We start from the raw sequence: 144179 nt of genomic DNA, 5'->3' as shown, positions 1-144179 counted from the left end.
CTTTTTCAAAAGCCCCAGTTTTCATGACTGCCAGAACTGAAGTTTAATGAAAGTCCACACAAAATCCAACAAATTCCCACTTTTTAACAGAGGTTCAAAGAAAAGGTTATTTGTATTCATCTTCCTTTTACCTATGGAAAGAGAACAAGACTAATATGGAATAAGAACATGGCTTCATAAACTAATTTCAGATTGTGCTAGCTACCTCTTCAGGCACTGCAGATACTAGCTTTGCTTCAAACATAGTCCGCAGACATTTTGAAAAATAATATGTACTACTTTTTGGAATTAGGTCATCAAACTGTTTTGAGATACTTTCACTTAAAAAAAGCTGGTTATATTTTCTTTCTGTTTGAGCCCAGTAAAGGGACACCTACACATGCGAGTCACCAAAAGAAAAGCATTTTCCAGCAAGGTCACAGGATTTTCTCACAGACCTTGCCAGTCTATCAAAAAAACAAAGGCCCTAATCCTTCAAATTTTAACATAGAGTCTCAACTTTATTGCTGTGCATCCTATTGAAGTTAGTAACACTTCTTACAGTGGAAAGTATATGAAAGTATATACATGAATATTTACAGGGTTGTTGCCTAACTATGCAGAAGGATAGCTTGTTAGATAAGGAGAGAAGGAAACAAGCACCCTTGTACCCACACCTAGGTATAGAAAGTGGTGACATATTCCAGCAAATTCCTGAGAGAAGTAGTTTATATATGAAGTAACAGATCTGAGTTTAATAGGCTGCCTAATAGCCCACCAGACCTGTATTCTGACAGCAAAAATAATAGACTTAATACTTGCTTGAAAAGCACATGTATGAAATCCTAAAGTAACAGTAGTATTGAACAAGTCACATGTGTAAGGGGTGTGGTAGGGTCTGTGGACAGACAGTCCACTAAACTCCATGGCAGACAGGGCAGAGCAGAGAGCCTTCCTGACTCTGTACAAAGCTATTTCTTTACGTGAGATGAATCAGATTAATTCCAACTGTTTCAACGTGAAATTAAATTCTTATATATCTCATAATTTTTGGATAAGAAAGGAGTTCAGGAATGCTGGACAATGTTAATGATTAATGTTTATGATGCCTATACATGTACCTCTCAAGGGTAAATTTTCTGCATGGTTCATTATTAATGGAAATTGCATGCCTAACTCCCTGTACACCATGCAGAAAATGTGCTCCTTTACATCTATCATGTAGACAAAGTATGAAAATATTTATTTTCCTATTTAAATATTATATTCAAAGTATCTCTGATAAGAAGCTAATAAATATGCAAAACAGCTGAAGAGAAAAATAAGTAAAAGTGGAAAGAAGTTCTAGCAACAATTTATTCTCAACACAATAACGTGATTTGCAATATCTTAATGTAAATAAAAGCATTCTTTAAGGTTATGTCATCTTATACTTTCAAAACACAGAGTATATTTTCTTTGTTTCTCCAGTAGCAATTATATAAGGTTATATAACGCATGTTATGTACTTAAAACTACTATTAGAGAAGCAAAGAAAAAAAAATCACGGATAATTATTTTCCTACATTACTGAAACACATTGAGAAAGCATTTCTAGAGAACGCAAGGTATGGAAGCACAGTGGTTCATTAAGCCTTGATATGCAGGAGTTCCTCATTTTAAAAATGTTGACTCTCGATCAGACAGGTCCCCCTTCAAAATACTGGTAAGTAATTTAAATGTTTCATTTCTGAATAGTGCTGCTGAAGCCCAAATTAAACCTTCTGGCTGCCTTACACATGAAACTTCAGTCAAATAAAACAGAACCATAGAATATATCAGGTTGGAAGGGACCTATAAGGATCATTGAGTCCAACTTCCTGCTCCTCCCAGGACTACCTAAAACTAAATCATGTGACTAAGAGTGTTGTCCAGACACTCCTTGAACTCTGACAGGCTTGGTGCCATGACCACTTCCCTGGTGAGCCCATAGTAAAATAAAATAAGTGTGAGTTAAGTGTCATGAGACAAAAGAATGTACCATTTAACTGATATAAACTGCAATATCTTGGAATACCTATCACAGTATTAAGCATAGCATCAAAGATATGGCCTGGGAAAAATGTTTTTTTAAATGAATAAAATATTGTTTACAATACAAAATACACACAAATACACCATGAAAAATCAGATAAACAACAGTGGAGGGCAGAAAAAATTCCCAGGAAAAATAGTATTGTAGTAGAAACAAAGTAGCCTTGGAAAGTCGGATACTCCAGGACTAACGGGAAATAAAACATGATTATGATTTGCTTACAGAGGACTGGATGGGCAAATAATGATGTGAAAAAGCCCTTGGTGATGCAAAATGAACCAGAAGAGTCAAAGCTAGAGCAGATTCCTCATAGTTACAGGAGAATCTCACACAAGATAGCATGGTAAAATGGGAAATGGAATTCAGTATCAGTAAATACAGAAGAACGTATGTGTGGCAGAAAGAAAACCACCTTCCACATATACACACACACAGCCCCTTCATCCCCTTTCCCCCAACATACACACACAAATACACAGAAATAAGCAATTTCCATGCAGGCATTGCCTAGACACTGCCTGGTTTTCTATTGAAACACTGATGGTCAGTGGTAAGTAGGAACAAAGCCATGTTAGAAAATATCAAGAAAAGAAATGAGGACAAAACAAAACCTCAACGTGCCACTGTATGAATCTATGGCTGCACGCATTTTGAATAGTATCTGTCTGGCCACTGTTTCTCAAAAAGCATACAGAATAACTGGAAAAGATACAGAGCAAGTCACAGGAAGACTGTAGGCACAGTACGCTCTGTTAGCAAAGAGAGATTGAACAGAATGGGACCTTTTAGGTTGGAGGAGAAGAGGGAAGGAACATTTGCTCAAGGTGTAAGGAAATCATGAAGGGGTGATGAACTGAGTAAAGTGTTACTCAGCAAATGAAATTAGCAGGTAGTAGACTTAAAACAAGAACAAGAAATAGGCTTAATACAAATAAAAAGAGTATGACTTATACCACACATTCAAAACTGTGGATGATTTTGCCACAGAACAGAGACAGTTGCAGAACAAACTCCATTGAGAGGATGTTAACAAGATGGCTTTGATTGATATAACTTCCATCTCAGGAAATTCCTAAATTGCTGATTCCTAGGAAATGGAGGAACATATCATGAGAAATATCATCATATTGTCAGCCTTGCCCTCTTCCACTGGACATTCACCACTGGGCATTGTTGAAACCAGGAGACTGAGATGGATGAAACTCTGGAATTACACAATTGGGTAATTACCACATTTCTAGATTCCTATATGAAAAGTCAGACTTAGTGTTCTTCCATTGGCTGCTTTTATTCAAGCCTGGACTTTTGCATTTATTAACAACTTATGTCTTTCATCACTGTACAGTTAAGCAGTTGCTGAAACCAAGAGAAGTTGTCTACATCTATGGTCATAAATCAAGTGCATGCATAATACTCAACAATTAAATAAAAATTCTAATAAATCCCATTGACAGTTCCTATCTGTAAATACTTGAGACACTTCTGAATAGATTTTACCATTATTTGCTAAATAGGAATAGCATATTATGTGGTAACTAATACTATATCTCCATATTAGACAACATCTAAATCTACTACCTATTGCAAACCTGTTGCCTACCTGATTCCCAAGATATCTCTGGACCTTTATAGTATCACTGCCCAGAAGGTGATTCTTAAAGCTACTAAGGCTGATCCTGTTAGATGCTACTCAGGAACCTCAATGCCATCTTAGAACCCTCCTATGCAGTTTTCAGCTCTCACATAGGAACAGGCTAAAACTGGATGTGTTAGCAGAAACAAGGAGGAAAAGCAAAAAGGAAAATAACTTATAACTTTCATTAGGGCTCTGTATAACAAAATCGAGTAGAAAGGAGTACAGGGTATAGAATGCATTGATCTATTCTAAAATGTAACAAGTCAGTAACCATATTCTGTAGTAAGCCAAGTTTCTGGACGGTCTTCATATGTAATACTGTGTACACTACAGTCTTGAAAAACCTAAACAAATCCTGAACTGGCTTTCTTTTGTTGCTTTCTGGACATCTGGACACTGGAATTACTTGCTTTGACACTTTAAGTGATCTCCCATCATGTAATGAAAATGATAAAGATTGGTCATAAATTGCTCTAATTTGGAACTCAGCACTACAAATCTTCTTTACTTCTGCAAAAACCAAAATAAATTCTAATTGCTTATATTGGGTAAACCTACATATCCACTTTTTGTCACCTTTTTCTGATTTTTTTTCCTACAGAATGAAAAATACTGTTTGAGACAACCCATATGAAAGTACTAAGTAGTATCAAATTAAACAGCAGCTGTAGCACTTATGCAAAATTTAATCTGCAAAAAGTTGAAGCATCTAATCTTCCCATTTGAATTTATAAACCCAAATCTAAGCAAGGTGACTGAATGATGAGTTAATCTTATTTTTGTTATTTGATATGGTTGTAAATGTAAACTTTTCTTACCCATTTCTCTTGGCTATTCCATATTACTAGTTGAGCAAGCAGGAAAAGAAATAATTAAATCATAATTTATTATTTTATCTAATTTTTCTATCTACTACTACTTGACAGAACTTTGTTAGAAGAAGTTAAGAGTATGGTCTTACTGTTACAGCAATTAATTTTTCTAAATGAGAAGTGTTGGTTGACTGAGAGGCACTGTAAGTATTTATGTCAGATTCTCTCTACAACCAGTCCAAACGCTGATGGCATACAGCAGCTAGCTAGAGCTTCCATTCAAACTAAGACATACTGGGTTGCTGGCTGTAAAGAGCTTAACGCATCAATATTTAAAACAGTCCAGAGCCAGAACACATCTGTAGCATTTTTCTTTTCTGTGAAGAGACAGCAAGATTCAACACAAACGGATGAAAAATATAAACTTATTGTTTCTGTACACCGAACAGCAAATATTATTCTCTCGTATTTTGTTTTCTGTTATTCAAGGACCGAGTAATAAAGCAGATATTTCAGCAAGTTCCAGCTAAGAATAAACTTGCATAGCTCCTAATCCATGATATTATCCCACACGGACCAGAACAGCCACTCATATGGAACAGCGAAGGGGCATAACTCCACCTCAGTGGAACAATTCTCATAAAGGCCACAGGAGTTAATAGGACCATTAAAACATTTACATTTGAACACATGCTAGTCTTTTACTCATTTAGTACCTTTGAAAGCTGTACTAGCCAGAAATTCTTGCATCATACTGATGAGAGATGAAAAGGACACCAAGACAACAGACTTTCACGAAGACATCAGTAAAGTGTCTTCGGCATTTCTCCAAGGCTTTGATTCACTAGGAAGAGAACTATCATGATGCTAGTTTTACTGTCATTATATTAAGTTTAATTGTAAGATTAATAAGCACAAAAAATAAAAAAGCAGCTATATTGAAAAAGAAGCTTAGCTGTGGATGAGAGGTACCGGCAGTAGTACATACGGATATGCAAAGAAAAAGTAAAAGATTTCAGCAAAGTTTCAGTTTGCCTACATTCTTCCCCAATATAAAACACGCTTTTTGATTTTGTTAGATTCAAGAGATCATCTACTTAATGACATACAGCAGCTAAATTAATATATATTGGGAAAACAGTTTAAGTTGGAAAGAGGTTACTAAAGGAGTGCCACAAGAGCACTACAGCCTATTTTGTTCAATTGATATAAGAATGAGAGGTAAGTTGCTAAAACATGTTGATAACAAAACACAGAATGAAGAAGGGTCAATCGACATGAAAAAAGGACAATATAATTCAGAAAATGATGGAAAAACTCGCAGTAATGACATGCATTTCAGTGTAGAGAAGTGTAAGACAACAAGCCCAGGGCCAAAAAAAGAAAGGAAAAAGAGTACAAGCTATTATACACTCTCTGCAGTAATGTGTTTCACAACACTAAACAAGCAGAAGTTCTCAGGAAGCAGTGTATAAAGTTTTAAACCTTTCAGAATAATATTTAATGAGTGAAAAAACATACTGAATTATGGACTGCATAAATGGATGCATCACATAGAAGAAATTCCTCAGCAGTATTATTATAGCAAAAGTGTATTTGGATATTTTGTATAGCCCTTGTCCCTTTCACTAGAACTAAGAACTTGTGAAGGAAACCACTGGGATGCAGAGAATCAAAAGTATTTTCCATTCAAATAGGTAAGAGAATTTAGGTTTTTCTTAAGGAAAAAACCTAAAAAGTAAGAATAGAAACATGGAAATTCTTTGAGCTAGTTATCTTGAGGGACCTTAATGGCATGGGGATATTGGATTTCCATGAATTTTCTGATCTTACATAAGATTTCCCTACAGATACCAAGCCATTCACACTGCTACACAACAATATTCTTGACTATAGAATCTTCATGCAGAAGTTCGGTACATTAATTGAAATTTTTAAATATCATTCTACCTTGTCTCATTTTTTTTCTTCATACGGATCTTTCTAAGCAATCATAACTTGAAGTTTTATGAGTCATTCCTAATAGCGATTAGTTCTGTGACTGCTAAAGACTGTTCCTCCTGCTGTGTCCATCACTACTGCCAGACTAGAACTATACCCACTAATTTCAGATCAGCAAAAACATTTTTCTCCCAAAGCATGAAACATACACAGCTCTAGACTGTCATTTCATGTCCTACCTTTTGGTCAATCTAAATAATCAGGAAATATAAACTGAAACTGGAAACACTGATATCTGTTTTAGAAATGCATAATTTGCTACAGTTTATTGTTCTAATTTTTGGAAAATAGTATCTGTACCAAAATCAACAGCAACTTTTATCAGTGAATGCTATAAAGATTAGTTTCCTGACATGGATTTTTTTGACTATTAGAGGTCTGCCTATGCAGCATTTGCAGTATCAGAATTTGAACACTACAGATTCTCTCCACATGCTGAGCTCCTCAATGGAAAGCAGAGAAATTCTCAACAAATATAAAAGAGCAATATCATAGGAAAAAGTAATTTAATGCTTAAAACTATCACCAGATGGGAGAGAAGTTGGTAAATCCAAATGACAGCTTGATCATGGACAAATTCATACCAAAAGAAGAAAAGCTCAGCAATTTCAGAGAAATTTCTGATTGTTTAAGCATGAATTTCAATAAGTCATGTGGAAGGTGGATGATGCATATGCGCATATCACTGACTATATATTGCTAAACCGTTTTCATGGGGGACAGATACTAAATGTCAGTTGTATTATACAAGTGACATATTCAGGATGTGCTTTAACAACACTCTTCCACAACAAAAGGTCACACAGATATCACTGAGAAAGGGAAGTTCTTCTTAAAACAATGTAGGGAAATATCTGGTCCATCAATAGAATAGTCAAAAGACCGAATTGCACAGTCCAATGTTGAAATAATGAGCAGTGATAGAGACCTTATGCACCTAAGAATGGAAATGCTAAAACATTAAAAACAGAAATACATCTTCCATAACAATTATTTCCTTCACAAAAAAGTATCATGTACTTAGGATGATTGTTCTTGTGCAGAAACTTATGTAAACTGTGAGTAACACCAGTGAAGTACAGGACAACTCAATTGCTCAGTTGTGGACTACTTATTGTTTCCTGTTCACTAGATGTTAATTAATATTATTTGATACTGAATTTACAACTTAACATATCTCAAATGTAACATTATTACTTTAATGTAAGGAAAGTTTATCAATCAACTGATACCAGTAGAAATTACATAGTTGACTCAGGTCAACATATGTCAAGACAATTAATTTACTTCATACTACTGTACGATCATTTTTATGTCAAAATTCTTCCTTTTGGAAATTTGAAAAGCTGAAAGAAACAGAGATAGCTATATGTACATTTAAAGGCTAGATTTTCTTCAAGAAAAAGCTGTACTTTCTGCAGTAAAAGGAAAAAGCATTATCCGTCTTGACTTCTTATAAAAATTATTCTAAAAATTACAATCCAAGCAGATTTTGTTATATTGTTAATTTAATGAAGCTAGTTTGGATTTGATAGAAAAAAACACACTGGATTTGGGAAAAAATGCTATATCATACATAACCTTATATAAGCTTGACTACTACTGAGTCTGTCTGGTTTTGTGAATGAAGTTTTAGGCAGGTAAGGACTGTGTTTTGAATAAAACCAAGATATAACTGGAAATGTCTCATTATCCATATGCCTATTATCTTCTAATAATTTTGCTCCTTACAAATATAAATTTGTTTTTCTTTGTTGGGATTATCATAGAGGTTTCTTCATAAAATGTAAATGACAACAGCACAAATAACTTACAGGGTTGTTAGCTGGTCCACTACAAGTTAAGTGAGGGGGGAAGCTTGCGTATATGAGAAAGAAGACTGAATTTGGAAGCAGGAAGAGAATATGTACCTGACAAGTTCTTGCCAAATTCCTAGGTCAGGGGAGTCACAGTCTTAAATGCCGCTGTGAGGATTGCCACAATTTCTGCAGCAATGAGAGACATGAGACACACGAAGTGAGAAGGAGAGAGAATCACCACCTGAGGTACAGACCCAGTCTGACACTGTTTTCAGGAAATAAATGAGGTTCCAAACCAAAGGAACACAAAATTCCCACTGTAACTGGAAGTGGGCTTTTCTCCATTCAAAGGCAAACTAAAGAAAAAGTGTTTTGTTTAAACTGCTCAGTGTCAAAATATCAAAAATTCCATCCCACAACATTCAACCAGTGTTGTACCAGTCTCTTCAGGAAGATGCTAAGGAGAAAGACAGCATCAAGGAATGTGTATTTTTCTTATAAAGACTTAATACTTACCTGTTAGCCTTAAATTCTTAAATTCACCCCATATTAAGCTATTATTTCCATACATCTATTATTTGTTTGCTCTAAGTCATATTTATTACAATTATTTTATGTTGTTCCTAGTGTTCCTGCATACTAGTCTCCTTGTCAGTTTGCAGAATTTTAATCAACTTTCAAAGATGCTCTGCTTCTGGTCAAGTGATAGTTTTCTCCACCCAGGGTCCCAAGTAGAACTTAGTCACTACTTGGTTGTGATAACAGGAGAGGTCTTTCCAGATAGTGATGACCCAAGCAGTACAGTGAGAAAAGGGGAAAGCTCAGGCTACTTTCACTGGCAGAAGCAGCAAAATGATTGTTTTCCTACTGAGACTGAAATGCATTTGAACTGCTATCTTGTAAAATCCAGGATTTGATACTTCTTGATTTTCCTGTGTTGAAAATAAGGGGGAACTTAACTTATTTACAAAGTCCCATAGTCTGCAAAAAAATCAAAATTATAGAAAACACAAGTTTTTGAAAGGAATTTCATAGAATCATAGAATCGTTTTGGTTGGAAAGGACCTTTAAGATCATCGAGTCCAACCATTAACCTAACGCTGCCAAGTCAACCACTAAACAATATCCTTAAGCACCAAATCTACTCATCTTTTAAATACCTCCAAGAATGGTGACTCCACCATTTCCGTGGGCAGCCTGTTCCAATGCTTGATAACCCTTTCAGTGAAGAATTTTTTCCTAATATCCAATCTAAACCTCCTCTGGTGCAAACTGAGGCTGTTTCCTCTCGTCCTGTCGCTTGTTACCTGGGAAAAGAGACTAACACCTTCCTCACTACAACCTGCTTTCAGGTAGTTGTAGAGAGCGATAAGGTCTCCCCCTCAGCCTCCTTTTCTCCAGGCTAAACAACCCCAAAGCCTTGTTGAACTTCATACAGCTGGCCTCAGCCCATCAATCCAACCTGTTGAGATCCCTCTGCATAGCCTTCCTACCCTCAAGCAGATCAACACTCACACCCAACTTGGTGTCATCTGCAAACTTACTGATGGTGCACTTGATCCCCTCGTCCAGATTATCGATAAAGATATTAAACAGAACTGGCCCCAATACTGAGCCCTGGGGAACACCACTTGTGACCGGCTGCCAACTGGATTTAACTCCATTCACCACAACTATTTGGGCCCAGCCATACAGCCAGTTTTTTACCCAGCAAAGCATACACCCACCCAAGACATGAGCAGTTTCTCCAGGAGAATGCTGTGGGAGATGGTGTCAAAGGCTTTACTAAAGTCTAGGTTGACAATATCCACAGCCTTACCCTCATCCACTAAGCATGTCATCTTGTCATAGAAGGAGATCAGGTTAGTCAAGCAGGACCTGCCTTTCATAAACCCATGCTGACTGGGCCTGATTGCCTGGTTGTGCTGTACGTACCCTGTGATAGCACTCAAGATGATCTGCTCCATAATCTTCCCTGGCACCAAGGTCAGGCTGACAGCCCTGTAGTTCCCCGGATCCTCCTTCCAGCCCTTCTTGTAGATGGGTGTCACGTTTGCTAATTTCCAGTAACGTGGGACCTCCCCGGTTAGCCAGGACTGCTGATAAATAAATTTCATTTAGTACAAGTAACCTTCTAAAGCAAAAGTTCAGTTGTCAATGAAGGAGGAAAATTTCTTTCTAGATCTACAAAAATCTTTGCAAATCTAATGCTTTTTTTTCCCCTCCTGTATTTCTGAAAAGCACCAAAACCCCATTATGCTTTCAATCACAAAACTGATAGAATTCAATTCACTTGAAGAAATCCTTGTAGGTAAGGATACGTATACGCTACCAAGTAATAAGACACAATAAGAATGGCTCAACACAATAAAACTAATCATTCTGAAAATAATATAAGCATATGAGTGGGGAGGGGTTTCTTAGACTAACTGTAGTCTGGTTTTCTGCATTAAACGCCCATGAGCTGGTGAAGTGCGTAAACTATATTCTCAAGCTTGCATTATGATTTAGTTTTATATATAAGAAATCCAGCTTGTATGCTTCCAAGACCACTCCATGATGCTACGCAAAGCACAGTAAGTGTGGGTTATCTGGAGATTCCCTGTAACAGCACACAGGACCAAAAATAAAACATGCCAATGTAAGCACACCTTAAAGTTTCTGTACAGTTAGAATTTAGAAAAGTAGCTAAGTGGCTGCATAGTTTTAAGCACAGGAATAGTCCCAATGGTTTTGGTAGAAAGGCTCTTAATTTAATGAACTTGGCTAAGTTTATATACCTTGTTATCTGTGTGCTTTGTTAAAATACAGCCCAGCATCATTCTATGAAAATGTTTTTCACATTGCAAATCCATGTAGACTTTTAACCTAAATGATATGTTCTGAAACTCAAAAACATCATGCACTTTCTTAATATTTATGTGGATAGTTCATTTACCTAGCTATTTGTTTCCCTTACAGTACAGAAGTACTTTCAGCGACAGATGTCTTAATGAAACGGAATATGGCAACATCCTCCTCATCTTCTCTCAAAAGTACGAATATGCAGTTAATACCATCACCTTGGTAATCAAATGTTAGAATGACTACAAGGTTGGAAAAACAACATTAATGGTGTTCTGAGGATCACCCAACCAAGCCAATATTTTCTGTTTCTAGAAAACGTGTGGAAGGATTATCTCACTCTTGTATGACATGCCAAAAACTGTTAAACAAAGACACAAAACATTTGAATTTCAAGAAACTCAGGGAATTAGATGAGGGTTTTTTTTCACTTCTCATTTTTTTCATCATACATAAACTAGTATGGACTAGCATGGCCCTTAGGGAGTATAATCAGGTAATTCATCCTGTAGAATTACTTTTAAAATGGTAACTACCTTGTGGTGAATGTCAGTAAGCACAGAATACAAGTCTCCAACTTTGCTACACCATACTACTGCTCCATATAGCCAGACTAGGAGACTATGAAAACACTGCAAAATTAAAATGAAGACTGAGAAAGAGCTATTTCATGGTCATATTTGGAAGTGTAACTTATGGTCTACCATGACAAAAAACCCACTTATGTTGGCACAATTACAAAGCGTCACACACTTGATTTCTGTATCATATGACATAATAAAAATTGTAAATCTTCAGCCTTACTCATGACTGTAACCAATACTGAATGACTAATGATAACAACCAGAATTTCAACCAAGCTGACTTTATATGTTAGTTTGTGTAGTACAGATAAATGTGTTAGCTAAATGTAAAACAATTGTTGCACAGTATTAGTCAATGGTCTAATTCTCACTGGAACTTGCAATGTATTGTCTGCGTCACTTATGAGAATACTGTCAAAATGATCATCAGGAAGATCTCGCATATTTTTATCAGACTGCCTAACCTCTCATAGAAGTGGTGGAGTCCAACAGCCATAGGTGAGAGAAGCTAAAGTGATTCCTTAGAAACAGTATGAACTGCAAAACGACACACAGCAAATATTTCCCTAAAACCCCTAGAGAAACCAGGCCAAAACATACAAGAGAGCATAGATCTCACAAGGTCAAATTAAAAATCCTGGAAACTCCTTTGCTTTTCTAATTTTAGTACTGTTCTCAGTGTAAAAGATTAATGCATGGTGTACTTATACTAAACTACGTAAAACTGCTGGATGTTGTAACTTCCATAAAAAATTGAGAACAAAAGTTATACTTTGGTAAATATACCACAGTGAAGGCCAGAAAATTCCTGAACATGCTGAAGCTTGGAAAGAAAACTGGACCTAAAGCTACAGGAAAATATAATTGCTCAGCAGTTGTTCCAGATTGTTCTAGTGCCTTCAATTGCAGTGGCCTCAGGGTCATCTTGAAACAACTGAGATTTTGGTCTTGATCTACTACTGTATTATGTTGGTCAGCTGTAAAGGAAATTAAAGACAATGGCTATACTCATTGACTGCTTGCTGGGTATGGAGGAAAGGTCCATTGTTCAAATTGCCAACTACTATAACTATCGTACATTGAGAAGTCTGAAATGCTCAGCAATAGTCAGCTGCATGATCACCTTGACTTCCAAACTACTTGCATAAGATTTTTTGGTAATGAAATCCCTCCGAATTCTGTGTTTGTACCAATACTTTCCATGAGTAATACTCCATCCGCTTCCCTTCCGCAAATGTACGCACAGAAATCACATCGCAATTAACAGATTAGGCTCATTCCTAAGGGAAGATCACTCTTGAAGTTGATTCCAGAACATTAGAAATCTGCTTCAAGGTAGAGGGACGGAAACCATGTACTTGAACAATCAAGAAGCTGCAAAATTTCTTCAGCAGTACTGGAGTACACACAAACTACACGTGAACAAGACACAAGAAAAGTACATAATCTTTTATATAAATGAAGAGGCAATAACACCACATACTCTAACTAATGAAAACTTCAAGGTGTCTCATAGACATACGCGGTTAACAGCCTCAGAGTATGCTTGTATATAGGAGACACAAAAGGAATGAATTGCATCGTCGCAGATTCTATTGAATCATTTAGTAAATTTGGTGCGCATTTACAATCCACCATCACTTCTGGAAATGTCGCATGTGAAACAATTATGAAGAACAAAGGAATCCCTACTCTGTAAGTATAATTTTCTTTAAATATCTGGAATAAAAATCAAGAGGTTTTTTTTTTTAAAAGATAGGCATGTATTTCAGAATGCTATAATACTAATTAGTTTTGATATGCTGAAGCATTTTCATATATCAAGACATACTTTGGAGTATGAATATTGGAAAAGTATCCATTCTTACCTTCCATATTCCTCATGTAGCAGGTGCATGAATAGAATGCATGAACTGAACATAAATAATGTTTCTTGTTTTTTTCTCTTCAATTTACATTTTATATAATAAATAGTTATTGTATACTGTTAAAGTGAAATATTGTAATTATTTAATTAACCTATTTTGCCCTCTGTAAAATGCAAAAGCTATAAATACAGAAACAAATCAAATTGCGTTCTGCTGGAGGCAAGAAATCAGCCTCCAGTGGATAGCCTGCTGCTCAGATATCATTTGTTAACTTCAGCCTTTATACTTTCACAGGAAAAACTAAAAATACACATGCAGTGTAGTTGTATTTAGCAATTTTCCACAATTTGGTAGTACAAAAATCATTCTGATCTTAAAAATGAGACAGAGCGCAATCCAATTAATTCAGGAAAAGAAGAAGAATCTCTGTTCTAAGTGAAACATTTCAGACAACTGAAACCCAGAAAAACACTTTTTAAAATGACATTTTGTATTTGTCCCTACTTAACACTATCTCCATACGCAGCCTCTAGCAAGGGTTGATTTTCAGTCTAACTCATTTTACATTTACCGTCTGTCACTTAAAAAATTACTGACAATAGGCTACAACACAGTCCCAATATTAACAAAAAACTCAGGAAATAACTTAGACCCCTAAGAAGCAAAAATCTTGCTTTTTATATCACTATTTTAAAGTGCTGATAGTACCATCAGCTAACAATTTAAGTATTAATGGCAACCAAATGCACTTGCCACAAACCACTTTTGTGATTATCAGAGAACTTAGATTGGCTTTAACAAGCACAAGCACCTTGAAAACCTTTTTATAGTTTCTTGTATTCCCCTGTCACAAACATTTTCCTTTATACCTCTTGTATCTCACTGCACTAGAAACTTGAATTATGGATGCTAACCTATTAAATTTCCTGCATCATAATTTTTCTATGGGAAAACAAATAATGCACCTCCAAATGGCTGCAGATACTGCAACATATATTTTCTTTTATTCTTAATTCTGTTTTCCACATAGCAGCAAACTGTCTGACTTGATTGTCCTGTATCACAATGGCATTATGTAGAACAGGAGCATTAAAACATATATCATGTTCACTTCTTTGCTTGTTCATTAAACAACAGATTAACAAGGCTTGTTATACTGCAGGCCTAGAACCTCTGGTAGACTTCATACAAATAAATTTAGCAAACTTATAAACATTTGTATTTCATAGATTTCTGTGATTCACATACATTTCAATATGATCACAAATAACAACATTCTGCTCAAAAACAATTAGAGGTTCTACTTGCAAAATAATGTAGCAATTACAGCAACAAACACCTCTCACCTACTCTGAAATAAGAAGTGCAGTTCAACACAGACTGACAAGTTGCTGTATTTTGCCTAATTCCTTCAGTTTTGTTACTTTCCAAATATACTTCCACTATTTTTCTTTCAAAGACGGGTGAGGTCAGTTCCATATTTTGGGCCAGTAACAAGTAGCAATGTAAGTCATTATTTATCTTAGTAATCAGAGTGTCTGTGTTCATTTGTGATTTATTGGCTTAACACAAGAGATTCACACTGTTCATGGGAAAAAAAATCCTGAAACTTTCACTGACTTCATTTGTGGTGATTACGCTTCTGACATATAACAGATTTAAAAACGTTAGGCAAATATTTCAAAAGTGTAACAAAATCAAAGCTAATAAGCTAACACAAAAAGGAAGAAAAGCAACTGAATTCTAATAAATGACCAAATAGATATAAAAAGCCATATTAACATTACTAAAACTGAAAAATCAAAGACTTAAGAAATGCCAGGATTCAGAATTGCCTATGCAACCTTAACTTGTCCTCGTTTTGCAGATACATTATAATGAAGTATTTAATTAAGATTAATGTCAGAGGTAACCACTAATTCCAAGTGGCCAATTTTCATTACACACCTCTGCGTGTTCCTAGTCCAGTTCACACTGGCTTTAAGACGTCTACAGTACTTCGCGTTTCTACAGATATGACTCTTTGCTATGAAGTTGGAAACTGAGCAAATGAGCATTAATATCAATTTATTACCACTGTAAAAACATTTGGTTTAAGTGACTCACCTAACATTACAGAGGAACTCTGTGGCATAGTGAAACATAATCCAATTCTCAAAGGCATCATTCAGTTACTCTAAGACTGCCTTTTCCTCTTCTTTCAGTCCTCTGCCATATTGATTACATATTTTCCATTTTTTTTTCAGCTAATGAATTAGAGATTCTACGTATCAATGCCTTCCTTCTCCCAAAACCATGAATCATCCCTAGAGCTACTCCTTCGGCTGAATGAGACCAAGGGTCTATGTTATGCGGAGGAGGGGTGGAACAGGATGACAGATAGACAAGGCGCAGAAGAAGACAGAAGGAAGCACTACCACGTAGTTATAGTTCACCACATAAAAATACAAAAGCAATATAAAGATTGTATAACCAACAAGTTAATTTCTTTCATTATGAACATCTCGTAACTGTAAGATCCTTACATACAGATATGCATGTATTTCCCTAAAATTTACGAAAGTGAATGAGGGAAAAAAAACGTTATCACGTTGATATCCATATAGATCACCAGAAGGCTGAGAGTATTTAATTCACCTTACAACTTTCCATTTGAGCTCATCATTTAGGGAGTAGTATAGTAAATTACTCTTCTCTAGAGGAGACAGTAACCTCATATATACTTTATAATAAATTTCAGATATTTACTAAAAGCAGATGCATTATGAAAGTGAGATACATTGACTTTCAGGCCCTATAAAGCAATTTGGGTACAGACATTTCTTTTTGTCTTAAAACCTGAAGTTTTGTTGCCCTCCTATTTCTGTCTCATCCACCAGTAGCTACTTTTATAATTCCCCTTTCCATTCCTCTGGCTTCTTAACTCATGCTGCATCAGTTGTACTACTTAAGTCTTGATTTTCTTTTTCCATGCTTTACATCTTTTTTTTTCCTGCTCTCATCTTTTTTTATTGCCAGACTTTCTTTTCTGGTTCTTCATCTCCACACAGTTTCCCTTTTTTGCCTCTTTTCTAGTCTTGTCTCATGCTCCCCATCCTGTGTCTCCTTGGTCCAGTTTCTGTGCTCAAGGATTCTCATTTACTCTTTGAAGCTCTGCTCTGTTTGCATATTTATCTTACTCTTCTTATTTCCCAAATTATCTTGTGCTGGTCCTAAACTCCTTGCTTGGATGATCACACACTCCTTTCTTCCTGGGGTCTCAGCAACATGTTTCCATTGCTTTGCTTTTCCTTACCAACAATTTATCTTGCCCCAGATTTCAGCCTCAGTGTTACACCAGCCTCTTTCACCCATTCAATGTCTAGTCTTATTTTTACCCTGACCTTCCACCACATCTGTGCTTTTTTCTAGAGCTAGTCTCCCCAAAACATTTGTCTGAATCTATTTTTCCTTCCTCCCTTATCTACTTTCCTCCTTTTATTGTGGGCCAGGTGACATCCTTTTGACTCTGCCTAGTATCAGCAGACTAAAAGACAACATAAATCTCTGAAACCAAGGACCTGGATCTATTTCCTACTTCTTGGACACTGTGTTCTCTCAGACCATATCTGTTAGGGAAAAACAAGAATGGGGCTGCTCGCTAAGAAAAGGTGACCCAGGAACACAGGGATGCCCAGCCCATCAAGACAGAGGCCTCACCAGCCACAGCTCAGTCCCATAGTACTCAAGCCAGGACAGACCCAGAGGTTATAGCAAAGTCCAACCAGGATTCCAAATCATAAGGCAATATCATGGTAATGAAGGAGATCAGAGATCACACTGTGAAGTCAATCTATAGGTGAAGGCTAGGATCAGATCCAGTGATCACTAGGCAGGTCCATAAGACAAGGCAGCCTAAGATCAAGCCATTGATTGAAATTCAGATCAAAGTATTACATGACCACACAGGAGTAGGACCAAGCTAGAGATCTGCACTCTTCTAACACAGCTCAGTTTAAATAGACCTTCTGGGCTCATGGATGTGGGTGGACACCCCGGGTGAGGCTGGCCAGGACCATTAAGGCTTATTAATGCCCTCACATCCTGACTGAATGTCAGGGCAAAAACTGGAGTACATGATTTCTCATATTCCCTGGTTTCTTGTTAAAGAGAATTTTGGTGTGCATGCCATCACACAATCAGGTAGGTCTCCAATAGAGACAATTGTGGCATCAGAACTGTTTAGACACAAGCTAAGCAGAGTCTACTCTTTCTGCTCCTAATTGTGGTATCTAACACGCCATCTGACAAAATAGCAATCTTTCTCATTGCTAGAAAGAGCAATAGTAATCCAGACTGGCTGGATGGCTGTATTTCACTGCTAGATCATCTAACTCTTAGAAGAATGTTGTAGAGACGGAATGTGTAGAAATTTTGAAGGCTCTGATCTGTTAAGTCAGTTGGGTGCATTTTTTTATTTTCCTGGGGCTTATGCCTTGGTCTGATTTTCACAGACACAGTAAAAGAAATACTCTTGACAGAAAGGCCCTATCAAGTCTTAAAACCTTTTTGTAAAGCATGGATGTGCTAGGAGTCTTTAGCATGGACAAAACGATGTATTTGTTCAATTCTTTGAGTCTTACTCTGGATCAGCTAAAATACTTTGACTTGTACTTGAAAACATTTTCAATTAAGGATGCACTAATGTGAAAACCTCAGTTTAAAAAAAAAACCCAACAAGTGTTGAAAGTAAATGTTTAGAGCCTCCTTTTAAATTACCAGAACGTGTGAGAAAATTATTGTAAACGTACTGGTGTCAGTAATTGAAGATGCTCTTAAGAAAGTAAAATGCATGACACTATGTTCTATAGAATGAACAACTTCCTTCTTATTGAGCTTTTGAATATTTCTTTGTCATCTCAGCTGGGTGCAAGAGAGGTTTTTTCAATACATCACATAATCTGTGCATAAGTAATAAAACACAAAGCACTTAAAAAATTACAAAGTATCAGAAATAGCAAAACAATAAATAATTGGATAAATATATATTTCAGAAATGTTAGCTAGGATGTATTCTGAACTATATGTAAACATGTTCGTCCAAGTGTATTTAAAACACAATTAGTCTCTAATTAATTCCATGCAGTAATATGTTTTTATGGCAAACTGTAATGTACATTATATGTACTTAAATCATAAGTAAATAAAGGTATAAGAGGTGTTAAAGTCATATAGCTCTATGATTTTGTGGTTTGGGGTAAGCAACTTTAAAATTTCTTAAAGTAGTTGCTTCTTTGTTGACGGTTAGAAAACATAGGAAAGCACACGCTTTTGCCAATTATTAAACACTTAGGAGGAGAAGGAGCTAACTATAATATATGGAGTATCATGTTACCAGCACCATTTTTTCTGTATCTTCATTCCACAAATTATATGTATGAAAGGTCAGGTTATGAATAAGATATTCTGCTTCCACTCACCATTGGTAATTCTCTTCTGCAATTATTTTCACCAACTCAGAGAGAATATTAGGTACTTTTCAATAAGAACGATATCAGTTTGGTTTGACCTTGGTTCACTTTGCATTGGCATTGCATTGACAGTGTTACTTTGTAGACTTTTTTCTCCTCCAAAAGCCAGCGAAATATCTCACATTTATAATTGCTTTATAAATGGGTCTTCATCCCACACATATTTTATATGTAGTAATACCAGCATGCAATTCCTTTTACTTGGTTCATCTTACTAACTAACATGGAACAAAATTTCACTGAATTCATAATATTGCTCTGGAACAGATACATACTGTATATTTACACACCAATATGTTTTATGGAAATGAACACATTTCTTCTCGGGAGCATATTTTCAAACTTCAATTGCTCTTTACTGAAGCCAATTTTTTTCAAACAAAAAAAATGCAATGCATTTCATGTCTATATATTTTTATTCACGCCAATATATTTTCACAGTTGGATAGATTTAACTAAATTAGTAGTTACGGTATTTGTTCAAACCAATGCATTTTTGCTGGCATCTGGTAAGTAAATGTTATCCAATTTTTTTTTTAGGAATCAGCATCAACCAAACCCATGTCATTTAAAACAACAGCAACTCACCTCCACCACATAAAATTTCTCATCCAAAACAAACCAACCCCCAACTCTTCTGTTCCAGCTGCTGAAGTGTGGTAAAGGGGTAACGTGAAATGCGAACACACCGAATTCAGTCAGGGTATGTCTGATTCTCTGATTTCCACATAGGCCCATAATGGTTCATGAGGCAGGGAAAGGCATTTTCTGTGATGATACGTGTTGCCTTCTGGACAGGGACCCTACACCCTAGGGAAGCCACGCTGCCGCTTTTGGGTAGGAGGGGGCAAATATAAGATTTGAGGACTTGCTACAGCAAGAGATGGCTGTTATCCAGCCAGATATTTCTTCAAGGCTAGGTGGCAGCTGCATGGGGGTTTTGTCACAACAGTTTTGTATTGAACCATGTAAATAAGTCTCACTTTCCAAATTACTATTTTAAATGTGATCGTGAATGTTTAGCAGTATTGCAAGTTGGGATAGAATCTGTCCCTAACTTCTGTCACTACCAGCTTGTCTTCTCTATACCTTCTTTCCCGTGGGGCTTTGTTGTTGTTGTTGGAACTCTGCAATTATATTTTCACTGCTTCTTCACTACCCTCTAGTTTATACAAAATTTACCTAAAAATATATATTATAGAACATAACACAGAGAAAGTGTTTCTAGAGCTATGTTTCACAGCTTGTAATACCAGAAGTTTCTCTCTCCTTAAATTCTCTCTACATCTTCCAATGTTTACTGAATTCAACAGAACCACAATGTTTTGTCAACTAAATAAGCCTTCCTTGGGTATCATTTTTTCTTCCTAATCACTGACCACTGATGCTATCAAGAAGCATCATTAAAATCATGATCATCCCTTCAGATTTTACTCATCTTTCAAGGCAAACTCTAGAGGTAGGCTGACCCAATACAACACAGACGGCTTCTTCTAAAGGAGATGGAGTTTAGCTTTTCAGAGAGAAGCCCAAAATCTTGTTGATCAGAGGAAAAAAAGTGTGCAAGCAAATTAACAGAGCGTGTAGTGGAACAGGACACGAAGCAGTTAGTGATCTGAGCTCTCTACCGGGGCTGCACATGGTTTCATCAACTATTCACCACCACCTGTGAAATCCATGCTGTCTAGAAAAGGATGAACAGGAAATAATTAGGAGGAAGCAACTCAGAAAGCTGGCTGCTCTGCCAGAGGAAGGGTTTGTCTGTTAGCTTTTGAGTGAACAAAAGCAAGAAAAAAATTGTGAGGTAGGAGAACGCAATATAAGATCTATGCTGAAAGCATAGGGGAAGCTGAACAACTTGTTATTTACCAATTCAGTGAGAGGGAAAAACTTGCTCTTTCTGAATCCTGCTTGGAGATTACATTTATTTGTTCTGTTTAGCATTAGGAATATTTGTAAGTATCACCTTGATAGATATGAGGATAGTGCAGAAGAACTTTTTTCTGTTTCTGATAAAACGATTACCTTCTGCATCTGGTTTTCAGCGTTGATCTCCTGTTGATATTTTAGGTTATTACTTTTTACTCTGTTCTGAAGTGTATTTCCTGAAAAGTCCCTGCTTCTCTTCTGGTCTGGAAGTAATGAGGCTTCTGGGCACTCTGTGCGTGAGCTCCAGCTCCACAGAGCAATTACAAAGTTCTGTGCCATTTATATTATGTTTAGATGTGAGCTGCCACTGTATGCTGTAAGATGTGATACTACATTTACATAGGCTGTCAAATTAACATAGCTGCATTAATCAGAAGAAAAGAAGTATGACATCATATCTGGCAGTTCTAATGATTTTAAGCATAAATTTTTCAGATATATAGTTGGTCAAATAAACGAGGGGCTCCTGGTTGGGCTTTTTTCTCTTTTTGAAAAATAGACAAAAATCTCGCTTCAGCATATGCAGCATAAAGACCTCTTGATACTCCTCTCCACTGCAGTGGTTTATTGGTGGGGGTTGAACCCTGGGTTTAATTTTCTAATGTTTAGTAAAGATTTCTGCTATGTGATGAAGAGAAGGAATGCTAACCCTCCCTGTGAACCAGCTTCCTATCAACATGTTGGTTGCTCATTTCAGAACCACCTGAGCCAGAAGAGAGTGGTGAGAAGCGGCATTTCTGGTGAAGCTTCTGACATGGTGTGTGATGTAATGTCCATGTTACCGGGTTCTGGGAGGAAAATGCCGGCTGGTGTTTCTAAACACACAGATCAGCTTTTCCAAATGTACTAATGTGGCAAAAAATCAGAACCCCCGTGACATACAGACAGGCGCTTAATCCCTACACCTGCCAGGGGACCTCTTCTCACAGTTTCTAATCGCTAAGCTGGGAAGACGCTCGTATCTTTCCTATAACACTTCTTGGAACAAGACTCCAATTGAAAGTATGTTTTGTCAAAAGTACAGAGCTGTCAGTTATCATAACTAATGCAAAAGCACTTGAGGTTGGATTACAGTCCTGCTTTAGTGAAGGGTTTAAATTACTTATTTTGTCAGAATTGCTTTCTTAATTTCCTCCTCAACCAAAAAAATCCAAGTTTTGAGCATTTGTTGACGTTTTTAGTGCTGTCCTAAAAATGATGACTTGTTCCTTTTTGCAAGACTTCTAAAATATTTTGAGAATAATTCCCCGTTTATTACTGCTTTACACGCACTGAACCCTAAGAACTTTGGTAAAACCTTTGCCTATTGTGTATTTTTTCAGTAGCAATAAAAAACAAGTAAAGCAACTATCTACTCATCCACCAGAGACAGACTTCAAATGCTTCCCTGCCCTAGGGGACATTCCAGTGCAACATCTTTGATAGTGTTCAAGTAACCTACTAAAGGCATGGAGACGTACTTGATATTAATTTGATACAAAATCATACAAGTTTTAGAACTCTAAAATGTAATTCTGTAATTTGATTCTGTACTGTCCTTGGGCTTCTTTTGGAGATGGAGGGAACTCACTGTAAATCCTGATGCAGTCTCAACTGTTGCTAGGCATAATCATTACTTGCTAACGAACAAAGTGGAAGATATGACTACAGAACACATAACTTCCCAGATCCCACCCTAGTGCAAACTCTTTAAGGTAAAGTTGACAACTGTTAGCATTTCCTTAATGATCTGAGAGCCTGCACCCTTCAGAGAAATGAGCTTTTGAAGAGCTTCCCTCTCCTGTTCGTAAGACTATTTCATCACTTGTTTATCTCAGTAAAGCCCTTTTGTGTTAAAGAATGGGACACCAAGGTGGAAATTCGGGGAGGTACTGTGCTAAACATACTGCGTGTTGGAGAGCAAATCTCAATAGAAAAAGGACGGAATCAGAAGTGGAGAAACACCTCATCATTATAAGCATTTGGGTGCAGGGGAATCCTGCTTTCTCCAAGATAAGGCAACACAATTCCCTCCATAGACGTTTACAGACAGGTCCAGCAACTTAAATATAAGGTATTCGGATTTCACTAAGAGGTTTTGGCAAGAGGTGAGTGATACTGTGCTAACGACCAAACAGACATGAAGAAGTAGCCTGCCATCTTGGACTTCTTACATTCAGTGTCTTATCTTTTAGACCGTAAGCAATTTAGGACTACTAGCTGAAAGCTACAAAACCTCCCAAAGAAAGCCTTCAAATAAAAAACTTTCTCCAAGCCATTCAGAGTCCAGGCAACACTGCGAAAAGTCCAGAAAGTTCCGTATTGCATTGCCTGGGTACCTCACAAGAGGAGCCGGTCTTATTGCTGCTGTGGTGAAGGTATCTACACGTGTTTAGTTCTGAGGACACAGGCGACTCAGCCGGTCGCTCCATCTGCTGCTTTCAGGGAGACGGGAGGAAAAGCAGAGGGCGGAGAAGTTGCTTCACGCCTCCCGTGCAAGGACCGAAGCAAACCGCCTGGGTCCTTCCCACGGCCTCCGCCGCTGGCCCCAGCTCGCGGGTACCTGCCCCCGTTTTTCCCTGCCGGCGGTGAGGAGGAGCTGCCCGGTGACGGCCTGCGGTCCGAGGGGGGCGGGCGGGGGGCTGGCCCTGCCGGGGCGGCCCCAGCACCCTCTCTCCGCCCCTGCGCGGCGGCCGGCGGGGACGCTGGATTCGCGCCGGCGTCCCAAACCCACGGCGCCGCCGTCGGTGCGCCTCGCTACCGCTGCCCGGCCCCGCCTGCCTGCGGGCTCCGGGCCCCGCCGCCCCTCCCGCGGAGCGCTAGCGGCCGGTAACGGTCGCGCCGCAGGCGGCGCCCGGCTCGCTGAGGGCCGGGGCGCGTGGCGAGGGTCACCCGCCGCTCCTCCCCCGGGCGGGGCGCAAGCGGCCTCCCGGCGGTCGGGCTCCCCACCGCCCCGCGCCGCCGGTGTGGCAGCCGGGAGCGCCGCCCCCGCCCCGCCGCCGGGCGCGCTCTGCCCCGGGACGGCGCCGCCTCTCCTCAGGCGCCCGCTGCCGCCACCCGCCAGCCCCGCGCGCGCCGCCGGCCGCCACTTCAGTACCGAGTCTGGACAGCGCCCCGCCGCCCGCCCCCGCCCCCGGGTCCCTCACCGCCCATTGGCTGGAGAGCCAGCGCGGAGCCGGGTCTCGCCGCGATTGGCCGTCGCCGGCTGCCACTCAGCGGCGCAGGAGGTCGGGTCTGGCACCTCGCTTGCGGCGGAGGACTCTGAGGAACGCCCGTTCGATTTGTAACCTGGCGTCTCGCGCCTCCTCTGTCAGCGCCTCATTGGCCGCCCGGCCGAACCCGGCGACTTGCTATTGGGCAGCGCCGATGCCAGTCACACGCCCACCTGAGCGGGGCGGTCCGGGGGCCAAGGGGCGGGCCGCGCCGGCGGAGGAGGTGTGGCCAAGGCAGGGGCGTACCCGCGGCACAGGGAGGGCCGGGGTGTGGCACCGGGGGCGGGAGGGGGGCGTGGCTCCCGCCAGAAAGGGGCGGGGCTGGCGGCGGGGGCGGGGCGAGGCCAAGGGAGCCTCGCTAGCGGAGATTGCCCTTGTGTCTCGAGCCGGGAAGCGGCTGGGAGCGGAGCGGAGCAGCGCAGCCTCCCCGCGCACCGCGGCGCCAGCGCGGACCCCCCCCGGCAGCGGGACGGGACTGAGCGGGACAGGACAGGCGAGCGGACGGACGGACGGACACGCCGGCAGGCGCAAGAAGAGCCAGCGGGGGCACCCGGCACCGCTCCGCGGGGGAAACCTGAACCTGCCCAGCAGCGCCGGAGCCAGCGGAGAGAGCCGCTCCCCCCTCCTCGTCCTCCTCCTCCCTCCCCAATCCACCCCCGCGACCCTGGTCCTCCTCCTCCTCCTCCTCCTCACCCCACTGGATACAGCGAGGGAGACACTGCGGCGGAGGCGGCGGCGGCGGTGGCGGCTCCTGCGGGGGGAAGGAAGCGCCCGGAGAGCGGAGCGGCGGGAGGCTGCGGATCTGCGTGCCTGGCGCCCACCCAGCCCGAGGGGAGCCCCCAGGATGCGGCTGAAGCCCGGCGCGCTCCTGCGCTTCTACAGCCTCTGCGGGATCCTCGTACAAGGTACCGCCTCCTCCCTGCCCCGTGCGCGGGGAGGGAGGGACCCGGGGGGCACCGCCGCGGCCCGGGGCATCCCCGGCCCCCCCCTGCGCACCGCCGTCGCCCCGCTCCTGACCCGCTCCCTCCCTCGCATCTCTACCGGCTCCCCCCTCCCCGCTCCGCCGCCCTCTCCTCCCCGGGCGCCCCCAGCCTCCCGCTCGGGTAGCGCTATCCAGCGCTAAAGCGCCGCACGGTTGTTAACCCTTCCTGCCCTTCCCCCGTCAGCCGCTTCCCGCCCTCGTTCGCCCTCCGCGCTTCTACCCCCCCCCCCCACCACCCCGCTCCCCGCCGCCGCCAGTCGCTCGGCAGCCCCGGCTGCCACCCCTTCAACTCCCCCTCACCTCCCCGCTCGCCCGCCGCGAACGTGCCCCCGAAAGTGCGAGTGCAGCCGCAGCAGCAGCGTGTGCGCTGCAAGAGCATCCCGGGGAAACGTGCGGGCTCCGGCCGTGCCTCCCCGGCGGGGAGACGGGCGCGGTGGGGGGGGGTTCCGTGCCTCGCTCCCGCCGCCGCCGGGAATATGCGTGTCTGTGTGTGAGGTATGAAATACACGCGTAGGGTAATCGGATGAGCCGGGGGTTCAGAAGCGGATCCTGTCACCATCCTGCTCCAGGCGGCTCATCCTGCAGCTAGTTTCCAGACTGGATGTATTCCCCCCCTCCCTCTCCCTCCGCCGCCTTCTCGCCCGCCGCCCCACCGCCGCCGCTCCCCCTCATGAACATTATCCGGCCGAGTCAAAGGTAGCGGCCGCCGCGGACGGGGAAGAGCCGCCGCACGCTGCTGTCGTGCCGGTGACCGCGGCGTCTGCCTGCGGGAGATCTTCCCCCAGACCTCTCCCACTCCGGGGGAAGGCGAACCGGCGGCCGAGCCCGCGGCACTGCGCTGCCGCCGAGAGTTTGCCCCCTCAGCGTCGGCGGGATGGCGGCGCAGCCCCCTCGCCCCCGCCGCCTTGCGGGGCCCGCGCGGGGCGGGGCGGGGGAGGTGACGGTCGGGCAAGGCGGCCGCGGCCCGGCGGCCCCCGGCGGGTGTGCGGGGGGCGAGGGAGCCGCCGCGCAGCAACTCGCTGGCGGGCCCCCGTCCTCAGGGCGGCTGCGGGGGGCGGCGGGGCGTCGCTCTCCCCTCGCTCGGCGTGCGGGGTGTTTCGGTTCGGGGGGGAGAAGCGAAGACGCGATTAAACTAAGTGACCTTGTAAGATTTTTTTTGTTTGTTTGTTTCTTTTTGTCTCTCTCCTCCCGTCGTGCCATTCCGCGTCGAGTTTAATGTGTTTCGCGTTTCCCTCGGCCGCGTCATGTGTCGGGCGATCCCCGGGGGGAGCAGCGGCTGGCAGCCCGCGGCGGGGGCAGAGGCAGCCGCCCGGGTGCCCCGAAAACACGGGCCTCCCCCACCCCTCATCGGCAAGAAACCTCCCGGTGCCCCGCTCCCCCTCCCGAGGAAGTTACCGGTCGCGGAGGCGAGAATGAAGGGCAGGAGGGGGTGCGCTTGGCAACTGCGAAGGACAGTTTCATCGGGCAGATTATTTGTATTCTTTACCGCTGTTTATGAGTTGCCCTGTACATCGCTGCACAAGGAGCTGCTGTGTTGGTGCTATACAAGATTATTTATCGGGGCATGTGTGGCGGGCTGCACCTGGGGGCTGGCTCCTCTCAGCCTTTTACATTTCCCGGTGAATTGTCAATTCATTGCCCTGCAAAGGGTGGTGGGGGGGGGGCGGGGGGGGAGCGTCTGGACTGACTTTCTGTCACCAATAAAATCGGGGCTGCTGCTGGAGGAGGAGGATTTGATCTTTCGTAAGATGCAATCAGCTGCATTCAGCGCATCGCAGTTTTTGAGAGTAAACCGGTGATTAAAAACAGTGATGTCTTTCACAGCGGTTTAGGGAGTGTGCCAGGCAAAATGTAACTCTCTGAACTGCATCAGGTAAAAAACGTGTTGCAAGAAAAGGGGCTTAATACAAATCTGACTGTGGCTGCGTGAAAATCACCAGACTGGGCCTGTCCTTGCAGATGGGGAAAAGCGATGCTTAACATGTTACCAAGCTTGCCCTTTGTGTGTATAAAACATCTCCCCCTTTTCAGTTTCTCACACAATTATTTTTTCAGCTCCTGATTAAAACTGCAATCCAAAATATGTAGGCGCTCTCTGTACTGCACTTCAGCAAAGTGCTGTTCCAGGAGGCACTCTTGCTGGGCACTATTAAAAAAAAGGGGGGGGGATATAAAGAACCTGTAACCCTCAGACAGGAGTGAGAGGAAGTAATTTTTACTATCCTTTTCTCCTAAGGTAAAGGAGAATGGAGAAGAAGATGAGTAAATATTTTCTAGAAGACTGTCCTGAATAGTGACTGTATCTAAGAGAATATGAAATTCTTTTGGTCCAGCTTATAGTGCTACTTCTCAGTTTCTGCCCTTTATTTTGGCACAACTAGCAGACACAGTTACCATATTAGACACATTTCTTGTTGGCACCTTTGTATCTGCATTTAAAAATAGTTTTTCCTGTTGGCTTGCTTTGCTTCCCCAAACTGTGTTGTGAAGTGGCTCAATGAATTTGTTAGATTCCTCCGATTTTCTATTTGTGGGCCATGGGCTGCACAGGTTTTTCATCAGCTCTGTACATGAATAACGTCGTTGTTCTGTGGATTCACAGCACTTCTGGGTTGTAACTAAGGATGGTTCGTGTTGGTGAAACTGAAGCTAATTAAGTTTAAAGAGAAGGTGACAAAGAGCCAAGCTGATGTGTGTCCTGTATGGAAGTGTGCCTTTCTGGCATGATCTGTGGAGAGACTTGCCTAAGGAATCTGTCCTGAGTATTGATGAAGCATCAGCTGAGGGAAGAGGACATAGAATAATGCTTCTCAGCTTGTGTGTGGAATAGCATTAACAGCAAGCAGTCCCTTCGGCAAGGAGGCAAAGAAGAAGTAAAAGAGGCCAGTGTCAACTGCTTGCTGTGAAAGGGGAGTGATGGAGGTGGAAGAGGGAGTAACAGCATGTTGAGCTGAGAAGCAGTTTGTCAGCTGAGTTTGGGTATGATATTAGTCTGCTCTGCTCTCTCCAGCGTTTGCTGCGAAAATAGTAGGATCTCTGGCTGCTGTTGTTCTTTGCTTATGCACTGTAACGATTCTGGAATACTTAAATGATGTCCCAAGGGGTTAAGGTGTTACGTATGTTTACAGTCAGCCTTACATTTTTGTTTCATTCTGATTGTTTCTTCCACTTCATGAATTTAGCCTTCCTTAGACCAAATTTAACAGTTGGAGGACGGCTGTATTTAGAGTAACTCAAGTAAAGTAGGTTCTTTATTGTAAAGAGTTATCACGTGAGAAACTGTAATATTAAAAGTAGTTTTGTTGGGTTCATAGTGTACCGATACGGGTTAAGATTATCCTGGAGTTGTAGCTGCTGTAGCCCCCTGCTGTGTGATAATGCAAATGGCATCGAATGCCTTGATGCGCTCTGCTTCTGGGAAGGCACTGGGCAGTGCTGTATGGGGTAGCAAATGATCTACTTCCAGTTCTCTGCCAACGCCAGGCAAATCTTTTCAATATTGTTTCTTCAGACACTTCAAATGCATGCAACCTGTCTACTAATGAAAATAATGTAGGGACACTTTAATTTGTCTGAAACTGTGTTCACTGATGCAACAAATCAGTGAAGACAGATAATTGCTTACGGGTGGGACTCTTTTTTTCATAAGCCCAGATCTATTACAAGCAGAAATAAAAAAAAATGAGCAAATGTGCAAATAGCTACTTCTCTGATCATCTAAGCTGATTTAAGACAAAGTTGTCGTACATTACTCAGTATCTTGTGTATCTAGATTCTGTTCTGAATTTTCAGTAGCAAAATCTTGGCAACCCAATGCTGTATGCATAGGGGTTGTCTTTACAGCTAAATGTTGTTACGCTAATGCAGTGTACAGCAAGTCAAAAGCATGTTGTAATTCTGTAGATTCTGTGAGAGTATAGACACTTACAGAATAGAAGACAGTAGTTTTGATACAATCTTTATTTGCAATACTTTACACACAGGTTGAAACATAAAATGTGTCACTCTCCTTAATGATGACTGCCTTTCTATGACTTCCATCAATCTAACCAAGGCTTGGTAGGCTTGTTAGCTGCTTAGTTCTCAGGTTAGTTCATATTTTATGAATTCTTTTGCTTGATTTCTTCATGTATTTTTATTGGTAGTCATCATATAGCAGTTCATCTTCAGTTTTAGAACATGAAGTAACTAGGCAATCAAAATTCTCATTGATGACCTCACACAACTTCCCTGAGGAATACATGAATAGGTATCGCTCACTCTCCTAATATTTATTAATCTTACACTCAAAATTTTTATCCAGTTTCTATCATCACGTCAACAGTAAACAGTTTTGAAGTTCCTCACTGAAGAAGTAACTCCATGGAAATGTTGATCAGGAGAAGCAACTCCATTGAAACAAATACATTTTTGTTGTCTACTTTCTTGTTAGTTCTCTTTTTAAAGCTTTTTTTTTTTTTGAGTTCAGAAATGTAAAACAGTGGATTTTCCTCTGCTTTTAAATTTACTTAATTGTTGGTTGCAATTCCATTATAATGTACTATAAATGTCTTTAAGCCATAGTTTTCTATTATAGGAGCCTTAGTTCTCATAATTAGCGTTTCCATTACTCTGGCCTGATCCTACTATTGACAAAATGTGTTGAATGTGATTACTCTTACTCTTTCCACCAAAGAATTAGTCTTCTAATAATGCTATGTAAAGTCACGATTGGATTTTGAGTATTTTTTACTTATGCGTCGCAAATGGTGATTAAGTAACTGATAATGATTTTATGCACGGTAAAGACATGGACATGGGCATCAGGTAGTTGCCAAGAGAATAGCAATATAACCAGAGTGTGGTTGAATGTGTTAGAATGACAATTCCCTCTTCATCTAATATTTAAAAAGTAGAAACAGAAGATGCTGTCATTGACCTCTTAATGACTTCTCCAAGAGAAAGAGGGAATACTTCAATTTTGTTTTAAAACGTGAATCTAATGACAGGCTAATTCTGTTAGGAACTCTCAAAACAATGGAGGGTCTTCTCTAGAGAGAATGCCACTGACATGCTTTTTAAAATACACGTTCCAAAGCAAATGTAGAATGCTAAAACTATTAGACATAGTTTTGTAGGTGTTTCCTCTGGGATTGGATCAATATTAAGTATGATCTTAATGAGCATATCCCTTCTGCCCAAGGAGTTTTTGAGGAAAGGAAGAAAGGCAAATATCAAATTCCAGTGGCAAGGGGTAACTTGTAAAATCATGATTTCTCTCAGGAAACTGCCCTTGAACAACTTATCTTTTTACATAATGAAAGCATTTTGAAAATAGTTGAGTATTTTGTAAAGTGAATGTGGGTGTCTTTGCAAGGGTTCTTAATGTGTTTGTTTTTTTGTTAGTGGGGTGTTTTTTTAGTTTTGTTTTTTCTATGAACCTATTTCAGGATCTTTTCCCTTAATTTTGTAAATGAAAATTAAAGATGAAGTCCAAATGTTTACAGTTTGTCTTATGTTAGTGCACAATAAGCTCAGGATAGGTACTTTAAGTGTCAATACACAGGACACTATCATAATAGCATTTTGAGGTGGGAGAGGAAGAAACAGAGAACATTTATTTCAATGACAAAACAGAGTGTTAGCACTGGAGGCTGTGTATTGCATCTTCCAGTGCTCTCTTTTAACACTAGTGTTTTGCATGTAGGACTCCCTAACATGGAGATCTCGGAACAGGCAAAAAAAGGATTTAGTGAAGAATGTAGGCAGTTATTTTTGTTGTAGATGGACCAGAAGACTCCCTGTTTCTTCCTTTAACAGTGTCTGCCTATCTATTGTCCTGTCTCCTTTCCCTAACATCTGTAAATGTGAAAAATAAAATCATACTTGCTTCCTTTGCCACCCTTTTATTTGCAAAACAGATCTTGGAATCTATGTAAGCCTTATTCAGGAGTGTTTTTGCTTTCTGGCAACTTTGGAATTTTTGATGGCAAGACCATTTCTTCCTAACCATGAGCTGAGTTGTATTTATTGCTTTCCACTTCAATCAAATGGCTCTTGGAGAGCATGAATGCTTTTATAGCTTTCCCATTTTAAGTAGCAGCAAATCACTTTTAATATAGTTTTACATTACTATAAATTCATAAATTTAACTTTTTTTTTATTTTGTAATACTCAATTTAGAATTTTCCTTTTTATTACATAGCTGTTAAAGAATATTAACTGTCCATAGGCAGTTGCTCTTCAGTTTTAGAAAAATAATTAGTCCGTGTTTCTCAATTTGAATCCCTACAGCTCTTTCAGAACTGAAGGTTTCTCTGTGTGTGTATATATACATCTATGTAAACAGAACTTATATATATATAAGTGTATTACTGAACTTCTTTCCGGCTTATTCTTTGCTCTCTGAATGGAGCTGGCAAGATTTAAGTGATTTGTAAAACAGCACATAGCATCATATATGCAGTATAGTGGTTGTCTGCATAGCTTTGATATTCCCTCTGTTGTCATCTTTCTGTAAACAGTTTGTTGGCTGCCTGTCCTTTTCTTTGTTGGATGGGAAGGATAGTGAGAGAGAGACTGTTTTCCTATGTTGGACGTGAAAATATTCTGGTTATATTTTAAACTATTTATATACCACAATATTAATCAAACAATTATTCTAATTGTAGTATTGCAATTGCCAAATCTTAGCTAAAGTAACCTGAGTATGCTATTACATGCTAACATAATTTGTGACCACATATGAAAACACAGATATGCCTTTCTGGATATCATCAATATATAACATATTGTGTTATGGCCACTTCTTGTGGCAGAAGCTGAATAGCCCCGCACAGCTGTACTGACCCATCTAAGTCTTAAAAACTCTGGCTTTTCAAAGTTCAACACTGGAAACTCCACAACTGCGACTGACTGACAGCTCTGGAGAGAATAAGGCCAAATTACTTCACAGCAGCAGTTGTAGTAGGCGCTTTGGTATTTTCCATTTGTTCCGATATTTATCCTGAACTGACCTACATCTGATGGATTAACAGTGTAACTTGACCTGCTTTTTATTCCTGCTATGTTACAAGGCAGGCAGGCTGTTCGGGTTAGTCCCTAACGAGGGGAAAAGCTGTACAAGTTGAAGCAGAAGCAATGAATTTTTAGAATTATGTAGGGTTTAAGGTCATTGAATTTGCTACTAAAAAATATGTTACTTTGCAATACACATTTGTTATGTACTGAATTTTTTTCTGTAACAAAATATCAAGCAAAAGCAATGAGATGGTACTGGCAAAATCAAGCTGGAGTTTAATAGTAAAAATTTCTTTTAATTAAAAGATGGTACAGAATGTGTTCTAGTGTCAAGCTCATTTTATATTTATCCCTTTCAAAGGCTTTTTTTTACATCTTCCCTGAGTGTTAATGTGTTTTTTATATGTGAAGTTTAAATCTTGACATGGTAGTTCGTGCTTCATTATGATACATTGATGGATGTAAATTGAAGAACAGTGAAGAAGTCTCCATTAGTTTGCATAGTTTATAGAAGAAAAGTAAAACTTTGTTTGATATCTGAAAACACTTATTTACGCTCCAGGTCATCAGCTGAAAGAAACTTTTTGTATCTTGAAATATACAAAAATGTCAAACCGCAGCTGTTTGCGAATTGGAAAATAAATGCAGTGACTAGAGATACTACTCATTAAACTGATTACTAATCAAGGATTAACACAGTATCTCAAGTCTGTGGCAGGTTGTAAAATAGTATAATATACAGGAATATAGGGTAGTATTTCCTTTGCATGAATTCTTTTGTAAAACATCTAAAATAATAGTAGTGAAAATGAGAGAACTTATTTTCTGTATGTGTGAAGGAAATCTTAAACTAACATTGCAATTTTTCATGAGTTTAAGTGACACGTGAAATATCTTGTTTGTTAGAGTAAGCATGGCATCGCAGTTTCCTCTTAACTTTACCATTTTTTTAACTTTTCCATTGCACTTGCAGATTTCTAGTAGTTATTGATGTCTCCAGGCTTGTACGGTGTGGCCTTGTAATAATATGAAAAATAGGTGAGATTTGGACTAATATGAAGGAAGCTATAAGTACCATCTTGTCTAATCATAATTTTGGTTAATGAAAAATGATATCTGTACAGTCTAAAGGGAATCCCTTCAATTTTAAATTAAAACCAAGTGTAGCAAAGTTAGCAACACCTAACATGGAGGAGCTTTTCAGAACTTAAATATTAAGTCTGACAATTACTAGGACATTACGTATTAAAAGAGAGTGTGTCTCATCTTTTGCTATTAAAAAAATTAGCGAAGAATTAGCTTTATAGGCTGTGCTTTCTCTAAAGGCTGGAGTTTGGAATCTAGCATGTTACAATCTTAGGATATATCTTGACTGCTACTTGTATAAACATAATCAAGATGATGTGTATTTGAACATAAGTAGAGTGTAAGTTAAGTATGGGCTAGCACCTTGACTGTTTAGCCAGCTTCTTCAGAACGTTCTCCTTACCTTATCTGGATTTTTTTTTGTCAAGTATTTGGCATATCTCTCCTCGCTAAATGTAACGTTTGTGGGTTACAAACTGCTGGTTAATGCTTCTTTTTGCTGTGTAAAATGCAAAATGTATGCCATTCTTACAGTGAATAAGTATCATTCACTCCTTAAAGAGTGGTCCAGAGCTCACCTAATTTCAGTATTTTTCCCACAGAATAAGTTTGAGTTTCAGAATTGTATCAGACTAAAACGTGTTCTGCTTCCTAAATCGTCTTTGTTTTGTGAATTATAAATCATTATTGCTTTGCTGTGCTCTGAATGGTGAATTTTGGAGGTGGTGTGGAAGGCATGTAATCAATAGAAATATATGGGCCATTTGTTCTTAATTTATGGTAGATAGAAACCTCAATGGCTTCTAGACTTATGGGATGTTCACATATGCTTTAACACACAACATTAGTGTAATTTCAAAATGGCATGAGCTATAAGATTGTTTTAAGTGAATAGGCTTTTATATATTTTGTGTAAGCAATATTTGGGGGGTGTGTGTGTCATTTAAAATAACTTGATTGCAGAATTTCCCAAACTATCTTCAGATTTTGAGAAAAATAATTGTGTCGCATTTTGTACAGAATTGCTTTTGTCTGTTAGAAAAGCAAGTGATACAAAACCACAACTTTTCCCTAATCTGATGCAAAATGGAGTAACAGGAAATAGAATCATAGAATCTTTTTTGTTGAAAAGGACCTTTAACATCATCGAGTCCAACTATTACCCTAACACTGCCAAGTCCACCACTAAACCATGTCCCTAGGCACTACATCTGCTTGTCTTTTAAATATCTCCAGGCATGGTGACACAACCACATCCCTGGGCAGCCTGTTTCAGTGTATGAAAGTTAACCCTTTTGGTTAAGAAATTTTTCCTAATATCTAAACCTCCCCTGACACAACTTGAGGCCATTTCTTCTTGTCCTATCACTTCTTATTTGGGAGAAGAGACCGACACCCACCTCGCTACAACCTCCCTTCAGGCAGTTGTAGAGAGCAATAAGGTTTCCCCCTCAGCCTCCTTTTCTCTAGGCTAAACAACCCCAGTTCCCTCAGCTGCTCCTTTTAAGGCTTGTACTTCAGACCCTTCAACAGCTTTGTTGCCTTTCTTTGGACACGCTTCAGCACCTTGATGCCCTTCTTGTAGTGAGGGGCCCAAAACTGAACACGGTATTTAAGGTGCGGCCTCACCAGTGCCGAGTACAGAGGGACGACCGCTTCCATAGTCCTGCTGGCCACACTGTTCCTGATACAAGCCAGGATGCTGTTGGCCTTCTTGGCCACCTGGGCACACTGCTGGCTCATATTCAGCCAGCCATCGATCAACACCCCCAGGTCCTTTTCCACCAGGCAGCTTTCCAGCCACTCTTGCTCAAGCCTGTAGCATTGCATGGGGTTGTTGTGCCCCAAGTGCAGGACCCTACACTTAGCCTTGTAGAACCTCATACAGTTGGCTTCAGCCCATTGATCCAACCTGTCGAGATCCCTCTGCAGGACCTTCCTACCCTCAAGCAGATCCCAGAATCAGAATTGACCCCAGTACTGAGCCCTGGGGGACACCACTTGGGACCAGCTGCCAACTGGATTTAACTCCATTCACCACAACTATTTGGGCCTGGCCACCCAGCCATTTTTTTACCCAGCGAAGGGTAAGCCCCTCCAAGCCATGAGCAGTCAGTTTCTCCAGGAAAATGCTGTGGGAAATGGTGTCAAAGGCTTTACTGAAGTCTAGGTAGACAACACCCACAGCTTTTCCCTCATCCAGTAAGCCGGTCACCTTGTCATAGAAGGAGATCAGGTTAGTCAAGCAGAACCTGCCTTTCATAAACCCATGCTGACTGGGCCTGATCGCCTGGTTGTTCTGTACGTGCCATACATAATCTGGATAAAGAAGGCAGTTGAACATGTTCTATAAGGGGTATTCTTCATTTACTGTGACATCTGTATTTCAGATACATTTAATGTTCATTAGGTTATGCCTATTGCAAACTGAAATACAGTGTAAATCCCAACATGAAAACAGAATCCAGTTGTCTATATCGTTTAAAGTGAACAAATGAAAATTTGCAGTTTAATGACTTGTTAATATCACAGGCTTTTTTCTTTTAACTGGTCATTAAAAACTCATGCCTGTTGAACTTCTTCTAGAAAGGAAATATCTTCAGAAAGAAATTTTGAAGTAGGTGACTAGCTGGTCACAGATAAATACAGAGTAATCTCCCTCCAGGCCTTGTCTGTCTGGGATTCCTGTCGAGAAAACCAAACTCTGTTTCTTCTGTTTTCTGCTGCAATACTTGGTGGGGAAGGAGCAATAGCCCTAGTCTATATGCGTGAAGGGATTTCCCTTCTTAAGATTGTGAGGATAAAGGCCTCAGAGCTGCATCCTGTATAATCTGTTTACATTAATGTCTCAGCTTTGCAACAAATGAGCTATGGCATGCCAACACCTAAGTGGCCTTCATCGATTATATGTATGGGTAGATAGATGGGGGACATGGAATGGGGCAACTTTATTTTCTCTAGGAATGAAACATCCCTTCTAGGGTTACCAGAAAAGACCAAGACATATATGAAGATTAGGCTGGATCAAAACACTGTATGACTTCAGGCTTTCAGGATACAGCATAACTTTTCAGCTTTCTCCTGCTATGACTCTCCACCTCTTCCTTTTCCCCAGGAACTGAAATGCAACAAGTGAAGGTTTTAGGGCAAGCACATTCTGTGGAACCTATGAGAGGACATCCTTCTCTCTACCTTGGAGGAGAAAATACCTGGAAGGGATGTGACAGGAGGCTTAGATTTATTATTATTTTTTAATTTATTATTTTCTTTTCTTCCCCCTGCTTCTTGCTACCTACCTCAAATGTGCACTAACAGAAGTGAGGAGGGGAGCCAGTGGGATTCAGTCCCTGGCACTGAGACCTGACTCCTGCCAGGGGCACCAATTACAGAAGCTTTTTAGTGAGGTGGTCAAAAGGCTCTAGTCTCTTTTGTCTGTTAAGAGCATGATTTTTTTGCATCAGTACAGCATGGAGGACTTCTTACAGGCATTGGTAGGAAGGGTCGAATTTGAGAGCTGAAAATACTTTAAAAGCTACTGTATGAAAAACAGGAACTTAGATGAACTTCAGCAGGTTGATGCTAATGTGCTACACGAGGTATTTTCAATGTAGCTGCATTTCATTTTCTTTGTTTTAAGTTAAATCTATTATTTGATTTGAACTTTTCCTTCAAATGCAGCTAAGACACTTTGTATGTGCAGTTAACTCCCATTTTGTCTATAATGTTACAGGACATGCCATTGCAATGTAAAATGCAGTACTATCCAGAACAGTCACAGTATCAGTGTGACTTGTGCTTTATGTCAATTAAGAGCCTTACAGAAAATATCTAGTGCAATGTATATTAGTATAAGAAGTCAGAGTTGACTATGAATATCGGTGTCAAAATAGAAGATGTCTTCCGAAATGAAGTTCCACTGCTATTATGTCCTGTTGATGTGAGTGAGATCTTGGAAAATTCAGCATGTCTAGAAAAATAGACTAACTATTCTGCATGTGTAGCTATGTGGTCATCAAATTGAAATACAGGGAAGCTATGCTAGTAAAACTTCATTAAGATGGCTGCACGGTAGGAGTAGGTAGCTTCTTCAGTGCTGGTCTTGTGTCACCACAAACTTCTGGATTGTTCAAATATATATCTTTCATTCGTTAGCAGGGAAATTCTTGACATGGAAACTTTCAGTCCAACTAACAACTAAAATATCTACCTCATTTCTGAAAGGTTTCTACTGTTTGCGGAGTAGAAAAGTAAATATGAAACAACTTGCATGAGCTATAACTAGTTTTTTAAACATGTTACTGAGGCTGTTGTGATGTCTGTATCGTGAATATATATTTTGCATGTTGAACACATACACATACTATAAAGTGTCAGACTACTGTATGGGGGAATCAATATAAATACAATGTTTTGGTTAAATTAGAGAAATGGTCCCACAAGTAATATTGGGGATGGATGAGCAATCCATTCAGTGTTTATGGTGCTTCCGAACAATATTTGTAATATTACAAGTCTCTAGCATATGCAAGCTTTTTTTTTTTCCCCCCACAGAATACACTTGTAAAGTATCTACATCAGATGCTTTAATAACTCCTGACAAACTTGTTAGTATTGCTTCCTATGGAAATGTGGCAGATTTCATTGCAGAATATACATGCCTGTGTGAATATAGATTACAAAAATAAATCAATGGATGGTAATATTTGAAAACTTTTAAATAGAGAACTAGGTGGTGCTGTTCTTTCATCTTTGTAGCCTAGCTGGATTCTTAAGTATGGGCTGAGAACACCAGGCTGCTACTTTTCAAGAATGAATTTAGCTCTCTTAAATGTTTGAAGAAGTTATTGTTTCTGATTTCATTGAGAATGCTACTTTGAGAGCTAATAACTGCACAATACAACACTTCCTATTTTACATAGAAGAACTTTTGCATCCAACAAATGGTTTAGTTTTATTCAGCATGGTGATGTACTGCCTTTTATTCTCAGTTTGAATGACTTCAGAGTGAATTCTAATGATTTTTTTGACTCTTTACTTGGACGTATATTGAGGATTATTTGGTCAGATCAGTTTAGCATGACTAAATGCGTGATCTTTTGATTCCTTTTCCATTGTGGGTTTCTTTTTGGGACTAATTTGGTAACAGCACAATGAGATCATCAATAATAGCTGGAAGAAATTTGTTGTAACAGTGTAGTAGCAGTATATAAAACACAGTTAATTAAGCAAGAAAACCAATTTAGTAAATTTTTTTCCATTTACGAAAAATACAAAGTTGTAATCACTGTCTTCTCTCAATGCCATTAATGCTGTAAGATGAAATAGTGAGGCTAGACTATAATGAACTGCCTGAGATCTAGATAGATTTGTTGTAAGTGTTCAATGTTGCAGCAGAATAATAAATATCTAATTAGAATCCAACTACAGTCTGTATCACTTCGGTAGAGAACGCCTCTCATTGACCAGTGCTTAAACAGGAGTGTTGAAAGAACAGATGGAAGATAAAGAAATAAGGGGAAAACGTACTCCTGTACTGAAAAAGTGATGAAAATGTTCTCTAGCTAGGTCAAACTTAGGAATGTGTTTGTTCTAAGTAGGTAATTACGTATTCAAAAAATAAGCTGTAGCTGTTAATAGTCACAAATGGGGGAGTGCGGAAACACTTTTTCTTGCAGTTTCTTTCCCCTATTCCTTCTAAAGTGCTGCAATATAGAGAGGAATCTGAAGCAGAAAGTTTGTTTTGTACTTTTTGATTGTTTATGAGTAAGCAGAAAATGCTTTTACTTGACTTGGATTAAAGAGTTTGTAAAATACACAAATAATACCCATAATTGTATCTACCAGGGGTTAAAAGCAATAATTCCTTTTATGTTGATTTGTGTAAGATTGTAAGATTTCAGTGTCACAACTCTAGTTATTGTTGTTCCAGTGTCTGAAAAGTACCAAGAGGTGTTTTGATTTATTTTTGGAAACTGGAAAGAAACTCAAACCAACTCTGCTTCACAAAGGAATACATTTAAAAATCCCTTTTCATTCCTGACAATCATGTATTCTTGGCACTGAAGCAGAAGGCACGTTTGAGTAGTATACTGTATGTGTTAATAGACTTTGTACACAAAGGTTTTGGTGTGTACCATTAAAAACTATTATTAAAAACTCACTGCCATAGTTAATTCAGTGCTTAGCATTTCCCTATTCCAGAACTGTATATCAGAGATAGTGGTTCAATTTGCATGGGTTAACAGACTGTTTACTTTTAAAAGGGGTGGTTTATAGATTATGTGTTGATAACTGTAATTGGGTACGAGTGTGCAGAAGATCTCTGAGTGCATATTATAATTTGAAAATTATTAAATTAGCTAACTTAAGAAGTTTCTGCTTTCTCCCACAACCTACAGTTTGGCTTGTGGATTAGCACATACTCATGAATATTTGAAGTACTGCATTTTTAAAGTATTTTCCTCTTTTTTCAGGAAAGTGCTGGACCCCTGAAACAAGTCCTCCTGTATGAAAGTATCTTCCTAAGGAAGCATTTGGCTAGGAGGAGAGAGAGAATTTATTTCAAGTAGTTACTTCTTTTCAATTCTTCTGATTCAAAACAAATAAAACCACAGAATCACAGAATCACAGAATGTTAGGGATTGGAAGGGACCTCGAAAGATCATCTAGTCCAATCCCCCTGCCGGAGCAGGATTGCCTAGACCATATCACACAGGAACGCGTCCAGGCGGGTTTTGAATGTCTCCAGGGAAGGAGACTCCACAACCTCTCTGGGCAGCCTGTTCCAGTGTTCAGTCACCCTTACAGTAAAGAAGTTTTTCCTCAAATTTAAGTGGAACCTCCTGTGTTCCAGCTTGCACCCATTGCCCCTTGTCCTGTCAAGGGATGTCACTGAGAAGAGCCTGGCTCCATCCTCTTGACACTTGCCCTTTACATATTTATAAACATTAATGAGGTCACCCCTCAGTCTCCTCTTCTCCAAGCTAAAGAGACCCAGCTCCCTCAGCCTCTCGTCATAAGGGAGATGTTCCACTCCCTTAATCATCTTCGTGGCTCTGCGCTGGACTCTCTCTAGCAGTTCCCTGTCCTTCTTGAACTGAGGGGCCCAGAACTGGACACAATACTCCAGATGCGGCCTCACCAGGGCAGAGTAGAGGGGGAGGAGAACCTCTCGTGACCTGCTGACCACACCCCTTCTAATACAGCCCAGGATGCCATTGGCCTTCTTGGCCACAAGGGCACACTGCTGGCTCATGGTCATCCTGTTGTCCACTAGGACCCCCAGGTCCCTTTCCCCTACGCTGGTCTCCAACAGCTCTGTCCCCAACTTGTACTGGTACATGGGGTTGTTCTTGCCCAGATGCAGGACTCTACACTTGCCCTTGTTATATTTCATTAAATTTCTCCCCGCCCAACTCTCCAGCCTGTCCAGGTCTCTCTGAATGGCTGCGCAGCCTTCCGGCATCTCAGCCACTCCTCCCAGTTTTGTGTCATCAGCGAACTTGCTGACAGCGCACTCTAATCCCTCATCCAAGTCATTAATGAATATATTGAATAGAACTGGTCCCAGAACCGACCCTTGCGGAACTCCGCTAGACACCGACCTCCAACTGGACTCTGTCCCGCTGACCACTACTCTCTGGCTTCTTTCCTTCAGCCAGTTTACAATCCACCTCACTACCCGATCATCCAGACCACACTTCCCCAGTTTAGCTGCGAGGATGCTGTGGGAGACCGTGTCAAATGCTTTACTGAAATCGAGATAGACCACATCCACAGCTTTACCATCATCTATCCACCGGGTAACATCCTCATAAAAGGCTATCAAGTTGATTGAGCAAGACTTCCCGTTGGTGAAGCCATGCTGAGTGCCCCTAATGATCCCCCTATCCTTGATGTGCCTAGAGACAGCACCAAGAACAAGTTGCTCCATCACCTTTCCAGGGATGGAGGTGAGGCTGACCGGTCTATAGTTACCCGGGTCCTCCTTCCTGCCCTTTTTGAAGACTGGAGTGACGTTCGCTTTCCTCCAGTCCTCAGGCACCTCTCCTGTTGCCCACGACTTAGCAAAGATGATGGAGAGTGGCCTAGCAATGACTTCCGCCAGCTCCCTCAGCACCCGCGGGTGCATCCCATCAGGGCCCATGGATTTATGGACGTCCAGATTGCTTAATTGGTCCCTGACCCAGCCCTCATCAACCAAGACAGATTCCTCCTTTATCCTGACTTCTTCTGAGGCCGCAGGGGTCCAGGGCTCCTCAGGACAGCCTCCAACAGTATAGACAGAGGCAAAGAAGCCAGAAACCGACAGTTTCTATACTGTATTCTAGATGGGTCTGGGCTGTCAAATAAATGAAGGACCACTTCTAAGTCTTTCTGCACCAGCCCACTCCTTTCTGAACAGCTAAGTACGAACACATGAAGGAGTGAGGTGTTAGAGTCAGAGCTACTGGTGTTTTACTGAGAGATGTTTCTAAGTTACATATGCTATTTAAGAATGTAATTTAAGCTGGTTGCACTGCAAATGTCTTGTGATTTCTTAAACACTCCAAAATAATTTTTAGAAAATGGATGCTAGTTGATCCTCAGATCTGAGGAAGAGAGAGGGTTGTTATTATTTCAAAACAGAGCAAATAAGAAATAAAGCTGAATTTTTATCATCTGTTCTCTGTAGATTCTGGGAAGCGCAATGATTCCGCAATCATCAGTAAAGCTCAGATTTGCTTTCTGAGTACATTAAAGTAACGCTAGGTTGGTTTTTGTTTTTTGTTCCCCCCCCGCCCCGAGTATTACCACTACGGAGAGAGATCTGAACTAGGTACTGAGTTTTAGGTAACTTTTGTCTTTGAAAGTATTGAGATTAGCGCTGTAGGTTTTTTCTTCCCTGTAGCTTACATCGCAATGAATAATTTATACATCAAGTGCAAGGTTACATTTCTAATCCAAGAAGATACCACAATATAAAGAAACAAAATATTTTACATTTTTATTTGTGAGAAAATGATAATTTTTTTCTTCAACATTCTTTGATTTCCAAGGTCTCTTATGCTTTGTATTCCATTTTCAGCTTTTATCCTCTTTTAGTTTGCTGTTTCATCTCTTCTTCCTGCATTGTCTAGGATTTTAGAGTTTTTTGTTCTTATGTCAGTGTGCTGACATAAGACTTTATATTTTCAATGTATTAAATCCGTTGAAGAAGAGGAAGTCTGAATAAACATGAAGTTATCATCTGTCTCTGGCCAAAACATGAGGAACCCATTCTCATCTGAAACTTCAACCAAGGATTTTCTTATCTCAGACATAAGACAAAGTAAAGTTTTGTGGGATTTTTCTTTTTTGCTTGTTTGGATTTGGGTAAGAATAATGGAGGTAACTCTAAACATTAATGTCTAATTTAGTAAAAAAATTAGACAACCAAGAACAACTTAACTTCCATTGTACCTATGGAAGGGATACAGGTTGTGAGAAGGGTACAACAGAGAGTTAGTTTGTTTTTCACAGCGATATCTCTGCTTTAGATACTTTCTTTTGATATTTGCAAAGACTTTCACTTTGTTTTCATAGTTTTTCAGTTGCTACAGTTACAGTAACTGTTTACTCTCAAATATTATTAAAGCAAAACTCTTTAGTGTAACTTCAGTGTGGAGTATGACTTTGGTTTGATTCTTCATTACAACTTTAGACAACTCATACTTCAGAGTTCAGATTAAAACTGAACAGATGTGTGTAGAAAATTTAAACTTGCTGTTAAACTCAAGGGGAAAAAACCTGAAATCTTTCTTCGAAAGATGTAATTTAAAGGAAATATTTCATATTTAGAGTAAACTGAGTACTTGCCCCTTCTTTTCCCTGCTAATGGGATCTCAGAACCTTTGGGTTTACCTTTTTTAGCCGTGATTCATCAGTTCTAATTAAATTGATCTCTAAGGCTATACAGGTTTATGATGATGATACAGATTTTTTTGAGAGTTGCTTCATAGTGTTTCGTATGATTAATTCCTCTTGAAAACCTCTATCTGTGCATAACATTGCAAACAGAGGAACTAAATGGAAATTATAAGATAGACACAGAATTGTGTTTGTGTACATCTGTCTGTATCAAAACTAAAAATAAATGATCAAGAAGATAAGGTAATTATTGCATGTTATTTGATTAACCAAATTCCCTTAATTTAGTTGACTGTATGTAAATATCCAGGAAACAGGTTGTTTGGGTTTTTTTGCCAGCCAGTCCACACCCTCCACCCTACCCCTGAAGAATTTTAAGTGTGTATAAAACTTTACTGGTAACTTTTAAAAAAATAAATAAAATTCTGAAGTCCAACTCTTCTGCCATGAAACCAGTTATCTAAACTGAATCAAAGATGATTTTCTCTTTTCATCTGTGGGGGACTGTACTATTTGCAATTCTGTTTATTTTCATTGTGAAACACACAAGCATTGGTATCAATGCTCAGATAAAATCAAGATTTTGTTACTGCAACAGAATTAGTTGTGTGTTGTCTACGATTTTTTTGCAGTTGCAGTTTGAATTGTAGGTATAGTCCACGTGTGTGCTGTATACCTGTTTCTGAAGATTCAAAGATGCAGTCACAGTATGTGAAGTGTCATTCAGTCACACAAGTGTGTTGGTCTTTTTTTCAATTTGCCAAGTCCATTAACTATATCTTAGTAATTGCTGTATAGAAACCTCATACATATAACGGGACGATTTTATCTGTGCTTATTTGTCAGCACCTGCATCCCAGAATGGATATGTTAAATAAGTACTACTGTTTTGCAGTTGTGCATGCTTTTACATTTTCTGATGATCTCAGCAAATCAGAACGTCTCCTCCCCCCCCAAAAAAAGTGTGTTGAGGTTGTGCAAGTACTAAAATATGTTCAGTAAAGTGATATAATATATATAAAGCTTTTAGCCACCTAGAACGTTGGCTAAATGGTGACTATTGGTCCTTTAAATGTTCTGTCTTATTGCTGGGTCTGCTGGCAAACATCATTTAACATTTTCATTTTTGGGACTTTCTCATTGCAAAACACCATGAGACAAAGTATGAAGTAAAGCAAAGTTCTTTATTCTGCACTAACTCTTGGCGTTGAGCTTGTCTTATTCTACATTAAATATATCTTCTCAGTAGTTAAAGTTCATCAGCTAATAGTGTATCTAGGTTATGAAGCTGAAAGTAGAGATCTCCAAATAAGTCCGGGAACTAAAAACATCATGGGGTTATGGCTGAGCTAATTAGCCTTGTGTTACTCATCTTCAATACAGTCTTTTTTCTTACTGTTGTGGCTGCAAACACAACCATTTGACTTTTTGTTAGTACCTGTCCCTTTCTTCTCGGTGAAATTTTTTCAATATCAAAACATGCTATGACTGTTCTAAACCAGATCTAGACATTAGTCTTGGTTTCTAGTTATAATATTTGTCATAATATAAAGTGATGTAGCAGTATGCTAAAGATGCATGTTGAGATTCAGAGTTTTGAGTAAGATGTAGGTCAGCTTACAAAAGTGCAATACCCATTGTGGTCAGTAGAAATTCATATGCAAAGTTTGAAAACAGTCTGGTTGTTGTTCTGTTATCTAAGTAAAAATATATGGTGTATAATCTGCATTTGTTGAATGTGAATGTTTTAACATACTTTATATCTTTCATCATTTCATTTGCACTGCATTCAAAGTTAATAAATTAGGTGTCCGTGCATGAGTTTTCTGATGAGTAAGAGTGGGCAAAACTAAAGATAACTTAAATGCAACAAGTAAACTGGTCTGGAAGTGAAAAAACAAAAATGTCTTCTGAAAATGTTTCTTTTTGCTATCTCTAAATACGTCACTTCAAACATATGTACTTTATTTTTTTTTTAAGTGTTGAAGTCACAACTGGATTATGGAAGACCTGTTACCAATTAGTTGAGTAGAGTCAGAGTTACATCCTTCCACGTGATTGTGGGTCATCTGGTTAATGCTGGATGTGAAAGGCTGTACTGCATTCCAGCCTTTGTTCTACTTTCATGAAGCAGATGTTCTTCACTGAAGAGACATAATTAATTTGTATGAAATGGGTGTATGTCTGCTTGCCATTCTTTAAATGTAACTTTGCAGGGAACCATTTTAATTAATTTCTGTTAAATTCTTTAAAGTTTCTAGCTGCAGGAGTTCATATGTTGAATTTATGTTAAAATTGTGAATTTCTTAGACTCCAAGATAAGCTGAACAAATGGAAACAAAAGTGCCTAATGGAAATACTTTCAGTACTTTCCATCTTTTCACTTGTTTTGCAAGCATTTGAGATTATCAACCCTAAAAAAGTAGTTTCAAATGGTAACAAACGTAACTGTTAAAGCAACCTCATCTTTTCACACAAACAACCTAAAATTTTCAACACCAGGAGGTCACTTGGTATGCCTCTAGTTTTGCACTGAATTTGGCTGAATAATTGTTTTCTTTCTTTGTTTCTTGGAGATTTCTTTGTTAAGCAGCAATTCTCCTGTAAAAGATTGGGCTATTTACCAGCAAGGTTAAAAGGTAATATGTCTAATAAAATATCATAGAATGAATTTTATTGTGTATTTGAAGCACATCCACTAGATTTTTAGTGGCAGATGTATTGTTGTTATTATCAGCTTCCTGAGACTCAAATGAGGAGAGCTGCCAAACCAGATCTTCTGAATGCACCTTGCTAATACTGAGGTCTAAAGACTAATCTTGCTAATCTACAGACCTGACTGCGCACATATGCATGGAGTAAGCATCTGGGGAGAAGGATAAGATTTGCAAGGCTAGAAGACACCAGTATAGTCATATGGAAGAGGCTTCATGTTAAATGCAAACTCGAATCCTTTTCTTTCTCCCAGACTGTACTAGTCTCAGCAGCTAGTAACAAACTGTAATTAGTTGAGCTTGACATGAGTATCCTATATGAATACTGCTTCTCTGATCCTTGTGAGATAAGGACATTTTTCCTCTTTAAAATGAAAGTAAAAACACTCTCTTCTAATGTTGACTCACCATGATTTGACCCTCAAAACTACTACATCAGATTCTTCTTAAAACAGGATTCGAAGAATTATGGAAGCACTAGGACTTTCTAAGAAATGACAAATATTCTTTCTGAACACCTGTTCAGAAACCTGCTTCATTGCTAATAGTTAACTAGAAATATCTAGAATGAAGCAAACTGTAGTAATACAAAAAAGGAGTAGAAAAATTCCTGGAGGCAGGATTCGTGAGTGATGCTGCTGTTCATTCTCTAAGAAACTTCTCCTGAACTTGTTTCATGTTTCCTTTTTTTCAAAAGCTTGAACTCTAGGACCAAGTTTCCTCAGATGATACCATGTTATTTGTAATATCTATGTAACTGTTCTCAAATTTTCCTAACTTCTGTATGAAAAAAAGTTTTGAAGGGTTTGATCCAATGAGAAAAAGGATCATAAAACCAGTTTTGCTTAGTCTCTTATAAACAAACAACCTCACATTATTCTCCTCTCTCCCTCTTTAACTACTCTCCACCATGAGCAATAAAAGTCTGAAAAGAAGATGCTTCAAGTTTGGACTTTCTTCCCCAGTGTTTTGCTAAAAATATAAACAAATGAAAGCAGGATGGTTTCATAGCTGCTGCAGCTTCTTTACTGGAAAAATAAGAAGCAACATATGCTGGGTCAGTTACCTGAAATCCATGTGTGTGTGTGTAAGAGCAACTGAAATGGGAGTTGGCTTAAATTCGTAATGACATCCTAGAAGTAGTTGGAAGATATTCTTTTCTTATGGGAGCAAAAAATCTTTTTGTTCATATTTTCTGTTTTCATGTAAGCTGGAAATTTGGCAATGGAGTTTCGTATACAGTCTTAGTTATAATTGTGGCTTTCATCTGAGGTCCAGCAATGCCCTGTCACAAAACTGTTAATGATAAAGTCATACTCTTGCAATGTTGGTTCAACTACTCTAATTTTCAGGTTGAACACGAATACTTCCTGCACCTTATAATGTTGCTTCAGTTGTTTTGGACAGTGCCTTGTCTCATAAGACCTTTTCTTTCTTTATGGCAAAATGCCTGATGGCTTTTGCTTTTTGGAAGAATGCCTTTGTATGTGTGTTGCAATTTCTGAGACCACCTAGCCAAAGCACCTCCTGTGATGGCATTGATCTTCCTGAATAGTGTTAGGTATAAGGAGTGGTTGTGGGCTGTGTGCGGATTCTTTGAGAGGTGTTTTGTTTGCTTGTTTTTTAATCTGTTGATTCCCTTACCAAAGTCTTTACTATGTTGTCTTTTTAGTCAGGAAATGGTAAATTTGGAGACGTAGTACTTAATGTCAAACTAAGTTGCTGGCTGTGCTTGCACAGCTTAGAACTTTAAATATGGCAGATTTATTTATTGCCAAGTCTTGTACCTTCCTAACAGCGCTCAATTAAACAAAACGTTGATGTACTTCTCTGTCAGCTGAGGAGAGATGTGGGAGAAATACTGAGGTAGCAGGCAGACGAAGAAGATATGACTAAACTTAATAAGCAGATCTGTTCCTCTGCTGATCACTGCAAACAGTGGCAAATAATTGAAAATTCGAGGAGGACAGCGGGAGAAAAAAAAGAGTAGTAGGGCTGGTCAGTGTTTCATAGCTTCGGTTTGGCTGAGTGGCATTTTTGTTTATGCCAACACAATTAACGTCCTAAAATTCCAAATCTTCAGGAAACCAGCTAGGTAGAGGAAGGCACAACTTTATTGACTTTGGAAATAAAGTTTGATCATGGAAAAAGCCCAAATGAAGTACTGTAAAAGAGGAATACTGGACGCATAGCTTATGCAATTGGTAATATTGCATAATTGCAAATGCAAATATGTTTTTGTCACTTGCTGTTGTTTCTTGGCCAGATCATAGACAAAGGCCTAAAACAGATGAGTATTGCCTGATGCTCAGTTTGCTCCCATTCCTTGGTAGCTGCATTCACATGATAATGTGAGATCACAGAATCACAGAATGTTAGGGATTGGAAGGGACCTCGAAAGATCATCTAGTCCAATCCCCCTGCCGGAGCAGGATTGCCTAGACCATATCACACAGGAACGCGTCCAGGCGGGTTTTGAATGTCTCCAGAGAAGGAGACTCCACAACCTCTCTGGGCAGCCTGTGCCAGTGTTCGGTCACCCTCACCGTAAAGAAGTTTTTCCTCATATTTATGTGGAACCTCCTGTGTTCCAGCTTGCACCCATTGCCCCTTGTCCTGTCAAGGGATGTCACTGAGAAGAGCCTGGCTCCATCCTCTTGACACTTGCCCTTTACATATTTATAAACATTAATGAGGTCACCCCTCAGTCTTCTCTTCTCCAAGCTAAAGAGACCCAGCTCCCTCAGCCTCTCGTCATAAGGGAGATGTTCCACTCCCTTAATCATCTTCGTGGCTCTGTGCTGGACTCTCTCTAGCAGTTCCCTGTCCTTCTTGAACTGAGGGGCCCAGAACTGGACACAATACTCCAGATGCGGCCTCACCAGGGCAGAGTAGAGGGGGAGGAGAACCTCTCTCGACCTGCTGACCACACCCCTTCTAATACACCCCAGGATGCCATTGGCCTTCTTGGCCACAAGGGCACACTGCTGGCTCATGGTCATCCTGTTGTCCACTAGGACCCCCAGGTCCCTTTCCCCTACGCTGCTCTCCAACAGGTCTGTCCCCAACTTGTACTGGTACATGGGGTTGTTCTTGCCCAGATGCAGGACTCTACACTTGCCCTTGTTATATTTCATTAAATTTCTCCCCGCCCAACTCTCCAGCCTGTCCAGGTCCCTCTGAATGGCTGCGCAGCCTTCCGGTGTGTCAGCCACTCCTCCCAGTTTTGTGTCATCAGCGAACTTGCTGACAGTGCACTCTAATCCCTCATCCAAGTCATTAATGAATATATTGAATAGAACTGGTCCCAGTACCGACCCTTGCGGAACTCCGCTAGACACAGACCTCCAACTGGACTCTGTCCCATTGACCACCACTCTCTGGCTTCTTTCCTTCAGCCAGTTCACAATCCACCTCACTACCCGATTATCCAGACCACACTTCCCCAGTTTAGCTGCGAGGATGCTGTGGGAGACCGTGTCAAACACTTTACTGAAATTGAGATAGACCACATCCACAGCTTTACCATCATCTATCCACCGGGTAACATCCTCATAAAAGGCTATCAAGTTGATTGAGCATGACTTCCCCTTGGTGAAGCCATGCTGAGTGCCCCTAATGATCCCCCTATCCTTGATGTGCCTAGAGACAGCACCAAGAACAAGTTGTTCCATCACCTTTCCGGGGGTGGAGGTGAGGCTGACCGGTCTATAGTTACCCGGGTCCTCCTTCTTGCCCTTTTTGAAGATGTTATGGTGAGTTAAGAAATAGGAAAATGGAAAAAGTTCTGAGATGGTGGGAGGAAAGGAGAGGGAGAGAAGTAACGTACAACAATATAGCAGAAGGGATGTTCACAGAACATGATTTAAGGGATGAAGGGAGGACATCCTGCTGTAAGGTATAGGAAAATAACATAAGCTGTTTCAGATGGAAAAGAAATGCAAAGATCCCTGCTGTGTGTAGATAGTTTGGCCTCAATATGCAGTTTAGTTATGAGCAAATTGGAACTTAAACATATTTTTGAAGTTCTTTATTAAAATTGAGAAATTACATGTTTTGTACAAGCTTCTGCTCCATACACTTTCTGTAATAAATTAATAAAATTTTCTTTAGGGTGAAACATTAAATATCAATGTATGGTTATTAATTGATTATTTTTAAAAAAAACATGCAAGTTTGTTATCTTATTTCCTCACTTTTTTCTTATATGGGACCTCTTTATTAATAATTATTTACTTATTTCTGTGATTAATTCTTCCCTTGTCTGATTTCAGAAGAACAACTTGAGTGACTTCCTGAATTCAGTTCTTGTATAGTTAGAAGTATCTCATACTTCTGTTTCAAATGCTGTGTGCTTGACTAGCCTTAGTCCAGAGGGTGAATATCCCTCGATGAACAGAGCATATACTAATAGTTTTCAGAATATACATCAGCACTAATCTGCTATTCTAAGCTCCCACATAATATAGTCCCTTTTATGAACTAAGAATTCATTCATAAATAAGATTAGGAATTTTTTGTTACTAATCCTTCCTTATTTTTAATGGCCACTGCTACTGGATTAGTACATTTGTCATTACAGGCACTGTCACATTTAGAGCTCACACTTGCGATTTTTAATTTTTTTTTTATTTGCTTTGCTTCCAAGTCTTAATCTATCAGCTTAAAACAGGAAACTCTCTATAGCATGCAAAAGGAATGAATAGCTACAATTTCTAATTTCAGACTGTTTTATTACTCCAGTGCTTTAAGTAATGGATTTTTTTCTAGATATTAAATGGTGCTTTTTCCCTATACTGATGATTCTTCCTAGGTTTGCCATCAGTAAATTTAATTAGCACATTCTTACCTATGTGGAAGTATTGCTTATGAGAATGTTAAATGAAGTTTGTCCAAAGATCAATCTGAGGCTCTCCAGAAATAAGCAGAAGCTAGTAGAGTTTATTTTCTGTATGATATTTGCTGTCTTGGGACAATCTGAGGGTATTTGGTGCCTACCTTGTATTTGTGAAAAAAGGTAGTGTTTTGGTTTTTTTTTTAAATGTATCCAATATGGCAATTATAACACTTCAAATGTTCAACAGCTTCTGATGCAGAATTTGAAATTTGCTTTACTTTTTAATCAAAATTCCATTCGCATTGCATAGAAAAAATGTACAGATGGGAATATTTTTCCCTCTTCAATCTTTATATATTCTTTGCAAGACTTTACTTGTTGATAGTTCTTGTTATCCTCCCCATAAGCATGAATTTAGTCTTGCTTTCTTTTGTTTTTATGATTACATTTCTTTTGTAAGTGTCCTTGTTTTCAACAGGATTAGATGAAAATTGATTGGAGTACTCTCTTGATGTAGCTATCTACTCAGTAAAGTCAGGAACTTCTCCAACAGGTTTTTTTGGTTTCTTCAATTAAGATGCTCCTTGCAAACAAACTTGTGAAAGTATCTTCCGCGTTTCAGTGGCCTTGGTGCAGATGCTTTATTTCTCCATTTTGCTCTTCTGAAATGAAAATGCTTTATTTCAGGCTCGGTTTTCTTTATCCACTAGTTTAATCTGAAATGCCTTCTAGTTGTTCAGTCCAGGGTTATATTGTGCACTCTGGCTTAGCTACTTAAAAAAACAATGTGTAAGATAATGTAACATCTAGTTGATACTTCGTGGCAAAAAGTCACAAATCCCCTCTCAATCAGATTTCTTGAATGTATATCTGGAAAGTTGAAAACTCTAGAAATTAATTAACTTCTAGTAGTGTCTGCCTGCAGACCTAAATGACCAAGTTGTCAATAGAGATTGAACTTAAAAAGGAAGATCCCCTAGAGGGCTTCCAAAATCCTCTGTGGGTTAAAATCACAAAAGAGAGAAAACAGATGGCATTTCATTTTTACTTTTCAACTGCTTGTAAACATTTACTTCTGCCTTTGACTAACATTTTTAAATATGGCCTTTGCAGACTTGCAGGAATTTCTTATGACTTTGGAATAGCATGGGAAGTTACTTGACAGTATTATAAAGAAGTTATTGCTTAATATAATGTTAATATTTTTACTAAACCAAAGCTGTTTTTCACCTGGGAACAGTAAATTGGCATTGCATTCATTTAGCAAGACTTCATTGGTTATTAGTGCATATAGTTTTGAAGTGGGTTTTTGACCATTTATAGTTGTTTATCTAAAAAAAAAATCTAAGTTCTAAATTTATGAAAGCTTCTCATGACAGAAATTACATTAATGTGAGTGTGTATATGCGTGTGTGTGTATGTATAATTTTAAAAAAATGGCTGGTATATTGAATTATGCTTGATCTTTATTTTTTTTTAGTAAGAAGGAAAGTATGTCTCGGCATCTTTTTACTTGTGGGAATTTCATATAGTGTGACTGAGGCTGAAGTTTTTTTGACTTATACTTTTTCCCCTAAAAAGTTCACAACTGTGAAGTTTAATGTTCATTAAGAGTAACTTTTAGAAAGTGAGTAGTGGACTTAAATAACTCTAAGTACTCACATTTCTTCTATAGCATATAGATATATGGTATAAGTAAGTATATGGGCGTTAAGTGTGCATATGTATGTAAACTCTCCTAGGATATTTTATGAGCGTGTTAGTGAACATTTAATCTCATAGGTGTTCAGGGACAATCTTCAGTTTCTCCTTTGCTTAGTCAAACTTCTAAAGTGCTCCCTTTGCAGAGCATACTAGAGCAAATCTTTTGAAGAGTTTAATCAGAAACTACAGAGTGCTTAAGACAAGTTAGATACCAGAATGGATACCTTATGAAATCTACTCATTATATGGTATTCAGACAGATTCAGATTTATCTACAAGTCAATTTAAAATTATGTTCTTTCAGTAAGCACCAAGACAATAGTTAGAGAAGCTTTGTTTCCATCATAGTTACTGAAGGAAGAAAAACCAATAGGATCAGGTAACTGATCTGTTTCTACCAGACCGTTTTCAAAGATTCACTTTAATGTTGGAGCATTAATGTATTAGAAAGTAATAATTAAAAGAAGTTCAGAATTGTGGTTACTTGCTGTGTTTACCACAAAGGACATCTGTTAAAATCTTACTAAATCCAGGCACACATTAAAAAAGTTTTTTAACTTGTTTAAATTATTAGACTGGGGCTGACGAATTAAAAGCCTGAATCATTGTTTATTTTAACAGTGTCGGTTGCTAGAAAGATCACTCTCCTCCTACGTTGTTTCTAAACATTTTTGCTTGGGAAAATGACCAAATTTTCCATCATTTCTGACTTTGCCAGGATGCATTTGTTCTGCAACTTAAAGCTGTTAGATATGCTCTAAATACTCTGAAAATTACAGATCAGTTGGATGGCAGTGTTAGTCAGCATCTTCAGCTGCTGTGTCTTGCAGTAGGCTTTTTAGGGGTGATAGGTAGAGCGTGCAGTGTTGCTCAGCTTTTACATTTGGCCGTGTGCCTCAATGAGGATTTTCATTGTGGCGTCCTTTGTGTGCCTGGCAGCTCCGAGAAACGTGGAGCAGCTCCAGAGCAGTGGGTAGCTCTGTCACCGAGTCCCTTTGGTTCTGCACCCGCCCATAGAGATAGAGCTGCGGCAGGAGGTACGGAGGAGGTGGCACAGCCACCTTCGGGAGTGGTGAAGGTTAGCAGAGGAGCTGTAGGGAAGAGAGACTGATGAGGAAACACTATGGTGCCTGCAGGAGGGGAACGCAGAAGCCATGAGGAAGAGGATATGGCAGTGAGACTGGGTCAGAGCAAGAGTGAAGAGAGCTGCAGCAGTGTGTGGTGAGGAGACAAGGATCTGTGGAATACGGACAAGGAGGAGGAGAAAGCAATGGCTGTAGGCCTCTTTAGAGACAGTGGAAGAAGCCAATCAGATGATGTGCTTAGAACTATTTACCCTATTTCGTTGGTGTATATTTATACTATCATCATAGTCAACATTAAAATGGTTCAAGCAAGACCACATACAAATAAAATGATATATTGTTTGTCCCTTTTAGTGATGCAGCAACATAACTGGATGACCCTGGCACTGCTGAAAGCTTAATCCTTGGGTTTGAAGTTCAGGACACACCTGGAGTGCTATTGACCTGTGTCTTTGCACTTGGATAGTGTTCTGGGACACTAAGATTATTTTGCTCAAATTTTAGCACATCTTAAGTTGTCTCTTGTGCTACCTACAACCATTCTACAGCTGACGACATTAGCAGGTTTGATAATGTCATAGAATTTGTTTTACATACATATTAACTTTTAAAATATTTCATAACTACAAGTGCTAAAACACTTTAACATGTATATGTATACTTTTTCGTTATTTCAGATTGTGTTGCCTTGACTGTACCACACATACTACTAAAAAATAAATGCAAACTAGAGGCATAGTTGGATTTAGACTTTTGGTACATTGACACTCTGCATTTGACTCTACATTGACTGAGCAGTTTTTAGCTCACTTTCAAATTCCATAATCCAGGATACTCTAACAAATGTAGTCAGTAAAATAAAAACCCTGATCTTCACTTCCATGTCATTATGATTTTCTTAAAAGGCAGATGCTCCATTTGACATGCTGGCATGTTGGCTTTTCTGTTATTGGACTGGTATTCTGACATGGTTATAAGAATGCGGCCTTCATGACACTGCCTTTTATTTAAGTTTGTGTAGTGCTGTCGCTTATGATACTTGATTCTGCCGATGATAATACTTGACCTCAATGAGTGTTTCTGACCTTAACAAGCTTTGGAACTTCTTGGACTGAGTGTACGCCTCCTACTAAATCAGCACTTCACAGAAAAAAAAAAAAAAGGAATATAAATAGCATATTTACTCTTTTAAGCCTTTCTGCACTTTCTAAAAATATTTCAGTTCAATTCTGTTTCATCAGCCCTTAACTAAATCTTTGTAAGTGGTGGGGGTTAGGGGAGGTTTACTTTTTTGTTTTGTTTTGTTTTTTAATTGGCTCCATGCTGGCTATGTTATGTAAGATTTATGTTAGCTCATGTTAACTGTGTACATTGAGCTGTAATGTTCATTAGCTTAGCTTATCTGCCTAGGCTTTATCTGTACTCAGAGAAAGAGTTTTCTAACTCTGGATTTCTAGATTTCAAGTGCATAAGAAAAAAGCTGTTCATTTACTTGTTTTTACATCAGAGGTATCTGTGCAATCAAGGAACCATGTCATTATTTCTCCTCACCTTGGCCCCATGTTCATTAAGCTCGGTTCTTATATAACCTCAGGTCCACAGGGATAAATTTGCATATTTAAAAGTATTTTTGAAAAGGTTATTCTCCACAACCTGCCCAGAGATGAGGTTTCATTTTTTGAGTATGAGAGAAGGAAGAATCAGCTAAGAGAGAATATAGTCAGACTGAAAATGGAGAAAATGGTCATTTTCCTTCAGTTCTTTTAGTGAGTTCGGAGAAGTAAATAGTGGCTGGATGTGATCAGCTTGGTCAGAGGGCAAATATATATGAGAGCTGCATTTGCTGTGTAGCTGCCTAACTTGCATAGGAGGGGCTGACTTCCTTCCCCTGGAAATCAGGACAGTAATCAGAAATAAGAAAATACTATGTTTTTCATATTTTCCTGTCTTTTAGAACAATTGTTAAGTTCAGAAAAGGAATAATTTATAACTTGAGTGCATGCAAGTAAAAATGAGAAACTGGATAATTTCCATTTTGACAGTGGAAATAGTTCTCTGCTTCTGTCTAGCTCTTTTCTCACCTTCATGTCTGGCTTTTGCAAGAGCTAAGAATACTCTTTTGTTATCCCTCCTTAGGGAGGATAATTTGTCTGAAATTATTTGTAAAATTTAGAAGTTTAAAAAAAGCCCCACCCCAAAACCCAAACCCAAAGCTAACACTTCCCTCTCCCTCTTCCTTTTTGGATGTCTTAGATTTTTCAGGTGAAAGTGAAAAATATAACAGCAGAAGACATGGACATGCTTTTCTACATGTCAAAGTTAAGTCAAAGAAATATTTTTGTTTTGTTTTGTTTTGTTTTTTTTCCCCTTTGGCCAAACCATCCAAAATGGCTGATTTCTCCCTCATCCACCAGTGCGGTATTTGTGAGGGGACAGAGGGCAGCTTACTGGATCTGTTAGTGAATGCAGCTTCCTCCTGGCTTATCGGAACTACTCTGCCAGTTTTATATCTTCTTTTAGCTGCCTCGAAGTTTATGGCCCATCTGTTGGACATAAACAACCTAGCAAGTTCTCTTGGGTTATAAGAGCTGCCTGTCTGATTCAGTGGCAGTTCGAAGCAGAGCCTGTTATTGGATAGGGAGGGTGTTGTGTGCAAGGAGTAGACGTGTACAGCATTGTAGGTGCTTTTGTAATTCAGTGTGTGTTGGGGAGTAGGGAGTTTGAGTGACTTGTGACTGAGAAAAAGAAGGGGTAACAGATTCCACTGAGAGCTCGCTCTTTCAGAGTGCTGGACCTTAAACAGTGAAAAGTGACTTCCCAACTTCTGTTGTCAAAATTTCTAAATCAGCTATTTGCATGCATATTTGCAGATAATTACTATCTTAAAGAACCTGTATAGAAATAAATAAAAATATTTTCTTTAGTTTCAGGGCATCAGGATTCAGCAGGTCCATAACTTTTATAAAGTTGAGAAGTTTTTGCTGTCGCTCACTGATGTAATGAATAGCACAGATTATCTTGCTGAAATTTAGCAGCAGCATCCTGGAACTCCGAACCCCAGTACGCCTCTTCTTCCCCATGCTGGGTCTTGCAGACAGGTGTTTTGACACTGAAAGTGTCAATGCTCCCTCTGCTGCATCTGTTGTCAACTCCACATGGTAGCGTATTATTGGACTGTAGTGCAAGGCCTGGAGAGTTTTATTTATGAAATAGTCTGATTTTAATGTTGGTGTCAAATTTGATGAAGAGTGTTTACTTGGTTTGAAAACTCTGAAATCATTTGTTTTTTGAGAACAATGGTTTTTTGCAGAGTAAAAATGCTACAGCAGAGTAGTTTTATGTAAGAAAATACTCCATATTTGTAAATGTAAATGTGATTATACAGGGAGAATATTGTGGTTACATAATAATAGGTACTCTACTAATCTTTACTCTGCTGATCTCTACTAATAAAATTATCATGCACGGGGAACATCTTATAAGTTAAGAGAATAGGAATTCGATATTCAAGGTGTGGTTATAACCACTCTGTTGTAGTGCTTAAAATTGCACGATAAGACTGAGCTGTTTTTATCACTTGTTTGCCCATGCCTGTACCTGTATTTGGTGTGTTCTTTGTCAGCTTTCTCTGTTTAGAAGTAGAAAAATGATTTTTTTTCCCTATCTCTATACAGCATATGTTTGCTGTGTAATGTGGTAGGGAACAGCAAATTTGCCTGTGGCTTTTAGGAGCTGTGAAGCTAATTAATTTAAATGCTCAGTCTGCTCTGGTGCCTCTAAGTAGACCACTTCATTTTCTGTACTTGTAGACTCTATTCGTAGGTGTCAATTCACTCGTGTGGTAAACCATATTAACATTTGAAGTCAGAATATTATTTTAATGCAGCTACTGATTTGGAGCATCCAGACGACTTAAAAAAAATATTGGTTGTAAAGTTTTTCTTTATTCTTTTCTTCTTGTCATGATTTTCCACCCATTGGAATCATGTTAATAGTTTTACTGCAAAGATGCAGCTAGCATACATTTTCAAGGACAGTGTTAAATTGAAAAATATTCTGACACACCTTTATCCATGTGTTTCTCTTTGTTCTCCTTCTAGATACGTGCACATAGGAAGTATTTTCTGAGTTGCCTTAATATTTGCTTATAATAGTGGGATGTTTCCAGGGAACACTTAAAACATCTGGCTGCTGTCTAATCCTTCTGCAGACATCCCCTTATTAAAACTGGGTTCCTACTTTGACACTCATGTTTATCTGAAACTATATTTAACAAAAGGTTCTCAAACGCACAAAAACAACACAAAAAAACACCTTTACTTTTGAGGACTTCCCTGGGGCACTTGTTTTTTTTTCCTGAATTAAAACAGGTGGCATGTGTCGTATCGCTCCAGGATCCTCAGCCTTATCCACTCTGGCTAGGGCAGCTCCCCAGGGAGCTGAAGTGCCCGCGCCACACTTGCCACACTTGCCCCGACTGCCCAGGACACCTGAATTTCATCAGGCCCTCAAGGAAGATTGCAACCGAGCAGGTGAAGCATGCAGACTGTGGCCATTGCATGCTTCCACTAATCTCAAGGCATGCCTCTGGGGTTATTGTGCCAAAGTTAAAGTTTAGACAGTTATATACAGTGAAATGGCTTAATTCCCAAAACTCAGTAGCATAAAAATTGGAGCTTTAAGATCCTAATTATTTCTGTCAGTTCTCCATCTGTATTTAGAACATGGGAGGGGTGGATGAAAGGAAGATTTTAAGCATGTGAATAGTTACATTAAAAATAAATTTCAAGTTTACATAATTTGCTCATAGTGATGTAGCTTCTCGGCTTACATTTAAAATAATAATGTAACAACTTTTCTATAATTTCAGGCCAGCTTTCTCATTTAAAAAAAATTCCTTAAAATTGGATTTTTAAAGGAAAAAAATTACACCTCTGTTCCTTTTCCAAACAGAATTGAGCTCAGTCTTCTGATTGTGTCTGTTTTATGGAAGTATTTTGTATATATCGTGAAATACCTAGCTAAGTAAAAGGACAAACGGTATGTTTCTGAAAAAGCTTAGATCAGAATGTGTGCCATAATAGTTTTGAATAAACTACTACCAGAGTCTGAGTTGTTTGAACACTTTTTTCCCAGGCTTTGTAGGCTAGCACGTGGTACGTAAATTGTAACTCCAGATGTATGTAGTCAAACAGTAGTCAGTATTTGCCCACCCTGTAGCCTGTATGCTACCCTTTACTATGACACCTTCACTGTCCTCTCTTTCATTTGTGGTTCTCATTGTCTGAGTTTTCCAAGTAGAGTATTTTAACTTCCTAATCTGTAGGGCAAATGGTTTAATGATTTGTGTATGCTGTAAGTTTGCATAAATTGAGGAATGTGTGTTGTTTTGATGCATGGGTGAAACAACTGTAGAACGTGTAGACCAATAACTGAGTTTTACACGCAGTGGCCGATCTCCTAGACAGTTTTGGTTTGCTTGGAAGGGATAATAGTTTTATATACTTTGTTGAAGAGCAATTTGATAATGTAGGTGCTTCAAGTGCTTTGCCGTATCATGGCTTTTGATAGAAAGGCAGTAATTTCTATCATCACGTTACTGTAAAGTAAGCCCTTTATTTTTTTTCTCAAGTTCACAAGCTCTTATTATGTGTGGATAGTTTATTGTTTGAATGGACCGTAGATTTCATAAAAGATCATTTTCATGGAGGGAAAGATAATTCCTCATATTGAACTTACTCTGTGGAAGATTTTGAGTATCAGAATATACTTTGATTTTATTTTTAAATGCAGCCATATTGAACTGCAGTGTTTATGAAGAAAGGGATGACCCCAATTTGCTAGTTGGAATTTCATTTGTACATTAAAGACAAAATCATAGTGAAACTGGAGTGAGAAGATGTGTGTATGTCAGTAAGTCTTCAAAAAAATTATTTAAGAGTCAAGGCATGAAGTTCTATTCTGAAGTTAAAACTTTTAAATAGTTCTTCAGTATATTACTTATATATTCAGTGTATTGACAGTGAACACTATTAGCTTTGTTATTGAGCCATTGTGGTTGTAGATGTTGTTTTTGGACACATAGCTTTTGTATTTAAGGTTTTCAGTTGAAGCTTTCAAGATTTTCTGAGTCTCACCACCCTTAAAAAGTGCTTCAACTTGCTATGTTGGTCAAAAAAATACAAAATACATATAAGTAAATTCAGTTAAGCTAATGAAAATGTAGAACTAGGATGCCTGGGATGCAGAAGTCAACATTTCCATAACCTAAAGAAATCACAGGTCCCTAAAGAAGTATGTCAAGGATTTATTGTTGCATACTAGGAGATGCACTGATTTCCCATTTTTGTGGCTGAATTTGTAAATCTTGTTTCAATGAAAATGTGGCAAGAATAGTTTGCATGTTTGTACAAAGGCAAGCTTGATGCTATTACTCTAGAAAAATTGTTGCTTTAAGCCGATGTGCTTGCTTCATCTACAAGTTGAAGCAAATTCTGTATTTCAATATTTTCCTTACTTTTTTTTTTGTTACTTAATTAGTTTCATTCTTTTGAGGAATTTCTTCTCACACAGTGATAGTATTTAAGCAGATAAAAGCCAACTAAAAGGGACACTTTGCAGAGGCTTACTTGAGGTTTTATATACAAACCCATTTCTTTGATCCACTTCCCGAATACTTAGCTCTCTCACTTCCAGTGTGTAGGCCAAGATACAAGTGGAGAAAAATAAAAGTGGAAAACGAGAGTGAAACAAATTAACCTTGCTTTTGAGGACTTCCTAATTTTGAAAATATTCATTTTTTTTTCCAGACAAAACAGAAGTCATGTCTTAAGATGTATTCTGAGAATGATTGATTGAGATTGTGAAATATGTTGGAAATAAAATGATGTAAAATAGTAGTGAATGTATTGATATTTTAATATAAGAACTCTCAGCAAATTACCCTTCTGTACCTCATACAGCAGTATCCAAATTTATTGCTGAATGAACATTAGTTTGGTCCTGTTAAAGAAGGAGAGTTTGGGTAATCTTATATGCCATAATAAGATGGAGGGAGATCTGAGTACTGATTTTGAGATCTAAGCCGAGTTTAATTTAGAAAATAAAAGGGTATTAAAACTCTGAAGAAGCAGGGACTAAATTTATTTCTCCCTAGTGCAGAATTCTTCTGGTGGACTATTTTGTTATTATTCATGCAGCTCTACTGGAAGAGTCCTGCAGTAATTTTGCAGGTAGATGCCAAGCAGGTTGGGTTTTTTGGGCTTTTTGTTTTTTGTTTTTTTTTTTTTTTTGTGCTTCGAGCACTTAGCTTTTACTATTCTGTGCTACCACTAGCTTCTCAGTATCATTGAGAAAATTTTTAAGCTACAATTTTGCAAAATAGAAGTTCACATTGATGATGTAATTGTGATATCTGTCTTTGTAATGGTGTAACAATTGACATTTCAAGCTTTTGATATCAGATTGACTATATAGTGTTTTGAACTGCCTTCTTTTATTTACTTATGTTTTCAATATTCCATTTGATTACTTAGCTCAGAGTAATAAATGGTTTTTTTCTTACATCCTGAAAGTATAGTTTTACTTTAATTGCTATATCTGATTTCACATTGGTGCTCAGTATCCTAGCAAGTTAATTCCTTGGTAGTTTTTCTTTCTTTGTTATTACTTCTGCAGTTTGACCAACGGTTTTTTTTTTTTTCTTTTCTTGTCTGTTGCAATGCAAATCTAAGCATGGTTCTGTCTAATCTGCCATGTATTTCTTCAATAAAATGGAGAATATCCAGTTACAGAAATGGAGTCCAGATTAGTCCAGTCTTCTGAAAACAGATGTAATGTGGATCTTCTTGCTGTGTTAATGGATTTCTATTCTTTGTCATTTATTCAGATTAAGTGAATGTAGCTTTTTACCCTGAAATCTCTCTTGACCCTGAAAAACTGTTTTATAATCTTTAGTGCATACAGAGTTATGTTCTGCAAAATTTGCATTCACACTGGGGAGATCATCCTGACAAGTGTGTGTTTTCATGTCCAAGGCTGTTCATTTTGGAAACTAAATGGAAATAACGCTGTTATTTCTGTATATGTCTGATGCTGTAGCAAATAGGTTTTGTATATTGGATATCTAAATAGGTCTGTTGTTGGACTAAATTTCGTTGTGTTTTCTTTTTTTTTTAGATTTTGAATGCTTGTAATGGTTGGATGTGTCTACTGTTAAAGTGAAATAGAAATTGTTATTTATTTAGCATCACTTTTCTTCTGGCTAGTTTCTTTATCAAATAATACATTTTTTGGAAGAAATTTGTTTACATTTTGGGGCCCTGAAATAGAAAACAAACATCATCCTGGATTTAAGATTAACATCAAGCTTGGAGAAAATAGGATTGGAGTGCTGTGCAGCTGGAATTATTTGACAGTGTGCTGGGGGTGGGGAATTAAAGTACAGATGTTTTTCCATGTAAAGTAATATGGATATGTTAAATATGAGAGTAATGCTGACATGTTTATAAAAATAAGAAGTACAGTATATGTGTATTTTTATACTGAGGAGAATTTAAAACCTTTTCTGACATTACAAACTTAAACATCGAAGTAAATAAAATTAGTCAAACCCATGCATAACACCTGGTTACTGAAGTGCTCCCTAACATATGTGGATCAGCTTCAAGACTATAGCTTGATTTATTGAACTTCACTCTTGGGCTGTAAAGAACCTGTTTGTTTGTAAATGACAAAGTTGACAAAGCTATTTCTGGGAATAGAGAGAATGCCTACAATACATGATCATCTTTGCTAAATAAAATCCAAAATGTCTTTGGGAAAAAAGTATCTTGTTAGAAAAAGAATGGCTGTAAATACCTATTCCCATAGCGTACCTTTCTTAGAGGCCGTGAAGTCAGAAGACCTGAGAAGACTGGAGTTCTTGAGAATCCCTGTGGTCAGAAGGAGATGTGCAAAGAATCCCAACTACACCTTCTGGCTGCTGCTGGGTGTTGGGAGTCCTTGGGGAAAGCAGTAAAGCAGATTTAAATCTGATCTCACAAATCTGCTGTGGAAAGGATAAGCCATTGCTTCAGCTTGAACTCTGCAGTTCTGTGCTCTGTGAACTTAGAAATATGACTGCAGTTTTCCTTCCTTTCTCCCCACTTTCCCAAGATTCTGGATTTTTATCTTTGTGTGTAGTATTCATTCGTTACTTCATCTTTTCAGTTGATGGATTGAATGCTTATGCCGTTTAATGAGCAAAGTTAAATTTTTTGGAGTCTTCCCAGTGGAAGACACCTTACCAGTCCCTTATCCTTATGCTTTCAGTACTAAGAGTATTAAGAAAATGTGTAGTTATTATTAGAATTCCTAGGGAAAAAAAAAAGTTGATCTGCACCTTAGATTAAGAATAGAAGATATTAAGAGAAAAAATGATGGTAATCAGGATATTTAATACATCCTAAATTGTTCCTTTTACTAATGAAATTTAATGTAATGCATCAACATTTTTTTCCAGGCACAAATGAAGAAAAATAGAGATCCAGTTTCTTTTAATCAATTTTTATTAATTCTGCCCTGAAGCTGTTCATGATTTCAGCATGGAACACAAACATGCAGAGCAGCAGACAGAGAGGAAATCTGTCTCATTAATCTCTTTTGGGTAGAGCATGGTGGAGAGTCATTTAGGATGCAGACAGGTTTTATGGATAACATGCTGTCCATGTTTCCACCCAGGCCAGAAAGGCTTCCATTTCCTGGTCCAAAAAAGTGCCAGACTATTAGTACAGAGAGTGCAGTGAGAGAAAGGGTGAACAAAGTTTCCTGTCTTCAGCTTGGGAGGTGGAGGAAAAGGCAAAGATCTCAGGATTTTTCTTCTATGAAAAGAATTATTGATATTAAACTACTTAACTGTGTCTCATCAGAGGCATCGAGTGCTAGTTTCAGGTTAGCATCTTTGTTTCTAATTCACAGGAGATATGTGAAAAATGAAATAGTTGATTTAAAAAGGTCTTTTGTTTTGGGTTTTGTTTTTCCAGTTTAGGGTAAACCAATTTTTTCCATATTTACTTTTAGGATAAAAAACCCCAACAATAATTGAAGCAATATTATGGAAAATACCTGAATACTTAAAAAAAACCCCAACTACACAAAAACCCAAACCTGAACGAGATCAGAAACTACTGATGAAAGTCATGCTGTTGCCTGTTTCACATTGCTAATAGCAATTAGTATTTTAATGAATAGCAGTTGTGCGGCAGGTGAATGAAGGTGATAGGATGAAGAGTTTGTAGGTTTTTAAGGCAGTTTTCTCATAGTTATCAACACTTTAGAAAGCTCCCAGTTTTTCAGCCAGGAGCTGGAAGTCTTCATAGACTAGGCTCCAGCTCAGAGCTTTCATGTGCTCTTGGGCAGAGAGACACTCTCAGATTTCTCCTTGGAGCCTGTGCTCCAGAGTGCATTCAGGCTGCCTATTCCAGAGAAAGGAGACATGGAAACCTGGGAGCAGAAAGGCTGTTCCCTGCCCGTTCACCTGAGTCGTTATATGATCGCTGACGTGATGGCAGTCTGTCCTGAAGTTGCATACAGGGAAGCTAACCTTCCCAGGTAGTGTCCCCTGAAATTTCTGATTTCGTAAAAGATTAATCACCTCTGAGACATTTTGATAGTATTTAGCATTTTCCAGAATTCCATTAGAAACTAACTAGCTCTATTTAAGAATCAGTATTGACAATGCAGCATATTACCGCTGCGTAAAATGAGATACTAATCTGTTTCTCCAAAGTGGAATATAATTTATATTACATTTTTTACATTATGCCTGAAAGAAACTAATGTATGCTGTAGCTACAAAAAAGCAAATATTCTGTAGTGGATCACAGAGATATTTCTTGTTCTTACAGAGAAGTAAGAACTGGAGTTTTGTGTATTAGTATCCATATGGTCTGTATTCCTAATCTCCACTAAAAAAAAATACGTCCAAAGCTTTGTTTCGTTGAGTGTTAAGTTTTCTTATTTAGTAATTTCAATGGCCGTTCACCTTTTCTAATGATCTGTATTTTAGAAGCTGAAAGAACTAGGGAGCCTTCCAAGAGAAAAAAGGGTAAGAGGGGAGAAACCCATCTGGGCAGCTCCCTTGTAGCTTGGCTTGATAGATAGATTGTAAAATGAAGTGGGTCTTAAGTATCTTTCTTTTGTTGTTGTTTTTTTTTTCTCGCCTCCTCCAATATTTTGAGTTTATTGCTGAATTGACATGAGGGAGAAAAGAACTGGAGTGCAGTAACAGAATATCTAATTTGATAGAAGGCAACTTGAGTTCTAAAAGTATAATACTGGGGATCTTCATAAGGCAAAAAAGGAATTTGCATTTTTTGCTGTATTTTCTGCATTGTACTTGCATTTTGGCTTTGGAGACCGACAGTTTGCTTCATAATCAGTCTTTTCTCTTTGTAAAGTGTATGAATGCTAAGTCACTATTATAAACCCTATTTACTGCTACTTTTCCAAAAAGTTAATGTAGGGAGAAAGATTATAGCCAACATCTTTTGATGTCTCACTACATGGTATTATAGAAATTCTTGACTGTCTGGGTTTACTAGATATCTTTCTTGGCAGATGAAAGCCATCAGGAAATTATGAGGATACTTTTGGTTTAGCCTGCTGTCTTCTCTTTCTGGGCAAGAAACTAAAGCCCAGATTCCTAGAACAGCACTGGTGTAGGAAGTAAGTATCTGAAGGATGATCTTTAGTTACTTGTCTAGGAGTCTAGATATGAATTAAAATCAGCGTGTGCTAAACTTCCAGATCTCTCATCATACATGAAAAAGGACCACCACTCGAGTATCTCAGCATCTCTTTCATGCCAGATCAAAGAACAGATTCCTGCCTAAGTCTTCAGCAGCTGATTGATAGATAGATGTCATCTGTCTCAGATAAGTGCTCTCACCAGAGAGAGAGCTTGGAGAAATTGCTTCATTAATTCCCTCTCTAGTCCATCTGGTTATAAAGTGTTTGCTATGTAATACTACGATTCTGATAGGAAGAGTGTGAAGTAAAATAACTTATTTCATTGGCTAAAAAAGCTTAGCATTCAACCTTAATATTCCCTTGGTGAGACAGGGTGGATTAAAACTCTTCTGGCTGGGTAGTGAGTCTGTACTTACCATTTTTTGAGTGATTATTCAAACCATTGCGCCTTTGGGATTCTATGCACCCTACTTAAATGGTAGTGGATCAGCAATACCCTGTTCCCTTCTGCTTTTGCTGACGGTCTTCTGAAAGACAATAAGGTTCCTCATTTTACAATTCCATTTCTAGTGATAGCAAATTTTCAGTCCTCTTTATCTGATAATGTTTATGCATCTAACTTAAGAATCTAACATCTGAGAGATGTGGAATAAAGTTCTCGCTATTGTCCAACTTGCATATTTTCCTGCTCAATATGTTTAAATTACATCCTCTGCTCTTAAATTGCTCCTTCCTGTAAATGCTGTGTGCAAACTGTGCCCTTACTGTTGACTTGGACTCCACACTGTTAAATAATTGCAGTGTAAATGCTGAGTATCATTGCTCTGAAGTACCACAGTTTATCTGACTCTATTAAAGATGGCTTTTGCAAGTTTTTACACTTTTCTTTTGTTTGCAGTTAGGAAGTTCTTCATAATTTCTGAAGTTTTTTGGCCTGTCTTCATAGTTTTCTCAGATTTGTTTTATTTTTTTTTTTTCTAAAAAAGCTAATACCTGCCAAGTAAAGTGGTATGATCACTGCTAGAATAAAGAATTGGCTCAGTTCAATGCAAACCCCATGTAATACTAGTACAATGAGAGAAACAACAAGAGAAATCAGGAATGATGAATTTGGCAGTTCTGAATGGCCTTTGAAAATTCAGTCCACGGCAGGGATGTGTTGTGAAAAACAAATTAATTCTGCATATAGCCTGTCCTAAGAGTGCAATTCAATTCTTCTGACCACGAAAATGAATGTTGCAGGCATATGTTGCTGCATGATTAACTCATTTGAATATAATAGTTTTGATAAATTTGCTTGTAGAGGTGTTTTTTTAATAGGCACTAGCAGCCTAAAAATAACAAAACAGTTCTAAGTGAGATTTCTTTTCTGTGAAATTCTTCATTGTTCCATACCTGCATTCTGTACAGGTTAGCTGTCCACTCTGCAGTGGAAAGATGTTGAGCTGAAATTGCTTAAACGAGGGAGAAAGAAGAGTTCATATGAACTTGCTTTGAGAGGAAGAAATTCCCATCTTTGGGAATTATTCTTTCTCTTCTTGCTATGTTGAGTCTTCCAGACTGCTGATTACAAAAAGCCCCTCTCTAGCCAAGGCATTTAGATAAAACAAGCAGTCAATGGGCTTCTAACTAAACCCAGAGGGCTGATTATAGGATATTTTCATTATTGTTCTGTTTCTTATGTTTTCAGTGAAGAGTATTTGATTGTCAGTAAGTATTTATGTTTCAATTCAGATAATTTAACTGAATCTTAACTCTAGTCTTGTTAGGTGTTCATACTGGTGAATTTCAGTAATTTACTGAAATGGCTTTAGAATTATATTTATTTTGTCATTTATGTTATATAATTCCTTTTGAACTTGATATATCCAGAAACCTCATAAACAATATCTTTGTATCCCAGTTGGATGATTAAAAATAAGTATGAATGAATATTCTGTCACTCTTCTCACATCCTTAATTCACACAACTTTCTAAAACCATTCACTTAAGTATTTTTTTAATTAGTTGGAACTTGCAAAATGTGTTAAGTTTATGCAACAAAGTCTTTTATATTAGAAATGCTCTATAATTAGATTTTTCCAGTCATGAAAAATGAATTAGTGCTGCATTTTATGTGATGACAAATTTTCCTGTTTGTTCTAATTTTGCTGAATAGCATACTGTAGCTTCTTGGCACAGCCTAGAATATCTCTATTTAGCTATGAAAGTAGGAACTGTGCTTAATACCAGAAAAGGCCAATATTGTGTGTAAACAATTAACTTACACAAAAACAAAGTTAAACAACTACGAAAAAGATGACATGGGGGAATTGGCTATCAGACATCAGTACACCAGTTTGTCTAGACAATTGGGATCAATGAAAGTGCTTGAAATGGAGCTTCAGAAGGACTGCTGGGCAAGTGGTACGGATAATTTCTCTTCTGGGAATAGTGGTATATTCCTGTCTATCTTCCTTTTGATAGCGGTGAAGTAGGAGATGGAAGACATCAGATATTGTGTTTTTTCTTCATTGCTGAATAATCTGATTAGAGACTTAGACAAAGCTTACATTTTTTTTTTGCGCTATGGGAAAGCATTGTTTTTATTTTTTCCATTCCGGATGAAAATGGAAAATGCCTGAGAGACAAACTCTCAAAAGAAAACATATTTCAGGTCTATCAAAACACTTTGTTTTGATAAATATGCCCTCCTGATATATTGTTTTTAACCTTTATTAAAGATTGGTAAAAAGGTTGCTTACTATTTGATGTCGTTGACTTGCTAGCCACGATTCTTACTGATGCTTCCTCGGTTCGTGTAAATTGTCGGATGGAACCAACCGACCATGTTCTTGCTTAACTCCAGAGAATTAGGAAACACTTCAAACAGATGAAAAACCCCACCAAACTGGAATTCACTGAACGACCTCCATTTCATGTAGCTTTCCTAAGCAAATCCTACTAATAAGTGAAAAGAAATATTTTAGACAGGAGGGAGAGAGAGATAATAATGACTGTTAATGTAATTCCTGAATTAGATTCCTGTTCTGGAGCTGCCTTTTAATGCTCAAATTAATATCCAGTTATTTGCTTTTCTTTCTGCCATGTGCATGCTTTTTGCCATTGAGCCACTGTGCTTCTTTATACTATATATTTAAAGTTCAGAATGTTTTGATGTTGTATCTAATGTAATAAATGCATTGTTCAAACAGTACAGAATACTTTCCATGCCTCTGTGCTTTATTCATAATGCCAGAGGAATCTCTTGTGAGTCACTTAATTCAGTGTTTTTACTCGTCAACTGGAAGGTTTCCTCAGCTTTCAAATCTGAATGCTGTGTGAGGTGGTCAAAAGCTTTCCAAAAGTCAATGTATGTTGCATTCACTATGCTTCCCTTATCTGCATAGACAGTCGTTTTGTCACAGGGGGAAATTAGGTTGGTCGAGCATGATTTGCTTTTTGTAGATCCATGTTGACTGTTCCTTATTGACCTTTTTTACATGTTTTCAAATGAATTGCACGGATTTACAATCTATGGCTTATGCCTTTTTCGTTGTCTCAGGTGGTTGCCTGATTTCCTTTTAAAACAAAACAGACCCAAAAAACCATAGTGAATGATTTTGGCTTCGTTTGAAAGCCTTTTGGAAATCTTTGTAAATTCCTTAGATGGAACATCATTAACTATGTGCTTGTTGTTCCTCACAGAACTGCAATATGATTCCAGGCTTCTCTTCAAAAAAGCCATGTTGACTCTTCCAATATAAGCCATATTTATCCACACATTCTGCTAACTCTACTCTTTGTTACACTCCCTGCTGTTTTGCCCAATACAGGTATCAGGCATGTGGACCTCCAATTCCCTTAACAGATAATGGAACTATTTTTTAAAAAATATATTTTTATTTTTTTTAAACTGTTGTTTCCACTTCATAGATAGGAAGGTAATTTTAAATGCAAGTTTAACGTGCCAGCTGTGAAGTATTGCACAGCAAGGAATATAATGTGTTGGAGGGACAGATCCCAACCAGCTTAAGGTTTGTGTTTTTTTTTTAAACTGAAGAATATGGTTAAGGCTGCCTTGAGGGTCCATTATCAATTGCTGGTGCTCATCAGAACATTCAGATGTTCTTGGCTAAATATGATTCTTAAAAAATAGTCTGCTACCTAATTTGGTAGCTTTAGGCTGTTCCAACAGGTTTAAGGCATAACACAGTGAATGTGTGCTGCAATTACCTAATCTAAGTAATTTCCTCTAATGGAGGAAAAAAAATCTGCTTTAAAAAGGAAACTTCATGATGTGCTGACTATGCAGAGATCAGAAAAAGGTTGTTATCACAGACAGTTCAAGCAACATAGAAGCAGTCATCTTCACAGTGTAGAACTTGTCACAGAATAATGCAGCAGAAACAGTTTTGTAAATATACTAGCTATAACAGCTGTCTCCATTATTGTAATGTGACCTCTCTGCTAGTATATAGTTTAAACTTAGTCTAAATGAATTGGATAAATAGCCAAATGATGCAAGTAATTTGAAGTTCTGTGTGTGTTTCAAAAGCAGAGTCTCAGTGCAATTAGGTGGCTGCCTCACCCAATGTGAGTCTTTCCCCCCCCCCCGTTTTTAAATATATCTTTTGTTAAAGCAGCATACATGTTTCTAGCAGAGCTTAGTGGTTAGTCACTTGGAAATTCATGCTGCTTCAGCTGATGTGAATTCCTAGTCATAATCTGTAGGTGTTTTTTCCACAGAATGTAAAACTGGTTGTGCCCACAACAGTAGTCAAAAAAAGATGCCAAAAGAAAGTAAGAGCAGGTGAAGATCTTTGGTAAAACTTCCCTGGAATATTATCCCAGTCTCCAGTAAATTATGATTGAGATACTTCCTGTGTTACAGGTGATGTTTCATCTTTAATTAGGCGTTTGGTCTTGTTCAGTCATCTTATCTTTATCATCTTCAATAGCTAAGTATTATCAGAAACTCGGTTACTTTCCTATTCATCTCTTCTTTGAGATAATTTAATAATGGATCATCTAGTTGATATCTAGAGCACTTAACTGAACATCTCTGATTTCAATACCAATCTTTGCAGAGTTCCACCAGTGACCCTTCTCTGCGATGACCATGTGCCACTGCCACATGCATTGGCCAGTTATTTCCTCATGCTGGATCTTACACCTTGTGGTAGCTTTGTTTCCTTAAGTGCCTTTGGAAAAGGCATTGTTGAAAGCCTTTTGCATTCAAAGTAGATCCCTGTCCATGGCTATTTGACACCTTGACAAGGCTCTGATAGCTTTGTGAGGTATCAGTCCCCTTTACAAAAGCCACCTTGATTCTTATGCAGGATGTCAAAGTTTAATCCTCAAGCCTGCTAACCTGTTCTTAGTTACACTTTCTACTAATTAGCTCAATAAATACATCAGTTTTACAGAGCTGTAAGTTTTCACAGAATATTCAAAAAAGCTTTTAGAATTGGATGTAGCCATATTTTGTCCTTTAATGTTCAGCTGTTTTATCCTTGAGTTCATTTAGAGCTCTTGAGTAGAAACCATATGGTCCTGCTCTTTTGTTAATGTTCACTTTGTGTGTTTGTTTCACATTCTTCTCTGTGAAGGTTTGAGCCTAGCCCTCTGAGTCCCTCATGAAGTAGAAAGTCATCACGGGAAGTTCCCTTCCCTGTATGACAGTGACTTATCTTCGCCACGTGCTCTTATACATCACTCTCATCACTCTTCAGAAGGTGCTACATACTTCCTGGCACATTTCCTGCTCCCATTGTGCTTGGGAAAGGATTTACTATTAATTTTTATAACTTATTCCACAAATGTTCTTTGGTCTATCTTACTGGATTCTTGGCTTTAACCCACCAAATTTTACGATGCTTTTTCTTCTCGTTTGTGCTATTTTAGAGAGTGACTTGTTTCTGCTGTTGAGTTTATCCTGCTGCCAAGCATCTTTTTGTGCGTTCTCAAATCATCTTTGGTAAATGATATTTATTTGGTTTTGGACCTTTCATAATGTTTGGAGTTTTTTTGTCTCTATACTGTCTGCAAAGATAAACTCTTTTGAGCTTCCTTTCAGCTTTTTTTTTTGCACAAGTATCCTTATTTTTATGCAGTGTTCTTTGAAAATAAGCACAACAGCCATAAAAAACAGGAATATTGTTAACATAAGACTCTGAAAGATATACATAAAACATTTTTTTCAGTGCTAGGCTTTGTAGTTCAGCTGCTTAAAGCTTGTTCAGGTATTTAAATGACACTTTATTCCAAAATGAATTAAACCCTATGGGACAGAAAAGTACCCATTTAACAAATTTTGTGAAAACTGACTTTCAGTTTGTGGTGTGTGGAATAAAAAAAAAAAATGTGCTGAGTGTCAAGACCCTGGAGGCACTAATAGGCCTTAATTGCCCTGATCAGCATCACCTGGGACCCAGGCCAATACCCTCTACCCATGGGCCCTGGAGGTCCATTTAAGCTCAGACTGGGCACCTGATCATGTACTGAGTGTGTGTCTCCAGCTCTGCTCCTGAATTGTCAGTGGGATTTCCCAGATCAACCTTGGCTTTTTCTTTTGCCTCCTGCTCCCTGGGACCTGGTCGGTGAGACCTGTTACTGTCACCTTGTGGCTCTGCTCAATCCTGCTCAGATACGTCAGGGCTGTACTCTGGTGAGGAAGCACCGCTTGTGCTGTGGTCATCCACGGCTCCCTGCTTGTGGGGGAGCCCTGCTCTTGGTGCTCCCTGACAGTGAGGTTGGTGAATTTTATAGACTTAAAGGTTAAGATTTCAAGTAACTGAACCAGTATTACAGATTATTTCTTTTAATTATCAAGGAAGATACACTGAATAGCAGGGTTTTTTTTTTTATTTATATATATATATTTTTTTTTAAAGTAATGATGTGGTATATATTGCAAATAAGCAGCAGTAGCATAGTGTTCTGTGTCCTGTGATCTGATTAGTCTCTCTTTAGTTTCTCACCTGCAAGCTGCAGATACTGAAGCTTAGCACACTTAATTCTCACTATGGAAACCCTGTATGCAGATCTTCTATGAGTTTTAGCATTGTTACAAATTCACTTACTCCTTTCAGAAATTTAACTGAAAATGTATCGTATACCCATACTTTCAGGAGCACTATCAATGAGTTCATTAATTTCGGTCTTTTATTTGTCTATTTTTGCAGCTTCTGGTTGTTAAATAAATGAAAAGGCTCTTCTGATAATTTGTTGAAGAAAGACAATTATTTTCCAGATGGAAATTTTATGTTTTTTCTTTTTAGTTTAGCTTTTTTTAAGTTTTGCATGACTCCTCTGAAGAGATTAGTAGTTACAGAAAGGGTTCTAGGCGTTGGTGAGACATGCCCACCTGATGTGGGAAAAGCAGAAGCAGGAATGTGTGATTCATGGAGTCCTGTGAGCTGAGTAGTGAGAGTAACAGGTTCAACAGTGTCTGTTATGGAGAACAGGTGAGCAGAGGCACTGATGCAGCCTATGTAATACTTCCAGTCCTTACCTAGACGCATTCTGACAGTGCAGTGCAAGGACTGTATTCCTCTTTATAAAGACACTGGCAAAAGTTTCAGTAGCTTAAAACTCAGCACTAGTATTTTTAATGTATAGTATCTGTTATGTAAATATATTTTTTTTCTTAAGCAACACTGCATAAATTGAATTATTCTGTACATGATACTGTATTGTATAATATAGTTATATATTATGGGCAGACATGAAACAGATGCTCTCTGTTCTTAAAGTCAAACCCACTGTAAGCAATGCATGTTTAAGCTGATGCATCCTGTCTTTCAGCAAGAATTACAGCTTGGAGTTCAATGTTGTCCTTGTGTTCAGTGGGCAGAGCTCATACTGTCAGAGCAAATAGTTCGCTCATATTTGCCTACAAAAATCCATTATAGGCTTGACTGTTTTAAATTTGTTGCAAAAGTTAATAACTTTCTGTATTGTGCAGTAATTAAAAAAAAGCTGGGGTTCTGCGTCATGATGGGTGCATACTCGGAAAGTGCTAGATGGAGCGTTCATGTGCAAAGAAAAAGTTGCTGTTGCTTAAAACATGCAAGTATGCTGCTTTAAGCAGCTTAGATGCACAAACACATCAGTAATTAAATTAATGTAGAATTAAAGGTAATTAAAGCAATGGAAGATAGAAGATAATGTTTATTTTTACCCGTTTCCTATATTTTTAGTGTTTAACTTGGTAAAAATTTGCCTGAGTTCTCTAAGGCCTAACTGGGTCTACTTCATTTCAGGAAGAATCTGCTGCTTCATCTTGGTACCCAGATTCTTCCCTGGCTGCTTCTGTGATACTGCTCTCTCTGCTGACTAAAAGCTGCACCTGTGTAAGCAGCGTTTTATGTCTGTTACTGTCTGAACGTGAGCATCGCTGGCATGCCTGTTGGGTTGTGTTTGAAGCAGCTCACTGCAGAGGGAGGTTTCACAGGCAGCAGCAGGAGAGTGGTTTCTCTGTAAGAACTTTTTATTGTGAATAATGCAGAATACTACTAACTGAATATTCAGGTTTAAGTTTGTGAAATTGCAAGCTAAAAATAACTTTTTTCTTGTAAACTGAGCAAGCTCCTTATGTTGTTCTTAAACATAATAAATCAGTTTAGGTTAGTGCAGCCCTATAGCAGTACCACTTTTTAAGGTAGATGCCTTCAGAAATTAAATTTTGTGTTTAGTTCGTTGTTGATCTTTTTGAAAAGGACAAAGTTTGGAAGGATGTCAGAAAACTGCCATAAGAGTTAACTATAACAGTAAAAAAAAAAAATCACTTTGTTTTTTCAAAAATTCTGTCGTATGAGACAGTATTTTGCCTGAAATAGAAGAAATTAATAAATCATAAACTGAGAATAAACACAAATATTCTGAAAATAAATGTTTTAAAGCAAATATGAAATAGCAGTAAAACTCACTGCAACTTTAAGGAAAGTCTGTTTCTACTTGTACAAACTAGTCTATCAGTTCTACTTTTGAGTGCTTGGTTACCTATTGCAATTCACATCCCTTTCTCACTAGGTCTTTGTCCAACTTTAAGCTGGATTATTTAAAATGGATTACTTAGAATAGCAGATGTACTTTTCTTCATTTGTTTTTCTTTCACATGTAAGTCATCAGAGCTTCTCTTTGCTTTGCTGTCTCTGCTGCTCGAAGTTAATCTGTACCGATTATTAAGGATTGTGTTGCCAGCAGGAACTGAAGTTAAACTGGTGTTGCTACCAGTCATTCCCTAAACTACATTTTAATGTTCTGATAAAAGGCCAGTGGAAGAGTTGGAAAACTTCAGTAGAAAAATGAAAGAATGACTTCTATTATTATGCACTAAGATGCAAATCTCTTAATTTATTACATCATCAACTCCTTTTTACTATCACTTACTCTCTTTTCTTCCTCCTTACAGCTGTAGAGAAATCCTGTCTCAAGGAAATCTACATTATTATTTTTCTTAATAATCAGAGATAAGGCTTCTGGAAATATTGTATTATATTGCCAAATATTTTCACCTTACAAAATGTTTAGGTTTAAAGCAATGGTAGTCATTATTTCAGCTGAGTAAACTCTATGTAGAGTCAGTGATCAATGAAGCTGTATTTGTTGTTTATGTAGTCACATATGTATATATTATTTAATATATGATTTTCTTGTGTTTCTCTAAGTTCATTAAATTTCCCTCTTTAATGGTGGGTATTTCAGTACATGTGTAGTAAAACCTCGTACAATTCAGAATATGCATGGAGGCATGCAGTAATACAGACTGCTTCATTTCTGTAGTTAGAGCTATAGATCATATTTATCTCAGACCTTCAAATGTACTAATACTGTAACTATGTAATTATGACTTAGAAATGGCTCTTGTTGCTCCTGAGCATCATTTAGATGTATATTTGACTTTGCTACAGGGTTCAGGTTTTTGTTATACTTAAGTTTAGAATCTAGCAGCCTGGCCTTAAAGAAAAATTATCTTCTATGAAATTATTTCGTATTTATTTGTTTCTTAGCTGTCATTGTAGTGTTGCGGTATAAGTTGCTCTCTTTGAAGATTGTGTCTCTGTGTTGAGTTTAACTGCATGGTTACCTGTACAGTTCTTCCCCTTGGCTTGAATATTTCTCTGGAGGTCTTTAAACCTATCATTGCTGTTTGTTTCAGTAGTTTCTTTGATTTCAAGATACTTGTTTTAGGTCTGTTAGACTGTATAAAGATGATGACTGAAAGATTTGAGCATCAAATGTTGGATGAGAAAATCGACTACTTTGTATATACGCTTTGTTTTAAATGTGTAAAAAATTTGTCTGTTTCTTGTTTTGTCATATTCATTGGAAGACCAAATGCCATCCAAATATATACTGAGTTCAAATATAACATGAAATCTTGCAAGACGTTATCTAAAAGCTTTTTTTTTTTTTTTTTTTACTAGGCTCAAAAAACATAATCTTTAATCAAAGTGCAAGGTTTTTTCTGAACCATTTTGGTTACTGCTCTGACAATGAGGGTGGAAAAAGTGTATATGTGGTGACATGGGGTTTAGGAACTTGTAGATTAAAACTAATCATTCTGCTAGGTTGTTTAGTGTTTGGATTCCTTCCACAGCCCAGAGGCCAGCAGTAAGAGTGTAGGTGGCACAGCAGCAGAAATAAGCAATATGGAATACATTGAGAGATGGGGTTACGTCCTTCAGTTCCTTCCAGTGTTTAAGTTGATGTGAAATTACAAAGTAATGGGGACAGAGGAGTCTGTCTGAAAGGGGATTATCTGCCATCTCAATACTCTTGAAATATGATTATATTATAACTTATTTCTTTCTGCTCTTGGACATTTTGAAGAAATACTTAATTTTTCTCTGGAAAGGGCAGCTGACTTTTGAACTTCAAACATCAGCTGAAGACGTTACTTCAACAGCTAATACCTTCTTGCAGTTAAATTAGCTTTTCATTTGCTCAGGCATAAGTAAAGACTTGGTCATGTTTTACTCTGATGACTGGTTTCGGTTTTTTAATTTTATTATTTCTCCTTTTTTTTTTTAAAAAAAAAACCCAATGCAGCCAAATTTGAATTGTAAATACTTTGGAAAATATCCAGTTGAAGCAGATGTTCCTACTGTAATCTGTTTAATTACAAAAAATAATTGATTTTAAGGTTTGGGAAATCTGAAGTTTAAGTTGGCCTGGTTATATTTATTTGCAAATACTTTGATTCTTTTAAAATCTAGATTTAGAATGTATAAAATAGAGACAAGTAAATCTTGTTTATGATCCATTTTGAAGAAATACTATTATTTTTCACCACTTCAATAGGACTAACTTGGAGAGAATGTCACCGCCTTCACTTAGTCAGTAATTTCAGTTTATTTAATAATCCTACATAAGAAATTACTGCATTAATACTTCAAATATCCTGCTTCACAGGTATTGCAGGAGACTTAACTGCAAGTTGATGGATAGATGATATTCAATTGAGAAACAGATCTTTTATATATGCCACTTCTAAAATTCCAGCACAGGATGGAGAAAGGATAATTCCAGTTGGAAGGGACCTTGGGAGGTTTCTAATTCATCCTGCTGCTCTCCAAGTAGGATGAGCTGCAAGGTCAGACCAGGTTGCTCAGATCTTGATCCAGCTGAGTTTTGAAAGCCCTCATGGACTGAGATTGCACAGCCTTTCTGGGCAATCTGCACTGCTGCATGCTTGCCCTCATGAGGAGGAAATTTCTCCTTATAGCTGGTCTGAGCCTTCTGTGTTTTGGCTTACCCCTGTCTATCTCTTGTGCTCCCACCATGCACCACTGAGGACTCTGGCTCCATCTCCTTGATGACCTTCCCATGGGCACTGGCAGGCTGCCCCTAACCCCCAAACTGTCTCTTCCCAAGGCAGAGCAAATACCAGTCCCTCAGCCTCCCCTCGCTGGTCAGGTGCTCTTTTGAACTTGCTCCAGTTGCTCAACAACTTGTAGTTTTTGGTCCCCCAATACAAGAATGCAGTTTTCTGTGTTGTTTAATGACTGCTGAGGGGGATAGTCCTTTCTCTTCATCTACCACCTTGATCCAGACAGGATACTACTGGCCATCTCTTCTTCCAGGGCAGGCTGCTGGCTCAGCTTGTCCCACAGCCCCAGGGCCTTTCCAGTAGAGCTATTCCCCAGCCAGTACTGATACAGTGGGTTAGGCTGTCCCAGGGCAGGATTTGATAATTGCCCTTGTTGAACTTCCTGACGTTCCTGTTGGCCTATTCCTCCAGCATCTATAGGTCTCTCTGAAGAGCAGCCATGTCCTTGCGTGCGCTAATGGTACGACCTCGGTTTGGTGTTGTCATGAAACCTGATGAGAATGTACTTCCTAATCTCTTCCAGGCCATGGATAAAAATGTTAAATGGGATATGTCTGGTTTCCATTCAGTAGGTATAATGAGTTTTATACAATCTGAAGAGAGCTTAGAGATTATGTGATATGAAGTTTTTAATGGTTTAGTTCATTGCATCTGGCGAGTTGCGAAATCATTTCTCTTGCTAATACAGAGTGGATTTTGTGTGTCGTTCCTCAGTATTAATGAAAGAATCCTTTTTAGGATAAGATAAAGCGTTGTTAAGGTAGCTGTGCTACAAAAAAAATACTTATCATGTTGAAGGTTCATTGTGTCATGTAAAATGAAATAAAATCTAAGATTTTTATAAACATAGTTTATTTCCCTTTTTTTTGGCTGGCTGACAATATTTCACACTTTTACTCTCTAGTTCTGGGGAAATTTTTTTTCTTAAACAGATCAGAATTAAGCATAGACCAATTTAAATGGAAATACAAATATCATTTCAGTTGTTAGACTCAGGAAATAGAAGTATAGAAAACAAAACCTGAGATTACATGTTAAAGTAAAATTCAAAAAAAAGATGATCGGACCTAGATTTTACTGGTAATTCTGCTTGGAAAAAGTTGATCTCATACAGGGTAACTATAGGAGGTTTTTTTAATAATGCTTTATGCCACAGATTTTGAACAGACATTATGACCATCTCTTCTGTTGTCTGCACCCTCACCCTGTGACTGAATAGTTTTTGTGCAGCCTTGTCTCTAAGTAACAAAAAAAGCTTGGTCATGTGGCAGTTGTAATTATCTAGATTGCTAAACGTAAGAGCAATCTCTGGCGGATTCTGCATGTGAACAGCACACATCCTACCCGAGTAAGATGAAAGGTCATTTCTGTCTCTTCCCACAATTAGTGGACAGAGAGGGAGGAGGGGATGTTTCCAGAAGAAGATCTGGCAAATATGCAACAGGAAGAAAGTTATGATTAGTTAGTGTTCCAGTATAATGTGCTTTAGTATCTACCAAGTCTGAATCAGAAAAGGTTAATTACTGGAAAACTTTAGCTGCGTTTATTCTAGTGGGTATCCCTACCAGGGTATATGGCATGCTACAAGCGGTTTTGCCTGCAGCTCTATGGAACTGGCCTGTTTCATGTTCCCTTAGCAATCCATGCCATTTAGGTAACGAGCTGAGTAGCTGCATAGAGCTTCAGATGGGAGGGGAACACTGAATCAGCCAGTTTGATCTTCCTGATGTCATAACCCATTATGTGTTAGTCAGTAATCATATTTTGAATTCAGTGACTTCGGTTAGGCTATATAATTCCAGTCCTTATGATTTAGGCACTTCACAGGGAAGTCTGCTGCCTCCCTGGGGCCTGGGTTAAAGATGTGAAGAGGAAGCTTCCCACCCTGGTAAGGCCCTCAGATTATCATCCACTATTGATATTTCAGGTTGGCAGTGAGGAAGTAGCTACGAGAAGTCAAAGGGCAATTAAGGGAGACTTCAGGGCCTTGGGTCAACTAGTTAAGGGGTCAGGGGCACAAGTAGTGTTCTCCTCTATCCCTCCAGTTGCAAGGTGTGATGAAGGAAGAAACAGGAAGAGCCAGGGGATCAATACCTGGCTCTGAGGCTGGTGTTACCAGCACAATTTTGGGTTCTTCGATCATGGGTCCATCTACACGACAGCAGAACTGCTTGCTGTAGATAGGGTACACGTGTCTCGAAGGGGGAAAAGGATCTATGCGAAGGAGTTAGCACGGCTCATGGAAAGAGCTTTAAACTAGTATGGAAGGGGGAAGGGGATAAAACCAGGCTTGCTAGAGACAAGCCTGGGGCAGGCACACCAGTGTTTGAGGCACGGTGTGCTAGCGAGGTCCTTCGCTCTGGCAGCTCAGTGGAGGCGGGGCATGGAGACCCATGCAGCAACAGGGACGCAAGGGTTAGTGATGGTTTAGAAACCAAGGAAATCCCCCAGAATGGTCATGCAGGAATTAGGGCTTCTCCCCCCATAAAGGTAGTGGGACCAATAGCCCAGCTGAAGTGCATCTACTCCAATGCAAGCAGCATGGGCAACAAACAGAAGGAGCTGGAAGCTCTTGTGCAGCAGGAAAGCTATGACATAGCTGCTGTCACGGAAATATGGTGGGATGACTTGCACAACTGGAGTGCTGCAATGGATGGTTATAAACTCTTCAGAAGGGATAGGCAAGGTAGGAGAGGTGGTGGGGTGGCCCTGTATGTCAGGGAGTGTTTTGACTGTTTAGAGCTTGAGGATGGTGACGATAGGATCAAGTGTTTGTGGGTAAGAACAAGGGGGAAGGCAAACAAGACAGATGTCATGGAGGGAGTCTGCTATAGACCACCCAGCCAGGGTGAAGAGGTAGATGAAATATTCTATGAGCAGCTGGGAGACGTCGCATGATCAGTTGCCCTTGTTCTCTTGGGTGACTTTAACGTACCGGCTGTCCGCTGGACGTACAATACAGCAGAGAGGAAACAGTCTCGGAGGTTTCTGGAGTGTGTGGAAGATAAATTCCTGAGGCAGCAGGTGAGTGTGCCAACTAGGAAAGGTGCCCCACTGGACTTGTTGTTTGTGAACAGTGAAGGACTTGTCAGTGATGTGATGTATGGAGTCAATCTTGGGCATAGTGATCATGAAATGGTAGAGTTTTCGATTCTTGGAGAAGTAAGGAAGGGGGTCAACAGAACTGCTACCTTGGACTTCCGGAGGGCAGACTTTGGCCTGTTTAGGAGCCTGGTTGACAGAGTCCCTTGGGAGGCAGTCCTGAAGGGCAAAGGTGTCCAGGAAGGCTGGACACTCCTCAAGAAAGAAATCTTAAAGGCACAGGAGCAGGCTGTCCCCATGTGCCTGAGGATGAGCTGGTGGGGAAGAAGACCAGCCTGGCTGAACAGAGAGCTTTGACTGGAACTCAGGGGAAAAAAAGGAGATTTTATGAGCTTAGGAAGAAGGGGCAGGGCACTCAGGAGGACTATAAGGATGTTGTGAGGCTCTGCAGGGAAAAAATCAGAAGGGCCAAAGCCCAGCTAGAGCCTAATGTGGCCACTGCTGTAAAAGGCAATAAAAAATGTTTCTATAAATACATTAGCTGCAAGAGGAGAGCCAAAGAGAATCTCCATCCTTTAGTGGATGTGGGAGGAAACATAGTGACAAAGGATGAGGAAAAGGCTGAGGTGCTTAATGCCTTCTTTGCCTCAGTCTTTAGTAGTAAGGCAAGTTGTTCTCCAGGTACCCAGCCTCGTGAGCTGGAGGACAGGGACAGGGAGCAGAGTGAAGTCCCCATAATACATGGGGAAATGGTTAGAGACCTGCTATGCCACTTAGACATACACAAGTCTATGGGGCTGGATGGGATCCATCCAAGTATACTGAGAGAGCTGGTGGAAGTGCTTACCAAGCCACTTTCCATCATTTATCAGCAGTCCTGGCTAATTGGGGAGGTCCCAGGTGACTGGAAATTAGTGAATGTGATGCCCATCTGGCCTAAGAAGGGCCAGAAGGAGGATCTGGGGAACTACAGGCCTGTCAGTCTGACCTCGGTGCCAGGGAAGATTATGGAGCAGATCATCTTGAGTGCTATCACGGGGCACATGCAGCACAACCAGGCGATCAGGCCCAGTCAGTATGGGTTTATGAAAGGCAAGTCCTGCTTGACTAACCTGATCTCCTTCTATGACAAGATGACCTGCTTAGTGGATGAGGGAAAGGCTGTGGATGTTGTCCACCTAGACCTCAGTAAAGCCTTTGACACAGTCTCCCACAACATTCTTCTGGAGAAACTGACTGCTCATGGCTTGGATGGGCATACACTTTGGTGGGTAAATAACTGGCTGTATGGCCAGGCCCAAATAGTTGTAGTGAATGGAGTTAAATCCAGTTGGCAGCTGGTCACAAGTGGTGTTCTCCAGGATTCAGTATTGGGGCCAGTTCTGTTCAATATCTTTATCGATAATCTGGATGAGGGGATCGAGTGCACCCTCAGTAAGTTTGCAGACAACACCAAGTTGGGTGGGAGTGTTGATCTGCTTAATGGTAGGAAGGCTCTGCAGAGGGATCTCAACAGGTTGGATCGATGGGCTGAGGCCAGCTGTATGAGATTCAACAAGGCTAAACGTTGGGTCCTGCACTTGGGACACAACAGCCCCATGCACTGCTACAGGCTTGGGGAAGAGTGGTTGGAAAGCTGCCTGGTGGAAAAGGACCTGGGGGTGTTGGTTGACAGCTGGCTGAATATGAGCCAGCACTGTGCCCAGGTGGCCCAGAAGGTCAACAGCATCCTGGCTTGTATCAGAAACAGTGTGGCCAGCAGGACTAGGGAAGTGATCGTCCCTCTGTACTTGGCACTGGTGAGGCCGCACCTTGAATACCGTGTTCAGTTTTGGGCCCTTGACTACAAGAAGGATATTGAGGTGCTGGAGTGTGTCCAAAGAAGGGCAACAAAGCTGGTGAAGGATCTGGAGAACAAGTCTTATGAGGAGCGGCTGAGGGAACTGTCGTTTAATGTAGAGAAAAGGAGGTTGAGGGGAGACCTTATCGCTGTATACCAGTACCTGATAGGAGGCGGTAGCGAGGAGGGTGTTAGTCTCTTCTCCTAGGTAACAAGCGATAGGACGAGAGGAAACAGCCTCAAGTTGTGCCAGGGGAGGTTTAGATTGGGTATTAGGAAACATTTCTTCACGGAAAGGGTTGTCAAGCATTGGAACAGGCTGCTCAGGGAAGTGGTGGAGTCACCATCCCTGGAGGTATTGGAAAGATGTGTAGATGTGGTGCTTAGGGATAGTGTTTAATGGTGGACTTGGTAGTGTTAGGTTAATGGTTGGACTAGATGATCTTAAAGCTGCTTTCCAACCAAAATGATTCTATGATGTGAAAACTAGCGTTACTTTGATTTGTATCTTTTCCCTAGAACATCAGAGTGGTATTTTCTGTCCAAATCTATCAGTTTGTTTAGCTTATAAATCTGTTAAGAGCATTTGCTTTTTTTGGGCATCAGACTTGTCAGTATACATCAACAAAGACACGGCAGCAGCAGGTGCAGCCCTGGCCTGAAGAATGAGCCAATGTAGATGCAAGGATGTGATGGTCTCCCCTGAAGTAGGGCTGCGTATGCTGCACTATGCATTGATGATGGGGCGTTATCTCCCTCTGTGTGCTCGTTGTGCGCTTTTAAATTGCTGTCCTGAGAGAAGCTTTGCCTTTTACTACTCAGTCTATCAGTGATGATAATATTGCCTGACATTGGACTAAGAGCAGGATTGGGGAGCTAGAATTTGCAGTATTTATACAAACTGCAAAAATGTTCAGTTACTTGAAAGCAGTGTTAAACAGGGTAGCAGCTAGGATTTTGTATTGTATCTTACTGAGTAATGGAAGGAATTAGAGCATCTGGACTTTTTCACATTATACTAATGGAGAGAGAACATACTGAAACCTAGGGGTGTGTGGGTGGTTTTGTTGTGGTGGTGTTTTGATGTGGTGTGTGTTTGGTTTTGTTTTTATTATTTTTTGTTTTAAACCAAAAGGGGTTTCCAGCTTTTCTGAAGTGATATGATGCTTCTATCATGGAGTCCTTGGAAAATGTAAGTTCGTACATCAGACTGAAGAGAACAGCAGTAGCTGCTGGTTCATGTTCTCAAAGCCAGGTGGAAAAATGAAGTGCTGCTTGCTAGCAGAGTTAACTTTCTTCAAATGTAATTCATAGCTTAAAAGCATAGGACCAGATAATACATGCAGCATTGAAAGTGAGGTTCATGTTCAGGTATCCTTAGAATTGAACTTGTGTCTATCACTGCTTCTTTTGGTGTAAGTGTTACTGCTTTAAGAAGTTTATCAGATAGTCTCCTACCATTTTTTTTTTTCCTAGCTGTCTGTGCTTGAAACCATCATCCTCCCTGCCTTTTTCATTTCTTTCTCTGTTTAGCATTGCAGCTTGTCTTCCCTTAAAGATTTGCTGGTGAAGATACTTTTCCATACATGTCTGTATCCGTCTTCTTGGAAATAAGTTTATGCCAGGTGAAGACTATATGTTTTGCCACAAAGACTGATTGTAACAAACTGTTGACAGTCTGGCTTCTAGTATTGTCTACACTGTCACTTCTTGCTCTCCTAGCTATCTATCTATACTTGAAAAAGTCTTTAATGTTGATCTGAACTCATCTGTTCCCAGTGTTTCTTTCTGGCTTTCTGACCATCTGTGTTACTAACTGGAACCTTCCCACATGCAGTTGATTTGAAGGTTTGTATTTGTACGCAAAACACTGAAGACAACTGTGCTTTTGATCAAAAGTTTAGATAGAACCTATGGTTTGAAAAACATTTAGAGACGGAAAATTCCTTTTAAAGATGGGAAGTGAGTTTGCTGGTGGTTGTTTTTTGAAAAGACTTGTAATTCAGAGGGCATATTGAAGGAATATAAACTGTAGCCCTTTTGCTGTATGTTTGACTTTTGACTGTTCCAAAGACAGTTTTGGAAGCACTAAGGAGGAGATAAGAGTTTTTGTTGTGTTGTTCTGTGTTGCCTACTTGGAGAACAGAGTTTCACAAGCATGTCCACAAGTTCTAGGTTCAATACGTACCACAGATGCTAACATCATGTGTGGTGGCCGTTTGCTCGGTTGTGGCCAAATTTTTTCCAAAAGGTGGTAGCTTGATAAAACTGATGGAATAAATTGTATTGGTAGAGTTGCTAGGTCTGAACATATATCAAGAAACAAGGTATGTTGTTTTTCTTAGCCTGTTGGTAGCTTCTGTGATTCTGTGTAGTAGAGTTCAGTGAGGGTAAGAACAAGAAAGATCTGCTTTGACTATAATAACGGGGGAAAGTCATTTAATACAAAATGAAACGGGGGTGGGAAAGGCACAAAAACCCCCAAACCCCATTTTTGTTTGTATAAAAGTTTATCACAGACTCTGAACCAGAAGTGTATCTAATGTGAGAGTATGCAGTGCACACTACTTACTAGAAAATAGAATTATTATGTTGGAACTCCAGATATGAATACTTGAAGGCATAACATAAAGGAAGATCACAAGTAGGCTCACTGTTTCTGTAGCTGCTTGGAAGATCAAGTAGCAATATGAAGGTGGATTAATGAGGATGTAGTGTTGGTCCTCTTCTCCATTCCTTCTGCCTAGTGAGACAGCTGTATAATAGGTCGTCTGACTGTGTAGCCCCTGGTCTGTATGATGGCCACGCCTTTTTTCTGTATTTGTTAGTGTTGTGGAAAACATCTGCTGTTCCTAAAACATTATGAAAAGTGATTTAAATATAGCTTTTTGTAAGAAGCTCTATTGCCTGTTCCAAAAAAAGGAGTAGAAATAGTGACAAATTAATATGTCTGGATTTTATATACAAATTGTTGAGGTTTATCTATCTTGTGTATTAGCTTTTCTCAAAAGCAAAACTAACCTAAAATGCAAGAAGTCGAATGGTAGACAGTTATTTCATATTCTATCACTCTAAAACTGTTATACATAGTTCTCTTTATAGGGAACTAAATAAGCTCAGTGTAGTGTGGTGGGTTTTTTTTGTGGTTTTTTTTTTTTGTTTGTTTGTTTTTAATACTGTTCTACTGCTTCTGCTCATTTTGGCAATGACTTTTTTTTTTTCCCACTCCCCCTCCTCTCCCATATAAGCAAGATTGCATTGGCTTCATTGTTCCATGCAGGCGCTCTCAATGAAAGTGAGCTCTGAGAAGTTGGTAAGGCAAAGGATGTCGGGGCTTTAACTTAGAATTGGCAAGGTTAGTTGGGGAACAAGTGCATTCATTGATGTTTAAGATCTTGCTTTATAGTTTCCTTGCCTTTTCAGTTGAATATTATTGGATGGAATGAGGGCAAAGCATATTTCAGTCCTCAGAGATACATTTTATTTAAGTTCTTGATTGATATTGGACAGTTGCTTTTGATCGTAATGAGGTATTTGCTTTCTTTGATATAAATCCAAGAAAACCTCTTTGTCCCTTCCCTCAGCTGCTTCCCAGTCGGGAGTTTTTCACCCTTTTTGTGCTTCATTCTGCTACATGCAACTGGATTCATGGTTTTGGGGTTTGATTGTTTTGCTTCTGCCAGTTCTTAAAGTGGCCTGTTATTTCTCAGAGATTTTTGGTATGTTGAAAAATAACTTTCCAAGGAATGACAGGAAATGAAAAGAGCAAAAGGAAACCATGGAATGAGAATCCTGCCTCATTTGAACACTTGTCCAGACCTAGGAGTGGTACGCGGCTGCCTGTTTCTAAAAGCTCTACCTCTGCTTTTGCTGCCAGCATCTGTCAAGTATGGCACTTGGATCTGTCAGCCTGCTTTATCAGGACTTCAGATCGCTGCCAGCAGGAGAAGGGAAAAGGCTACGTGGAGTTAAAACCTTGTTACTAGAGTATTTAGTTCAAATGATCCTGTGCACATTAGAGCCACGCTGCAATCTCTTTGCCTGCTTATGTTCTTGAGTCATTTGGAGAACTGAAGCTGACAGGCCAGGCGCTCGCTGCCGTGCACGGGGGGCCCTGTCTCTCAGGAGCCGTGGAGGCAGGCTGCCAGGCATGCCTGTAACTAGGACAATCGTAGAATGATTTAGTTTGGAAAAGACCTTTAATATCATTGAGTCCAACCGTTTTGCATCACATACGTCCTCTGTGATGCGTCAGATTTAGAGGTGGCATCACCACAAAACATTTTCCCTCATCATGGAACAAGCCACTAATTGTTAACTACTATGGAAGCTTGGGTAGAAATAAAAAGAAGGAAAAGGGAAGCAACTAGTGGTGCACTTTCAATATAACTTCATTCTTGTTGATATGAGTTTTAAATCTTATAGACAAAGAAAAAAAATAAGTCTAGAATGAGCTGGTGACATCAGACATCTGAATTTTAACTGGTGTACGGGGTGCAGGGGCTGGCAGGGGGCTGCAGGGGCCTGTGTGAGGAGCGGTCGGGGCTGCCCCGTGCCGGACACAGCCGGTTCCAGCTGGCTCCAACCCACCCACCGCAGGGCACGGCTGGACCCCGCAGCCACCATGGCAGCACCTGGGGGAGAGTCTGTGTGAGAAAGGGCAAAGTGCTGCCTGGTGGTGAGGGGAAAAGTGTGAGAAAGAGCCCTGGGAGCACGGAGGTGAGAGCAGAAGGGGGAACAGGTGGTCCAGGCACTGGAGCAGGGATTCCTCTGCAGCCTCTGGAGTGACCGTGGTGGGGCAGGTATTCCCTGGCAGCCGGTGGAGAGGATATGCCAGAGTAAATATCCACGCTACGGCCTGTGGAGAGCCCTTACTGGAGCAGATTTATCCCGAAGGACTGCAGCCTGTGGGAAGGGCCCACACTGGAGCAGGGGAAAATTGCGAGGGGGAAGGAGCAGCAGAGAAGACCTGTGGACTGACCATAAGCTGCTGACCACACTGCTTGTGGGGGAAGGAGATAGAGGAGCCAGGAATGAAAGAGCAAAGGTATGCAGTGTGGGGGAAGATGTTTTAGTTTTTGTCTTTGTTTCTCACTATCCAACTCTATTTTAATAGGCAATAAATTAAATTAATTTTTCCCTAGTAAAGTCTGTTTTGCCTGTGATAGTAATTGCTAGGTGATCTCCCTGTCTTTATCATCTTATCTTCTCCCTGCTTTTTTCCACTGATGAGAAGGGGGAGTGAGAGAGCAGCTGGGTGGGTGTCTGACAGCTGGCCAAGGTCAACTCATCACGGCCAGGAAGCTGAAATCCATGTGTGCTGTTGAGAATATTCAGCACAATTGTTTAACTGACTTTCAATTACTTTTCTGCTAAAGCATTTTCAGAATTTGTGTGTTCAAATGTGGCCCACCCGTGAGGTCAGCAAAATTTTTCTAACTTCAAATTTTTAACTTTTGAATTCCATTACTTTGGTAGGTGAAGCCAAAACACTCCTTCCGTGCACATATTTAAGATATATAGTTTGATGTGCTTTTGTTTTTTAAATTCTGAATAAACTGTTGAGTATTACATACTTCTGAACTAAGGCATACAAAAGGCTATTTGGTTTTAGGGTGCTCTGCCAGCTGAAGTTTGTTCAATAGCAATGACTAGTGTGGTTTCTTAGCTAATTCAAATGAGGAAAATTAATGTTTGCCAAATGAGGAGAACTTGATGGGGTAAATAGTAAGCTTCTGGAAAGATTTGAAATAAATATTATCATAAAAAATATGTTGGGAATCATCCTAGAGTGTCTCCATTTACAGAGAGCAGATGGCATGGAGATTATTAATGGCATGCAAAGCTTTTTACCTCTCAGTCATGAGTCTGAACTGCCGAGGCCGGACATGATTGAAAGTTGTGACCATCTGTCCAATGGACTACATGAAATGAGTTAGTTGTCTAAATCCAGTTACTAAAGAGCATCACCTGCATCATCATGTAAATATCACAATTAATACCCATTTTTGTCCTTTATCAGTTTGTGTTTTGGAAAGGAAATAGCTTTTCAATAGTAGTCAGAGCTCCTATAGATTACAAATACATCTTTGCTATAACATGAATTTGCTTTGTTTTACAGATACAATGTGACTGAAAACATTAATTCATTTAAAATATCCTAGTTTTAAGGAACTACATTGATGTCCTGACTTATTATGTTGAAAGAGGCATTTCATTTCAATTGCCAAGAGTCTTAATCTGACTCTGATGCCACAGTTATGCCATTGCAATACCTTTGTTGTGCTCTGTCTCCACACTAATTGAAACTTCCAAAGCCTTTAAGGCCAATTTTCTTATCTTTCTGGCTCTCCAAAACCCAGAATGATGTTATCAAACTCTTTACCCTGTTCACCTTGCAAAGCAAATGTTCCTATTTTCTTTCGAAAACTTGAATGATGTCAAACAAATACAACCTTTTTTTTTTCTAAGCAGATGCTTGTTAAGAAGGCCTGATTTAAAAATCTGAGGCTTTTGATTCTTTAGCTTTTAGATCATAGGCTAATTTGCAGAGAGAGAAAAAAATATTCATAAAAGAAAAGAATTACTGCCTTGAAAAGAAAGCAAACAAACAAAAACCCCTTTACACCCCTAACTATTGTCTTTGTTCTACTTACTGTATGCTCTGTTGAGAAGGATTTTCATACAGAGCTGAAAGATTTGTTAAGATATTTGACATGTTTGGTTATAAACTGAGCATTTGGAAAGACTTGAAATGGTGAATGCTTTCTTTTACAGGAATATAAAACCAGAACAGCTCATGCTGAGGATTTCTATGCTCTGTTTGGAATGCTAATAAACATGTGAAAGGAATCAATGGACTTTATTTCTCATCTGCATCAGTCCTTATATGTTTTTGCTATTCTTTTAGTGACCAGAGTTTCCTAATAGCTTATCATGTAGTGAGAGAAGGAAAAGTTACAAGGGACAGTAGGATAATCTGAATCTAGTTTATCATAGCCAGATCCTTTTGTTTCACTGAAAATATTTTCAAATACTTGTTTTATAGCTGTGACTTCGTTAATGTGTGAAAAATACAACTGAATGCAGTAGATCTTATCCTGAGTAACTTACTCTTTTACAGTTCGATCCCACATCATTTGCACTTTTTCACTCATTCATATTATTTTGTAAATTATGCATAGCATATTGGTTGTGGCTAAATAATTCAATGCGTGCATTGGCTATGCATAGATAGAAGGAATTCTGAAGTAACTGGACATCAGTTTCTGCACCCTCAGTGTCTTCCATTATTGTCACATTAGTTTGTGCTGTGTCTAATGAAATGCAGGCTTTTCTGGTGTGCTGAATAACACTTTAGATAATATTGTGCATTCTTTACCCACTCTGCATTATGAAGAATGGGGGAGAGAGGTGGGGATGAACTTCCTTATGTCATCAAAACTAAAAATAGTTGCAGGACAAGATATGTTCATGATAGAAGCAAGAGATAATTGAGTGTTTCCCACTGAAAAGCTGAAAAGCCTGTTTCAAACTTAACATCACTTCCTCTAAATAAGTGGGAAAGAGCACCTATTGCAACCTAATGAGAATTACAGTTTCTACAGTCTAAAACTTTAGGTTTCACTTTGGCATTAACTTAATAGGGAGAATCCTGGGTAGGCATCCCTCTCAACTCTGGAAACATCAGTGAAATTTGCCATAAACAGGATACCTCTTCCCCCAATCCATAACAAAATAAGCTTCTTGCTATCTACCTAGATCTAATATTGTTAGTACACCTAGTTTTAATGAAAGAGTACCTGCTTACAGATCAACTTTAGATTCTTTTTAAATTAATGTTTGTTTTTAGTGCTAATTGATGAAGTTTCTGGCTCCATTAGGAGAAAACTATGTTGTATACTCCATAGAATATTCCTGTTATTGAAATGTTATGCAAGTGTGGGACACTCTCTTTGAAGAAATGGAAATCTTGAAGGCCTAGTTTGTGGAAGGTAAACACCTGTGTGTGTGTTCCCTTTTATTTGTTTACTCCTTCTGACTAGCATGGTAAAAGCAGAGGTTTCCTGTGATCATGCATAGGAGTTCTTTAACTTGGCACTGGCAAAGCTGTGTGTCAGTGAGAACCAGCAGTTTGAATTTGCAGAAGAAAATATATGTCGTTATCTAGGAATGTTTTATGAGCTTCCAAAGTAATCTTCAGCAGTGCCAGTCAGAATGCCGTTCTGGCATGCTCCCTAGTGTCTGCAGTGTTGGTGCTGTTCTGCAGCTGCTAAAACTGTCAGGCTTTAAACGTAGTATATCTTTATCTACCATTGGGATTGAAATAACATGGTTTCATTTTTGCAGATAGAATATTGGTCATTAATATGCAAACAGATACCCAATTATTATTTGTCCTGCTGTTTTCAGTTCTGGCAGATTGTCAGTGCTGGGATTTGAAACAAGCTCCTTAGTGTGAAAGGTCTCTCTTGTTTGTGGATAGTTCTGGAGAGCTGACATGCACGCTGACTTCCTAAGGCTTACTGAGTCATTAGGGAATGTTAAATGCAGTAAACTTTTTGTAATTTTTCAGGGTGTTTAAGAAAAAATTTGCTAGAGCATTTGAAGTAATGGAGCTAATATCTTTCAAGATACTTGATACATTTCTGTTTTTGTCAGGTAACTTATGCAACTACGCTGATACAGTTAACATAAAGTAGCAGTTGTATAACCTCACAGGTAGTTGAGAAATAATAGTTTATTTTTGGCTGGGTCTAAAAGCTACTTAACTAGAAGTAATACAAGTTAATACCATTTATTGTGAACTGTGTTTTCAGAATAACTAATACCTTGGGGGAGAAGGAATGTATGGATAAATATTTTAATAATGCATACAATTTATATGAGCTTTTGTAAAAATGACTAACTAGGTGATGCAGAAAATACAGGTGAACTTATTAGTAACTACTAGTGGGGGGAAAAACCCAAAGCAAACAAAGAAAGGTGAGACTTAGTAAACTGCACTTCTGAAAGGTTTCCATGTATTCTGCCTCAGTTCCAGCATTGAGCAAAACCAGATGTATATTTATGTCTTATACTTCATTCATTGGTTTCACTGATGTTAAAACTTCACAGAATCACAGAATGTTAGGGATTGGAAGGGACCTCGAAAGATCATCTAGTCCAATCCCCCTGCCGGAGCAGGATTGCCTAGACCATATCACACAGGAACGCGTCCAGGCGGGTTTTGAATGTCTCCAGAGAAGGAGACTCCACAACCTCTCTGGGCAGCCTGTTCCAGTGTTCAGTCACCCTCACCGTAAAGAAGTTTTTCCTCATATTATGTGGAACCTCCTGTGTTCCAGCTTGCACCCATTGCCCCTTGTCCTGTCAAGGGATGTCACTGAGAAGAGCCTGGCTCCATCCTCATGACACTTGCCCTTTACATATTTATAAACATTAATGAGGTCACCCCTCAGTCTCCTTTTCTCTAAGCTAAAGAGACCCAGCTCCCTCAGCCTCTCTTCATAAGGGAGATGTTCCACTCCCTTAATCATCTTCGTGGCTCTGCGCTGGACTCTCTCTAGCAGTTCCCTGTCCTTCTTGACCTGAGGGGCCCAGAACTGGACACAATATTCCAGATGCGGCCTCACCAGGGCAGAGTAGAGGGGGAGGAGAACCTCTCGTGACCTGCTAACCACACCCCTTCTAATACACCCCAGGATGCCATTGGCCTTCTTGGCCACAAGGGCACATTGCTGTCTCATGGTCATCCTGTTGTCCACTAGGACCCCCAGGTCCCTTTCCCCTACGCTGGTCTCCAACAGGTCTGTCCCCGACTTGTACTGGTACATGGGGTTGTTCTTGCCCAGATGCAGGACTCTACACTTGCCCTTGTTATATTTCATTAAATTTCTCCCCGCCCAACTCTCCAGCCTGTCCAGGTCTCTCTGAATGGCTGCGCAGCCTTCCGGCGCGTCAGCCACTCCTCCCGGTTTTGTGTCATCAGCGAACTTGCTGACAGTGCACTCTATTCCCTCATCCAAGTCATTAATGAATATATTGAATAGTACTGGTCCCAGTACCGACCCTTAAGGGACTCCGCTAGACACAGGCCTCCAACTGGACTCTGTCCCATTGACCCCCACTCTCTGGCTTCTTTCCTTCAGCCAGTTCACAATCCACCTCACTACCCGATCATCCAGACCACACTTCCTCAGTTTAGCTGCGAGGATGCTGTGGGAGACCGTGTCAAACGCTTTACTGAAATCGAGATAGACCACATCCACAGCTTTACCATCATCTATCCACCGGGTTACGTCCTCATAAAAGGCTATCAAGTTGTTTCGTTTGTGCCAGGAACTTGTTTCGTTTGTGCCAGTAACAGACTTGGTGGGTAATGGAACCAGCCTTATACTTCTGTAAATGTAGAACTAACATTGTCCATATTAGAGGACTTCTTTAGACAAATGTAATTTTTCCTCTTAAGTTCTTCAGATAGCTTCCCCTCTGCCCCCCAACATATTGCTGAATTGACTTAAAAGGTATGTTTGATCTTTTGGTCAAGTGTAAGAACTGTGGTTAATAAGAATAAATTTGTCGCTCTTCTGTCAGCCTTGCTCTTGGAGAGAAGTGCAGACTTGAGAGGATTTTGAGGTTTTGGAGTGTTCTTTGCGTAAATGTACAGTAAGAAGTGGATTTTAGTTCCTGAAGAAAAGTCATTAAAATATGTTTTATTTGGAGTAGAAGCTGATATGGTACTGGTAGTCATTACAAGTCTGCCTACCTTCATAAGCAGGAATCCTAGAAACATCCCTCTGACTCTGATTAATTTTGTCCTAAAAGGGTAGTTTTGTGGCAAAAGTTTGTCATGTTTTTTTACCACACTTGCACAGAAGCTTTGGAGGGCTTTTTATATCTTTTTGGGTTGATCCTGGATAATGGCTGAGGCATCTGTCTTCATGGTGACGTTCGACAGACCTTCATACTGAGGTATGGAGTGAATGTATTTGTGCTAGCTTGCATTACTGAGAAGATGAACTTGGAAGTTTTTCTAAAGTTAGGATAGAATAGATTGATAAATAAATTAGGGGCGGAGACTCTGCTGGGTTATCTGCAGTCCTTACTGAATTAGTGGGAACTTGGTCAATTTTGAACTCCATGAAAGCAGGTAGAAGGACCCGTGCTGTTTGGGAAGTACTCCCAAATGTGTCTAATGTTTTGTGTTAAATAGTGTGGAGTGTCAGCTGCTGTAAGAATGTATTCAGGTTACAGGCTTTCACGATTCGTGATGCTGTTTATGGTCCCTAGGTAGCTCCTTAAGAAACTTTATTTTAAAGAAAAATTAAATAGCATAATTTTCTTTTCTTTTGATGACTTTGGTAATTCTTGTTAGAGCTGTGAAATGTAACACTCTGCTAGAGCTGTGTGTTTGACGTTAATCTGTACAGTCTTGGTAACAGTATTTACAGTGTTCTGGAAGTATAAATAGTGAGTAGATCTATTTAGCACATTCTAAAATGTTTCTTCCTTATCAGAGAGAAGTTCTTGCTGTGGTTTCCTTGGAATAATCAGTAAGTGGAACATTGAGATAGCGCAGAACAGTAAGTTCTTTCCTGCCAAATATGTGTTAAGATGTTATTACTTCATCTATACAAAGGTCGTTAAACACATTTGACTTAACATGAAGAGGTTGGCCCCATTTATCTTCTTGCAGTTTTTGAACCATCTTTTCACTTCAGAAGAAGTAGAATGTTAAATTTAGCGGTGAATGTCTTTTATGGTTCAATCTGAAAAGTGATAAAATTCAAGCAATAAGAGACTGTAATTTTTCGTGCCTGTTAGTGGCTACAGTCTTTTTACGCAGAAAGGGCTTCCAGTTTTGGGGTATTTTAAAAGAAAGATCTAAAAGTATTAAAAGAGAGTACGGATGATGAGATGATTGTTTCTTATTTCATTGACTTGAGGAGGTTTTTCCTTTTTTTGTACTCTTTGATACTGCTTTTGTCTGAATTAGTTAGACCTGCATTCTACTAACATAACTAGATTTTTGAACTTAGATGCTGAATTCTATCTGAGAATCTGATTTGATTTCTTCAGTTGCTGTCTTAGTACTTAAACTGATTTTTTTTTTTAGTTATTTGAATCCCGAAATACTTAAGCCTTAAGGAATAAAAAGCAATTATTATGTGATTGCAACGTTCTAGTTTAGAGAATGCATGGCTGACAATCTGATATAGTTCATAAATGTTTAAAATGTTACCTCTGTCAACTTCATGTCAAGAACTGACATCGTGACAGGAGGTATTCCTGCCTTTGTAAGTTGGAGTTTGCTTTCACTACGTAGTTACAACATTCCTAACTCCAGTCTTCCAAAGGAAGGCTGGGGTGACAGCCTCTCCATGATTATCCTGTTTCAGCCTTTGCAATGAACAGCAGTTATCCTTAAGTATCACCTTTGTACAGCTGGCACACTTACCTGCACTGTTTTCCCCTGAGACATGAATCCCAAATGAAGCTTTCAAAAGTACTCACATGTTGAAATTCAAAGGGATTTTCTTACTTCTCTTGTGCTCCCTCTTGTTATGGGCAAAAGGGAACCCACCATTTGTATATAGGGCCAAGAATTTATTGTTAGTCCTGTTGATTTTTTTTTTTTTTTTTTAAGCAGTCTAATAATCCAAACTACCTAATCAATACAGGAAAAGCCTCAATAAAAGTAACTTTAAAGTCTTTACCCATATCCACGTAACTAGTAGCCCTCAAGTATCAGAAAAGCAATGCTGAATTTGGTTTTGATGTGGTGAATGAATGGCCATCTTCAGCTTGCAGCTCTTCTAATGAGATTTATCTTGTAATTTGTATGCTGCGTTTGTGGGCTGAGGCAGAGGGGATTGAGTGATTCTAGGATCTATTGCAAATTTATGAACATAACAAAGGATAACTTGTGCTATTACATATAGCAGCAGCTTGAGAACTGAAGTGCAGTGCAGCAGACATCCATATTTAATGGAAGATAAGAGAATGATGGAGATAAAAGAAATTCAGAACAAACTGGGTAGCTGATGAGGGCTCAGTCATTCTTCACTCACAAAAACTAATTCAGCTGAATTTCAGTGTGTGGTTTTTAAGCAAATGTTACTTCATAGGAGCACATCTTTGTGTTTGGGTACTCTTAAGTCAATTTAAACCCAAATGTTTCAGTTCACTCAAGAAACACATCAGCAAATTTAACCACAAAGAAGTTTACGCTCACTGAAACAGATTTATGTACACTTGTGTGAAAGTGATTTTATTCTGATAAACTCTTAATCTTCCCCACATTTGTGGTATGATGGAGAAATGTTCTGTAAATTGTACAGACATGTCGATATAAGAACGGACAAAGTGTTTCTGTCTTTAAACCACCCAAAGAACATATTATTTGAAACTTGTAACAAAGGATGTGTACTTGCATTTCTTTCTTGAATGAATTTTGATACAACAGATTTAAAATGTTGCATTTTTTTATGCCCTAAGGTTGTTATGATTATTCAAAATTAATAAAATTTAATTTAATGAATCCCTTGATAGCTGTGGAAGTTATTGATGGTACCACGTTACGCTTACCACAGAAGATGAGGGGAGGTTGAGCTTTTGGGAGGGAGCTGTTTCTCAGCTTGAGGAGCAGGTGTAAGAGGTCTTCAGGCACTGTGGCTCAGACAGAAACTGCCCAAACTGACACACTGGAAGCAGGAATCTGCCTTGAAGGATGCAGCACAGTGATCAAGGGAGGGGTTTTATACAGACCTTGCACTTTTATTCTGCCTGACCCAGTTGCTCTGACTGCTTTGCTTAATCTGTTGTAAAGTAATTGGTTTCTTTATTGCTCTGCAAAGGGATGTATGCCCTCTCTGTGCGTTCCTTGACTTCTTTAGTTGTTCTAGCTGTATACAGTTGTTGTACAGTATTATTCAGAGATAGCTGGGTTACTGAGATGCTTGCAACTGTATTTGCTGTATAATTTCAAGATATGTAGACTTTCAGATAGTTTATCGTACAGTAGAAAAATTAGAGCTTCAAACAGGTTTTCCCAATTATCACATCTGTTCCAGAACTTTAAACAGTCCTCTGTACTGACAGGTAACAATATTAATATACATGCTGGAAAATGGAATAATATGTGATTAACATGTGGTTTTATTGCAGTCTCCCAAATACTGCACAAATGTTTCAAGAAAGAAGTAACATAAGTGTGGATCTGAATCTTACTGTGCCTCCAAATTTAGGACAATGATCTAATAGTACTGTGGCAAACATTTCAAAGGCATGTATTCACATGCTTGCGGTCAGTCATGACTCAGGTGAATTTGAATTTCTCTCTCTAGCTCATCAAGACTTAAAGGAGCTTTTCAGAAATAATACATCTTGCTAGTTCATGAATATGTTATTGCAGTGATATAAGTAAAGGAAGAGAAACATCTGTTTCATTCCAGTTAGTTTTTTGGTTTGTGTGTTTTTTTTTCTTTTTTTTTAGGCAACAGTATCTGGACAAATTGACTTTCCATACCTGTGTTTTATAGTATGACCATTCCTCACAAATTTTAACCTTGTGTCTTTACATAGAATACAGTTACGTGGTTTTGATCAATGGTTCAAAAATAAAAACAAATATATTTTCAATATTATCACTGAATTGAGTCTAAGTATGAAGAAGGGAAAGGGGAATGAGCAAGGAAAAATAGGAGAGATGCAAATTAATTTCTGTAACTCCTCAGAAATATTTTGAAACAGGAGTAAAGTGGTGTGAAAGAGAAGGATCAAACAAGATAGCAGTAGTGTAAGCTGGGGAAGAAAATAAAGGGTTCAAGATGTGGTGAATTATGTTGGCTGTTTCAGAAGAACAATGATACGCCCAAGTTGCTGCTTTAATTGTTGTAAATAAGTTCTTACATGCAAAAAGATAAATGGTGCAAACTGAAATAACAGGGATCAGTAGAGGAAATGCCAGGAGTTTCGAGCTATAGTTTTCAAAATACGACTTTGGTATGAACTTGCCTGCAAAGAGAATATTATTAAAGACAGTATTATGCTGAATGAGAGATTATTTTCATGAAGCAGGGGGACAGAAAATATTTGCCGATATCTAGACTTGTGAAAGAATGTGTAATGAATGGTGTCTACTAAGACAGAGCACTTCAACTAGTGGAATAACCACTGTGAACCTTAAGACTTAACAGTAGCAGTCAGTGTGGATACTGAAATTCTGAAGGATAACTAACAGTATTTTGGCTGCAGTTATTGGCTGTACTACTTCAGGCTCAGGGACACATCGGTTTTGTTGACTGTTGCACTGCAGCAGTAGTTAGAAAGCAACTGGAAATACTCAGGGTAGTTGAGAAATACAGAGAAACTTCATTTACTTCTCAGTGGTATGGATAATGTCCTCTGTGTATTCTGTACATCTGTGCTGCAGTGAAAATTATATCAGTTGTTCTGGCACTAGTGTGTCCGGGAAGTACAGTGAGTACTGACAGAATTGATTCTTGGAGGCAGCTGGTAACTTAGTGCTTCATCTGAAATTTAAGTGAGTCATGCCAAAGGAAATGATGAGCATGTAGTTCTGTGTAAAAGAGCCTCTGATGATGGGATGTAGGATACTGGAGAGCAGCTTCGCAATAGCATGTGCAGCATTGTTTTACTGAACTAAAAATGATGAAAAAAATGAATCAGTCTAAGTCCACAAAGTCGGCTTTCACAGCAAGTATTTTTCTTAAAATTTATGTATGAGATTTTAGACTATTTATACTATTTAGATAATAGTTATAGACTTAATTGGCAGAGGGTACTCAGAAGAAAACAGAAGACTTTCAATTTGACTATGTTCTGTCTAATTAGGCTTGTTTCTAATATTTGGGGATGGGAAGTTCCAGGTAGTTTTGAGTAATTCAGTGATTAATGCTTCAAATGCCTCCCCTATGGGATATATCTTTTATTGACTAGAAATCTAAATGTTGTCTAAATCTAGTTAGCAAAAATTCTAAGGTACTTTACATATAAGAAACCCTATGCAACATTTTCTGATGATTGTTGAGAAGCAGAAGTGAGGGCATGTGTAAGGTTTAAAGCCAAACTCGGGAGTAATGAACTCATTTGTCTCACAGAATCGCAGAATGGTTATGGCTGGAAGGGACCTCTGGAGATCATCTAGTCCAAACCCCTACTAAAGCAGGTTCACCTAGAGCATGTTGCGCAGGGTTGTGTCCAGGCGGGTTTTGAATATCTCCAGAGAAGGAGACTCCACAACCTCCCTGGGCAGCCTGTTCCAGTGCTCTTGTCACCCTCAAAGTGAAGAACTTTTTTCTCGTATTCAGGTAGAACTTCCTGTGTTTTGGTTTTTGCCCATTCCCCCTTGTCCTGTCACTGGGCATCACTGAAAAGAGTCTGGCCCCATCCTCTTGACACCTGCCCTTAAGGTATTTGTACGTGTTGATAAGATCCCCTCTCAGTCTTCTCTTCTCCAGGCTAAAAAGGAGTTGAAGATGTTGCATTCTCAATTGAAAAAGGCAGGGAAGATGTCACACACTTACTTTTTTCACTTTAAAGAAAAGTCATCGGTGATTAGATAGTATTAATTCAAAAGATCATAATTGAGCTACTGGGGGGGAAGGGGGCGGGGAATCCTCCACCAGTTGACCATATTACTTGATATTAGATATTGAATGGGGTCAAGAAATTCTAAGCAGAAAGAAAGGAAAACTTTCTTGCATTAATTAGATATTATTAGAAAATACCCACTGAAAAAATTACTATAGTATTATTCCTACAGAAAATAGCTGGAACAATTGTGAGGATTGCAGAGGTCTTGCTGTGAAAGAAGCTAGCTAAATCAGGGACTTTCAGCTGACTATGAAACAAAGAAGACCCACTAGAAAGTATAGCAGTTGAGGCAAGTAATAGGGTTAAAATGTGAGAAGCATGCAGTGAGGTTTTCTGTGTGAATTGAACCATTGCAGTCTATTTCTGGTTTCTCTGCTTTCATATTTTAAGGTATGATATAAGAATATTTTTTTTACTCATCCACTACAAGAAGTAATACTGGTGTGGATACAGTGAAGCATTAACTACTGCAAGTAGTTTTTAACTTCAAAGAATATTCAATTCTTACGTATCCTGTATTTTCTGAATCTGTGTGATCACGATACTAGCTACAGTATGATTACTAAATTAGAAACGTACTTTAATGGATTTGTCTGAAAAATGATGACTGATATCTCCCACTTGTTTTATGAGGTGTCCATAAGTTTATTCTTCTATTATACTGAGCTAGTGGTGGGAACCCTTAACGGAGGATATCTTCTGTTTCTTTTTTCCTATATATTTATGTAACTTGGCAACACAACTGAAACCGAAGGGCAGAGAAGCAGTTCATCCTGCAGTCCTCCTTCAGCAGCTCATTCCAGAACTTTATCAAACCAGCATAGTCCTCCTCTATCTACCTAGAGAAGAAGGATCCTATGATGTTGTTAATGTCTATGTTTATAGCCAATTTCAATCCATTAGAATGAAGATAAACAAACAGGAAAAGTGAATAGTCAACACAGTGGCTGTAGGAAGCTTTGATTTTTGTTTGTTTCGTTTTGGTTTGGTGTGTGTTTGTTTTTTTTTTTTTTTAATTGGCCACATTTTCTATCTACCAATATGGATCTTCCTGAGAATTCTGTTCTTCAAGACAGCTTCAAAGGCTGAAAAAGAATTTCCACTTAGGAATTGCTTGACAGGAAAGTAGTTAACATGTCTTCTGTACATAAGGTAGGTATAATAACAAAGGCATTTCTTTGACTGTGTCCAGAGTAGATGGTACAATGCAACTTTCATCAAAACCAATAAATTTGATGTTATTTTTTCTCCTGATTCTAAGCTAAGCTACCTTAATTTGGAAGATGGAAAAGTAGGAATTGTTAAATAAAGCTTTGACTTACAGACCTTATATTGTCATACCTTATACCCTCCATTTTTTCCAGAGAACCTACACAACACTTTTGAAGTAGTCAGGATGACAGAAGTCTTTAGACCTATACTTAAATGTGTAAGGAAAATATGTATGAACTTTAGCACATTGTCAGTTGCCTAAATAATAAGACGTAAGGTTCCACTTGGCTGTTCATGATTAACATCCTTGGTTCTCTCTGTGGTGACTTGGCACAGGCCATACATACAGGTATAATCAACTGGAAGAATACGTAGTAATGAAATTAGGGCTTTGTTGGGCTTTCCTTTCAACAAACAACATGTTTTGGAGTAGTTCTGTACTCATTTGAAAAGAAAGCTTCTAAAAGAAAAAGAAAGCAAACTGACAAACTCCATTTTTGTATAGTTCAAATAGAATTATGTTTTGTCTTTTGGATATATCAGACAAAACTTTTTGATGTAAAAACTTCCTTTTTTTCAGATTAGGATAAGTTTTTCTGCTTGTCAACAAGGACTTTAGGAAAGCAACTGTTTGGTGCACAAAATGCTAGTGCTTGATGAATTGTAAACACTGGTTAACTACAGAAGTTGAAGATTGTTTGTTTTTTGATTTCCAGCTAGTGTAGGGGAGTTTGGATTTGGAGTGGCAATTCAGTCAACATTTCACTTGGGACAGGAGCTGATGCTGATATACAACTTAAACTTTCAATCCTGCTTCGGATTCCTGACAACCAAACTATAGAAGACTTCTTTGTAGGCCAGGTTTGTAAGAAGAACACAGGAGTGGACTGAATCAGGCTCAAGGACCGTATACCATTCTCTTGTCTCCAGCAGTGAACGGAGTAACGCGAGTATTTATGACCCTACCCCTAATGTCTCTGTGTCTCTTAATTTCATGAACTTCTGGAGCCAGATGTGGGATTTTATATAATTAGTTACCCTCATTGGATTGTTATTCCATGAACTTGCCCAGTCTCCAGAGTAATTTTTAGCTTTCACTTATCTTTTGGCAGGGAGTATAGCAGGCTTATCACCTATTGCAAGCAAACCACTTCCTTTTGTTTTAAACCCATCTTCTACTAATTAATTTTGATAACTACTAGCTCACATATTAGAGTATACAGTGATACTTAACTGCTCTCTCTGTGCCGCTGATGACTATGTAGACTTTGCAGTCATGGCTTTTAAATACCTGAGTAAGCTGATGCATGATTTTGTCATTGCTGCTGCTCTTTGAATTTCCCCCCCCCCCTTTTTTTTTTAGTATCCTTTTAGGTGAGGTGATCAGAACCTAGCACAGTACTCAAGATGCAGACCAGCTGAGTTTATACTGTGATCTGATGATGACCTTTGTTTTGTTCTGTTGTCTTCCTAATAATCACTAGCATTCCATTCGCTTTGGGAAAAAAACCCCCGTATTGACTTCATTTTCATAGCATTATCTGGCATTACACCAGAGTCTCACTCCAGAATGGTGATAGTCAACTTAGCCTCCATAAATGTAAAACTGAATTTAGGATTTTTGACATGTCTATCACATGACTTGCACTGAATTTCATATACCATTTTTTTTCAAGTCACAAAGTCTCATTAAGATCATCTGCAATTCTTCTGTTGCCCGTTGTACTTCCTATTCAGAATAACTTAATATCGTCAGTAAAAGCATGTTAATTTATTGTTTGTCCCCCTTTTCTAGATCGTTTGTGTGTATGTAGGTTTACTGCTATCTGTAAATTTGTTCAGCTTTTGGTTGAACTGAAAAATGAACTGGGATTAGATCTGTCACGATAGTAATTTACAGGCTGTTTACAGGGTGAGTCTCTTGCCACGATATCAGATTAAACATATCTGCTTTTGTTTTTGAAGATCCCTGAGGGATCTCTTTCCTGTGCTGTCCTATTCAATGTAAAAGTTTCTCTTGCTCCTTTAAACTAAACCAGCCTCTGTTGCCTGTTTGTTTGCATTTCTAAAATTTCTCCATCACTGTTCTTCAGATGTGTGAGCAGCTCTCCATTAACATAAGCTGCTTCACAGTATTACTATCAACGGCAGATAAGTACTATCCTTTGCCAGTGAGTCCTGGAAAAACAGTCTTGACTTGTTTTAAGTCATTACATAATCATGCAGCTTCTGTGAAATTGCACTGAAACCCCTGCCTGACATGCTCTTGCTTTCTCTGCATTCAGTCCTTCTTTTTTTTTTTTTTTTTTTTTTTTTAAGATACTTGTTACTTTAGTAGGCATCATAGTAGGAGCCTGGTCTGTATTTTATGATCTTTACTAACATGGTAAATGAGGTATCTTATAGAGAAAGGAGTAGCTGCTAAATGTAGTGGAAGTCCTCCTATAATCAATAAGGATGCTTACTGTAGTCTGGGGACTGAGAGTCTAATTTTCTCTTTATTATGCCATTTGGTTTTTGGGTAAAGTTAAAAAAAAATAAGAGTTTCTCTCAATTTTTTGATTGCGTAATATGACATGATATGATTTGTGAAAGGTAGACATGGGAGGAGACTGTGTTTTGTGTTCCTGTGCCCTCTTGTTTTTGGTGCTGGCTTTTTACTTGATCTGAATGTTTAAACAGTACTAAAATTCCTGAAAGATGCCACATTCATTTGCTGTAAAGAAGTGCAGCCATATTTGAGCTGTATGTTCAACAGAGGAAGTAATTGGACTGAAGTGGGGCTGTGTAACATATGCTTTAATATTTGAAATCAAGTTAGGTGATAGTAGGGTAGCGTAGCACAAGGGGTTGGCTGGATATGGGTGAAGAATGGGCCTGTTATTCCCAGCTGAAGTGGTGTCACCGTTTAAGGCTGGGTGGGCAGTTAAACAGATGGCAGATGCTCTCTGTTAACCTTCTCCTTCCCCAAGGCGGGTAAGGAAAAGAGAAAAGGGAGAGAGACTTAGAGATTGGTAAGTTAAAATAGTTTTAATGAACAGTAACAAGGAAAAGAAAGAGTGTAATAAATAATGAACAGTATACAAAACAGCTACAGAACTCCCCCCCATGACGACCATGTCACCGCTAACGCTGCAGGGCAGGCACTGGGCAGTCCCGAAGCACAGGTGGCAGCAGGCAGGAACCGGGTTCAGGAATGATGGCAGGAGCACAGGCAGAATCCTCCCAGGATGCCGGCCACAGGGGAAGAGAGCGTGACCCTTGTGGTCCCTCAGCTTTACACTGAAGATGCCGTGGGTGGGATGGAATACCCTGTTGGTCAGTTTGGGTCACCTGCCCTGTCTGCCCCTCCCCACAGGTGCGGCCTACAGCCCCTTCCTCTGTGGGACAAAGAGACCCAACAAGGACCCTAGTTCCTGCGGCAACAGGCCATGTAGTCCACTTCAGGAAGTCAAGTCACTTAAAGGAAACTTAACAGAAAAGTCCGTCCTAGTCCAAACCAGGACAAGTGGGAAATAGGGAACACAATATAGAAGGGAGCAAACCACTAGGAATTGAACCAAGAACACTAATTGGGAGTGATGAGCTTTATTAGGAGAGGCAGGTGCAAAAGAGGTCTTGAACTGCTTGAAGGGTCTGGAAGGCAATCCAGAATTCCTGAGTCTCAGACTTCATTAGATGTTGGCAAGTAGCCATGAAATCCACTAACAAAGTGTGTGCTCCATTTCTCTCTCTTACTGGTTCACACAGCTGTTGCAGGTTATAGTCTTATATCAGTTAGGAATGCCAGAATCCATGCTACTTCTTCAATTTTAATTTGCCCCTCATTCTCCCTGTGAGAATGTATTATAATTGTCTTTAATTACATGTTCACACACTGTCTTTCACTGGATTCTTACTCAATTTAATGCATAGGATGGATGGTATTTGGAGAATGAATGAGAGTTGTACGGTTAATGAAGCTGTTGTCTCTAGGGTTTCCGCTGTAACTTGGTGCAGAAATTGAAAGTCATGTAGTGCATGAAACAGATAAATGAAGGAGAAGAAAAATTATGGTCTTCCAGTGTCAGCCATTCTAGAGTACTGAAGATGTTCTCATGGCTTCTAACTTTGAAGTTGTTTAAACCAGCTTTTCATATATGTCCCCAAGCATTGTTCATAAAAATGACTTTAATATCTAGTCACGTACATGATAGGTGTCTTGGAGTAGATTGTCAGACACCAGCACAGTAAGGAGGAAGATGACTTAAGTTAGCTTGCTGGAAAACTGAAGGGAAGAAAATTCTTAGAATTCATAGGTGCAGACAGTGTTGTGTTGTGCCGTGCCAGGGATCACAGTCTTGAACTGTGCAACACTGAAGAATCAATATCCTATTTCAAAAAGGAAGAAGGCTTAAGAGATTTCACAACCAGAATTGTACTACTACTTTTTTTTTTCCTCCCATTAATTTGGAGGATATATAACTTCTCTCCATTTCCCAGGAGAGTACTGTGCTCCATGTTGTTCTTTGCCAGTCTGTCTCACTGTCCTTCACCTTGTTTTCCATATAAATCCAGTGGAAGGAAATGGAAAACAAATCTTAGACTTTTATCACCATCTGATTAAGGCCCTGTTCACTGGGTAACTCATTTAATAATAGAGGCTTTTTCATGGTTGTGTAATATTTGATGTGAAATAAGCATGTCTAGCAGAGAAGGGCATGAGAGCAAGACGGATGACAGTAGGACTGGTTTTGTCAATGTTAGCAGGCTTAGATGTGAACTGCTCAGCATTTGCATGATATAAGCAGTTGTATTTATGTACTGAAAGTAGATGCCTTAAAATTCTTTGGCATTTTGTAGTAGTTGTGCTTTTCTGGCAAAACGTTGGGTTTAGAAACCCAAAAGGCTAGTTAGCACCATTTCTCGGCTCTACCTCTGGAGCCAAAACACTGAAGATTTGGAGCCCAGGTTCCTTAATGTGTATCCAGTCACACTGGGGCATTCCAGCTGTAGGACATAGGTTGCCCTGGCATAAAGTAATGCCCATGCTAGATGAAGATGAAATCCCCTTCTTCATAATCCATATCTGATGTTGGCTGAATTGAATCTAGCTGTGACCTGACTGATAGCCCAGTGTGAGGAGAAATGAAAAATAAGAGTGGACAGTAAACCTTATATTTTGTGAAGTGGCATTGTATTTAAATCAGTCAGTGTGGTGTGGGTTTTTTTTTTTTTTTTTTAAATCAAGTGTGTGAAAAGTATAATGTCACTAACTAGGTGGTTGTTAGATCTCTCTGAACTCACCTTCACAAAAGCACTTTGCCTAGCAACTTTCTTTTTTGCTAACCAAGCATGTTTAGAAATACTAGCCCACTTGTACCCAAACACAAGAGCAAGTATGTTGAGAATTCATAATTAAAAAAAAAAAATAAATCCAAAGAGAGGTTTGCTATGAAAACAAAAAATAAGTTCTCTGGAGTGTATGTGTGGGGAGAATAGTTGGTGGTTGCGAGGTTATAGAAATCTTAATGGGCCACTGAAAACATATCCTTTAATATTAACTGTGATGTTTTATTTTCCACATCTTTAAAGAAAGATATAACAATATATACCTTTACCTAATGTTTATAAGAATAAATTACTATTTCCAGAGTGCTGAGATACTACATTGATGAAGAAGGTGGAAAAACACTGTAAGTGCTCAATTCAGAGAAAAATACAGCTACTTTTCAATGAATAATGCATGAGAACACATATTTAAGGATGAAGAGGATTCAAAAGTACTAGTGCATCTTTTTTTATGGTATGAACTTTAAAGATTTTCCATTATGATAGTGTTCTGTTTTTAATGCCATATGTAACAAATGTAAGTGTAAGCCTTTTTGAGAGCTTTTTCTATAAATCAGAGCTTAAAAAGCGGAGTTCTGACTATGGGTAGTTAGGCTTGGTTATATTCAGTTATTGTAAAAGGAACACTAGCAGAATGTTGTACATTCTTTTTATGTTACTGTATTCTTTTTCCTTTTGGATGTAATTAAGAGCAAAAGTAAAATAATTTTTTTTTCTTTTTTTTTTTTTTCCTCTCGTGTAGGAGAAAGAAACTGGGGATATTTTGCTTGTAAATTTTCATTTAAATGATTTACTTTATATAAAATTCTCAACTTTTAACAGAGCTGGAACATTATCTCTTTCTCAGAATCATCAGCCCCACGTTCTTGATCATTGTCTTCTGTTCTTTCCTCCTTTTTCCTGCACTCATGTTTTTCTAGAAATTCAGCTTCCAAAAAATCTTAATTTTCTTGAAAGATTTTTATTACCAGGTAGACAATAGCAGGTTAACAAAAGCAGTAAAAAGGAATGTGAATTTTAAAATGTTTACACTAACTCTAATTGCTCAATTATTAAGGGCTTTGGAATTATTGGGGATGACCTTTAGCTGAGTTGTTAACCAGTTCCCATTCAGTTTTCTTCCAATTAGCTATGGAGTACTTGTAACCTGATATTTCAGAGTGTGAAAATCAAAGCTGGCCTTTCACCTTTTTAAGATTAGTTTTTTATCATTAATGATTTCTGTCTTTTTCGAGTCGCCTTCTGAATCACTTGCATTATTTCAAAGTGCTAATGCTGTTGTGTACTGACAAACAAATTTCAATAGAGTTAGTGTTAACCTGATCTTCATTAAAAGTTTGGGGAGAGTAAAGGGAAGGACTGTGGTGTTATGCTAAACGGAGTGGATTCTAGGGAAGGAGCTGTAGTTTTGCCTAGGATTTCCCTGTTCTATGCACACACACACACACACCCCCAGCAGTAATATGATTATGTGCTCTGTCAAATATGTGCACAACAAATATGGCTGCCCTCAGGCTTTCTGTGCCTTTGCTTGAAAAATTTGTTTCTGTCTGTATAAGAATGACTTCTTGAGGATTTCTTGTATTTTGGCTTTTTTCAGAACAGTTAGTCCAGCTAAGTTCAGGTAACTAGAAGCTCTGGACAAAATAATGCCATCTTGTACGTGCAGATCAGCTGTGGTGCCTGAGGAGTTGGTGGCACAGGGCATCAGCAGTCCTGTACCCGCACAAGTGCTTCTATCTGGAGTTTTCAAACATCTGCATCCTCATCACAGAATCAACCACGTTGGAAGAGACCTCTGGGATCATCGAGTCCAACCATTGCCCTGACACCACCATGTCAACTAGTGCATGTCATTAGTGCAACAGTCTCTGATGCAGTTCCTGGGGAGATAGAAAGGGAGGTATGTCACTTTCCTCAGTGACATGTGTGTTGTAGGCTCTGATTTGTATTTTAATTTTTCTGCAAAGCTCTCCCAGAGAAAAAGTGCCTTGCCTTTTATAGCTGTTGAAGTATTCCTCATTTAAAGGTGTACTGTTTTCATGCTCTTTATGGGGAGAAAGCAAGTTTATTATTCATTCTTTGTTAAATTCAAAATCGTGCAATGTCCTCCCTTGACCTGTCATGTCTTTTCCAGGCTGAAGAGTCATAGTCTTTTTGGTTACTTCTCTGCAGAAATAGTTTGGTACTTTGTTTTTGTTATTCTTAAAGTGCTCTGCTGCTGGAAGAGCAAACTCTTATTGAAGATGGATCTTTGGCTGGTTCAGCTTTAGAGTATGAGTAGGAGAAAAAGAAATTGAAGACTTACCAAGGCCTTTTAACTCCAGCTGAAATCAACCATTATAAAAACGTATTTGCCATTCCTTTTCCTCACAGACATCCCATTGAAGATATTACTGTGGATTCTAATCTAAACCTTATCCACTGTGAACCAAATCCTGGTGCAGTGATAAGTCTGGATCTTTAGGGTTTGACTTGATCACAATAACAGACTGAACTCTATGGAAGGAAGACTAACTTTTTAGGTGAAACTTAGTTCTAACCTTTTTGCTGTACCACCTGTGAAAGACTGAGCTTGCCACTCAGTACATTCGCCTGCCTTTGCAAAGGCTTCTGAGACCAGGATAATGTTGAGAGCACTCACAGGAGAAAACGTCTAATAACCAGTCAAATCCAGAACTATCGGTATTCCACCTAAGAAAAAGACTACTATACTTAAACGCATGGTAGCAGTTTGCTTTGTGTAATTTTAGGAGCAATTAGAGCACAAAAATTGGAACTGAAGTGCTTTGTGGTTCTGAAAGAAAGATAAGCATTGAGACTGCAGTGCTTTTTATTTTTCAATAGCAAGTAAACAGAAGGGAGGTCAAGGCAGCAAAGATGTTATCACATTTTGCACTTTAAAGGATCAGTGTAGTTACTAGGGTTTTTTTTTAAAGTGGTAAGATTAAATTTAAGGAATAGATTTCTAAAACACTTCTTAATCTCTTCACCACAGTTGTCGTTATATCACTTTCAATTTCATAGTTTGCATTAGGACCAACAAACAATAAGAACAAATCAATTCCAATTTCAAGGTTTGGAAGACTTCTGAACTGTTAGAGACTTGGATAAATGTTGCAGCCTCACAAGACAGAAATAATTTAAAGTTTCCATACGATCTTCAACTTTCTCAATTTCCTGTATTGTATTAATATTTTAGGGTTTTAAAGTAAGTATTTGAGAGGAAGGTTAAATGTTTGACAGAGCCTCATATCCATGCAGCGTGTGTAGAACTGTCTGAGGTATGTCTTTTCTCAGCCAACTTTTCCTTTTAAACATCCGTGTAAAGACTGAGTCTGGGAAGATTTATGTATAAGACAAAATCTATACAACATTAGGACTAAACTTTGAGGCAGACTGGTAATTTTCAGTAATCAATCTGCTGTTAAAAATCAAATTTAGCATTTCCTCTATTAACATTGTTTTGTTAGATTTTTGTCATGACCTTTATGTTCTAAAATAATTTTAATGTTCAAAATTATTTTAGTAAATCTGCAATTGAGCAAGTCAAATTTATCTCTTGTCCTGCAAACCAATTATAGTAAATTACAGTCATTCAGAACCTAAAGACTGTAATAACTCTGACAGAATTATGAGCAAACTAATGGGTCATTTATTATCAGATAACTTTGCTCTCATTGAAAATTAATATATACTCAGCTATTTTTGCTTTCTATCTCAAGAATGGCTGTTAAACCAAAAAACGTGAAAGATAGCCTGCTGTATTACTCTAATACAGTTCTACCTCATACCATGCTAACAAAGATCTGTTAGATTGTGATAATATTTTACCAGTAACAGAGCTGACCAAGTTAATTTTTATCTTAATGGAGCACTTGGTAACACTTCATAGTTTTCTGTCAGACAAGCATAATGTGGATAATATTACCTGGGGGGGGAAAAATCATCCAGTATTGCTGTTGCCAAAAAGAGTATCTCTATCAAAGAAGATTCTCACCATTTTAAGTTCTGTCTTCCTTACCAGAAAGTAGAACATGTTTTTGCTTAGTAATTTCTTTGTAAGGTATACGTGTGGAGATAGTAAAATGTCAACAATAAAGCAGGCATCATGGAGATATTAGATGCGTGGTTATTCTCCTAAAATGTGACAAACAAAATTATCATTGTGCATGCAGATAAATTTGAAAATACATATATTCAAAACAGATATGAATGATTCATTGCTTTTTATACAGTAACGCTAGTAATCACATGCAAATCTGGATATGAGTTATCTGGCGTTGATACAGTTACTGTAGAAAACTATAAAAGGCAAACTGAATTTAGGTTCTGAACATACAGACACTTTTAACCGCGTGTTTTTTGGTTTATGGATATTTTTTCCCACATGAATATTGGTCTCTTACTTGCTTTAAAATTCAAAGCTTTTAAGGATAAGAAAATCCTTAAAGCTGAAGTGCCTTCAGATGCATCTCGGAGAAACCTGATGCTGCTTTGATAAATATATCTGATCTATTTTAAAATTTAGGTACTAGCTTTGTGTTTAATTATGAGCCTAAGAGGGAAAGAACATCAATTCATCTGTTGTCTCTAGTTGGAGGCACCTTTGAGAAATGCTTTAATAAGGTAATTGAGTGATGTGATCAACCAGCCTGATCTATAAAATCACAGGGAGATGGAAGAGGCTTTTTAGTACAGGATAGTTAACAGAAGGGTTCAAAAAGAACAACCATCATGATTAATATCAGTAAGAGTAAACAGTATCTAAGCCTCAAACTGCCAAGGAAATAGGTTGCTAAAGGCTGTTAGTTCTGATGAACTTAATCCAAAGGGATTTAAGGCAGGATGATAGAATTTGGAGCTATTTGTAATTTTCAAATTCACTTTATGAGACACTGGGAAACTAAATAGGGGTGGAAGGAGACATATGAAAATGTAAACCATCAAAATACCTTTTATTCTTCAAAATTGTTGGAAGAAATAAAATACTTGTAAGTGCGAAAAGATAATCAGGTGTGGAATAATACCTAAACAGTGCTTAAAACGAAGGTATTACGCAAAACCAAACTGTAATATGTGTAATTGGGAATATACATTTTGAAGCGCTCTGATTTGTGATAAGTATTTTTTTCCCTCATCTTATTTTTGTGTGACAAGCAAAAGAACCTATAGAAGAGTGTTGCATTGATACAAAGCCTGTATATCAGTCTATATTTTTTATCAGTTGGTGTTTGTATTAGCACCATTAGCTGTTAATGATGTTTTTAGAGAAAACAAATCAGGAAAATTAGAAATAAGAGGTTACCAGCTACTAATAAACTAATAATTATTAAGTATCTTTTTTTGAGGTATCCTAAAAACAATGTGTTACAGATCACTTCTTAAAATAAAATGTTCCTTATAAAGGAGGAAAAAAACCCGAATGGACTAATAGTTTCAAATTTGGAAAACTCATTCTCTAAATAAATATGAAACACCAGAATTATCTATGGTTAAATTCATTCTTGCTGATGAATGGATACTTGCAATGACTTGCTGATTAAATTTTACACTTGAGATTATTTTGACTGTGACATTTAGATAACCCTTCCTGCAACTGTTTTTGTTATAATGAAGAAGCACTACTTTAGTCATCATTTAGTCATTTCAGTAATTATGGAGAATATAAAAAAGCAGAAATTTAAGGCCAAATGCCATTTTTTTTTTTCTTTCTTCCTTTAAACCAAGTAAAAAACATTGGTATGACTTTAATGGTGCTCTTAATTTACTCTGTTTTCCATTATTTTTGTTATTTATTTGTCGGAAGGATGTTTGTTTTTAAGACATTATCTCCTGTAGGTCTCTTTATGTAGCTGTGTGCCCTAGGTGTGTGTGCTTTGTTTGTTTTAATTTAAAATTTTGTGATTTAAATGGAATTTAAAAATATCAGGTATGTGAAGGTATTTTTCCATTTAGTTTTTCTCCTAGTCCTACAATTTTCTTCTCTAACTGTATAGTATCATTGCTTCCAGCCATAACCTTTCCTTGTAGACTCAGTTTTAAAAGATGTTATTCATTAGTTAGCTGATCATAGAGACAGTAGAACGTTTATTGGGGTTTTTTTGTTTGTTTGTTTGTTTTGATACTCATTTTATCTTAGGATCATAGAATGGTTTGGGTTGGAAGGGACTTCTAGAGGTCATCTAGTCCAACCCCCCCTGCAACAAGCAGGGACGTCTTCAACTAGATCAGTTTTTCAATTTCTTGATGCTGGTGTGATGATTCAATATTTCATTATCCTTTATATAAAGAACCTTTGCAAAAACAGAAGAGGAGATTATAGACCTTCACTAGTTTGATGGCTTCCCAGTCCTGTAGTTGGCTTCCAAGCATAAAGACCTTGTGAACATTATGGAGCATACTTTTGCCACTAGTGCTTCTCCAGGATTTTGGTTGTTGCATTCTTCTAAAGCTGGTGTAGTTGATTTAGCGAGCTGCTGAACGAATACTCATCTAGTTCTCCGGCGTCCTAGAAGAATCTGACTGTAGTAGACAAACAACAGTAACAGCCCTGGATGCAGAGAGTAAGACAGAGTACAACTGCACATAATCCTTGGCTGTAGAATAGCATCTTTGTTTTAGGTAACTGGGGATGAATGAAAACATTCTTGAACTTGGTGGCTATGTAGATTAAAGATGCTTTTGAGCAAAACAGTGTCCTCACTGTATGGAATCTGTGTTCACATGTTGACTTGACCAAAGTGTGAGAGTACAGAAGTAGTAATCTGAAGGGAAAGCACGTATATTTTGTTTCTATAATACAGGGCATTAGGTATTTGTATTTCAGATTAGAGTGAGAGCTTTCTTCAGCTGTGGTTCAGACAGCCTCTTAAAGATTTTTCTGTATGGAAATCACATTTTCTTCCTGTACCTAACTTGTGCTACTCAAGGCTTGCTGCTTTTTTTGATATAGAAAAAAAACAGCCTTTGGTCAATCTATAAATGGAGTTAATGATGTGTTTCTTTTGAACCAGTCATAGTATTTCATGAATTTTGCAAACCCTGTCAGCCATTTGACTAGATTTAGCTTTGGTAAACATTGTCTTGTCCACCTTTCATAGTAACAGCATCCCCATATACTAAACATACCTGATAACTCATGTTATCGTAGAACCCTGTAATTATATGCCTGCAAAGCAAAATGAAGTATGAGTCTTCTGCTAGAATAGTTCAATACCTGGGTGACTTGAGAAAATCCGCATACAACCCTGTCTATCTTAGTCATATTCATTTCAAAGCAGTGTATGGGCCTTATGCCTCTTACTTCTCATCCATGATTTTACTTTTATGCTGGCAGACAGCTTCCCATATGCCTGTGCTGAGTCAAAAAATTTGAAATCAATATATTTACATAAAAAAATCAGTGGTAAAGCATAACGCTCCTTATTTGAAACTTCTAGCAATATTAGCAAAATTGCTTTGACACTTAGCAGTAAGCTTGAAGAAAAATGCAGTCAATTAATATTGTGTGAAGAGTCATGAAATGTGGAAGATTTCTCTGACACTTCTGTTTGGGTATTTTTTTTTGTTTGATTGTTTTTTTTTTTATGCTGTGGTATGCATCTGAGTCACTGCAAACATGAAAGCGTGACTTGTGTGAGATTAACTCTTTTCCCTTCTCTGCTAACATCTATACAGTGTAATGTTTCTTGTGTGCTTTTCTGCAGTTATACTTCAATTATTGCCAAATCCTTGCAGTCTTGTGGTACTCTGATGGAACGTTTAATGTCTTTGCCTCTTAAAATTCTTTGAGTATTTCCATAAATTACTGAGAATGCCTGAGGGGTAGTTTTCTGTTTAGAACTTAGTACATAGACCATTAACATCCTCTTGAATCTGATCTGACGTTCTTTTTTTCAACCATAGTATCAATATTTGAAAAATTTGTTATTGAATGGTCCCATATCTAATGCTCAGGTGATTCATAAATTAGCTTATAATGAAGAAACTATAGTTTTTAAATATATATATATTTACTGTTTCTGTTTCCATTCTTGAAGAGTTTATTTAATTTACTGAATAAATACCTTAATGCAGGATTTCTGGTTATTGACATTTATTGTTTATGATATTTGGGAATTTTAGTTTTCCTGTACAAAAGAATCTATATACTAAGCTCAACTGCAGAATGAGTTGTCTTGAGTATCACTGGCAAATCATTTATGCTCAAACTCAAAGACACTAAAGCACCTGCAAAAATTGTGAAGTCCTGAAATGTTATAGCAATGTAAGCCATAAAAGAGAGGAAGCTTTGTTTTTTTCCATCCTTCATCTACTGGAAGGCAGGAGGAATCTAATGTTAAAGACAGGTTTTTAAAATGATGAGTAGATAAAATGAGAACAATTCTGCTACCATAGGGACAACAAGCTAGGCTGAAAAATCTAACAACATATTAAAGAGGTGATGTCAGGTGTGAAGAAAAAATTAGTCTTATAAAGGAAAGAAACGGCCCTTGCCAACTTGGAATCTTAGGTTTTGCTGTTTAGTTTTGTGAAAACTTGTCTTATCTAGTGGCAAGGTTGAAGAAGATCCTGCATAGTTGAAAGACTGTTGGATATGAAGAAATAAGAGATAATAGTATAAGACTTAATTGGCTGGGAAGAAGTAAAATTACTACTAAATGTTTAGGGGGGTCTGAAAGGAGAGCAAAATTACGTAAAGAAGGTCCAGCTTTGTAATAAGCCTTTGTTCAAGGGCATTTTAATCAGAGCCAAGGATTTCTGTGGGTGTTACAATTACAGATAATGAAGTGGACAAGAGATATAGAATAGCAGATTTAAATATTAAAGAATAGGTTTTAAAGCAGTATCATGATTTTTATTTTAATTGATTGGAAAATCCATGAGGAAAGTGAAATGTAAGAAAATATTTGAGGGTAAATTAAGGACCACCAAAGATGAATTGGTTTCTACCAAGAAAAAAACATCCGTTGTAGAAAAGTTGAAATGTTTGACTTTTTCTTCTCCAGTGAGTAAAGTGAGCCAATATAGGTTAAGAAAAATATTAACCAATTTTGAAGTAGAAATCAATAATTCTCAGCCATGTCTTTTTGTGTTAGATAAAGCTTGCTGTAGTGTATTTTTTTTTTTTTGGTGTATCTACAGGTACACAACAGCAGCCATATGGTAGTGACTATTCCAGAGAAAACAACCACAGGGTGGCATTAAAAAGTAGCAGTCTCTTATTTTGAATGCTAGTATCCTTAAGCCATCAAACCATATTGGTGAAGCAAAGCTGAAAATATTTGGAAAAAAAATGTAGTCAATGTAATGGGATGTTGAAAGACTTTAGTTCTGACTCTACAAATACTATTACATACTACATTGTTTATACGTGAATTCTTGGGAAGTGGATACTTCAAATATAAAATTGAATTCTTCTGTCTTAAGAATATCATACACTACTTACTTAACAGGCAATAAAGTGCATCCTTTGGTTTTTATAAGGTGTGTTTTTGTAAGATTACTTAGCCTTGTCCCTTGTAAATTGCTCCCTTTATCCGCCAACAGGTGTAAAAGGGCTTACTTGTTCCTGAAAAAATACCACACACCATTATAAGTTGTCACTGTTTTCCTATTTATAAACTGGACACTAATAAATGTTTTTTTTTTCAAATAGAACTAAATTGAATAAAGGGATAGAAGTCTCAAAGACATGAGTAGGGAGTGCTTAGTGTCCTTACTGAAGGAATGGCTTCAGCATGAGTTCACACCTTGGTACAAACCAATCTAGATGGAGCAAATGCTCTAATTGTGCATCTTGTTAGATGCCAGAGAATATTTTGAAAGGTAAGCAATTATAAGAATGTCCTAATTGCATGGAAAAAAGCTTCAGCTGAAATTCAGATGCAACTACAAGAGAATTAATGTAGGAACTAAACAGTGATGTAACTGGATATATGAACTGTGTGTATTTTTTCATATTTTGTTATATGTATTTACGTATGTTCTCTGATATCTAGGTAATAGAAGTGCTAGGGTGAACTCTTTGCAAAACTTCAGGCTCCAGTCTCAAATACAGAGCTTTAAGTGGAAATGTCAAATCATGTGGCGTGCACATTTTTATCCAACACAAGCAAACTCTTAAAAGGAAAAAGAAGGACTGACTGAACTTCATACCATTGAAAAGAAAGTAACGAAGTAGAAGTATGTAAAATCTGTTGTAGAATGAATAATATTCATTCTAAGTGAGAGTAAATTAATGAGTCTATCATTTAAAAAGCCTATTTTTACAACCTTGAGTTATGCTTTCACATATGTAAAAGTACTTTTTTGTTAGTTTCCTAAATATTTATTTTATTCTTTTAAAGTCGAGTTCCGCCAAAGGAGAAATGCAAGGCAGTGTTTGGAACAGTGAAAGTCCGTTTCCTAAGGTAGAATGGAGTTGGTCCAAAATAATACAAAATAGATTATATTAGAAGTTCTTGGTGTCGGTGTCTAAACTTCGGGGTGGGGCACCCTGGGGTACGGTGCCTCGGGCAGTTCCCACTCTGGAGTGTTCCTGCAGGCTGTGTCCTAATTGCATCTTCTGATAAAATGGGGCTGGTGTCACACTGCTCTGGTCCTTCTCTAGGATGGCAGGAGGAGAGAGGAAACGCCCTTCTGCGGGTCCAGGGTCCTTTTTTGATGTTGGAGCACACAGAGCAGTGTGTCCCTTGGCTGTGGAAACACAGCCAGTACCAAGAACAGTGATGTCCAGACCAAAAAATGTTAGTTTCCAGTTATTTCCACACACTCTGCTTATTTTTGGTTTCACCTGGTCTGAAACAGCCAGTGGGAAATTTAACTTAATTTCTCAGCCTCCCCATGCTTTTTACATTTACTGTTTAGAGCTCTAAGCTCTGCACCTCACCTTTCCGTATTACCAAACAGAAACTTATTTGCACTAATCTAGACTTAGAGCTGATCATTCTGACCTCAAATTATGAAGTTGAGGGCTGCTTGTTGGAGCATGTGAATTTCAATGTCTGACTCAGCGAAGCAAGGTCAGTGGAAATGGGGCTTAAGTGCAGTGCCTTCTAATAAAGATAGAATAGTTTCAAATACAACTTTCCATGATGCCAAGGAAGTGAAGCTAAATCGAAATGATTTCAGGTTTTTGAGAAGAAGAAGAATATAAATGTCCACATGGTATGAATGTTATAGATATGCATATGTGTTTGTGTTTTAGTTAATTTAATTACTAAATTCATCCTGAGTTCTTTATTTCAAGTTTTTGGGGGAACTGGATGAAGGATCTTACATATGTGTGTGATTATTTTCCTACTTTTTATTATTATTGGCTTTGATATATATCTTCTATCTATCTATAGACATAACTAGCTAGATAAACATTAAGTTAACAATTTTCTCTCTGGGGAAAGAAGCTAGGGTATTCCAAGCTTTAAGTATGAATGTGGCTGCCTTAATTGGAAGTCAGTTGGTCAAACACTGGAACAGGCTTCCCAGGGAGGTGGTCGATGCCCCAAGTCAGTGTTTAAGAGGCATTTGGACAATGCCCTTAACATGCTTTAACTCTTGGTCAGCCCTGAAGAGGTCAGGCAGTTGAACTAGATAATTGCTGTAAGTCCCTTCCAACTGAAATAGTCTATGCTCTTCTAATTAACGTTGTTACTGTCTAACGAATAGCTTGAGAATGACAATGTTATGAGCCATGAATTATTAATTACTTTTAAAAACAGAAGGGGCTGCACAAAACATGCTGAAATGCCTCAGAAAGCCTCAGGCTCAGTTATTTTCCTTTGTTACCTCATCCACAGTATATTTATCAGAGTGTAATATGTCATTGTAGTTGACTAAAAATGACAAACATAATGTCCCTAATGAATTGTTTTTCACTCAGAACTGCTCACAGAGTGTTAATATAGCGTATGGTCACTTTTTCTTCAAGCTGCCTTTTTGCTGAAATCTAAAAATCCTTAATTGCAGGTTTTTTTGGGTAACGAGACATAAAAATACTTAAAAATGAAACAGCAATTGGTAGACTATTACTGATAGCAGATAACAATTACAAATTTTGTTTTCTGCATCTTTAGTTGAAAATAGAAAGCAGGCGAGTCCAAGAGTGCTATAAACAAAATTTATTTTAGGGCAGAAGCATATAACTTAATAGTAATTTTGATTATTGTATTTATCTAGTGTGCACATTAAGTCCTACTACAAACTACAAGTAAAATACTCTTTATTTTAATAATGTCTTCTCTTTGACTATAAGCTGTTTTACTTTTTAGAGGTGGCTGTTGTTCAGTAAATCCCTTTTGATAGCACGGACCTAATAACATTTTCTTAGACTTCTTGCAGTCTTGTTTCTTTTTCAGAAGTTTCATTTTCCTCTGTTGTTGGGATGTATAGGAATATTACATTTAAGATCTTATTTTGAGGATGAAAATAGTATGACATAGTCAAAGAATGTTTATTTTTTTTAAATTCCCTTGCTATTCTGCAGTTATTGAAAACAGTATGCAGCCTATCAGTACTTGATATTTCTTGTCACATGTTGAAATGAGTATTACTCTTTTTATGGGACACAATAAAAATAAGAGTTAGGACATTCTGCAGTGAAAGACAAAAATAAGGAAAAGTTTTTAAGCAATGATTCTGGTAAGGAGTGTTTTTGTAGCATTTCTCTGAAGTGTGGTAAAACTTTTGCATTGCAAGTTCCTTGTCATTGTTCTTTCCCTTGTAGGTACCATTGCCTATATAAACATTTCCGTAGAGCTTGGTGTGTAGATGAATCTTTCTCTCTATGTAAAATGTTTTAAGTTTATTATACGGTGTTAAGAGCTTCAAAATAATCTTGTTTGGTCAGATCTGCTGTGAAGCAAAAACACTTATGCACCTCAAATGTGTACTTCAGTGAGAACTTAGGGCAGTTATGCAAGTCGTTGAGCTCTAGATCATGCCAAAATACGAATTGTAACATTGTAGTAAGATGATCTTCTGATTGCCACAATAAAAGGAGCTACTGTTAGTCAGCCACAAAATAGTTTTAGAGAACAGAAAGATACACATTAAAATATAGCCAAAGTCCCAGCAGAAGTTACAGGTGAATAGGTGAAATAAGAGGGCACGTGAATTGGGGATATTTGCACACTTTGTTATATTGTATGTTGCGGGGGTGATCTCACCTTTCTTCCTGACTTCTGGATCAGGATCTGTTCCTAATGGATAAAGTAACTCTGTTTGTTACACAATCTATACTTACGAGTTAGTTTTTAAACTGTGTAGGTAGTATACCAAGATACAGTAGGTTTCTCTTCTTCCTGTCCCCTTTAAGTACATTTCTGGTGCTCTTGCAGATTCTTGTCCTCATGAGAGCTTTCATCTGCTTGATTGTTTTGTATTAGCAGTAGTGCTGCCATATATATGTTGTTGATTTCCTCTCTTCAGATTCATTACTTGAGTGGAATTGATTTGACTGTAAGCTGATAGCCTTGCTCCTCCTCCTCTGTAATCCCTTTCAGAGGGACCAATGCCTGTAAAACCAACTACGTATTTTGTAAATTCTGTAGTGAGAGTTGTTGATGTGAAGAATTCAAACTGAACACTTGATAATTGTGCTGGGCTTGATGTATCTAAATGGAAAGTCCATTATTTTATGAATCAAATTTTAGTTGCCTCATAGTGGCAGCTTCATACAAGACCATGTTTTGTAGTGCATATCGAAAAGAGGTCTTGTCTTTTCCATCAAGAGTAGTAGACGTGGTATATTGGAATGGGGAGGAACACTAATGTTTTAATACTTTTCCTAGTTGAAATACCGTAGTCATAAATAAAGAATTTGTAGAAAATTAATGTGGTGACTGTGCTTTTTTTTTTTTTTGTATGATAAACTAGTTTAATTTTAGGAACAGCAACATCATTCTGTGAACTTGGGAAATACTACATTCACTGTTTGGTTTTTTCCCTCATCGAAATGACTTCTTTTTTGAAAAAGTCACCTACTCAAACAGCTTTTTATTTCTGTAGAAGGTGGCGAAAGATTCAAGGACTCGTGGAAAAGTACACAAGTTGCAAAAAAGAATCGCTGCTGTAGTTGGCTACATTAAACAATTTCACTGAAAGATATTTCTATGAAAAAGCTGATGCCTCCCCTGTGAACATTTGGTTACCTGGATGAATGCCCATTCGTTGTGCTAAAGGCTGCAAAAACTGCAAATATATTTAATTATCCATTGACAACATCTAATGACTATGTTAATATCATTAGTTAGAATTTGGAGTTTTCATTGAGATATTAATGTTTTTTGGCAGGGTCTTTGGAACATGGTGACTCACATGCTGTAGCTGCGTTTCTTTGGTTTCTTCTGTTTGATTTTCTTGAGAGGTCTCTGGCATACACATATTCAGTACTATTTGATTTTTGCAGATTGCCTCTTCACATGCATTTTTTTCCCTAGCTAGCAGTGGGATGTGACCTTTGTTAGATTCCTGCACATGCTGTTACCAACGCTGTTTGGGTTTCTCCTAGGCTGATCTTGAATTTCAAGGATTTTGCATAGGTAGCGATTCTCCCTGGAGTGTTAGGAGGTGTGTGTGTTATTAGCCGACAGCATGTTCATCTGCAAAGTCATGGCATTTTTGCAAAGTCAGCTGCTGTATTTTTTTCTTCTGACCTGTGCTGCCTTTGTGAAACTCCCATTCTAGGTTTATTTTTCAAACTGTTTAGTTGGATTTTGTACAGACTTGCTTTTTGATTAACACGGATGGATCTAGACCATTGCTTGTAGACTACAAACCATTCACATGAGCCTAAGTCCACTACAGAAGCTGTGCAGGTCAGGTCAGCAAAACATTGGGCTGTAGTTACTGTTCCAGAAAGGCAGGTGATTAGATGGGGCATGGTCTTTCTGTCATGTGATTTCCAGACGAGGACTGGCTTGTATAAACCTGTATGGGATTGTGTGATAACCAGATGCAGAATGTACCTGCAAATACACCCGTAAGAGAGAAAGCTCCAGCTTCAGATGGGACTCGCTACTTTTGCGACTACCACTCATGTATTTTTATATGGTACATGTGTTACAGGGTGTTCATAATGGAGGCTTTGAGCACAGGCGTCTTATTTCCTTTATTCCAAATGCTTGCTGTAACTTCTGTTCCCTATCCTGAATTTCTGGTTAGTTTTACATGAGAGAGTTAAAATATTACAGGGAAGACTTGCTCAAAATAAGGGTGTTTGAGTCTGATGTGTAGTCTCTCAAATTATTGTTTCTATCTCCAAAACAACTCTTATAATCTTAACTTACATATACTCTTATCTGTTATTCGGGGAATTATTTCTTATGTCCATGTCTCCATTGGAAGCAACACTGCGTGGCCTGTCTTTAACAACAGTTACAAGGCTTGTTGCGCTTTGAGTAACAAATGGCAAAGCAAGTACCAACCATGTAGGCCATATTTTGGTATGGTTGTCAGCTGCTCTTGTGCTTCAAAACAGATGCTGTTTCAGCAGGCAGCTCTTCGGAAAGAAATGTCTTTAAAAATGAAAGTAAAATGAAGTGCTGGAGAGGAAGAAAAAATTTGAAACACTAACCTCAATACGGTTATGATGAGATTGCCCTAGAGTACAGGGAGCAAGCCAAGCATAAAAATTAAATGCCCCTCTGCTTTTTGTCTTAAAGAAGTATCTTAAAAGCTGGTGTGCTAGAAATGGTCAGCCTCACTGCTTGCTTCATTGAGTAAAGCTGCTTTCCTGAAGCTCGGTTAAATCACTTGTATCTACTCCCATGCCTCATGTGAAGTTTTAAATGAGCCAAATGTATGCAGCTTCCTTGGTTATCAACCTCCCACAAATGTTCACTGTGTTCTGCAGAACAGAGTCTTCTGTAGAAAAACAAAAGACTTTCTAGGTGATGCCGTACAGACCTCAGCTGATACTATTTAGTTACAGATAAATAATTCTACGTAGACAAAGAACTTATGATATTTCTAGGAACTTTAGGAACATCTATCAAGCTATTTTTAATGTGTTAATTTATTTTTGTGGATTTTAAAAATTATTACAACCAAAAGCCATAAAAATCACCTTACAGTTTTGTTAAATGGCATTACATTTGAATATATTAATTTTATGCCCAAGGTGAAAAGACTTTAAATTTCTTCTTGGTCTAAGTAAATGTAAACAATTTTCAGATTCTTGCAGCTATGATCATCTTTTTCATAAAAAAATAATTTGAATTCTTCTGTGGTCCTGTGCCTCTGTATGTGGTAACTTCTAATTACTCGTTTCTGTAATGCAGTCTCCAGAAAGTATAGACAAAAGATAAACATTATAGTTAAGTAATTTCTACAACCAAGCTGAATATGTCACCTCAGTTTTCATATAAGCTGGGTTTCAGTACTACCAGAAGCATTTCAGGTTCCCAGTTCTTAGTCAGACTTTCATTGTCCGTGATATGTAAAGCTAGAATTGCCAGTAAGATCACAGCCTAGGAAATTTATTCAGATTACTCAAAAAAAAAAAAACCTTCTACAAAACATGTTCCGCTTATTGTACTGAAATCCAAGGTAATGGTTATCAAAAGGGCTTTGTTTGGACAGAAGCTACAAAAAAAGCAAACCAAAACTGGTGGGTGGGTGGTTTAGTTGTTTTGGTTTGGGGGTCTGTTTTTTAGTGGTGGTGTTTTGGGGTTTGTTGTGGTGTTTTTTTTTTTGTTTGTTTGTTTTTTTGTTGTTTTTTTGTGGGTGGTTTTTTTTTTTTTGGAAGGCACACTTAGAAGTTTGTTCTTGTTTCTCTAACGCACTGTAGTTTGTGAGGAGGAAATTGGTCCAAGGGTAACTTCCTCAGCAGGTAGTCCTCCTAACGCATACAAGCAGAATGAACCTTCTGGGCCCCGCACTTCAAGAAAGATGTTGAGGTGTTGGAGCGAGTCCAGAAGAGGGCGACCAAGCTCGTGAAGGGTCTGGAGGGTCTGACCTATGAGGAATGGCTGAGGGAGCTGGGGTTGTTTAGCCTGGAGAAGAGGAGGCTCAGAGGTGACCTTATTGCAGTCTACAACTACCTGGAGGGAGGTTGTAGTGAAGTGGGAGTCGGCCTCTTCTCCCAAGCAACTAGCGATAGGACAAGAGGACACAGCCTCAAGCGTCACCAGGGGAGGTTCAGGTTGGACATTAGGAAGAATTTCTTCTCAGAAAGGGTTATTAGCCATTGGAATGGTCTTCCCAGGGAGGTGGTGGAGTCACCATCTCTGGATGTGTTTAAGAAAAGCCTGGACATGGCACTTAGTGCCATGGTCTAGTTGCCATGGTGTTGTCAGGGCAATGGTTGGACTCGATGATCCCAGAGGTCTCTTCCAACCTGGTTGATTCTGTGATTCTGTGAACCTGAACAGTGCATACTTTTGCATGGTTAGCTACATGTTCCACTGGTTTTACGTATGCTATGCTCTCATTGTAATCTGTCATTTGCTTGAAGACATGTAGGGAAAACCAAATATAAATACGAATACTTTTCATTGTTGAACATATTCTAAGAAGTTTATTATAACACACTGCTTAAACATAGTCCTATTTATCCGAGAAGCATCACATTCTGTTATGCAGAGGGGTGTTGTGATGCTGCGTTGCTCTTGGAAGCATGCAATGGTCAAAGAAAATCATAAAGCCAGGTCTGTAGGGTGACTTTTCTTTCTACGGTTGACTCAAACCACTTTAGGTATTGAAAGGGTTCATAAAGGTTGTGTGTGGAACTTGGATTTAGTGAGTAGCAAAACAACCCAACAGTTTTGGAGTAAGAAATCTAGAATTTAGTCTAAAGAAAGCAAGTCTAAGGAAATCTGCATTTACAATAGTTTGAGTTTTGGTGTTGTTTTTGGTGATTTTTTTTTTTTTTTAATTTAAAATATACCAAAATATTGTAGTTGCATTTTTTCCAGTTCTGTGTATGCATTCTGTTAGCTCCAGGTTGTCTCTTGTGGCCACTATGACACAGCTACTAGAAGTAACAATGAATAAGGAGAAATAAGAACACTTCATGTCTCTTTTTATCCTGATGAAAAATGGGCCAGGCAGTTTTTAAGTAATTTCCTAGCAGAGTTAGACTGTCCTTCCTCCCACCTCCTCCCGGCCTTTGATTTTTAAAAAGGAACAAAGAGCCTTGATGTTTGTTAGCTTTAGGAACTTAGTATGTTCTCTATCTGAGTTTTTGTCTGTTTGAATAATCGAGTAATTCAGTGAATTCTTTAACTTGAATATCGACTAAAATTAGTAATTATTGAAAACTTGCTTTGCTAAAATTAACAGGTACTAGTATATTGCTTTTAATTTTTAAGTATTATCAATTTATGACAAACAGTTTCTGGCTTGAAGAGGATTTAGTCTTTTAGCATTCAGATTTTGAGAAGCTGTAAAAGACCCCAGAAGCACTGTAGCAAACGTGTGAATAAACATGTGAAGAAGTTTGAATATATGCAAACATGGTAATGCGTTTTAAATTTGGTTAATTGAATTCTGTGATTTTATGTTCCTGGGAACTATTTGTGAACGTTAATTAGTTCGTTTGCAGGACAGTCATATTAGCAAATTGTTCCTTTCTTTTTGTAGGATTAGATACTAAAGTAAAAATAGGTGAGGGAAACCTAAGACCGTAGTGGTACTTTAGCAGGGCTGGTGCCAAGTCCTGGTTCTGTGCGTTTACTATTAGACCCTATCCCTATATCTCTCCTATGATGTGCATTGCTTTGATAATGACCTCATGACTGGAAGATTTTCCTTTCTCTGTAGAAGAAGTTGAAAAAATAGGCTAGTTCTAATGGACTGGAAAATATGAGCAGCATAGTTCCCTCATTCAACACACGTTTTATGGAACATGTATACCAAATTCATGAAATCGGGCTAATAAACCCTGAGTATAAGTTTATAATAAAATAGGAGGAGGTTGTTTCTTACCTCAGAGTTGTAAAACACTCACAGACTGATGGAAGGAAAAGAGCATGCCTCTTTATTTTGTTCTTTTTTAGTCCCATCCCATGATCTCTTACAAGTGGAATAGAGTTCCAGGAAAAAAAAAACACAGTTTGCCTCTTCCATTGTTGAAGGCTTAACAGGTGGATTTAAAGGAAAAATGTAATATGTGTAATACGTGGAAGTGTTTGCAGTGATAGAGTTTTTGGATTTTGGGCAAAAACACTGAGGCTAGGTCAATTCCTTCATTTCTTATTTCCAAAGCACAAATATAGGCTGGGCAGAGAATGGATTGAGAGCAGCCCTGAGGAGAAGGACTTGGGGGTGATGGTTGACGAGAAGCTCAACACGAGCCGGCAATGTGTGCTTGCAGCCCAGAAGGCCAAGCGTATCCTGGGCCGCATCAAAAGAAGCGTGGCCAGCAGGTTGAGGAGGGTGATTCTGCCCCTCTACTCTGCTCTCGTGAGACCCCACCTGGAGTACTGCGTTCAGCTCTGTGGCCCCCAACATAAGAAGGACATGGAGCTGTTGGAGCAAGTCCAGAGAATGGCCATGAAGATGATCAGAGGGCTGGAGCACCTCTCCTATGAAGACAGGCTGAGAGAGTTGGGGCTCTTCAGCCTGGAGAAGAGAAGGCTCCAGGGAGACCTTCGAGCAGCCTTCCAGTACCTGACGGGGGCCTACAGGAAAGTTGGAGAAGGACTTTTTCCAAGGGCATGTAGTAATAGGACAAAGGGTAATGGTTTTAAACTGAAAGAGGGTAGATTTAGATTAGATATTAGGAAGGAATTCTTGACTGTGAGGGTGGTGAGACACTGGCACAGGTTGCCCAGAGAAGTTGTGGCTGCCCCCTCCCTGGCAGTTGTGTTGCAGCTGTTTCTCTTACTCATTGCGTTTTTTGATGTGGTTATTTCAGTCCAGAAAAATCAAGATTAGTCAAGCAATACTATGCTTTCATACCAGATCTCTTAAAATTTTGAATATGATGTTCATCTTTCAGCATTTCTTTCTTTGATAATAATGCCATGTTTCATTTTTTTTCAAGCCTGCTGAGAGTCTCAAATTGTTTATAAACACTAGTCAAAACATTCCTCACTGTTATATGTATTTTACAGGTGGGAATTTTGAGACAAGGGGGAGATTAAGTGACTTGTCCAAAGTATCAAGCTAAGTTCCTACTAATAACAAGCTCCTGTTTTAGCCGCTGTGTGTCCTTTCTTTATTAAATGCGTAAAAATATCAATTTATCACTAGACATGAGCTAAAAAAATGGAAAAAAACCCTTCATGCAGAACATGGAAGACGTGCATTTAGGTGCTGTCACTGTCTTAAAGAAGGAAAGAAAGCATGAGAAGAGATAACATATGCTGAGAGAGATCAGATAGCAGGTAGAGTTAAGATCTTGTTTAGTTGGATTAAGAACAGCTCATATGTGGAGGCGGAAAGAAGGTGAATCAGCTTTCTCTCTTGCGCTTTCCTGCGTGGTGAAGTGTCAGTGTAGGCTTGCTGTTCATAGCTCAAACCTGCACGACGCAGTAATGTGTAGAGCCAGGGCTTTCCAGTGCAGCCCTGAAGAGGGTTGGAGTGCCCAGACACAGGAGCAGAGTGAAGCTGGACCCCATGTGCTCACTAGCCTGCTGCTTGCCTTGCAGCTGAGGGCCACTGTGGCCAGCAAGGCTGGCTCTGCAGCAGGAAGCTGGAGGTGCTGCCTGGAGACTGTGTGCAGAGTTAGCATGAAAATCTCTTTAGCCCCAGTGAACTTCCATGTCTGAGTTGTAAGATGCTAAATTGGTAAACTCGGATGTGCTCAAAAGGAAGATGGGAAAGTAGCGTCTGTAAATGGCTGCGTGTAGGTGCAAGACTGTGGTCGTAAGAACTAGGGTGGCTGATGGACTTTTAATTCTACTTCCCAAGCAGCGGTGTTGCACAAGGTGTCTGAGCCTGTGTGGTGGTGGGAGCGATCGGTGTCCTTCTGCCCTTCTCACCACCGGTGGCTCTGATGGCAGCTGGTAACAAGACTGTAATGCACTAGATTTGTACTTTTACACAAGAAGAATCTTGAGGTAGGAGTGCGTGAAACTCAGTAATAGCTGATAAACACACAGCACGCTGTTGTTTCATGAGCAGCCTGCACCAGTGTGTAAACTGTTCAGGCCTATGAAGGCCTTGTTTTGCTTGGAGTCCCAGAGTGAATCCGAGGAATGTTAACTAGTTCAATATAAAGTATCAAGTTTTCTGTCCACTGCACAGGTAGAAAATGAAAACTGCTGGTAGCAGGTTGTGTGGTGTCAGCAAAAGCAATGCCGCTGGCCAGTTAAAGGGAATTTGACCTGGGAGTAAGGGTGGGAAAAGAGAAGGAACCAGAATGAGGAGGGGGAAGATGGATGTGCTGCCATGTGGTCACAGGGTTCTCAGACTGAGGGGACAGGCCTGTGATGATGCCTTGTTCTGCTCTATGCCCTGGCTCTGATGAAGGTATAATTTGCCAAGTACTGTAATTTTTTGTTCATTCTGTCATTTTGGCCTCAACAAACACTGTTTATGTGCAACTTGAGGCCTTGTGGTCTGCAGGAGTTTAGAGTGACAGATCTGGTGGTCCTTTCTGGACTTCTAATTATAAAAATTTCTTCTGTCAAATATAAATGTACATAAAATGAATTAAGGGCTGTAAGTATGATTGAAGAAAAGTGCACTGCTGATTATATGTAAGATTAAGTATTAAATGTAAATGCTTTGACTAACTAGCCTTCTGAAATGGGGTCTGTTGTAGGTTTAGTGTTGCCATCTTCAGCACATAATGCAGTTCTGGACTCTTCAGGGTCACACAAGCATTCTCAAAATAATTATCAAAAAGACGTAAAAAACATTCGTAGTATTCATATGCTTTTGTGGAGACTCAACCCCTTTCTTAGTGTGCACTGTAGCCTACTGAAGATTCAGTGAACTTTGCATCTAAAAGTTATGCATAGATCTTCCACAGACTGTTGTTAATGATCCTTATTATGAGACAGGGTTTCCTTCCTTGGGATATATCCTTCACCTGGGTTGACTGACAGCTTGCACAAGGTCGTTTCAGGTAGAGCTGGGAAAAAAGCCAAGTTTCAACTTCACCATGCAGTTTTTTGTAAGGTGTATCCATACTGCGCATTGAATGAGTCTCTCTGCTACCCTTCAGCATCTACACTGCCTATCAACGTGTAAGACTGCTACTGTTTTCGTGCTAAGGAATTTGTTTAACTCTGCTCCTTGAGCCCACGCTCACTCCTTCACATACCTCGAATAGAGCTGCTGTTGTACAGAGCTGTGACAACTGAACTACAATTTCTTGCAGGAACTGAGAAAAATCCTCACTATATATTTTCTAGATTTTTTTTTCTTTGTTGTTCTTGTCTTGTGTACATTTTGTTTAGCACCCTTTAATGTAAATTAATCTTTGTTTGTGCTCTCTGGAGGAAAAGCAGGGCAACTGCTTGTTTCTCTCTGCTAATTATACCTCTAACTAAAATGATATGTTTGGTAAGCACCAGTGCCAACTTCCATGCTCTAGCTTTAATATACTCTATGTTCTATCATGTGGTGGTTTGGCTTTGTGTGGGATTTTTCTAGGGAAAGGAACAGTTGATATTTCACTCTTTTGGGTGATGTAGCATGAAATCTTTCAACAATAGCCAAAATCAATTAACATAACTTTGTAAGATGGCAAAATTGTTCTCTCATGTACCTAATTAAGGATGGGAAAACAAAATATGATGACGGAGTATTTAGCCGCAGAGATCTAAGATGGTTGCCACAGATCAAAAAACAGATTGTAAAATGTGGATGCTCCTGGGAGGTTCAGAGAATCTAGAGAATGTAGTCAAAGATGGCGTGCAGATGACGGGAGTGAATGACTGAGAGGCAGATTTAGGAGGACATGAAAGGAACACACTATTTCTCCTGGTTTGTTTCTAGCACGATGAGTTGGAAAAATTACTGTGCTTTTTATTTTTCACTAGAATTCAGGACAAAAGCTCCATTTGCCATAGAAGTAACACCCTACTCATTTCATTTTGGGTATATTGAAGGCTTTTTGCCTAACTGATGTTACATTATTCCTATTTGATTCTGAATAATCAAAACGTTAGATTGAAATACAGCAAAAATTAAATAGAAAAATAGAAAAGTAAAATTTTAGCAAAATGGAAAAAGGCTAGTGAAGTGTTTTGAAACTTAGCAAGATAGAAAAAGTTTTCAAACTGTTCTGAACAAAACCAATTTTGATAAAAATACATTTTTGATGAAAAAGTATATGTAATTTTTTGATCCTTTTAAAGTCTTGCAGCCTATATCACACAGAGATGAAAATGAGGTAGTTGAAACAGTATTATTGACAAGGTTAGCTAGAACGTAGTTGTAAAGGCAATAGGCTGAGATGGCGTCCTGTTCCTGCTACATTTCTATGCTGCTGCAGAGCAGCATACTGCCTCTTTTAAAAGGTACAGAGGTTCTTGTATGGCTCACAAAAGAAATTAGCTCCACATTTTTAAGGACTTGACTTACAATGCTTCACTGGAATATTCACAGCAAGAGATTCAATGGACAACAATCAGGCTGATTGTGTAGAAGTCCACAAAGTTATGGTTTGTATTTATATTTGTCTAAAACAACTCGAGGTGATGAGAGGTGCTTTTTTTTTTTTTTCCCCCCCTAAGCAGCTTTTAAGGGATTAATGTAAGGAGATCTCCTGCAAAGCCAGCTGGAGAAATGACACAGAAACAGTCAGTTCTGTGTTTGTGTACTTGCTTTTGCATAGAGTTGTACTGTCAACAAAAGCAGTAAAACAGATTTTCCAAATTCGTATAATCCAAGAGGAATGCAGAAAAATCATCCAGTGCTGGTTATATGCTTAATGAAATAGGTGTATATGCAAATAGGAGAAGCAATTTTTGTATACTTGCTCTAGATGCTTACAAAATCCAGGTCAGACCAAAAAGCCCTGCCTCTTGTTTCGAAAGGAAATTGTTTGTAATAGAGGATATCCTTAAGTGGCAGTGAAGAAAAATGCTTCAGAATTTTTCATAAAAGGTGAAACTTTAATTTTTAAGTAGAATTTTAGAATAGATTTTTTTTTTCTTGTACATATCTTTGTGTTGATATTATTTGCCGAGATTACTATGTAGAATACATTGAAGTGTAATGAACCATCAGGTAACACACTATTCCTGTGAGGTTTCATTAATGTTTCCGTACTTGAATTTTAGGTTATAAGTTAACTGTCATTATAACTTGTAACTTAAGGATGTCTGCTTATATATAATCAGTAATGTGTGTGATGATTTCAGATAGCCTATATAACACGAATCAAGTACAAATGCATGAAAATGGAGGTGCTCACGAATGCTGGTTTCCTTGTATCTTTGCTGTAGGTGTTTAGTGTAAACAAACAGATAAAACCTTCAGAGAATCTTAGTCTTACCCGAAGAGGGGAAAAAATAGGTTAAGATAGAGGCTTTTTTTTTTTCACTAATTTGAGAGTATGTATCAATTGTTCTGGGTAATTACCATACGCTTATGAAGCAGATAATCTCCTAAGTAAGCATTAAAACACAGGAAAGTCTAAATTTATCTCCAATATTCAAATATGCCATAAAATAACATGCAGTCTTTCATTTGATTCAATTCTGTATCAGATTTTCAGTGGTTGATTTGTTTGTTTTTGTTTTTTTTTTTGTTTGTTTGTTTTGTTGTTGTGTTTTTGATTTTTTTTTTTTTTTTTTTTTTAATTGTAGGTTAGTATGTTTCTTACATTGTGACTGGATTTCTAGGGTTTGTACTATTTGGGTTGGGGGGGGCAAAAATTATTTAGGTAATTAACCCTATGTGTTTATATTCTTCTCTGAAATTCAGTCTCCGTGTTCTTCCCTCATTACCACTGATTTTAAATAATTAAAAATTTAATACATTAACCTAAAAAAACACCAGCCCCAAACCCCTACCAAGAATACAGCAATGCAGTATTTCTAGTGATCTCAAAGATATCTATTTCAGGTCAAAAATATTGTCTGGCACTGAGAGGTATTTTTGTATGTTAAGACATTACAGTGCAGAGATGTTCTCTTTCCATAAGCTGTCTTCGATTTTAGTAGAGATCATACTTATTGCAGGAAGAAAATACACATTTGAATATATATATATATATTAGAAGTGGTGCTTTACTGTGTTTTCTCAATAATTAACCAATTTTATCACTCTGAACCAGAATGTGTGTTGTTCAGTGAGTACTTATTAAATCCTTCCCAGAACACTACTTTAAAGCACTTACACTCAGTGTAGCACTCATTTGTGTAGCTCTTGTTCATTCATGGGCAGTCTCTTAAAACTTAATTGCTGTCAAATAATAAAAACATTTTTGATCAGTTGTTTGATTTATGAGAAGAAGTGACAATGTTTATTCCTGAGTTTATTTAGATTGTATCAGGCAAATTAGGAAGCTTTATAATAGTCAGCAGTTACTTTATCTTTTAAAGTTAGGGTCCATGGTTGTAGCTTTGCTGAAGAATAGGGCGTATTAATCTCACTGTTTTCAACCACTTTATTCTTTTATGTTCAGAAGTTCATTTTCTGAAAGCATTTATTTCTGAAACATTCAGCTAATTCTGCAGAGATATTTCACTGATAATCCAAGTCCTCTTTCTAGCTGTTTTTTTTTTTTTTTTCCAATGTGGAAACCTTGGTTCTGAGCAGAGGTTTAACCTTCTATCATAGGAAATGTTAAGTGGATCAGACACAGTCTGACTTTTTTATTTTCTCAAGTAAAGCAAAGCCCTTAGGTAAATAACAGGAATAGTAATAATATTGGAAAGCCCACTAATACTTTGGATTTTCTGAACCTTAATATTTTGAATAGCCTGGCCTTCAAAGAGGTTTTCATACTCTGTCTAGCCATTATGAAATTGAAGAACAGTAGTTCTGTGTATATAATTTTGCATAGAAATACCTACCATTTTTCAATGTGATCCTCTCGCTCCTTAAGTAAATTGGACCTGTAATTGAAGTTCCCGTTTGCTCTTCCTAAAAGCTGAGTGGATATAAGAGGAAAAAGTACGTACTATAAATCTTCCACTCTTTTGTATAGGTTTTTTCAAAAGGATAGTTTCTTCAGTGTATTTTGAAAGTAATTAATTTTCATTTCTTAGATTTAATTTCTATTGTTTGATCCACAGCCACACTTTATTACCATGATCACATTAGTATTTCCTACATGGTGCTCAATATTTTGTGTGCTTTGGCTTTCATCCTTTTAGTTGTTTGCTGAGTCCTAGAGAAATATCAAGAAGGGAAATTAAATCGTAGTTAGGGTTTGACATGTTTGTGGCCTTGTTGCTGATGCTAATGAGGACGTTATGCTGTCTGAATGTCAGACCAGTGTGTTGTGGTTCTGCTGAGGTAACCCATCAAGGATAGAGGTGGTTGTACTGCGAGAAGTCAGAAGTAACCACATTGTTTCCTGTTCCTCTAAATTACAGTACTACAGTCTGAAAGTGGCAAATGTATCGTAGATGGATCCTCATCTGGGAAAATGTGATCTTTGGAGACTTTGGACGGAAGATTGGACTTTTACAGTGTTCTTTTTGTTACATTAGCAACTAGATTTTGTGTTAACCACAGGAACCTTTAGATATTTTCTCGTACTCTACTAGAATGTACTTGTCTGCTGGGAGGTTGAGGTTAACTTGATTTCTCACTTGAATTGAAAATCAATTCAACTACCCCTTAGTCATAATACTATAAACTACACTTGAGAAACTGATCTAGTGTTGAATTATATCTGAGTTTGTGCTGGGAATTGAGTCCTAGCTTTCTGAAATTGAGGTTTTCATAAGATGACAGTTTTTTTAATAGCATCTGCTTTAATGAGAAGCAGCTATAAATTAGATTTTCCCAAATTATGGAGGACGTAGGATTTTCTGACTTTGCTCAGTTGCTGTTGTGGGATTTTGGGTTGTGTGTGTGTGTGTTTTTGGTGTTTTGTTTTGTTTTTGTTTTTTTTTTTTACTTGCATGGATCCAGTATAATGTAATAATTTTACACGATTCTGAGAATCTTTTAATTAAGTATTGATGGTCAGGTTGCAGCTCATAAAGACCAGTTCTTTAAACACGCAGAAATACTAAATGGATGAATAACACTTTGGCTGTCCATAATATAGGCATTTTTAGTTTTTTTTTTCTTTTTTTCTTGTTTTGGTAATGTTCAGGCTTCCTTGAGGTGAAAATGTCAGAGACTATAGTTTTACAGATGAAATTTTTTGTAACTTTTGATGAGTCATTTTAGATTTGTTTTACTTCTGTTGATTTTTTTTTTTCTTTAGTCTCATCTACCAGTGACTGTGGAAGTAAAGTTTATGCAATTTAGCCCTTTGAGTCACTTCCCCTCCCTCTATTTGCTTGTTTTTTTGACCACCTAGTGAACTGACATAAATTCGGAGGAAAGGAAAATCTCCCATTGATGCCACCACAAACAGAGGTTACAGTTATCTGCTGTTTTTGGCCTGCTGGCTAATCACATATGTGAGTTAACCACCAGAACATACGTATTTTTGAATTAGCTATGGCAGGGAGCTGTTTCTGCAGCTCAGGTTGCGATTACGGGTGGTGGAACAGAGATGAGGATGATGTGGAAGTTAGAAGGTGTTAAGGTGTGTTAGGGTGGAAGAGTTCATATGAGAAGAAGCTGTTGGCTTTTTGGGTGGAAATACAGGATTCAAATCCAGAGAAGGCTGAATTCCATTCAGTTTCATTGCTCAGCTTCATCTTTTGTGCTTTACACTTGAGTGATACTTATTGTGGAAAAACTCTGTAGAAGTTGTGAAGTCTGTATGACAGCAGGCATGTTATAAAGGCTTTGGAATTATTCAGACAGTCCTAGTTCTTATAAATATGTGTCAGGAAGAGAGGCACAGAGAGCACGTGAGTAGCATGGAAAGCTTGAAACAAAGCAGTCTATTCTATTTGCTTTGAGTTTAACTACAACATGTTTATTTTAATATAAATACAAGAGTCACAAATTTATTAAAATAATGCAAACTTTGTAGCAGTTTTCAAGGATATGTTCTCAGTTATGCTTAAGTGTACTGATTGCCATCTGTGACATGGAGTAGCATTTTCTGTTTTTTATTTTTAATGTGGGGAGAGGAGAACAAAAATCTCAGGTATCAATTAATTTTGCAGGCAAGTGTTTAGGTCTGTCGTGTTTTTCTTAATGATTTCTTCAAAATGTGATCTGGAAACTTCAAAGTTATCTCATAGATCACAGTGAACTCATGGTACTTTAAAAAAAATAGTGAAGAGCCTTATCATTGCATTTTTGTGCTGTTGAATGAATGTGGTTTGCTCTAATATTGTAGCTGTTACAGTCAGGAGTTTCTACTTTCGATAAACATGGGTCACATTGCCACAGATGTAAGCAAGTACACATTCTGTATTTAAAGTCACTAGAAGTTATGTATGTATAAACTACTATTCTAGCATCTCTTTCTGAAAATAGTACCAGATTTGTGGAAGATAAAGTACTCGTCTTGGATTTTACTTTTCTAGTAAGTGTTTGTATATGTAAAGTATTCACCGAGTCTCTTTTATAGTCAGTTCAGTTCTATTGTTTGTGAATTTAATGGAAACAGTTAAAATAAACAAAGTTATAGCTAGCCCAGATATGTTAAGATGATTTGCTTTAATCTAGTAAAGCCCCTCTGGTTTCATATGTTGTAAATGAGGATAATTTTGTCTCTTTGATTTGGAACAAGCCAATTGATCTTTATCCGTTCCCCATCTGTCAAAGGGTGATTGCTGTCTTTTATCACCCGAAGGACAGTAATACTTGAAATAAATATAGAACCTGTGCATTGGAAAGTATTCTATGAACTGTTGGGTTGATATTCCCTCTGTGTTCCAAACTGTCCTGACCTAACCCATGCACTTATACACAAAGTTGTGGTGTTTAAAAGAACTCTGCATGTCTAGAATTAGTTCAGATAGCTCAGTGGCACATTTAAGCAAATAGAGAATTTGCTATTTTTATCCATTTTTGTGTATTTTCCTGTCAGTGATGGCGCTGTTGATGACAAAATATGCCGTTTGAATTGTGATGGCTAAATTTAAGAAAGGAAAATCTAGTGATGGACCTTGAAGCTCTGTGGAGAGTTAAAAAATACAGTGAAACAGGTGCCCAGTACCACTTTTCTGATTGCAACCACCGTAGAAATAAAACTTTTTTATAGTAGTTATAAGAATGGTAACAAAGTAGATTTATAATCTCTGCAGCATACGCTTAATTTTACGGCAGTGAGTAGTTCCAGTTATTTAAATGGGATTACAATATTCACTTGCACAAACTATCTACCATCAGGGTAAACATTTATAGAGGAACTTTTGTGTAGATACATCAAATTACCACTATTAAGGACAATTATTTTTTCCTCATACTTTAATGTTTTATTTTTCATACTAATAAAGCCCATAACCATATCTCTATGTTTTCCTTTTTCAAGGTAAGAGAAAGCCTTAATGAAGTAGTTTTAGGTTTTTTTGTTGTTGGTTAATCAGGGTTTTTTTTGCCTGCTGTTTCATTGTCTTAGCTGAATAGTCTTCAGTGCAGCTGTGAAGTTCTGTGTGCCTTAATTTTTGTGTACAAAGTTGTGATTGGAAAAAAAAACCCCCACAAAGTAAGAATAAAAACCAAGCCAACCAACCAGTTGATAATGTTACTGTATATGCCTGTCTGGTAAATAGAGATTGTATTGGCAATACAACCAGTATAATGACTGTCAGCTTTATTACATGTTGTGGATCAGTAATGTTGATTGTATCCCAATACAATCTACTTAATTATCTTTTTAGGGCATATAATAAACATAGAAAGCTATTTGCTCTAGAACTTTACCATAAGTCTTAATTTATGAAGTCGTATATACTACTACTTCAAACACTGTGTACTTCATGAAGTATGAGATTTATCCTTTCAAATCTTGTAGTAAATTGAAAACAGATGTCAGTGATTACAAAACTGCATCTTCATCATGTGTCAGAAAGTGACAAATTCTAAAAAAAGTGAAATTTTAGGATTTTACTGTGCAGGAACAGTTCACTAATTTTAACACTGTGTTTGTGACATCTTGGTTTGAGCCTTATTGGTAGAACTGAAATAACTAGGATGGGATTTTCTCAAGTTTACATGCTCTAGAGTAGTGATGTTAAATTTATATTTTAGACTTTTTAATGAAAAAAATTATCATATTGTTTTTTAAATAAGAACAGTATTCTTACTTCTCCCAAACCTTACAGCCTACTAGGACTCAGAAGCAAGAAAACTGTCTAACTTAAAGTAACCTTTTCTTCTATCATATGGTTCTTATGAACTCTGATTCTTTTTTTCCCCAATTATCAGTGATAATCAGTGGTAACAGTAGTCAAGTTATATTATCTTCTTGAAATTATTATTTTTTTAAAAAAGAATACACAGGGAATTGTTTTGTGGTTATATTAAAAAATTCCTGCAACATCCTCTTAAGCACAGTCTGCAGTTCTGTCCTCTTTAATTTCAAGAAAGATTTGGTGAAATCAGAGAAGATGGAGAGAAAAGCTGGTAATATTATCAAGGGGGTGGAGCAGCTGCCAATGAAGAGAGTTCAGAGGAGCCTCGGCATTTGTCTGAATAGGAGAGAATGAAGGGAGATGACTGAAGGTTACAAATTCATGTAAGAGGTCAGGCAAATGCAGAACTGATTGGCAAACAATGCCAGTACCAGGGACACTTGATGAAATGAGCAGAACTGTGTAAAACAGACGGAAGAAAAATACTTCTTTACATTGGGTAGCAAGCTTCTGGGACTTGCTACCACAGGTTGTTTGTGGGAGATGATACCAGCATGTTCATAAAAGGATTAGATGAATTTGTGGGCGATGGGTACAAAAGGATACCAAAAGGACTATGCAGGAATATACCTTCTAGTACATCTTCTAGCATCCTTGATTGAGCAGTTGAGTATACGAGAAATGAACTCTGGAAACAGAGATAAAATTGGCGTGCTTTCACTAAAGTGTCCCACTCTGCTGACAGAACTGGGTTAGGTCAGCCATTGGCTTGATCCAGTAGACTTATATAATTGTGAATTCATAGTAAAATGTTGAGAATGGGCCCCAATTCTTGTGACTATAATGACAGGCAGGAGGATTTTTCAAGACGAGTCTGTGTGTTCCTGCCTTTGGAATGTTAAACCATCTTAGGGTTTTAAGGAATAATACTAACACTGGGGACAGAGGCCTTTAAAAACAAACCAAACTTGCTGTTCATTCAGTAGGAGGCCTTCTAAACCCCTCTCCTAACTATCCTGCATAGTAAGATTGGGTGACACCAAATCTTTTGGATTTTGCAGTAGGCATTGTGAAGTTTATGTGTTGGGAGGTGAAATTACTTCATCCCTTCTCCCCTCCTTCTTATGAGTCTTTGATGTGTGAAGATCCTTGAAAAAACTTGGAACCCTGTGAGCTTTAATTACAAGTGCAGTACCAGTGCAGTAAACTAACCAGGGGGGAGGACTGCTCTTCATAACCCCAAACTGGAGTCTCCTTGCAGAATGATGACACTTTACATTCAAATACCATTTGACTAGTTTGTTTTTATTAAAGCCACACATTTTATGGAGATTATAAGGACAGCAGCCCCTTTTTGCATTGCCTTGACTGTCAGATTGTAGAGGACTACAAAATTAGTACTAATTTTGGATGGATTAGTGTTGACCTGTTGTTAGTCCCTCCATCGAAGTGGAACAGATGAGTTGCAGAGAAGGACAGAAAGAACACTTGCTGGGATGGATTAGCAGTAGGCAATTTATTGATTGCCATTTCTTTGTGGTACCTTATTTAAGTTTAAACTGCATCTGTACTATTCTGTCTGTGTGTGGTGTTCAAGACAATGATTTGAACCATTGGCAGATAGGCGGTTTGAATTTATTAACACTATTTTACTGAATATAAAAGGATTCCTGGCACAAACAGGCTTTAAGAAATCGCGTAGCTGTTTTGTTCGTAGAATACAGTACATCTTATTTGACTTTATTTCCTTTCAGTATCTTTTAAAAACCTTCTCACAGGTACAATGGGAACACAGCCAAATCCACACCAGACAGGAACAGTAGTTAAGTGCACTTACAGTTGTTGCTCCATGCAGTACATTAAATATAATGGGAACATAACAATATATACTATTGTACGTAGTGATTTTTTTTAAGGTAACCTCTTTAATAATAATTCTTAGTGTTGTAGCTTTCATAACTTATAGTTTGCCATACTATTCTTTTTATAAAAATATATAAAGTGTAATATTTGGTTTCCCTGAAGTTTCAAGAAATTGAAATTCTGTAGTGTGTGGTGGGGGTTTTTTTTTGTTCTTTTTTGTTTGCTTTTTTTTTTTGTTTGGTGGTTTGTGTGTTTTGTTTTTTTTTTTCTTTGGTAACTTGGCACGAATGACATATTTGAATTCTGAGGGGAGTTGTGATGTGTTAGTGTTGTCGCTGTTTTGAGTTAATGGCTTTCCTATACCCCTTATTTCCAAGTGTAACTGAAAAAGAAAAGAGATTCTTTTTGGAAGATAACAAGAAATCCTCGTTACTGTGCCTTTCTGAAAACTCACCTGTCTCAGAAGAAAATCAGTGATACCGAATCTGTGTGTATTCTAGAACCAGAGAGAACTTACATAGCTAATAAAATAATTTCATGATACATCCCATATTTCCAGAACAGCAGTCACAATACTGAAATTGTGCTGGGTGGTTGTCTTCATCTAGCCTGCACCCAGGGCTAAACAATAAACAGTTTTTCTATCACCCCATGTCCCTTCCCCAAATGAGGAAGGGAATTGGGAAAAGGAAGGAGACTCGTGGGTTAGAAGTTAAACAGATTTAATAAAATAAAGAAACCAATAACAATACAAAACACACAAAATCATACTTATCTGTAGAGCACTTGCAAGTTGCTCCAGGAACAAAGAAGAGGGAGGAGAGCAAAACCAGCCCCACCTCCCCCCAGCAAGCCCTTCCTTTTGTAGTGAGCTTGATGTCAATGCTATAGAATACACCTGTGGGCCAGCCAGGGTCAGCTGCCCTGGATTTAACTGCTGAGGGCCTTGGTCACCATGGCTGGCCACAATTGAAACCAAATCCCAATGAAACCAGGACAGTGGTTAATTCAAATCACTTTTAAGCTCCATTTAAAAATGTGTCCAAGTCTGAACTTCAAACATGTAGGAGGCAGATTCATCTCTTACTATTGCAAATTAAATGTGTCACTAGATATTGAAATAGTTCTGGCCATACCTAGTTAAAAAATTCTTAGATTGATCTTTTTCTGTGCTCAGGTAACAGGAGTGATAGGGTTTGATAATGCCAAATTTGGTCTCCATCATTCTGTCAGAGCCATGAGCCACTGGGGAACAAAGTTGACATCAGCATAATTGTGGCAGGCATCTGCTTGCACAGATGTCACTGCAGAAATGGAGTCATGATATTTATTCAATCTTCACCTTTTCTTGTGTTACATGCGTTTATTATTTATTTTAAGTCAAATGTGGTTCTTTGGCTGTTCTGTGTCAGGCACTGTCAAAAATCTGTTGTACGTTAGCGTAACACTCTGACTTAAAAGCAGCTTATTTTGGGGACTAGATTTGTTTTTTAATTAAAACATTCTAGAACAGTATCATTGCAACACTAATGTGAACACTGACTTTCCATGTTTTTTTATTTAATCTTCCTTGAATTGATTTTGAATGACTTTTCCTTGCTGCTTCATAATTAATGTTTTCTTTATGTGTTTCGGATTAAATTTTCCTCGTTTTGAGATTTTTAATTTCCTAGGAATTGATTTCATAAAAGAGAGGCATTCAAACGTGCTTCTAATTTTCCTTCTTCAGATTTATCAGAGGGACCCTTAGTTGTGAAGGGAACTTGTAAATACAAAGCAATTTATTTGAGCCTGGGTTTTAGGCCTGGTTTCATGTAAAATAGGGCTACACAGAAATGTAAGTTTCCTTATATCCATTCCTCCATTATATATCCCCCTACTAGTTAACTCAAATAAAGACCAAGACATGTGTTTGACTGTTACCCAGCAGGGTGGAATTTAGGCCATGTGGGTGGGAGGTAACCTGCATGTGCTGGGGACCCCTGAATGGGGTTCCCTCTGCGGTCCTGGAAAGGGATTTTCTGTCTTTTTTACTGTGTCAATCCAGAAGCATCTCTTTTTAAAGTGTGTTTGAATTGTCGTCTTCTAGGGAAGTGGTCAATTACAGGCAGAACTGCTCTGATCTTTGTATCCAGAGAATTTCTCTCCGAATGCCACAGTTTTGAAGCCTAAGGGGAAAACTGTTTCATTCTAAGATAAAGTGAATACTGCTAGTGTTGAGACCTTAGGTACACAGTAAAGCCTTAAGGCTGGATAATGAAAAAAATGGACATGACACTGAGAACTTACAAAAATGAAAACATTGTTTGGTATTTTATCATTTTTAGTCTAGCATGAAGGTAAAATATTATGAAATCTACAAAATTATCAGACTAGGGGAATCTTAAAATATTTTATTACTAATGCAGAAACAATGTACACATGCTCAATAGATTATTTTTTTTTTCCTGAGCCGTGCAGGCCTTAAACCTAATTTTAGAGCACCCAGTTGCTAATTCTCCAACTGGCCATATAGAGTGCAATTGCACATAAGCAGAACTTTAATAAATGCGAAGATGCCTCATAGAAGTAAAGGAAATTCAAGTGCAGCCTGCACGTTTGAGAAATTGGTTCAATCTTCACGCTTCTTTAGCCCGAGGTCTTGCTATAGAAAGGGCCAGCAGAGACTGCTAGTAGCTAAGTATGATACTGTTTTTTTCCCTCTCAGGTATTGGGTTTGCGTGGCCAGGTTTTGGTAGTGAGGAGGCTACAGGGGTGGCTTCTGTGAGAAGCTGCTAGAAGCTTCCCCCATGTTGGATAGAACCAATGCCAGACGGTTCCAAGGCGGACTCAATGCTGGCCAAGGCTGAACCCATCAGCATCCAGCCAAGGTCAACCCACCACACCCTGGGATGTGGACAGGTACTTTCTAGGAATTTATTTACTTTACAATAACTTAGAATAATTACCAAATAGGTCTCAGATAGGAATGATTTTCAGACTGTGAGAGGCTGACAATTGTACCTGTAATCTGTGCTGTCTAGTTAACTGAATATGATCTCTACTTACAGGGTTCTTGAGATTCAAGTTTAAAAAGTAATATTGATGTCAAAAATAAGCTTGATAATCCACCACTGTAGTAATGGCAGTCACTAAATTAGCCACTATTATTACTGGGGCGGGGGAAACAACCACCCTCCTGGAGACGTTATGGATAGTTGTCTGAAAAAGTCAACCTAGTGTTTAGCTACTGTTATTGAATTTCAGAAGGGAAATGGAATCAAGAACAAGAGAGAAAAGATCAGGATGTAGTTTGAAATTCATGAGCCACACTGTCTTGAAAAGTCATAAATTAAAAATAAGGAAGTTACACAGCATGGTAACGAAGATGATAATTTTGGAAAGGTTTCCATTTCGGGTGAGATTAAATATACTGTAGTATATTTAGTGCACTGTGACCTGGAAGAGAGACAACTGAGAAGGGTATAACATGGTAGTATACAATTGTGAAGAACATGGAAAAGAGGAACAAAGAAATGTTATTCACAAAACAGTAACTTGACTATAATAAAATGAAAATTTAGGGAAACTGGCTTAAAATTAAGAGCCTATTCACAAATCAAATAATTACTGTGAACTGCATGGATATAGGATACTACAGTTGCCCAAACATGAACTCAGAAAGCTATTACACAAATTAACAAACACATCTACTGAATGACCATTCTTACCAATTACGTGTGTAATTCAAAGTGCCTAAACTGCATGTTGTTGGAAGTGGGGATAATGTAGAGCCCCTCCCCCAGCCCTTAAAAAACCCTGTTTTCATTTATTTGTTCTTTGGCCATCAGTGGAGGCATGATTGAGTATGTGGAGATTGGTTTTCAGCTGATCATATGTTCATTGTAGAGGAAAATGAACTACTTAAGAAGAAAAACGGTTTCTCTGAATTCCCACTTCACCCATACTTTGACCACTTAGTATAGATTGGAGGCTATTCAAGAGCAAAATCTGTCCATTATTATACATTTGCAGTTTTTTTGTAGAACTGTGGTGCTTGAATTTTCTATGGAAGAAAATAAAGAAAGCCAAAGAAAACTTACTTCTTAAATTCCCAAGTTAAAAACTCAGTCTTCAGACTTTTCCCAAGACTGTAGTAGGATAGCTGTTCAATTTGTACTGAAGCTTTCTCTCTTCTTATCCTACTTGAAGAGAACTTTTTTCAATAGTTTCATAGCTGAGTGAATGGCTTCCATTCTTTTCAGATAACTTAAAAAGCCACCTTGATATGTTTTTTTATTGAAAACAAATACAAATGCTAAAAAGTCTGAAGAAGTCAGGAAAAGAGAACTTTGAGCTGCTCTGGAAAGGGGTGTTTGGGAAGAGGAAAAGAAGAAAAAAAATCTTGTGATGAAACTTTCTCCTTCCTTTCTATATTCAAGAAATTTGTCGTTAGAGCATCCATGTAAATAAAAAAAGTAAACCACATTCCATTACTAGCTAGTAATAAATGAATTAGAAACTAGGTTCTTTTCAACATTTGTTTTTCAGACAAAAGGCAAAATAATAACATGAAGTAGTTTCTGACATAGAAAGACAACTGCTTACAAGTATTCAGGGTTTCCACCACTCCATACACACACTGTAGACCCTTTATTCTGTTGTGGGTATATTGGTTGTATCTCGAACCACATCAACACGTCTTTTAAATACCTCCAGGGATGGTGACTCAACCGCTTCACTGGGCAGCCTGTTCCAATGCTTGATAACCCTTTCAGTGAAGAAATTTTTCCTAATATCTGAACGGTACAACTTGAGGCTGTTTACTCTTGTCCTATCACTTCTTACCTGGGAGAAGAGACTGACACCCATCTCACTACAACTTCCTTTCAGGCAGTTGTAGAGAGCGATAAGGTCTCCCCTCAGCCTCCTTTTCTCTAGGCTAAACAACCCCAGTTCCTTCAGACGCTCCTCATAAGACTTGTTCTCTAGACCCTTCACCAGCTTTGTTGCCCTTTGGACTTTCTCCAGCACCTCAATGTCTTTCTTGTAGTGAGTGGCCCAAAACTGAACACAGTATTTGAGGTGCAGCCTCACCAGTGCCGAAAATGTTCAAATGTAATAGAATATTGTCTTAGAATAAATGACATCTCTCTTTTTTGGAAAAAAAATTGGAAATTATTTTAGAAAATCTGACATGATATCAGACCAGAACTCTGCTAGGATGAGAAAATTTGCAAAGTCAGAAAAACACAGATCCTTAAATTCAAGTTCTTTATCTTTCGTCAAAAGTAAGATTCCTATCAATGTGCAGATTTTGTCAATAAAAACCTCATTTGATTAGTACTTAAAACAACATTGGTTGCAAATATAGGTAGCTTTATGAAGAAATTTTATCTCTTTTTAATACATTTGAGGTAAAAAGATATTTGATGGAGGTTAACATGAACAGCGTTATTCAGTTATCCTGCTGAGCAAGACTATCAGTCTTCAAAGTATTACTTAATGAGCCTTAAAAGCAGTTGTTTTTCTTGTACTAGATAGATCTCCAGTAGGTTTTGTAGTACTTACACATGCCGCAGTAAAAAAAAAATTGCAAAATTAATTTTGTAAACAGAGAAAACAATAGTTGGAAATAAGTTTGCATCAGAAAATAAGTTTGCCAAGTGAAAAGAGGTGTTTGGTTTCTATTCCTGATTAGTTGGTTGATATGCAGTTGAAGGTTTATATGATACTACAGTAAGATTAACTACTCTATGAATCTTTTTAATAATTGTCTCTGCATCTTTCTATTAATGAAATCAGCTCTTCAAAATATATTCCCAACTGAAAGGTGGCCATGTTATCTAAGCACCTCAAGTGCTAAGAAAAAAGTAATAGAGTGCCCTTCAGTGTAGACACAAGGTTGCTTTTCTGTGCTGGTACAGAGCATAGCTCACAGCAGAAAGCAGCTCAATTCCTGAGTGGGAACATTGAGTATCGACAGAACATAGGTATCTGTAATCACTCATTTTTGAATTATATGTATTTTTAGATGGCTTCTAGAGATCCTGAGAAGCATTTTCCTGAATATTTAAAAACAGCTTTTCTTGTTTCTTTAAAAATGTACACGTTAATCTGAACATGTTCATGAAGCCTAAAATATGAATATGAAAATCTGAATGACATTTGCCCTATTAATTGATAAGAGGGAGCTTAATAAAATACAGGAACATTCTAAGGCTCTAGCTAGAAATATAGTATTAAAAAGAAGTAGGTGGTGTACTTTTTTAATGTTGTAGCATCTGTGGTGTTAAATTGGGTTATTATAGTAATGGTAAGAAAGCAGAAATAGAAGTATGACTTCTTTAATTCTTGCAGCTGTAAGAAAGACAAACTCTCTTTTCTCTCCTAAAAGAAAATAAAATACCAGACCTTTTTCACTACAAATGCTTAAAAATGAACTTGCCTTATCGTAGAAGGAAACTTGTGCAATTTAGTAGAATTTACGAGAGTAAAATAAACCTTACAGCTAAGTTTTTTTAGAATAGAGGAAGGAATAAATTAAAGGATTTGAATATTTAACTGATTTTCAAGGTCTTCAAAGTGCTAAATGCTCTCCACAGTTTCAGTGGGCTTGAAGTTTCATCCACAGTCCTTATGATGGTGCCTATATTCTAATAGGACAAATACATCTGTATTCATAATGATTAGGTTTATTTTGTGTTTCCAATGTAGTAAAAATCCTGTTGCTTGCTACCAATAGCAGATGTGATGTGGTAGACTAGAAACAAATATTTTCTTCTTGTTCTTTCCTGACTTTTAACGTGAAAATTGGAAAGTAGGGAAAAAAAATTAAAATATTTTATCAGCATGCAGAAACTTTTTATGTGCATGCATTTTTGGTATGCATGCGTAAGACTGTGTAGGTATTTTTAATGTTTATACAT

This window comes from Nyctibius grandis, chromosome 2 (genome assembly GCF_013368605.1).
Source record: "Nyctibius grandis isolate bNycGra1 chromosome 2, bNycGra1.pri, whole genome shotgun sequence".
Taxonomy (NCBI): domain Eukaryota; kingdom Metazoa; phylum Chordata; class Aves; order Nyctibiiformes; family Nyctibiidae; genus Nyctibius; species Nyctibius grandis.
This window is presented reverse-complemented; position numbering follows the sequence as displayed.